The following is a 144179-nucleotide window of genomic DNA, read 5'->3' as shown; positions in this document are numbered from 1 at the left end:
TTTAGGAGATTTATAACTGGATGGTGGTAGCGCACGCCTTTAATCCCAGCACTCAGGAGGCAGAGACAGGTGGCTCTCTTGTGAGTTCGAGGCCAGAGCTATTTCTAATCTACACAACAAAGTTATGGAAAAAAAACAAAGAGGGAGAAAGAGAGAGAGAGAGAGAGAGAGAGAGAGAGAGAGAGAGAGAGAGAGAGAGAGAAATTTATACACAAACTAGAGAAATTTAATATCACATCCAAGATAAATGTTTCTTTGCAAAGTCTGGCATTGGCCACTGAGCCTGAGACACTCCCCACTCTGCCATTCTGCCTCTACCCAAGAGCTCACATCTTCAGCCAGGAAACAGCACTGATTAGGGGTCAGAGAGTATTTTATATGCAGCTTTATGAGACAAAGACCTCTAGCGAGACCACAATAGCCAGCTTCACCTCCGTTGTCAAAAAAAAAAAAAAACCCTCTGGATTTTACTTAGCACATATACCTAGCTAAAACACTGTATTTCCGAAAGCCTTATAGCATAGCAGAGCCACATGACAGAGCTGTGGTCAACAAAAGGCAAGCACGGGAGAAAAGAAACCTGGAGTTGGCAAGATGCTCCGCCAATCTGAGTACTTGTTGCTCTTGCAGAGAACTCAGGTTCAGTTCCCAGCACCTGTGGAGGGTAGCTCACAACCACCCATAGCTCCAGCTCCAGGGGATCCAGTGCCCTCTTCTGTCCTCATGAGAATATACACTCAGCATGTGCATACACACACACACACACACACACACACACACAATACAAAATAAAATAAATCTTTAAGAGGAAAAGAACAGAAAGAAACCGGAAACATGTTCATTTTGGCCCTTTTTCTTCCCGTCCTTTTTCCTCCTTCCTGGCACCCAACTGAGGACTGGAGCCTTGGCAGCCATGTTGGATCACAGAAACAGGAAAGAAAGTGGGCTCCAGATTGTTACATAGCAGCCTGCACATTATTTTATCTCCTCCCACCCAATCTCTCCCCCCCTCCCTCCAGCATCCAGGCCCTCCAGTTGCAGAGGTAGAACTGCTCCAACTTTGGCACCTTCCTTGATTCCTTTGTTCTGGCAACAAATAGCAAACCCTTCACCAAGTTTCTTTGATTCTCTCCTTATGACACACTTGTTTTCTTCCAATCTTATAAGGTGCCATTTGGTTCACTGTCTTGACTATATGCTGGACTGGAGATATGGCTCAGAGGTTAAGAGCATTGCCTGCTCTTCCAAAGGTTCTGAGTTTGAAAAACCTTCGTTTTCAAGGGGGGTGGGAGAAATCCCCAGACTCAATAATTCAGGCCAACAGATGCAATCAGCAAGAGGTGTCTTTATTGATTACACAGGTGCCTGTGGGTGTAACAGTAGCTTACGCCAACTGCACACCCCGGGCAAATTCAAACAGTCAAATTTATAGGGAAAAATTATTACATAAGAGGGTAGTATAGCACAAGCATTTCATTGGCTCTCAAATTGGTGGGCTTAGCTCATCCTGGGAATGGCCCCATGTCTATTCTAGAATTTCCCCGAAAAACCATAAAGACAGATAAAACACCCTGTAGCAGGTTGACAATTTAGATAGGATGTCTTGGAGGGGGTGGAGTAGCCCCGAAAAACCACAAAGCTAGATAGAGGACTCTGCAGCAAGTTTGACAGTTTAGATAGACTGCCTTGGGGGGTGGAGGATTCCCTCTTCTTAGCCTAGTCAGTGAGTCTGCAACCCATAGATATCCAGTTTTAGCATCGGCTGAGCTGCGGGGCCCAGCTGAATTTCAGCAAAGTTTAACATAGTAAAATGGGGGGGGCTTTCAAATATGGGGGTCTTTCAAGTTCAATTCCCAACAACCACATGGTGGCTCACACCATTTTTAATGAGATCTGGTGCCCTCTTGAGGAAGAGACCTGGTCAGTTGTCCTCATCAAGTAGCCCATGATACCTAATGTGGACAAGTTCAACAGAACCACTATATACGGGCTGCCCACGCATGCTTCAGCATTGCCAGGGCATAAATTTTATTTAATTTTATTCATTTATTCATTCATTCTTGGCTATATACGATCCATGTGGTCTGTGTGAACAGTGCACCCTACAAAACAGTAAAGAAGTAACAGCAACAGAGTCTTCCAGCTAATGTTCATGCTTAGCAAAGGGTTTATTCATTCATTCATTCATTCATTCATTCTCTCAGCCAGCTTGTGCCTGTGGTCTTCCAAGTATAGAAATGTGACTAAGGCATTGCCACGGGGGGGGGGGGGGGGGCAATGTCAGCAGAGAAGACAGACATAAATAACTAGATGGAAACTTATTTTCCAAAAGAAAGTCCCAAGCCAAGTTTCTGTTTGCCATTTCAGGAAGAACAACGCAAACCCATTCAGGATCCTTCAGGCCCTGCCCACACAATGCAAGCCCACCTAGGATCCCTCAGGCCCCGCCCACACAGTGCAAGCTTACCCAGGATCCCTCAGGCCCCACCCACACATTTCTAAGAGATCCCCACTGAGCCCGTGCAATAACCTACAGCTTGCCAGCTTACATTGTAATGTCTTCGTGGTTTCAAAATGCCCATCTATCGCTTGTGTTAATGGGATTTGGATGATTACCTTCCTTTCAGCTTTAAATCTCTGTGTTCTGTGAAATACATAACTAACGATAGTTATGATTACCCAGATACATATACACAAGTGCTTAGACATGTCTAGAGATGAGAGGATGAATCTACAGGAATTTAACAGGGGAACTACACGCACAAGCATTCCAGTAGGAATGAGACCATGTCCTGTTAGTCACATGGCCCAACTGAGAGGATACCAGCCACACCAGAGCCCATAAACTAACGCTTAACAAAAGGGTTTCCACTTGTATTATTTCATTGCCATTTAATAAAATATTATGCTTTCATTGTCTATGATTATTTTCTAGACCCTAGCCTATTTTTTAATTTTTATATTTATTTGTTTATGATATTCACTTTTAAAGATTTATTTGGTTTTTTTTTTTTACTTGCATGGGTGTTTTATGTGCATCTGTATATGTGTACCATACTTGCGCTGTTCCTGTAGGGGCCAGAAGAGTATGTTGGACCCCCTGGAACTGTAGCTACAGTCAATTGTGAGCCCCCATAGGGTACTGAGAACTGAACCCAGGCCCTCTGCACGAGCAGCAAGTGGTCTTACCTGCTGAGACATCTCTCCAGTCTCAAATTTTCTGTTTCTAAAAGTGATTTGTAAATACCTTCTGATAAAAGACATCAGTACAATAAAAGGGTGTTATTAAAGCATGAGAAATCAAGAGACTTATAACAAAAGCAGGCTACAATGATAGACTTGATCAGAACTTTGACGTTTGTATGTCTGGTATCCAAGGAAGCTTGCAGGCCACCTGGCTGTCTCACTCCCGTTGCCTTATAAAAAGAAGTGTGTTCATTTAGCAGGTTCACTTCTTAAGTTCTGAGGAGATGTCATTGTGATCTATGAGTGGACAGTAAACTACCTGAGAAGACAATATTCAGGAGCAGACAAATGTGTTCTATAGTATAAATCAATGCTCAGAAATACCAACGCATAGAGCCAAACAAGAGTCCACATGGAGCTACCTAATAGGATGACAGACACCTATTTCGAGAAGAAATAAATATCCTATCCTTGAGACTGCTGGAAACATGGTTATCCTGCCCTCTTTTTCCAGACCAGCCAAGCTGTCACTTTAAGACAATGTACAACCATGTGTCTACAACTTTGAAAGAGAACCTTCAAGGTGAAACCTCAGTCAGTACTTAGCGACCACTTGAGCAAGGTGAGACACGGAATCCATTAACAGGACCACAGAGGGGCATGGAGAAAGCTCTGGCAGAAGCCACCTTCTTTTTAATGCTGCTTCCTCCTGATCTCTGAGCACCCCAACCTCTGAGCGCCCCAACCTCTAAACAGATCTAAACAGATCTCGCCTCAAAGTTATTGGTGGCACTGAGTCGGCTTCCCCAACGTACCTGTCATATTACCGCAATGCTAAGGGACAGACCGGGGCTGATGTGTCTCCCACTCTTGGCCAGTACTTCTTCCACTTAGGTGAATCTGTGTCTCTCTTGTACATTCATCAGAAATCCAGATCAAGCAGCATTACCTCTGGAAACATATTCCCAATCCCTCTCTCCACCAAGATTGATCACCCCCAGATCTCACTGTTTCCGGGATCCTGTTCCGCACTTGGATATTGTGCACAGCTCTAAAGTCCCTGAAGCAGGTGTCTGGCTGCTCCTTATGATCCTCAACCCTAGCCCAGGCTTAGAGTTTGTTCAACACTCTGAATAAAGAGTTTACGTATGGTTCACAATTGCAAACCTGGTGTAAGGCAAGTAAGTGTCTGGCATCCAGATGACCGTGGAAAGTCTATCTACATTCGGTGCTGACTAACATCCTTAAAGAGATGCTGGGACTGGAGGATTGATTCAGATCCTGCACAACTCTTGCAGAGGACCCAAATTCAGTTCCCAGGACCCATACCTGGTAGGTAACAACCACCTGGCACTTCACCAGGGAGATCAGATGTCCTCTTCTGGCTTCTACTGGCATTGCACTCACATGCACAAACCCACACACAGAGACATAATTTAAAATAAATATAAAATCTTTTTTAAAACAAGTTACTAATCTTCCTCATTTCAAATCCTGCACTGCTGATGGGTCAGTGTAGGGACAGTCTAGATTTAAAGTGAGGTTGCAATCTTGTTGACATATGTCTCTGTTGTCCCTCTTACCAAGATCCAATGAATTGTTCTATTTATTCTCCAATACCTATTTCCTCTTAGCTTACAGAAAAACCTAGAACTCTCTCACTAGGAGCCAGAAAATAAGAGAGTATTTGTATACTTATTTAACTATTAGAGGACTGGCTCAACTTGCTTAAATCTAGGGAGAAAAATGGGCAAACGTGTGCTTTGTTTTCCTAGAAATAAGAAAACCATTCCTTCTTGACTGGCAAAGAGGGAAGAAAGAGAAGGAAGCCTGCTGGGCAGAACTGAGACAAAAGTATCCAGAACCTATGATCTGAGCCCACCATGTCACTCTGAGTGAGGACCCCAAGCTGACCACAGACTGGCCGTGTTCTAGGTTGGAGGGGGCTCACATTGGGAACCCTCCTCTTTGTACCCACCTTCTCATAAAGACCTTATTCTGTGATCATCCAGACACTAGTGAGCTCCCCTCAAATGCAGAGCAAACAATACCACCACCGGAGGACGGCAGGAATGGAAAACCCTCCGCAGCATCGGCTTCAATGGGCCATCCATCAGGCCAGCGGAGGGACACTTCACACCCATTGTAACAGTCTGTAATTGGGTGATTATTCTGAAATATGGAACCTTCCATGTCACACACCAGGCAGCTCACGTGCCAAGACTCCACTGGTCCCCACAGGACGGTAGTTAAATGATATATGGCTTGAGGGGGAGACGCCTCCTGTCTCCAGATGCCACAGCTGTCCCTGTGGAGAGGACTCTCTCGGATCACACCATTCAGCAAAGACCCTTGGTGTCAGCATTTTTAATGCTGGGAGTTCTTCAAAATTGTGCTTAAAGTTAAAATCTAACCTGAAATATACATTTTCTTACTTGGCGACTGAGGTGTGAAATGGAGTCACGTGGGACAAGGAAGTGGCTGGGTAGAACAAAGAAACAACACCAACAACACAGAAATTAGTGTTTCCAGTGCTCTGGGAAACACATGTTTGAGAAAGTTAATTCCCTGGGAAGTGCTTGTTTCTGTGTTAGAGTTTTTTCTGTTCTACTCTACCACTTCCGTATCCCATGCGATTCTGTTCCAATGCTCAGTCTCTGAAAAGAAAATGTATATTTTAATTTTGAAGTGTGAACGCCAAAATGCCTTTGAAGTGTGCGCCCGTGCGACAAAGCTGAATCCCTAGGCCTGCCGGCTCCTTCACAGAGGTGAGGGGACTGAAAAGAAAGTTGAGAGCCAGAAAAGTTGATTCAGCAAGAACATTCTGGATGTCATTCCGTGTGGAGAGGTAAATAAGGGGCAAACTAGATGTCTGTTAGTCAAAAACAGATGACAGGCATGGTCACCAAAAACATCGCAACAACCTCTAGAAGGCAGGTGACCGCAGCTAACAAGAAACAAAGGCATTTTCCACCCTGAATTTTCTGGAAAGCAGTACTGAAATGTTTGGGCTCAATTAAAATAATTCCAACATTACCCACTGTGCTTGTGAAGAATAATATCTCCAAAGGAAGGCATATCAATACATCACTGCTGTTGGTTTTTTTAACCAGAAGTAGAATAGTACAAGTGACCAGGCATGCTCCATAATGGACAAAGGGCAACATTTTTTTAAAACATTGGTTATTTAACCCTATGTATGCTGTTTGCCACTATAGAGAAAAACTTTTAGGGAGAAGGAATCAGCGGTGGTAGAGGCACAAGAGCGAGCACAAAAAGGATGCTGCCCAGCAGACAGATCTGTGAAACTGAGGTCGACTGGGGCAGGGATGTGGCTGAGTGTGTTTGGGGGGGGGGGTGATAGAAGAAGGGAGGGAGGAAAGGAAGGAAGGAGGAAAGGGGAGGGGAGAGTTGATGAACTTGGCAGTTGAACACAATGCACCTCCTAGAATTCTCTCTACTATTAAAAACATTATTGGGGAAATTAGTCAAATTTGGATATTGTGGAGCAGATAATAGTGGTACATGGAAGTTAGTGTTCTGATTTTGATGGTTGTGCTGTGGCTATGTAATAGAATGCCCTTGCAGAACTTTCACATTGAAGCATTCTATAAAATAACCAATTCATACTCTTCAAAAGTTTATCAGGGTTGTGACAAAGGCAGACTGGGAGAAGTGGAAGGGTTAAGAATACTTGCCAAGCATGTTTGAGGGCCTGTGTTTGATCCCCAATATCACAAAGAAAAAGATAATATGAGACTTCAGTGATGTGCGATTCCCCTCTGTATGCTGCGAATACCACTGGTTTCTAAAGAAACTGTTTTAGCCCATGATTGGTTGAGTAGAGCTAGGCGGGGAATGCTGGAAGAAAGGAGGCAGAGTCAAGGAGAAGACATGGAGCTGCCATGGGAGACAGACGCCCTGAAACTTTGCTGGTAGGCCACAACCTCATGGTGATGCACAGATTAATGGAGATGGGTTAAATTAAGATGTAAGAGTTAGCAAATAAGAAGCTAGAGCTAATGAGTTAAGCAGTGATTCAAATAATATGGTTTCTGTGTGATTATTACAGGAGTCTGGGCAGCCGGGAAATGAACAAGCAACCTCCCTACTACACTTCAGTGTTTCAGAAAAGGGGTGAAATACTGCCAAAGGAAAGAATTATCCCCCAAAGTATCAGCCCCTCTAAAGGGCAGACTTTCCACCTCCCTATTAGGCTGAACAGTAAACCAGCATGCAGGGAAAGGAACTGCTGACCATCAGAACAGAAAGACCCACTACACCACTGACTGATGGACAATACAGCACAAAACTATCCATAATAAATTGGACTTGGGTTCACCAGATCATTTGTTTTAGCAAATGTTGTTAATCACATTTTCAAATAAGTATAAGAATGCCTTAGTTTCTTTAGTATTTTATTTTTATTAATTCTTTGAGAATTTCATACATGTACAAAATGTATTTTAATCATGTTCACCACCATCCACTCCTCCCACTAACTCCTCCCAATCCATCCCTAACCCCTCCCAATTTCATCTTATCATCGTCTCCATTTTCTTCCTCTTCTTCTCACATTGAGTCCAATTTGTGCTACCCACATACACATGGGTATGGGACCATCCACTGGAGCATGGTAATAGCAGGGACCATTTGTGGGTTACCTGACATAGTGGTAAGATGATGTGGGAGTGTCATATATCAATCTGTTGATTTCATTGGTTAAGCAATAAAGAAACTGCTTGGCCCTGATAGGTTAAAACATAGGTGGGAGGAGTAAACAGAACAGAATGCTGGGAGGAAGAGGAAGTGAGCTCAGAGACACCATGCTCCCCTCTCCCGGGTAGACGCGATAGCTCTGCTCTCTGAGGCACACATGATGAAGATGGATGTAGGTTAAGATCTTCCCTCGTAAGCCTCATGGGCTACACAGATTATTAGAAATGGGTTAGTCCAGGTGCGAGAGTTAGCCGAGAAGAGGCTAGATATAATGGTCCAAGCAGTATTTAAATGAATACAATTTGTGTGTTGTTATTTCGGGGCATAAGCTAGCCAGGCGGCCGGGGTGCTGGGGACGCAGCCCTGCCGCTCCTATTACAACAGTAAGAACTCTGGATTCTCAATTCAATAATCTGAGTTCAACTCTCAATTGTCCTCTACACCATTACCAGACCCCTCCTTCCAAACAATAGTTTTTCTCTTCTGTGCTAACTCCAACCTACAAGAAAGAGAGAATGTTGCTACCAGGAATGAATTAAAAGCAAAGAAGGAGGCAATGGCCCCAGTCAACCTGCAGAGTCCCGCACAACCAAGAGAACAGAGTTCTCCTGTCTATTTGTTTCAGGGCTTTTCAGATTGCTAATCTACTCTGAATCCTTTGGTAACCAGAGTTTTTAATTACCCTAGTTCTAAAGTTAATAAAGAGGATGGGCTCGTTTCTTCCACCCTTAGCTGAAGGACTCTGGAGGAAAATAAGAACACACATTCTTAGGTGGGAGTGGTGGGATCACATTAACTTGTGTGGTTTGGTTTCAATGAACTTAAAAACACATTCCATAATTTTCTAGTCTAGGTATTTTACTAAAATATATTTAGAGTTGGGAAACCCCTTGGTGTCATGCAGAATTCAAAATCAATGTCAACAGTGCTTGAGTTTAGTCCAACCTAAGTCACTCAAGAAGACAAAGGGTCTTTATTTCTGGATGCTGAAATGCCTAATACACCCTCATTAATAAAAACAAAATAGCTATGTCTACTTATCTGAAAATAATTTCCCTTTCTCCATAGTTATTCTGTCTTTACACCTCCATCGTTTAGAAGCTTGCAGCCTTGGCACTTCAAGTTCCAGAAGCCGCAAGAGTCAAGCCACTTGTTTTTAAAGAAAAGAAAGTTTTGTTTTCCTCCCCTCACATGGCAAAAGTGACCCAACTACCATTTGATGTGGAAGGTTTAAGTCATTCATAGCCTAAGTGTGAGACCGTTCACTATCTCAGGCTTCTTAAATCCTTCAACCCCAAGTTGTAACAATATGAACATTTGTTAAACTCACACTCGAAGACTGAAGACTCTGACAAGGGGATGGGTGTGATCACGTCTTTACTCCTAATACTCATCACAGGAAGCAGAGGCAGGAGTAGCTCTGTAAGGTGGAGGCCAGCCTAGTGAACCCAGGACAATCAGGTACGCTTGCATGCACACACACTCACACACACACACACACACACACACACACACACAGTGTCAAAAAATATTAAATAAAAATGAAGAATTAGACATAATTAATATTTGATTTTGCAATTCTAAACTTTAAAAGGGATCTACCAATGGATTAGTAATTGGTTGTTTTCTGGTTTGGGTTTTTTGGGGTTTTTTTGTTTTTGTTTTGTTTTGTTTTGTTTTTGGCTTGGTTGGTTTTGGTTTTTAGAGACAGGGCTTTGCTGTGTAGCATTGTCTGTCCTAGAACTAACTTTTCAGACCAGGCTGACCTCAAACTCACAGAGATCTGCCTGCCTGGAATTAAAGGGGTGTACCACCACCCTGGCCTTAGTGGTTGATTTCTAAACAAAACTGTTAACTTGAATAAATAGATTAGCACTCTCTGTGTCACCCACTGTCCTTTAAATCATTCTGCCATCTCCTTAGAATCTCAGGTTTCAAAGGTGGTAAGAGCAGGAGGCAGAGGGCCTGTAGCCTTTGTCTTCCCCTGTTCCGCCCCCTCAGCACAGAAGCACTGTGTGTTTCTATGGATCCTGTGCTTATGCAGAAGGTGCTTTATAACCAAGCTGAGGAGAGGCTTTTAAGGAAGGAGAGGGTGAAGGAACATGCATGACCTGTAAGTGGAAAGAGGGAACGTGGGCTCAGACACAAGGAAGTGTATATGAAATGCCATAGTGAAACACATTGCTTTGTGTGTTCGTTTAAAAAAAAATACATATATATTCCTCACCAAAATGACTTCTCTGGGACATCATATAGAATCTATCACAAGCTTTTGTTCTTTCTATTCAAACTTTTTCTATCACTCAAAATCTTCCTTCCTATGTAAATGGCCTTAGATTGACTGATTCATTTAGCCCCTCAAACCTCCTAGATGAACTATGTAAACTTGAAGGTGCATAGGTCTCATCTCAGGCTCTTGAGTGGCAGTCATTGCACACGGGGTACCAGTCCCTGCAGTTCCTAACAGGCTCTGGGGCATTTGATGCTGGAGGCACATAGAGTAGCTAGCAAAACCAGCAAGCACTGTGCAGAGGCCTAGTAGAAAGAGAATATGAAACCCATGAGGTTTTGCCAGCACTTTATACCAGACCAGCTCTTGGAAACTGGGAATTCTCCAGGAAAGGCCTGATTATATATAGCCTTGAGTCACCCATGGATGAGGCAAGATAATCTAAGACAGGATTGCTTAGAGATTGCCAGGTGTTAGAAAACACACACACACACACACACGGGTTCAGCAAAGGGAATGGCTGAGTCTTCCTAATAAACCGTATATATGCCTAGCATGCTCCTAGGCATCCACAAGACCCTGGGCTTTGGCTGGTCTAATAAGAGGCCCTTGCCTGTCTCCCTCAGCTTCCAGCTAACACCTCATTGAGATGACGAAGCTGTAAGCACTCACAAGGGTCACACCTAGCTCCACAGTGACAGCAATATTACCCGATTGGAGATGATCATCACACCAACTGGGGACGGGAGCATTTGCTCAGTAGGCTTCACAAAGACATCCACTGAGCTCCTTAAGCTGTTTGCCTCCTAGAAGGCAATATCCAGCCTTCCTCCCTCGGTGGTGTTATATGGGGGCTAAGAGCTCCATTAGCCTCAGCTTAATTCTTACCAGATCCCTGCTGAGCATATGAGAAGCAATTTTTTTAATTAGCTATTTTTTTATATTTTGTACTTTTTTTCTGCTTTCCCCTTCTCTTTTTGAGTTTTTACAAATACTATTACACAAGAAGAATGAATCTCTGTGAAGTTTGCAGTTGATTTCATTATGATGTTTTCAAAGGATTATAGTTAAGAATAGTCCTCCTCCTCTTCACTGTGTGTGTGTGTGTGTGTGTGTGTGCATGCATGCATGCACGTGCACGCATGCTTGTATGTGTTTGGCTATAACTGCACATGTAAGCATGTGAAAGCCGGTTGTCAACCTTGGATGTCGTTCCCGGGTACCATCCACCTTGACTTTTGAGGCAGGGCCTCTCACTGACTTGGAACTTACCATGTAGGCAGAGCTGGCCAACAGTAATCCCTAGGGATGAGCTAGTCTCCATCTCCCCAGTTCTGGGAGCACAAGCATGTCCCGCCACCCCTGGCTTTCTCTCATGCGTCCTAGGGGTAAATGTATCTCTTTTAGCGATGAGAAATACCTTTCTCTAACAAAGAAAAAACAGCTCCCAAAGAGTTTTCACACACTTAGACATGAGAAATTAGTTCACTTTTTTCTTTTAAACAGGGTCTTACTACATCACCCTGGTTAGCCTGGGGGTTATGACACAGACCAGGCTAGCTTCAAATTTACAGTAATATGCCTGCTTCTGCTTCCCAAGTGCTGGTATTAAAGGCATTCTCTCCCACACCCAGCCTTATATCTTTTGGTTTGTCACATAATGGATAAAGTTAATTTCTTAAAATGATAGTACTTTAGGTTTTCCTTGAAAACATCTTTTATTGAAAATAGCCATTGTTTTGCCATTATCTGTCAGTCACCAAGTCGAGACAAATCAGGGCTAGCACAGCTTTGACCTCTGAGCTCGATATTACTCTGCCTTTGTCAGCCTTACTGGAAGCCCGGCCTCGTGAATCAAAGGGTGTCAATGGGTCAGTAGTTAGCCCTCCACTTCCCAGGACATCGGCACCAAGGTGTTCTGCAGGACTTCCTCTGATCTACACTTCCATGCTCAAAACTCTTCTTCCTTCTACCCGGTCGCTGAAACGTCAGTGTTATTTTAACACGTACCCTGCCACAGCCTCGCGTCTCTAGAGAGGCCTATTCCTTTCATAGAAGGGGCATTTGTGCAACTTAATATCTTACATTTGATTACCATTGGTGCATATTTAAGTGTTGTCTTGCTCGTCTTGTTTATTACATATATGTATTAAAAACTAATAAAAGCAAAATAATACAAAAATGAGCATTTCATTTTGGCGTCCTCCCTCCTGCAGAACCCCGCAGATGTTTGGCTGCCTGTGATGTATTTGGGAGGATGGAATTTGCAACTGCTATAATTAAGCAATACCACTAAGTCACCAGAGAGTAAATTAGAAGCTAAACTGGTGCTGTGTGCTCGGGAACCCAAGATTATGGGCTGAGATCTCTATTCAGAGCATGAAGTCAGCCCCCTTCAAATTGGTTCTGAAATAAAAGGTGTTATTTCTATTCCCTACCCCCCAAATACATAAGTGTATTAAACATGTCCCTAATATTGATTTGGCATGCCAGTAGTAATCTTAAATTGTAGGGGGAAATGTTTCTGTATGTAGAGCTATTTCTGCTTCGCTAGTACGGTTTCAGCTGTAATGGGCAAGAGAAATGCGCAGGTCTGGACGGCTTCCAGGGTTTTGGCTGGGTTCCATTGACTCAGTAGCAGCTTAAAAGAAGAGGGAAAAAAAGAGGAAGAATGGAGGGAACATCCCAGTACATCATGTTGCAGTTAGAATTGGATAAAGGTAATGTCATTCTTTGTAGTTTTCCTTGTATACTGACCAAATTAGAGCAACCTAGGACACCAGCTGTCAGTCACCTAAATAAAGCAGTGAGGTCATAGCTGTTTCCCTGAGGCAATGTAACACGGCACAGCCCATTATCTCAGAATACTAACAACTGTCAAGAAATTACCAAATAAATACGAAAGCCATAGTCCTAACCCTTCAACATAACACCATGCAGTCGGCTCTTCAAGGGCCATTTAAATTGTCCACATTAGAATATGAGGGCTGCCTGGCCACCACTAGATGAAATTTATTTCTTAACATTTTCTTCAGTGCCGTAGCCACTGATAATGCTCCCAAGCTTCTGAGAACAACTCTTACCCTTGCTTCCATAAGCAACACTAATTGAATTCATGAGATAACACACAACAAAAAGACAGAAAGTAGAACTCCCTGGGAATAAGGGGACGAGCAGATGAATCCGACAGAATATGTTATATACATTAATGGAAAGGTCACAGTGAAATCCACTATCGCATGCAATCAATACAGGCTCATTTCAGAGTGTTTTATTAATCAGCCGTTGAAGCAATCTCATGGGCATTGTCTGGGTCGTGTTAGAAACGCTGAATCTTAGCACCCACCCAAACTCAGAGATTCACAGTGCACATTTTCAGGAGGCCCTGAAAGGATTCATGTACTTACTTAAGTTTTGGTGGTAGTAGGAAAAAATGATTTCGCCAAGTAAAGGCCTTAGAATCACCCTTAGAAGAAAAGTTTCTTTTTGTTTGGTTGGTTGGTTGGTTTGGTTTTGGTTTTTGGAAACCTGTCCTGAAGAAAAGTCTCTGGCCTCTTCCTGCCTGCCTCTCAGTCCCGCTCTCCACTGAGGGAGGTCAAAGAATCTAGAAAGCCCCTTCCCCAGGGCACAGAACTGAAAGAGGAACGCCTGTCCCCAAAGCCTGTCACAAACCTTGACACACTGCTCTTCCCTTGCCCACACTCTTCTGTGGTAGTGGTCATAAAAAAGTAAGATCCTTATTCCAGAAATGCTTTGTCCCATTCCCAGGAAAGGGACTGAAAAGAACCTGAACAGACGGGTGCTGCTGGGTCCACGCTTGCCTTGTTATTAGATCAAACCCTTTTTGTCCAGACGTTTTTCCATATGCATGTTCATGCCTGGTAGAAACAAAACATAAAAATGGATATCGTTTTCCCTGGATCTCTGGATCTTAAATCCAAAGGCTCCCAAGTGGTGTACTTGTCCCTTGCTGCCCTGCCATTTGTCTGGTGTGTGGGGCACAGACCTTTATGGTAAGCTCAAAGGGATCATCTACTTTTGTCCTTCTACAGGTGAAGAGCTCAAATCCAGAGCCTTTTCTCCCTACCACACGGAGCATGTGCTCAGAAGCACCGACTCCTCACTTGGGCCCGCACAGTGACGGAAAGCGGGAGAAACACCTGCACCTCTGTCGTCATTCTGTGTCTGTCTCCTTGAAGTTATCTTAGCTGTTATTGCCTGTTCATTGCTTCCAAAGAGCAGACCAGAAGATGTCAAGTCATTTCCTCTAAATCTACAGTCATTTTGCATTCCAGAAAAACAGGATTGACTGAAAAATATCTTTACCACTTCAGTGTGGTGACCCATGCCTTTAATCTCAGCACTCAGGAGGCAGAAACAGCTATATCTCTGAGTTCGAGGCCAGCCTGGTCTACAGATCGAGTTCCAGGATCGTCAGTGCTACACAGAGAAAACTTGAAAAACCAAAAGAAGTAGGAAGAGAAGAAAAAGAAGAGGAGGAGGAAGGAAGGAAGAAGGGATGGAGGGAGGGGAGGAGAGAAAAAAGAAAGGGAAGCAGAAAGGAGGGGAAAGGAGAGAAGGGAAAACCATCCTTATGATAGGGAACTAAAACCACCCAGTCCATGTCATGGATACAGGACAGTCCACACCCCAGATGAGAGCAGTCATCCATGATGAACAAGTGCACTCTTGAGCAGGAGCCAGCATCCTTTTGGAACCAGGTTGCTCCCTCAAGCAATAGGGATTTCCTTGACCCACCTCACAGAACCAGAACCCAAATAATGATCCGTCAGACATCTAGACCGACATCTTCGTCATAGTGCTGTACTAAGCACTAATCCTTCCTTTGACATAAACTAAAGCACATGAGATGAGCCGAAGATGTTCTTGGAGCCACTGAGCCCCTCCAGGTGTGCTTCCCATTGTGGTCACTTTGACTAAATTTCCTTCCTCTCCTCTTCACCATTACTGGTCTCCTTGATTGACATATTGGGACAAGTGGTCCAGCTGAGTCTATGAGGAATCCCTGCACCTGGCTTTGCTCTAAACCTGTTACAGGTACATTAAGTTGGTATTATTTTGAAAAGCCCTGAGTCACTGAACTGCAATATCTGTACTGTGCCCCCCACATATGGCTCCCACATGTGGCTCACCTTCTAGTGTCTGACCCCCCCAAAAATCACACACCATTTTATCAGATTTCCAGAATTTTTTACAAACACCCTCTGAACCAGGACTGGATGTCTCCATGCTCTTCTCCAAGAGTGGCCTCATTGAGCCCCTCGGAGCAGTGTTGACAAGATATTGATGCTGTACATTTTCAGCTTACTGCTCAGCCTGGCCCTCTTGCTTGGTGGATAGATGTCTTTCCTCTACACACCTGACATTTGTCTCCCATCCTCTTGGTTTGCTGTCTTCTTACAGCCCACGTTTATGAAAGTTCCTATTTTTCATTCAGTGTTTCTTCTACACACACGATTCTATTTTTCTCCTTCATTGGTCTGAGCTTAATTCATTTTGAAGTAATGGTCTTTACACAAGGGAATCTCATTGCAAAGTAACATTTATAAAATGTTGTGAATTTATAAATGTGGCCCATCAGGAATGTGTCTTCCCTAGAAGAACTCACAGACTTTACTTCCTCTGTGGCTCCTGCTTTTCATTCTTCTCTATCAAGACGATGGAACTATGTTTCACATTCTTCGATTCTGTTGGAAGATTACAAAGGATTTTTATATATTAAGACATAGAGCTGGCAAGGTAACTCATCAGGAATGGTGTTTGCTGGCGAGTTTGATGGTCTGAGTCAGATTTCCAGGACCCACGTGGTAGAAGAAAAAAAAACAACTCTAGCAAGGTGTCCTCTGGCCTCCACAACATTTCATGTATAAACATGTGTGCATGCGCAAAGAGATAATAAATAAACAAGGAGATAGAGAGTTGGCTCTACAGCTGGGAGAATTTATTGATTTCCAGAACACACCTGGCAGCTCACAATCATCTGTAACTCCAGTCCCAGGGGACCTGAGACCCTCTTCTGACCTTCTTGGGCACTAAGCATGCACGTGGTACACATACTTACATGTTAGCAAACTACACATACACATAAAATAATAAAAATTTTAAAATAAATAAGAATGTAGTTAAAAGTTTAAAAAGTATACAAAAATATGTGAGGCATATGCTCTGGAATGATCTTTAAAAGAAAGGACAATAAAAACACAGACTTTGCTACACAAGGTCTTCAGTGTTGTATGAGGAGGGGAATGGCCCTTTGCTTGTCCCAGCCACCCAATTAGCTTACACCTGAAATAACCACACAGAAATTGTATTCATTTAAGCACTGCCTGGCCTATTAGTTCTAGTTTCTTATTGGCTAATTCTTATATCTTAATTTAACCCATTTCTAATAATCTGTATGTCACCACGAGGTCGTGGCTTACCAGGAAAGATTCAGCATGTCTGACCTGGTGTCTCCATGGTGGCTCTCTCTGGCTCTGCTTTCTTCCTCCCAGAATTCAGTTCTGTCTTCCCAACCTACCTAAGTTCTGCCCTATCAGGCCAAGAAGTTTTTTTATTGAATAACCAATGAAAGAAACACGTAAAGAGAAGGACCTCCTACACCACTTCAGCACATAAAGACCTACTGGTGACCAAGCACAATCAACAGCTATGCTGGCTACTACAGGAGCAGGATGGTCACGTGGGCTTTGAACACAGGCCAGCTGTTTAGATAGAAAGAAAACAGCCGCTGTTTCCCCCACTGAACAGACTTGGAAGTCAGTCACCATCTCGACTACACTCAGTACAAGATTTTGCTTTACACACACAGGCTTGGCTTTTATTTCCACCTGGTAGTTGCAGTATAACTGTGACTTCTACAATCTCAAGATCAGGAGTCTCTTGAGGAAATAAAGGCCCAGAAAGCTCCATCTCAGGGGGAAACCCACTCGCTCTGGCTTGTTACTCTACTTTCCCTCAGAGTCAGGAGTTTCTTGTCATGAGGTAATCATCTAGAAACATCTGGTCAGACTCACTGCTCTCAAGTTGCTTATCACTTCATGATGGTAGAACAAACATACCTAGACCAAAAAAAAAAAAAAAAGAATAAAAATATTGAGTGTCTACTGTAGGCCAACACCCAAGAATTTCCTATGACATTTTTCTTTTTCCAAGATTTTTTTCCTCAAAATCAATCACAAAAGCTCCTCACCCAGTTGGAAGTTCCCTCTGGCTCACTCTACAGTTCACAGCAGCCCAGGGAACACTATCAGTTCAGGAGAAGCCTTGGACACAGCTTTCCAGCTCCCTGCAGAGGCCTCTCTCCTACGCGTCCGAAAGAGTGGAACTCTTGTGGGCAAATCAAACATCATTTTAGTTTAATATGTTTCTCAGTCAACTCCATTTAATTTTTGTCCTTCCTCCATACAGACTGTTTTTCATACAACTTCCAAAGGCATGAACAGTTTCCTGGCCTCTTGAAACTCAGTATGCTCAGCACTGTGGGGTTTAATCAAGTTTTCTGAGCAGCTCCATGCTGAGCTGGCAGCATTGGGGGGCAGTGGAAGATGGTTCACAAATGAACTGGGGAAAAATGTGTTTTTCTCTTCCTAGTCCCAAGTCTGTATTTGGCTCTCAACAAGTTTGCTTCTGCTTTAGTGCGCAGTCCTAAAACTTGATCATCCTACTGAGAATCACAGCCCGCAGGATGCCACCAGAGACACCAAGAAACGTCTAGGGCCAGACGGGGTCTACAAGGACGAGGAAGCAAGTCTCTGTGCTGAGTGCTGGGTTGGGATGGCATTGGCTGAGCACTGAAAATTGCCCGCTGGGGCTGAGTGACAGCTCAGTTGGCAAGGCACTCGCCTTGCAAGCATGAAGTCCTAAGGCTGGGTCTTCAGAACTCACAGCAGAATCCAGCCCAGCATGTAGGGTCCAGGAGCAACAGGAAGATCCCTGGATAATACAGGCCAGCCAGTCTGGCCAACTGGTGAGTTCTAGATTCAGTGAGAGACCTTGTCTCAAAATAAGATGAGGAACACCTGAGACAGACACATGACATTAACCTCTGGCCTCCAAACACGTGTACATGCACATACATGTACACCTGTCTGTTCATAAGCAAATACATGATGAACACATGTACAGACACACACACACACACACACACACACACACACACAAACACAACTTATAAGGTTGAAAGCCCTGGTGTTTGGGCTGCCTCGGCTTAGACTCAGTCCAAGTGTCAGGAGGCCTTTAACTAGGATTTCTCTTCAGTCTATTCTTATAAATGTTCCCTGGTAAATTTTCTTTTGCATGTGGCAAAGATCTTTTGTTGGTTTTTGTTCCCAGCACCTGTCCTTGTGAGCTTGCCTCCAGCTCCCCACAGCCCCCTTTAGACAGGAAATACCGTGAGAGACTAAGCAAACAGAATTATAAAGTGAAGACAAAGGCTGCCTGAGTCTAAAACTCAAAGCAAGTCAGATTTGACCATCATCCTCTAGGAAAACGAAGCTTATCAATAATAATATGTGCTTCTGCTATGGCCTCCACTTTATACTTTGTAAATTAGTCTGCCAGTCTCACCAGCCACCCCTCAGGGTTGGCGAGAAGAACTGGCGCCCCAGGTAATATATTTTTGGCAGCCCCTCCCCAAAACAACAAAGCCAGTCCCCCACTGCTCTCTCCTCTCGTTCCTCAGGTTGCGCCATCTCTCTAATTGGTATTCATCCAACGCTGAACAGTAGCTAGCAGTACTTGTGATTAACAGCCTTGTGAGACCTTGTGCAAGCAGCAAGAGTTGGCTCCTGTACCCACCATTTAAAAGGAGTGCCGGAATGTGAGATTCTTGTTTCAAAGGGGTGCAGATGGATGGCCCAGTGTCCCCACCGTCTGAATGGGTCACAACAGCAAGGGATATGTGGCTCAGGCAAGTGGAGGGGACATCCCAGTCCCTCTGCAGGGTAACTCCCAGCATCTCTCTGTGCTGCAAAACTTTGAAAGCTACAGCTGGGTCTCCATCACTCTTGCATGAATAAAACACTTGCTTGTTTAGTGTTGAGATTCCCCTTTGCTTGTCATTTATTTTTCATTTATTATTTTAAGTTGTGTGTGTGTGTGGTCAGTGTGTCTGTGTTAGTGAATGGCACCTGTGTATAAACCCCCTCAGAAGCTAGAAGAGGGCGTTGGATCTCTTAGAGATAGAGTTACAGGTGGTTGTAAGTGCTGGGGACCAAATTCAGGAGCTCAGGAAAATCAGAGCAGCAAGCACCCCACACCCTTTGGTCTTTCACGCCATCTGCTTCTCTTTCCATATTCTGGTCTGTGAAACCTCACCCCCTTCACTCCCCACTCACCCCTACCTTACGGCAGCTTCTGTGGGTTGTAGGAAATCAGATGCCCTCCTGTCTTCAATCTTGCTAGAGACTAGCCCGGTTTCGTGCACTCTGTCCTGTGGCCCAGAAGGTCTGTCAGAGGCTGATCCCACCATATGGGGCTCTTTGCTCTGCACTGGAGCTGGGCACGGGATTTCAGAAACATGTTTGGAGTCTCATGGAACCACCAAGTATGTTTGGACTGCACCAGATTTTACAAGCCGTGGAGCAAATTGTAAATACTTTTTGGATACTGCTGCACATTTTATAAATAATTCTGGCAGAGTTTTAATTCTCTAGGACTTCGGGGGTTTGTTATATTCAATTTTTCATTATTTGTTCATTTCCATGTGGCCTTATTTCTGCAAACATGATTTCTTGAAAAATGGAATTAGGTCCAGATTTAGCAAATACAAAAGGATGGTTTGTAGCATCTCTCTCATCAACGGGTTCTGAGCAGAGGCGAAATGAACTCCTCTCTACTTAGTGGAGCATAATTGCAAATTTATACATAGGCATTGATGGGAAATTGAGATTCTAAATCGCACCCAGATTTGCAGCTGCTGCCTTACCATCTTCGGGGTAACTAAGTCTTTCTCCCTCTCCCTCGCCTCTCCCTCCTCTTCCTTTCCCCTCCCCCTTCCCCTTTTCCTCACCCTCTCTTGTCTTATTCAAAGGCTATCATGCCCACCCTGCCCAAGCCAAGCACACCTGAGAGAGAGCATCAACCAGGGGCCGCAGTGAAACTCCCTTCAGAAAAACCACTGCTTCTCATTTTGCGCTTAGCTGCTTTGGTTCTGGAGGTGATCCAAGGAAAAAGAAACAGCTCTGTTGCTCGTAGTCGTCCTTTTTCTCATTGCTATGACCAAATAGCTGACAAGAAACAGCTTAGGAGCCTGGGAAGATGGTTCAGTCAGGAAAAACGTCCTTGGCAACGAAAGCATAAAGACGGAGTCTGAGCCTCAGTGTCCAGGGTGGTGTGTACTCCGTAAAGCTAACACTGAGACAAACAGGGCCTTCCTGGCCAGCCAGTCTACTTAAGTTAACAAGCTTACACACACACACACACACACACACACACACACACACACACATAGAGACAGACAGACAGACAGACAGACAGACAGACAGACAGACAGACAGAGAGTCTGGACACAGAATTGCTCTTAGCCCTGCCCTCCCTGGGATAATTGCACAGCCCTTTAGATCTGCTTTACTTCATACTTCCAAGCTCTGGGTACATTCAATTGGTCCAAACTCTCAGGGGCGTTGCCATGTGGTTCAATGGCTGTGGAAGTCCTGGCTCAATGGAATTTTCAGTTCAAGTGTCTCAGGAAGACTGAAAATCTCAAGTCTCGTCAGCACATGTGTACACGTGACTCTTAGGAGAATCAATGCCCTGACAGGCCCAGGTCTGTGATCGTCCCTTCCTCTCGAAGCTGAGAGTGAAGTCAGCACCATGAGGCTTGCCATGGATGAGAGCTGGGTGTTTTTCCAAAAGCAAAAATCACCCACAAAAATAAACAGCCCATAGCATACAAACTGCAAATCATTCCCCTAACCCTTTATTTTTACAGGTCTGATAACCAACACTCATGGAGACAAAACCCTTTGCTAGGCAGGTTAGCTGACTTTGGAACAGGTGCCATCTTAACACTTCTCTGGGTCCTTTATGGCCTTGTCTCCTCAGCTGTCGAACTCCAAACTGTTGGGAACCTCAGCTGAAGCATTCCTTACCTTTGGAGGTCTTCATGTTTGCGTGTCCCCTTCTAAGACACTGATGAAGAATGTCGCATAGAGGAGCCCGAGCTTCCTGTGCCCTAGCTTTTTGTGCCCTAACTTCCTGTGCCCTAACTTCCTGCGCCCTACTTTCCTGTGCCCTAGCTTCCTGTGCCCTAACTTCCTGTGCACTTTTTTATAAGGCTCCACCCCCTGTCTTACCAGGAAACTATAATCTGTCCATGCACCTCAGTACTGTGTAGCCCTCCATAAATTTGATGAATAAAGTTAAATCAACAGCCTGGAGGCATTAGCACAGGTCTTTAATCCAGCACTCAAAGCCAACCTGGCCTACAGAGTGAGTTCCAGGACAGCCAGGGCTGTCTGTCTCTAAACAAACAAACAACAAAACACCTGAACCTACAATACATACAAATGAGGAAACCTGCCTCTGGTACATTGTGTACAGCTCCCGTCCTCACAAGAATTAGGCCAGACCATCATGGACAGACATCACCAGAGGTTGGTGCCAAGGCCAGAAGGCTTAGCTTTAAAAAGGTAAAATAAAAGCAAAAAATAACTCTGATTAGCATGGATATGGTTCCAAACATAAGCTCTGACCAATGCAGGGACTGAACTAGAAACAAGGCAGAAAAATAGGATGCTCAGGAGTCCAGAAGTGTAAACAAGGCCATTTCTAGATCCTGGTCATGTGCCAAAGAATATATTTAAGTAAAAATATAGGGCCAACAAGATGACTCAGACTTAAATTCAGTCCCTGGAGTCCATAGTGAAGACAACAACTCCAGAAAGTTAGCACCAGCATTCACACCACACATATATAAAATAATAATAATTAGTCAGGATCATAATCGTGTAATGGCTGTAGACTAGGATGACCTGGAAATGCTGGTGCTAGGCTGTAGTTGAGATTCCCCCATCTCCAAAGTCAAATAGTCTTTACATTGGGGTTGTTGTTTGTTTTTAGTTTTTTAATTTTTTATTTAAATTTTTTCATACAATATATTTTGATCACTTCCCTCCTCCAGTTCCTCCCATTCTCCCTATCTCCCTACCCACCCAACTTCATGTTTTCTCTCTCTCTTTCTCACACTCTCTCACTTCTCTTTGCTTCCTCTCTTGCTCTCTCTCTCTCTCTAGGACTTGCATACATATCCATTCTCAGGCACATGACTGTCACTTAGGACCTGTATAGGTTCAAGCCAGACAGGGTCCCAGTCCTGAGAATGAACACCAGCCTCCATAAATAACCAAGACGTTGTTTGCTACTGAGACCTGCTGGCAAAGAGAACTTCGGTTTTCTATCATGAAGTACCACTGAATTGACATTTGTTAAAGGTATAAGCCTTATAATTTCTTTAATCAACTTTAATAAATTGTAGATGTTATTCTCATGTCAAAGTTTAGCTAGTAACTTTCATGTGTAGCACAATATTGGAAAAGGATTTGAAATCAATATGGAAATACACTACCCACTACAGTAAGCTATCTGCAGTGTTGTGTTAGTGGCAAAGGATGGGGAAGCAGCAGAGAACTGGGGTATGTATTGCCTCTAACACCAGGCTGGTGGGGTGCGCCTCGGGTTTATTCTCCGCAATCCAACAGGGCCACCCCTGCTGCCAGGTCCTGCTGGGGATGGAGGAAGACAGGACTGAAGATCTACTGGAGACCTAGCAGTTAGGGTCAGCCTGATTTCTACCAACCTTCCAGGAAGGCAAGAGTTTGCCTTTCAAAAGGTGGAGTTGTGCAGGAGAAATGATATTGGGAGAAGTAGAACCATTCCCATGGTCCCTGTGACCGGCCCACGTCACCCAGTCACAATGTGTGGGCCTCCTGAACATGTGATTTGGAGGCTTTTGTATGCTTCCCACTGGGGAAACTATTATCAAATCTTTTCTTCTCAAATATAGATTTAGTATCATTCGCTAGACTGATTCGTTTTACATCTGTTCTAACACAAATAGCCAGCAGGAATATTACTTCCGGATTCCTAGATGTTGATGAACAGCAATGCAATTAATCTTTGGGTACCAGGAGAATGCGCTCTCTCCCCATTTCTATCTCACTGCAGTTTTACCCCTGTACGTGACCCAAAAGCAGAGAGGAAGCCCATTCACGGGCCCCTGGTTTCTTAGTGAAACAGATAAACCAAAACTTAAGGATTTGGAGTCTATTATGTAGTGTTACAAACATCATCAGATTTACTGAAACTTGACTGTGGTTTAGACTTGGGAAGGGTCCTCCTAGAAATAGCACCATTACAATTCTGTTGAAATTTGGTTTTCCTCAGAGAATTTTGCCTGACTAACATCCTCATGCAGGTCTAACCCGATTGTGGGAAAAGGGTACACATACGTACGTACATACATACATACGTACAGACATACATATGTACATACATACATACGTGCGAACGTACACACATACGTACATACACTCATGCGTAATTTAGGTATTGTGTTTCATTAGTGTCTTTATTAACATTCAGCTAAACACTATTCAAATAGAAAGTATAGAAGAAGGCTCCTAGGATCTTAGATGTGGTGCTATTTCGCTTGTGTTTTAACAAATAAAGCTTCCCTGAAGATCAGAGTGCAGAGCTAAGCCCCTAGAGGCCTGGCAGTAGTGGCACACATCTTTAATTCCAGAACTCAGGAGACAGAGGCAGACAGATCTCTGTTAGTTCAAGGCCATCCTGGGCTACACAAAATCAATCCAGTATAAAAGAGAAACAGCTCACACAAAGGTGATCCCAGCACTTGGGATCCCATGCCTTTAATCAAACACTAGGGTGGTGGGACAAGAACGATATGGTTGGGCAGAGAGAGGACTATAAGGTGGGAGGAGACAGGAGCTCAGTGCAGTCTGAGGTTTGGCGGAGACAGCTGTGGTGTGATGATCATCCCTGCAGTCTGAGGACAGGACCGCCCCTTCCGTCTGAGCACTGGTGGAGGTAAAAGGTCTTCTAGTGCTGGCTGCTCTGCTGCTCTGATCTCTCAGCTTCCACCCCTTTATCTGACTCTGGGTTTTATTTATTTAGACCAATAAGAATTCGTGCTACATGTAGAGACTGTAAATATGAATTAAGTACAGTCCTTGCCCCTAAGAAGTTTATCCAACACAAGGAAAAGATGATAGTCTGATAACTTACATGAAAGAGCTTCAAACAAAACAGAATGTGGATTCAAAAGAAAAGATAGGTAAAGAGCTAGAAGCTGCTGCCACTGCAAAGGGACGTGCGGGGTTTTAACAGTAGTCTATTAAGTAGGCTGTAGGAAGGGAAGGCCACAGCGACACCGCAAGGGCAGGAACGCCCGAGACCCACCCTGCTGCGCCTCCAGCTTGTCCTCTGTGCAATTACACTGTCTAGTAAACTGCTCTACGGCTTTCTAAAACGGGGCTTGGTCTCCATCATTGCTGCTGCTCGTCACCCAACAGCAAGGAAATCCTTAAATCACTGAGCGTAGCACAAAAGGAAGCAGAAAAATCCACTCTACTTTAATAGCACACGTGGAGGTGCAAGGTCATCCATTGCAGTCTATTGGCCAGCGACCCCAAAGTTAGGGTCCAGGGATAACCAACGTGAAAGGAGTACTCAAAGACGGGACCTCCCCTCAGTCCTGGCAGCTGTGTCCTAATGTTACAGATACGTGGCCGACAGGGTAAGCATCCAGCACCACCTACCCTCAGAGACAGGTGCGCAGTGACGGTGGAATCTCCTAGCTGGCGATGTCTCCCGCATTTCTCATTGAGATCTTTCCTTTGAGAAGAAAGCATAATATCGTGCCCATTATAATAACGCAGTAGGGACCAGAGGCATAGCTCAGCAGGTAAAAGGATTTCTGTGCAAGCCTGAGGACCCGAGTTCAGTCCCTGGAACCCACTCGTGGTAAGAGGAGAGGACTGACTGCTGAAATCCACAGATGCGTCGGGGTATGCTCGCGCGCGCGCACGCGCGCGCGCGCACACACACATACACCACCACCTACAACAACAATAATAAATAATATTTTATAAAAACATTCAGCAGAACTAACTATATCCAATGTCGAAGCTGCCTATCCTCGAGCATAGCTCTGTAGGTTACCCTGCTTGTAAAATAAGGCCAACTCAAGTCACCTAGGTAACTTAAACACTATGGGAGGATCAATCATTCAGGGCTCACTGAGTGCTTTCGATATGAAAAGCACAATGTGTCATGAGCAGGGCTGTGACTTCGGGGGACACAATAAACAACAGGAAGAGATGAACTTCTGAAACAAAAGCCCTATTCTCATGTAAATGCTCAATGACAAAGGCTATGGGAAAGAGCTGCAGGAAATGTTAAAACATAAACAAGCATTTTCCATGAGGAGTCAGCAGATTTTATCAAGTTAATAAATTATTACAATAGTGTGTATAAAATCAGACTCATGCAGAACCAGCCCTGAGAATATGAAGTGTGGCTCCTGGCATTATCTGGCAGGAAGGAAAATCTTATTGTTTTTTGGAGAACATTGGATCTGGGAGATTTTTAAATTAGGCAAGGCTGATGACCCAGTTTGAGTATGAAGGCTTAAAAACAGTCCCAAAGAAGAATAAAGCCCAAGGAGATGGCTCTAAACATAGCTATTTTTAACCATTCAGGCCTATGTGACAAAAACAGAATTCCAAAGACTGAATGCAAAAGGAAATGTGGGATGGGGGATGTGGGTGCACACATACCCATATGGACCCCCAAAGAGGTCAGAGGACACTAGGCGTCTTTCTCCCCTTGGGACAGGACATGAGCAACCTAAACCGTTTTGGCCAGGCTGACTGGCACCCAGCTGACCAGGCCTGACTGCCTGGGTCACTTACCTTTTGTCCTCTTTCTTCCTCATGTAGGCTAGAGAGCCACACTCCGGTCACCATGCTTGCACAGGAAGCGTTCTTATTCACTGAGCCTCTCCCAACCCCACAAAGAAAACTTTTTAAGAACTCTACTATATCCCACTTATTTCATAACCTTAGCAGAAAATGTGAATAGACAAAGTTGATTTATTTAAACATAAACTTGATGAAAATAGATGCTTTCTGATTTCTATGAATGTATAGAGAACAAAGTTGTTATATTTTTTCTAGGATTATGATTCAACCAAAATAAAATCCCTATATGAAATAAAGACCACAGCATTGAGTTAGAATATATTAGAAGCAGATGTGCTGAACTTAAAAAATGGTGTAAAATTTGTGAAGTCACTAAGAATCCCACGGGGGAAAGTGTGTATGGATTAACTTGGTCAAACGATGCTATATATAATTACCCCAAAATAGCGCCACACAGTGAGAAGCCCTTGTCTCCCCATCCCGGAACCCCATATGACACTTCACCTGATCCCTGTGTCTCTTTCCTCCTTAGCCCACTGGCCTAGCCAGACTTCCTTTAATTACGGCAACCAGAGCAGGAGATTGCGATCGAGAAAGACACTTCACTACTGCCGGCACCATCCAGCAAAAGGCGTAGGAAAAGAGGGGGAGCTGAAGCAAGAACCAAACACATTTTTATTTCAGTGCTACAGATCATAAGGCTAAGCAGGAGTGGGCTACAGAGTGAAAGCGAGACATCTTTGAGATGCAAACCCAAACTTCTAGCAGAACGTGTGTTGTAGAGTGGAGACAGAGCCACGCTTCCTAAGGCTGCTGAGCACGAGGTCAAGCATTCCCTTAGACACTGTGTAGACTGCTGATGGGAAGTCTGACTGGAAGCGCGCCTCTATGCCTATTCTCCTTCCAAACACAGTAAGCTGCGAGGAGCCAAGTTGAGATGACTTGTTATTTTATCTTTAATTTTATTACAATTGTGAATATGTGTGTGTTTGTTGGTGTGTCCATGTTGGAAGTCAGAGGACAACTTGGAGGAGCCAGGTTTTTCCTTCTGCTATGTTAGTCCTGAGGGTAGAACCAGGTCACCAGACCCAGCGCAAAGTGCCTTTGTCTGCAGAGGCATCTCATCAGCCCTAATTTAACTTTTTAAGAAAAGATTTTAGTTTCAAGTAAGTATGGGGAGGGATTGGTTGGCGAATTGTGGACTTGGATGCAGGTACCCACAGAGGTCAGAAGAGGGCGCCAGATGCCCCAGAGCTGAGGCTGCGCATGGGTGCGAGCCACCTGTGTGGGTGATGGCCGTCTAACTCCACAAGAGTCGTGTATATTCCCATTGTACCAGTCACAAGCCCCACATCAGAAGCTTTCTGTGAGAAACTGGGTAGTAATCTGGGTCCGCAGGAGACCAAGGCTTCTAAGGGCTGGAGCCGGAGCGATCTGTCTGAAGCAGTCATGGCTGGAGCTGAGCGGTCTGGAGTGGGGGCTGATCCCTGCCGCCGCAGAGGAACGCCATCAAGTCACACAAGAACTGCTCAGTACAACCGTACTGCTGTCGTGACAGGGTGACTAGTCACCGCCATAGAGCATCTGAAAGCCTTCAGTTAAGAAGTCAAACTTGTTCAGTTTCTTTTCTCTTCCTCCACAGTCTCAGATCTCATCCAGAGAATAGACCACCTAGAAGGGGGATCGTCCAACATCCCTCAATGAACTCAAAATAACACCCTCTCCCGGGGTCTTCTCAACGGCCCGTCTCCCAGAGGAGTCTAGAGTCAGTCACGTTGATGATTAGCATTATATAGTATTCACATAAACTCTTAGGAGGTATTCTATAAGCATATCAGCTAGTTACCTCGGTTTAAAAATACTATACGTTCTGACCTAGAAACTCCATTTCTGAAGACATGAAATAATGTGCATATATTACATGTTTTAATGATCATAAAGAGTGTGGTTCCTTATTCTCTCTTCACACATGCAGTATGTACTTTGTAAATATAACTTTAATGTTGTTTTCTCCAACTAAAATTTACCCTTTCCGTTGTTTTTGCTTTCTCTGTCACATCGTTTAAAATACTTTATTCCTTACCCTTTCTTACATGTATAAAGACCAAACATTCAATCAAGTAAAATGTATTATTGAAAACCAAAGAAAGTTTGAGGGAGTCTGCAGAGCTTGCCAAAAATAGTTCTGGGGCAGATGCCAGGTCCAGACATGGCGTGGTTGTGACTTGTTTGTATATCAGTGGTGTTCAAATATCACCAGTGACAACTCTGGGCTCCTTGGGTGGCTGAGACTTCAAAGGCAGTGCCAACAAACCCAGCTACTTCCTGGTGAATTGCTATGGATTTCACAGGCAGTCTACAGGTTGGCAGGAATGCATTTGCCTTGCTGCTTCCCAAGATGGACATATCTGCCCTTCTCAGACCAGAAGGACATTGCAATCCACAGCCACCCTTCTAAGCCAATAGAAGTTCAGGTTCCCATCTCTTAGGAACAGATTCTTCATTAATTTGGATTCTTCTTTGGGAGAGAAAGACCATTCATCTAGAGCTGTATCCATTCCTTCTCCTGATTATACAAGAGATCAGCACTGTCAGTTTGATGGGATTTGAAATCACCTGGGAGACACACCATGTCTGTGATCATGTTCCAGAATGGTTTGACTGAAGAGGGAAGACTCACCCTGAATATAAACAGTCCCCTCCTGGACTGAATAAAATAGGAAAGGCAGCAAGTCAGCTGAGCCCCAGGCTTCACCTGTCACTGCTTTCTGATTGGCTGGTGAATTATGACTAACCACCTCAAGCTCCTGCCACCATGATCCTCGCACCGTGATAGTCTATACCCTTGAACAGTAGCCAAAATAAACACTTCTTTGCCTAAGTTGTTTTTCATCGGGTATTTTAGCACAGACACAAAAAGGGCAGCTATTATTGCGCTAGGACATAACTATGCAGCATACACACTACCGTCCACTCTGATCCTATTGAGAGGTGAGCACACGGTCTCTGGTACTCTTAGGGTCTGGCTGTTTAAAGTTCATAGCTCTTCCCTATACTGAAGCGAGTCCTCAATCAAACAGTCCTAGCCCACCTAGCTAGAAGTTTGTACACACTTGGAAGGCCAACTTCAGCAAATGAGTGACTAGCCCAGGAGGAAATGCCTTGTCTTAGTGCGGAGGTAAAATGTGTGTCGTGGTTTGTGATTCAGCATTGCCATCCAGGAAGTTCCAATCAGGATCATGAACAGCTTTCGTCTCTTCCTAGCCCACTTCTTCATTCCCAGTAGCATGCTCTCCACAATTAACTTAATAAAAATCTCAGAGCCAGAAATGGTGGCACACATCCATAACCCTAGCTACTTGGGGAGTTGAGAAAGGAAGACCATAAAGTAGCCTGGGCAGCATGGCAGGTCCAAGTTCAGCCTGGTCTTCATAATCATCTCCTCTCAGGAAACTCATCCTGTGGTTACAGGTGTAGGTCTGAGTCCAGAGGGAGCCTCTTCCAGGTCCTTACGTTTCTGAACAACAATCTGGATAGAGACACACTGACAGCATCAGGAATGGAGACAGTAACTTAAAGGAAGAGACAGATAAACCAGGAAATGGGTCAGAGATGTAGCCCTGCCGAGGCTCCAGAGTAGCTCTAGGACGCTGTGACCTTCCATGGGTCATGATGCCCTCTGCACTCGGTCTTTTACGTGCGGGTAGTCCTGCTCTGTCTTTGGCGCCTTTCCTGTTGATCTGGATGTCTGTCAGGGTGCAGGTGACTCCTCTCCATCCAAAGCCAAGGCCCTCTGGACCCTATGTCGCAGCTTATCTGCGATCTAGTCTGTGGCCTGTGACTACCTCTTCCCTGGAGTGCCTCATTATGTTCATTGATCTCTGTCACAAATGAGACTGAGCAAGGCACCTTTTTCTGAGAGCTAAACCAACGAAGAGCCCCACTCATCCAGTGTCCTCCGCCTACCTCTTTGTGGCTCCCATAGATAAGTCCTATTCCAAAGCAATCTGCAACTGCAGTTTCCACTCTCTCCTCCACAGGGAAGTGTAATTCTTCAAGATTAAGAGAGTAAGAAATGTAGGAGGAAATACATTTCATTTTTGACAAGTCTGAGATACTTATCATTTTATTTTTTAAGATTTATTTATTAATTATGTATAGAGTGTTTTACCTACATGTATGCTGCAGGCCAGAAGAGGGAACCATATCTCATTACAGATAGTTGTGAGCCACCATGTGGTTGCTGGGAATTGAACTCAGGACCTCCGGAAGAACGGTCAGTGCTCTTAACCTCTGAGCCATCTCTCCAGCCAGATACTTAACATTTTAAACGCAAATTTTCTGTTAAGGAGTTGGTACTGAGGGTCTCAAGTCACGATGTGGTGGTAAAATATTTACCTGGCTCTCTGCTAGAAGGTAGATGTTTTCATGTATACGTACATCCAGCTTTGTACTTATATGAAGGATTATAATTTATAATAACCAATCATACAACAATTTATGGCAAATCCATTCTTCCAATAGATTCTCAAAGTGTGTTTTCATTGACCTTTGCTAAGTTTATGTCCACAAAAAAAACAGTGTTTGCAGTTGATGGATGAGTCTGATAAAGGGATTTTGAGGACAGTGGGCTGACTTTTCTTGGGCTAATTGTGTTTGCCACAGGGCCCAAGGTGTTGGACTCTCGCCGCTGCTAAAGATCAACCAGGGGCTGTGGTATCAAGTACGCTGTCTTACACCAGTAAAGGGGGAAAAGACACACACTCCCATGGGTGCATGCAAAGCAGAGACAAACGTTATTAAGGAAAATTACAGAAAAAAAGTGAGAAAGTAAAAGTTGAAAAAGTAAAGAAAGTGAGAGGTTCTCCTGAGAGTGGGAGGGGTTTCCGAGAGAGGAAAGGGTATGGACAATCCTTGTCCAGAGTTTTATAGGGCCATGAAACAGGACACAGGCTAAGATAATTGCCATGAGATTGATTAAGTCTCTGGACTATTCAGACATAGATGCTATGCACTATACCCACCTAGTCCAGCCGGGGAGGCATTCATGCTTTGTCCACGTGCGGTCCACCTAGCTAGGACTAATCACTGTCTCCTGTGGTTACCTCCAACCTTGCATGTCTCACGGGTAGTGCTAATTATACTACTAAACTCTTTGATCCCACGGCTTCCAAGAAGCATCTGCAGTGTTCCTGGTTATCCCCTCACCTGTACCATGGTCTGAGATGGCTTTCCTGAAATGGGTGGAAGTTTTTAGAAGCCACCCTTTCATTTATTCTATTAGCTGCATGAGAAGCAAGTACGTGGAGAGGCAGCAGTACCGCGCATGCGCTCACTCAGGGGCCTCGTGGATGCGTCCAGCTGACTCCCAGCACTGGCTAAGCTCTCGCTTCTTAGGGTTTGCGTCTGTCTCTCATCAGGGCCGTTTGGCTCGCTCACACCCTGTAGCTCTGTTTCTCATCCCTGGTGGTCCTAGTCCTACTGACGGCTTGCAGTTTTTCACCACGGGCCTATCTTCCTTGCTGCCTCCTCTGAGAGAGCTCCTGCCTCAGCTCAGATAAGACATAAATGTTGGCTGATGTTTATGTTCATGAATGAAGGAAAGTAAAACAATGAAGATGTAACCAGAATGCCCCTTGTTTACTGAAGATACAAGCTTTTTGCTGCTGTTGCTTGAACCATGCAGGTAGATTTTTAAAATATAGAATATTTCCTTAATTTTTCATATTAACCACAGCATGATACACTATTCAGCGTAATCTACATTGTCAACACTTGATTCTTCACTTTCTAAAATCGAGGCAATCAATGTCTAAATTGAACCCTGGTTTGTAGCCTTTCCCAGCCGCCCTGATGTGGATATCCCCATGGGGACAGTCAGTTTCTAAAGTAAAGCATCGCTCACCACTTGGTTGAGATGGGAGCAGAAAGGTCTTACGCTGAATTTCTACTCTTCAGATATGACAGACACACATCTCAACAGTATAGGCAGAAGGAATGTAGCAAAAGGAAGTGATGAATTTTAAGTGTTTATTACCTTTTAAAGATCCTAAGCTCATACCACTTTAGCGATGTCTAGATTTAGGTCACAAAATTCTTGAAAATGCTAGCTGGTTTTCATAAGCTGGCTCGTTGTCCTGTTGGCTTAGTGAAATGGGGTGCTCTGGGGTGGGACAGCGAATGGGTCAACAGTAGCCAGAGCAGGGGTATATGGAATAAGTTCCTGCAGGGAGAATGTAATTAGACCAGTGGTAATAGAAGGTAGCTAAGGATGAGACCTTTAAGGGCACCAAGATATAAAGGAAGACAGTTTGAAGAGAGCACAACAACGTGGGAACTAGCAGGTGGAGACGCAGGAACAGTATCAGGAGAGAGGGTGCTCAGAGAGGCTGGTAAGAAGGGGACTTGGGGGAGGGGAGGTAAACAGTATCAATAATAACAAGAGGTGATGACATCAAGGACACCAAGAAATGACCCGTTCCTTTAGGAGGTCATTCGCTCTTTCACACACCACATTGGATGAGTATTCTTATGTTATGGTTTGAATATGAACTGTACCCTGCATGATCGACACTTGGGTCCCTAGCTGGTGGTGCTTTTTAGAGGAACCAGATCACTGGGGACAAAGCTTTTTATACCTGGTTCCCATCCCTTCGTCACCCTGTGCGGGGACAAAGCCTTTGAGGGTTACACCTGGTTCCCATCCCTTCGTCACCCTTTCTCCGTGTCCACCATGATTAACTTTTCCTGGGGAGAGGTAAAGGAACATCTCTTCCACACAGATGTGTCACAAATAGAACAAAGTAACAATTCTATCAAACTCCAACTTGGCGAACCAACGAGTATATAGGGATTACTTAGAGATCATGAACAAGAAGTTTCTTATAGGAGCATAGTGACCCCCAAACAGCTGCAAAGTCCTTCTCCGGCCTAGAGGACAACCCACTAGAAGCTGAGACCCCTTCAATTTAACGGTCTATTTCTTACATACTCCGGCATCTCCCAAGGTCACTTGCAGCTGGGGGAGAGGGGATGGGAGAAATAGCTACAATCTCAGTTCGGGGCAATGTGTCCCTCCTTCCTCTCCTTCTGTTGAGGATCAACAGCTGCATCACCATTGACATAGAACTAGCTACCTCTGCACTGCTCTACTCAGTCGGTGGCTACTGGGCCAAGAGAATCTCTATTCCGAAGCGCAGATGGGACAATCATGTTATGCCTGGTGGAACAAAGCTACATCACACACTACGTGAGGAGAGGAACCTCATTTGCCAGCTGCTACTGTGCTGCTCTGCCCACATAGAGCTGAGCACTCATGGACCAAGCCCTTTGAAACTGTGAGCAGATTAAACCTATCCTCCAAGTTCTTCTCATGGGTGTTTTGGTCAGAGCTATGCAAAACTGACTAACACACTGGACTGCTTGGAAATCAACTGTCTTAAATTTTGTGTGTTTTGTCTGCATGTATGTCTGTGTACCATAAGTGTGCCTGATGTCCATGGGGACCAGAAGAGGGCACTAGATTCCCTGGGACTACAGTTACAGACAGTTGTGAGTCACCACATGGGTCCTGGGAACTGAATCTGGATCCTCAGGAAGAGCGTCCAGGCCTCACTACTGAGCCATTTCTCCAGCCCCAGGGAAATCAAGTACTGTGTATAAGGCGTCCATGAATACAAAGCGGGCTGAGAGTCTTACACTAGCACCTATCTCAAGAGCATAAAGAGACCAAAGGCCAACGTGATGTGGTGATGAAAATTTCTTTGAAAATTCAGGATAATCTCATGTTGCTCCACTTTATGCAAGCCCAAAATGTCACCCAAAACTCCTAGGAATATATCACTTGAGCTATCTGGCTCATTCAGAAAACAAGAAACATCCCACATGATATGACAGACAGCCTGACTAGATGTCCGAGAAGGCACTGGGCCACTCTAGCAGGAGGCACAGCCTGTGGGATTTTGTGATGCACACGGATGGAAAGAGCTCTGCTGAAGGTCCGGGTCACCTCTGCAGTAAGGCTGGAGGCACAGGCTAGGACACTCACATTGAGGGAGAGGAGAGCCAAAGATGGAGTCCCTAGGACTCAGCTCACATACATCCGCTCACTTGCTGCATCAGATCATCTTTCAAAGAGCCAGGGGTGGTGGACACTCTAGTAATCCCGAGTAGGGGAGCAAAGACAGGTGGGTCCCTGGACTTAGTCTGTTGGTAAGCTCCAAGCTACTGAGAGACACTCACAAGGCAGTTTGTTACAGCTACTAAAGGCCTGGCTAACACAATAAATAACAGAGCGTGCCTTTTACAAACACGTTTTCAATTGAAGTTTGTTTTTTATTTAGGTTACTCTGCAGAAAGTGTTCTAAGACAAAAATGAAAACAGTTCTTCCTTCCTTCCTTCCTTCCTTCCTTCCTTCCTTCCTTCCTTCCTTCCTTCCCTTATTTTTGAGAGTCTCTCTATGTAGACCTGGCTGGCTTTGAAATCAAAGAGATCCACCTGCCTCAACTCTCCAGAGTGCTGGAAACAAAGGCATGTGATACCATGCCTGGTCAATAGGGTATTTTTTTTTTTATGACATTGACCATAATTCATCTAGTCTAAAGCACTACTTAGTACAGGAGTAAGACACATCAGTATTTTATGTTACAAAGGAAAAACCCCTCTTAATTTCAGAAATATTTAAGTATGAGCAAAATCAGTCTTAGATCAGATGAATAGTAGCATATGTAGTTCCAATGACTAAATCTTATTCTGTCTCCCTGAAGATAGCAAGTGGGGTGTGTGTGTGAGTGTGTATGTGTGTAGAGGCCAGAGGTTGATATCCAGTGTCTTTTTCTACCATTCTGCACTTTATTTTTAAAAAATATGTTTTACTATTTTTTTAGAATTTCATACATGCATATAATGTATTTTTAAAATTTTATTTTATTATTTATTTATTCATTCATTCGGGTTTTTTTTGTGTTTTTGGTGTTTTTTTGTTTTTGTTTTTGTTTTTTTTTTGAGACAGGGTTTCTCTGTGTAGCCCTGTTTGTCTTGCAACTCTCTCTCTGTAGACCAGGCTGGCTTCAAACCCAGAAATCCACCTGCATCTGCGTCCCCAGTGCTGGGATTAAAAGTGTGCATCCCCACTGTGTGTGTCCCCAGTGCTGGGACTAAAGGCGTGCGTCCCCACTGTGTGCATCCCACTGTTTGGCTATTTTTATTTTGTGTGTGAGCTGCATGCACATATGTGCCCCATGTGCATGCCTTGTAAGAAAAAGGTGTCAGATCCCCTGGAATGGATGTTACAGATGGTTGTGAGCTGCCATGTGGGTGCTAGAAACTGAACCCAGGTCTTCTGGGACAACAAGCTCTCCTAAACATAGACATCTCTCCAGTGCCCAGACGATGTATTTTGATCATATCGACCCCAACTCTCCCAATTCCTCCAAGATCCAACTCCTCCCGACTTTGTATCCTTTATAATCTTTTTTTTTTTTTAATCCACTAAGCCCAATTCCTGCTTCCCACATACTCACGAGGGCGGGGCTACCCAGGGAGCATGGTTGACCTTGTAGGTTGACCAAAAAACAAAAACAAAAACAAAAACAAAACTGCCTCTCCCCAAGCAGCCAACAACAGCCAAGGGCTCCTCAGCAAGGAGTGGGGAGGGAGGGGGTCAGCTCTCCCTCTCTCCAGGCTGAAATGCTGCCCGCCAAGTCTGGAGAAATGCTTTGGCGGTCCAGCCCGACTCTGCCTCTTGCAGTCTCTTTGACCCTACTTCCACTGTGTTCCCTGAGCGCTGGGAACAGGGGCCGCCTTATTTTTGAGTCAAGATCTCTCAGTGAACCTGGAGCTCACTGAATTGGAGAGGCGAGTTTGCCAGCTGGCTCCGGGATTGCAGGTGTGTGCCATTGTACCTGGCTTTCATGTGGGTGCTGGGGATCTGAACTCAGATCTCTGTGCTTGCACAGCATAAAGATGCGCCACCTCCCCATGCCCTGAAGATAATTTTTAATCTTTAGTTCCAACTGTGAATTGATGTATCATGGCTAATCTTTCTCAGTCTGAATTTTCGTTCATTTTCCTACACCGTGGCAATTTCATTGAGACATTAACATAGCAGACAATAAAATTCCTCACACACTAAACAATGAACTCCTGCTGTTTATTCTGCATAGAAGGGGAAAAATTATTGCTAACAATCACACATGCCAGACCAGAAGCCTATCACCCTGAATGTCTACTACAGGAACTTGGACATTCTGAAAGCCATAAAACATTTAAAAAGGGAACTGATTTAACAGGTAGCTTGATCGAACTTGGTTGGGTGAGTTGTAGGCAGTAAAGGAAGCCATTTGGAGTCTAACAATGCGTGAGGAGGATTCTATGAAGGGCTGGGAACAGTCACACAGCCACACTGTGAAAGTGCGTGACAAGGAAAGGCAGGAAAACGTGGCTGTGGCAAGACCGTTGTGTGACCACACGCTTGATCAATATATATAGGTAAAAGCATATTAGCCACGCTTTTCAGCAAGTAGGAGTCTAATGGTTAACTCTGGGCATAGAGTGGCACACACAGACTGGTGAGGCATCTTGGCACTTCAGTTTCAGAGCTAGAGAGACAGTACCAAACTACAACCAGTTATAGCAAGAGATGGGGCTGCATCTAGGAAAGCCAGCAGCACAGGCTGGCCACCCTGAAGCCCGGGACCCCAGTCACTGCTCCAGAGCATCCAAAGATTATGTGGGGATGTAGAACTTCATGTGGTTTTACCCTGTTGGATTTTAGAGCTGCTTGGGGCTGCTGTCTTCCTTTTATCCCCTCTATTTTTGCCTTTGGGATGGGAGTGTCTGTTCTTGCCTGTCCCATCACTATTTTGGAGGAGCTGACTTGTTTGCTGTGCACAGCTGCGGAGCGACTGATATCCTAAGGAACTATACCTGGAGTTCCACTCACATCCCACAGATGATAATCAGCTGACACTCCAGGTTTGAATTCACACTGGAATGATTTTATCGGCTTTTGAGATGTCTTCCGGGTTAGGAGGCGGGTGCTTGGGTGGCACTGAGCAGGATTGTCTGTGCCCCTGCCCCAATTCACATGTTGAATCCTGGGTGAACCATTAGAAGGCAGGGCCTGCAACAGTGGCGAGGTCGTGAAGGTGCCTGGGATCCTCCGAGAGCTCGCTTACCCCTTCTGCCACATGATGACAAATGAAAAGACACCTTCTATGAAGCAGACACCTACCCTACCTAAGCATTACCTGGGACCCTGCGGCTTCTGGAACAACAGGAATACATTTCTGTGTTTCTAAGTCACCGGTCTCTGGTACTTTTTTTTAGGACTCTAAGCACACTAAGCCTTTGTGTTGCAGCACTTTTGTCTGGTTTTAACTTTAAAACACAAAAACAGCTTTTGATTCTTTTTTTGATTCTCTTTCTATAGACCAGGCTAGCCTTCACATCTCAGTCTTCCTGCCTTTACCTCCTGAGTAGGGACTAGAGGTACACACCATCACACCCTACACAATCCTCCTTTTTCTAATAAAAATATTACAATTATAAATAATTTATTTATTTTAAACATGTATGTGAGCATGTTTATGTTATGTGGTGTGTACATGCCACAGCACACATGTGCACATGTGCAGAGGTCAGAGAACAAATTTGTAAACTATTCTATTCATCCACAATGTGGGTCCTGGGGACAAACTGAGATCCTCAGACTTGACCACAAACACCCATCTCCCTGGTCCTTGTTTGTTTTTTAACATTTGTTCATTTCTGTGTGTGTTACATGGGTACACACATGCCATGGCAAGATTGTGGAGGTCAGAGGACTAGCAGGAATGTTTTACCTTCTACCATGTGGGTTCCAGCAATCGAACTCTAGTTGCCAGGAAGGGCAGTAATCACCTTTATCTTCTGAGACATCTGACCAGCTCATAATCCTCTATTTTTTAACCAGTTATAGCAAGAGATTATTATTCTTGACTTTATTATCACCTCAAAAACACCTCCGAATATTCATAACTATCTGAATTTATCTTTGACTTTCTCATGTACACTCACAAATTGAATTTCAGTCCCTTTTGGTTTTAATGTGTTTTGCCTGCATGTATGTGTGTACAACACGTGAGCACCTTGGAACCCCTGGAACTGGAGTTATGGACAGTTGTGAGCACCATAGGGGTGCTGGGAACCAAATCCAGTTCCACTTCAAGAGCAAGAGCTCCTAACCACAGCCAATCTCTCCAGCCCTTTTCCTCTTTAAAAGAAAGGAATTTAAAGCTAGCAATTCATTTGTGAGAACTTTGCTATCATCTCCCCCGCCCACGTATGCATGCTGTTACTGTGTGCACACATGTGTGGGTGTGTGTGTATGAAAGCCTGTAGAGGCCAGGGTTTGCCACTGGGTGTCGTCCTCTCCACTCACTGAAGCAAGGTTTCTTATCGAACCCAGAGCCTCTGTATCTGGCTAGTCTCATTAACCAACTTGTCCTGCCCACCTGGCCTTTTAGACCAATTCTCACACTGGCACAGCAAACATTTATCAACAGAGCCATCTCCCCAACCAACCCTTCCCTCTTAAAAATGTAAGTGCACAGGACACCACTGCCTACAAGTATAGGCTTTGACCAAGAACCTTCAGTGTAGCTCATTTCCAAATTTTCTAAATTCTTGATTTTTCTTGAAGGCCAAGCTGCTGAATAATACATTTTTAAAATTCCTGGCACAGGTATTATTATCAGAGAAAGTGGCTTATATCCTACTGAGCCTTTGAATTGTGATCAGGCAGCTTTTAAGTCAGCAAGAGGTCAGTTTAAAAAACTATCTTACATATACTGGAGAAGGCTGTGCACCGTCAAGTGCAGGCTTTTCAGCATCCCCCTCCCCCATATGCCACATCCACTGGCCAGGTGTGGCTACTGAGCACTTGAGATTTGGCTAAGACAATACTAATGGGATGTTAGACTTAACCATACAAAGGTTAAAAATGTCTCATAAATTTACACATTCAACAAGCACTATAGTTATACTATATATATATATATATATATATATCAAAATAAAACATTTTCTACATTTTAAATGTAGTTCCTAAAAGTTTCAAAATTCCATCAGCATGGGGTTTGCTCTTTTTCTTTCCTCAGTTCCAGGGTCTGAACCTGGGCTGATATTGCTGAACATATGATCTGCAAGTGGTCTACTATAGTGGTATATTTCTTGTATTTTAATAAACAAACCTTGCCTGAAGATCAGAGGCAGAGCTGAAGCCACTAGAGGTCAGGTAATGGTGACATACACCTTTAATCCCAGGATTAGGGAGACAGAGGCAGGTGGATCTCTGTGAGTTCAAGGCCACCCTGGGCTACACAAGATCAATGCAGAAACAAATTCAGGTGGTGGTGGCTCACCCCTTTAATCCCAGCACTAGAGGCAATATAAAATGGAAGGAGAGAGGCTTAGGCTGCTTAGCTTGCAGTCGCCCAGTCTTGATAGAGGTAAGACTTCTCTAGTGGCTTGAGTGCTTTGCTTTTCTGGTTTTCACGTTGAAACCCCCCCCCCCCATTTCTGTCTCTTGAGTTTTTAATGATTCATGCTACAGTCTACAACAGGTACATCTGATCACGTGTGCACACTCACACACGCCCCGGCTTTCTAAAATTTTGAAAGAGTCTCATTCAGTTGACCAGACCTTGAACTTGTGACCCCGCTGCTCCCAGAGCAGCTCCAATTCCAGCACACCAGCAGGTCCAGCAGATTCGTTCTATTAGAAAAGACCTGTCCTGTCACTGACGTTTCGTCTGAGCCGAGTTCCTACTGTAAGTGGGTTCATCTTCCCACTGTGGCTCCAGTTTGGGCTATGCTTGTTTTTTGCTTTGTGACCCAGTTATATCTCAAATGTGTCATGTTGTGTTCCCTCTTAACTCCTCAATGGTTTTACTCTAGACTGTACTGGAGCACTGGTAGCCCTGTTCCTGTTTTCTGCTGTATTTTAGGAATCTCTCATAACAAGCAGACTGGGTCTTCCCTTCTCTAAACCCTTTCAGAGAATGAGTTCAGCCTGGCTGCAGTTGTGCCTACTGACATATACAGATAGAATAATATTATCTTTGTTTGTGTTTTTATTTAATTTTGAGACAGGGTCGCATTACTCTAGACTGGCTTTGAACTTCTAATCCTGACTCTACCTGCCAAGTGCTGGGATGGCAGGGTGTGTACTACCATGCCAGTTTTCCAGTGCTGGGAATCAAATGCAGGGCTGTGTGCACCAGATCCGTCCTCCACCCATGCAGCTTCAATCGGCCCTACTGTTTCCCCTCATGCAGGGCTTCCACTAGAGAGTAAATTTCCTTTATTTCTTCTCTCCTGACTCTGCCTTTTAATGAAGATTCTTTTACATTTACATTTCAACTTTTCACATTACTCACGATCTTACCTGGAAAACTGCAAGAAAATCTAAAGATTTTCAGTGATTGTTCTGCTCACAAAACCTCCTCAGCAGACAGGCCACCGATGACACTCTGCTCTTCCCTGTACCATTTGAATACCGCTGCACAATGAAGATACACTCACAATCAGTGGTTTGTAATCACACGATGCATAGGAGCCTGCAGACTCCAGCAGGGCTGGGAAGGCTGGTTGAGTGATGGCAGCTTTCGGTAGGGAATTGGCTGCTTCCCTCCCACACTAGCCTGAGCAGATTACCATGGCAAAGGCAGAGCAACACGTGGAAACAACTTCCATTAAGCTCCAACTGGCATCTGCCAACGCCCCATTGGCCAGAGCAAGTCACACCCAAACGTGGCTGTGAAGGGCAGAAAAACTCACCTCTATTCCCATCCACCGTCCATCAAGGGGTGTGGCCTTACAGGGAGGTAAACTTGAAGAAATTAGGGTGATCAGCCAATCACAATGTTACTATTTCTTCAAACCTAAAATAATATTCTATCAAAAAATTTTATTTTACCAATTTCATAGAATCTCCAGTTCTAAAATTTTACACCTTCCCTCTGGATAATTTTCAAGTTAACTTAAGTTCGTCTTTCACGTATGGATGAGATATCCTCTTGGTCACTGTGAAGCCCAAGATGCCTTTGTCCTCACTGCGGAATCCCAACAGTTGAGCTGATGAGCTTTCCTCTATTGGTTGCTGACTGTTCTCATCCATGTTTTATTTAACGGGTGATATACTGTTTCAGGTAAAGATTCTCCTCTCAAACCCCAGCATAATGTCTACATGTAAACTGAATTATTTGATCTGACTGAACTATAGCGAGCTTACAAGGTGTGTACTTGGACTCATTTGTAGAAACCGTCAGTTTTTCTTCGTGTCTTGCTCTTTTTTACCAATCCCCCTCTGGAGGTTTTGTATCAACACTCAGCTTTGCTATGTCCAAACTGTTCGTTCATATATTTTCTAAGAATGTTTCCTGGTGCTCTGGGATAGGACAATTTCTCAGACTATCACCTAACACCCAAATTTTCTCTCCACGTCTCATCTATAATTTACACCAATTGGGCATTTTTGCAATGACAGTATTTTTTACTTACAAGATTTCCAAATGGAGTTCCTATGTAACGTGTTTGTTCTGACTTGTAACTGCCCATCTCTCTGAAGACTTGTGCGGACTGCTTGAGTATCTTACTGTGCCCTGCTTTCACAGTGTGGACATGTGTTCTGAGTCCGACATGATTAGAAGATGATCCATTTGTGTGTAAGGTTTTACTTCTTTTTCCCACTTCTCCATGTTTCCTTCTATTCTTTCATTTGTTCCGTTCACTCTGGAACCAAGTGCAGAGTCAAATCTTTGAGAACTTGTTTCCCTAATGACTTTTAGGAGCTCCCCCTCTCCCCAGCACCAGTAATAAAATGTTGCCGCTTTCTGGATGGAGAGCCAGCAGGACATGGGAGCTGCGGCTCCAACTCTGCATGGCTATCGCTCAGCTCCTGCCCACACCTCACAACAACACCCAGGCTCCAGGACAGCCTGGTCCCACCCTAGAGCTACATCTTCTACTATCACCACACCCCACTTCCCCAAAACAAGGCCCCAGGTATTACCAATTAGCTTCCTTTTTTACAGGGCTACAAAGCTGGGCAGCCTCAGGGCAGCCCCAGCACAGCAGACAGAGCCCCAGCACAGCAGACAGAGCCCCAGCACAGGGTCCCAGGGGCCCCTGCTGCTGCTGACATTTCATTTCCTCTTCTGGCCCACGGATGCTAAGCTTAATTGAGCCTGGATGTCCCTGGATCTCTTAGTTTCCCATCAACAGCAGGAGACAGCAGTATTTGCACCATTGTGTTAGATGGTACATACCAATACAAGAAAGTACCCTCAAATCAACACCCCCCACAAAAGACTCACATAATCATATACATATCCCTAAACAGGCCAAAACACAACTACAGACTTCTTGTTCTATGTCTAGAAATTAAGCCCAAAAATGAAAAACACATTTTTGGTGACACTGGGAACTGCACATAAATTACAGATCAAAACCATATAATCACTAGCACATTTAGATAGAGCTTACTTCATCGAACCAAAGAGTTAAGTGTTTCCGATTTGCTGCCTGAATGTGACTATTTTCTCTGAAAACCTGGTTGTGTCTTATTAAAACTCCAGAAGCTTTTTAAGGGGTGGTGTTTGTGAAGAGGATGACTGATTCGGAGAAGAAACTGAGCGTCGTGAAGACAGAAAAACATCGAGTGCTTAGAGAGTATCGCCCCTCGGAGCCAGCCTTGGCACTAATGCATTCTACATTAGCGTGCCGTGCCGCATCAGGAAATCCTGACTTTTTGGTGCCAAGGGGGTAATTAATATCAGTTCATGTTTTCAAAATCGTTGTGTTTATGTGGGGTGAGGGCTGAGGATGATGTGGGGAGCCTCAAGTACGAAAAGCTTGCTGTGAGCGAGATCTTGGGAGGGGAAGGAGACTGAATTAGTGAACAGGAAACAGTACGTGTTTGAGTGGAAGGAAGGGACTGCAAGGAACGCTACCAGCTCAGTCCGCGCTCTCAAGTCAGGAACACAGTTCCCTAGCACAGCCGCCAATGCGGGAAAGACGGGAAAATGCGATCGCTCTAGACATTATTTGGGGTCACTGTAAGTCTTAAAAATTTGTAAAACTTAATTACGTCTATAAAATAGTACATGAAAAATGACACTATTTCAAAGCATTTTCCACTATTAAGCTCATTCCCCACTTAGCCTATGTAGACAAGGCTTGTTTCAAACCTGGAATCCTTCTGTCTCAACTTTACAACATTCCAGACCTTAAATACCCCACCCAGCTATAGGATTAAATGTTAGTAATCTTTTAAATCTTTTAAAAAGAAAAAGAAAAATTGGCATGTGCTCTACAATCACTCACATCAATAAGGGAAGCAAAAAAGTGGGGGGGGAAAAAGACCTGAAAGAGATTAAGAGTGTAAGAGAAGCCAAAATAAAATAAAAAAAAAAAACTCCATAGGCTTGAAGATCTCACACAAATCCTTAACAAACAAAAACAGACTGTTCACAAAGTTTATACAGAGTCACCAGGTATATTATTAAGTATGTCATCACTATGTAGGGGGTGTATGCGCATACACATATTTTGTGTGTGTGTGTGTGTGTGTGTGTGTGTGTGTGTGTGTATAGAGGCTTGGTTTTTCGAGACAAGGTTTCTCTATGTAGCCCTGGCTGTCCTGTAGACCAGGCTAGGCTTGAACTCACAGAGATTCAGCCTGCTGAGTGCTGGGATTAAAGGTGTGCATCACCACTACCCGGCTTTTATCAGTATTTTTAAATTGAGAGAATCTATGAAGTGAGGTACCCTACTCACCCAAATGCCAGCGCACAGGACAGTCTCAGAAGGCACTAAAGGGCTCTGCCCGTTTTGTTAGTCCAGAATATGAACTTAATGACTATGAAGTGCACACTATACATTTTAATTTGTCTTTTAAAAAATTATAAAGAGCATGTCATAGGGAAGTACAGCCGGTCACCGTGGTACACAACCCTCCTGTCACAGTACGAGCAGTGAGCTGAAGGGCAGACACCAGAGCCCATCCTGGGGACCTCTGTCTCTCAATGCTGCCACTCTTCTGGAATATTCTTCTAACCTGTAAGGGTACCCCACACACACCATGCATCGTGTTCTAGCCAAAGAAAAGCAGAAATGAGAAAACAGGAGCGCACCTTCACCAATGTGCTTAGGGAGCTGGAGCATGGCTTCAGCTTCCATCCAAAGGCCTGAAAGTCACACGAGCAGGCAGTTGGCCGCACGCTCACACAACGTGGGGTGGTTTTTGTTAAAGATGAGAAAAGAATAGTGGGGAGCAGTTAATATTATCAAGCAGGAACAGGGATGACGATAACTTAGGACATTCTGGATTTCTTATCCACCTGTTCAAATAACAATTTTATTTTGAAATATACTGCCACTAAATACCTCATAGTTTGACAAACCAGCTAATGATGCCATCTTACACAGAGTGCATTTCTGTCTCAGGTTCTGCACCAAAACACCATAAGCAACATGAGGAAAGGCTTTATTTCCCCTTATAACTAGCTGGAAGTCCATCTCCAGGGAAGTCAGACAAGAACTTTAGGCAGGAACCTGGATGCAGGAGCTGAAGCAGAGGTCATGGAGGATGCTTACCGGCTTGTGCCCTCCTGGCTCGCTCAGCTTGCTTTCTCAGAGCATCCATCACTACCAGCCGAGGGCAGCACCACCTACGGCCACTTAAGAAAATACACTCAGGCCAATCTTCTAGGCCCTTCTCTGAGAGTCCATTTTCCCAAACAACTCCAGCTCTGTAGTCACCACTATTACCCACATCCTCAAAACTCTTAAATTACAGGGTTTATCAGGAAAAGACAATAGTTTTTCCAAGACTGATTTCATTAAGATTAGTTCTTTTATGTATATGTGTGCATGTCTATATGAGTGGATGCTGTGCACACTGGTACACACTGAAGCCAGAAGACATCAGATCCCCTGGAGGAGTAGTTACAGACAGGTGGATGTGAACCACATGACATGGAGGCGGGAACCAGACTTGGGAGCTCTGGAAGAGAAGCAAGTGTTTTTCTTAAGCTATCTTTCTAGCCCCAAAACAATAAAATTTAAAAACATATTTATCCATAGATATAAAACATGTGCATAAGGCAAACATGTGTTTATGTAAATATCTGTATTTATATATAAAATATGCCCCCTCTTTACCCTGCTTACTGGACTCTGCTGACCTAAAGAAAATTAGATTCCATCATCTGCTTCTGAGACTTGAACCAATAAAACAAGATTTTCTATCTGAGACTTCTACTAATAAATGATAAAAAGGGATTTTCTATTGATTTTTTAATTTTTTCTTTGTAATTCAACAGATGTACTTTGAGGCAGCTCAAGAGATAATTATCAGGTACAAAAATATCAAATTTCAATAAGTAATAAATTTTAACATATTCTAGATTATCCATATTAAATATCTGAATGGTTACCATTCAGGTGCCAGTCACTGTTTGTGAGTTTGCAAAAACTTGTATTAAATATATATTTATTATATATCTATATTATACATATATATATTATATATATATATATTAAATATACACACACACACACACAGAGGAAAAGAACTCATCTCTGTGACAATTAAATAGTTCTACCTAAATAAATTTATTTGATCTTTGAAATGGAATATTTAACACACCTTACATTTAACAAAAGCAATAAAATGGCATCTCAAGTCACTACAAGGAAATACTCATTTAATAAATGGTTAAACAGTTGCCTACTTATATGGGGGAAAGTTAATGCCCTAAATCATAGCAAGTAAAGTAAAATTTTAAAATGTAAGCAAATAGGAATACTTAACAAATTTGCAAGTTAGGGAGGATGCAAGACACCATGGTGGGGGGAGCTACAGAAAACCTTTAACACAATGAAAGACATCATAATCACACGCTTTCAAAGTGATAGATGAAAAGATATGTAAGACACCAAAGAGTCAAAAGATCAACATATGTATACACCTAGCACATGAGAAATGGAGGGAACATAAACAGCCCGAAAGCACACATAAAGAACTCTGCTGGGTATTTTATAAAAAATGTTTCTATAATAGGGAAAAAAAAGGCAACTCAGAAAGGAGCATCCTAAGTTAAAAGAAAAGAAAAAAGACATTGCAAAACAGGAAAGTACAATTCTTCTCTTGCTGGACAGGAAAAAAATGAAAATATATACTGAGGTATCTGTTGGCTGTACATCAAAAATAAAGCAGAAAAAACCTACCAGATTAAAAAAAAATTAGGGGATAAAGTTATATAAAACATCCACTGTTTTGTAATGTGCTTGTTAATTTTTTATTTTTTGTGGAAGGCAGCAGTCTGAACGTATAGGTTCTGAGATGGTGTCTAACTGAATGCTGCTAGTGAAAAGAAAGAATTCCTCCAAGTCTAAGACTTTTGTAAAAACGAGAAGCCACTCAGGTCCTTACTGACATGGCTGTGAGCAACAGAACGGCGTTTGCTTCTGCTAGTGAGAAGGTGTGTAGACAACACAGGCTCTGCCCTGAGTGTGCGAGATGAGCTCGGCCACCACACACAGGAGCACGTGACCTGACTTCACTCTGCCCTGAAAAGTCACTAAAGCCCAGTGCACCAAATGGAGCTCGAGAATAAGGACCAACAGCTGCACACGACAGAACCAGCACACTGATGTCTGAGAAGCCTTATCAATAACCACACTACTCTTGTTTGCATTTTAAGGGATGCTATAATATTTATTCACTAGATAATATGAAACTTTGACTGTTTTTCTGTATGAAAATGTCAACTTTGGTAGAAAAGCTACTGGTGAAGCTATTGTTCTTACCGGGAACCAGAGGAGTTAGGTAATCTTTGTCACCACCAATTAACAACTTGTACGAAATAGGACGGGTATAAAACAATTAAGCCTTGCAAATGCACCGGTCTCCAGGAGGAAAGTCCTGGAGGAAATTCTGCTTATTAAAATTGCAATTTTAGTTTCCATTAAAGGAGAATAAGACAACAGAAGATGGGATGGCAAGACAAATTATTTCTTAATGTCAGTTGAGCTCATTTCAAATGAGATAACGTATCTCCACCAGGTTGGGATCAGCACAATTTTGTCTCCTCAACTCATTTATCTAATTCAGTCATCTTGATTATAGCCTCATGGACTTCATTTTCAGAGAAAGAATTCTGCAACAAACAGCCTACACAACACGCTGATTACCGAACAGTTAATTCTAATTAACTTGGGCATGGCAAGAGAATTTTGATCCAGTCCTAGAATACAAATACAGTATTTGTATTTGTACTGGACTAACTTACATAAAACCCAGAGTATGGTCTCCAGACAAAATGGTAGAGTCAAAGAGATCTAATTTAAAGAAACAAATGAGAAAATTAAAATCACAAATAATTTATTCTTTCGTTAGAGTTGATACAGTTTTAAATAGAACAAAGTACACAGTGGTGGAGAGCCTGGCACAGAACCTACAAGCATTTCAATCACAACAAGGCTTCCCGTGCCTTATCTGTGCAGACTTGATGCCTATTTTCTACTGACTCACTCACACAGACACAGAGAAACCCCTCCTTTGATTACAGTATGTTGAGAACAGTGTACTTGGCATCTTCGAATTTACAGCACCCTTCTGTTCTGTTTCCAGCCAGAAGTGGCAAAATCTAACTCAATTAGAAAGAGTATGTTCTATTCCCCGGATACAGACAACTGTGAGGACACAGCAACTTACCTTTGGGCTAGATGCTTTCAAAGTCTGCTCCAACAGATGTGTTTAGAAATCTCTCAGTGCACGCTTTCCCGTCAGTGCAATGTCCCGAATCAGCTAACACAATCAGTCTCAAATAATGATTATGTATGTCATGCTTAAAAACAAGGAACCGTAAAAAGCAACCTCAAGGCTTTCCATACAGATGAGAAATGCCCCATCAAATGCATTTTCCTGTTACAGTAACTAAGAGGAAGAGAGAGGAACGTGAAGATGCCCTTTACTTATACCCAATTAAGAAAGTTAAAATACAAGTGTGTAAAGTCTCCTGGACTCTTATTCTGTGTCATGAACCAATTATACTAATGTTAAAAAAAACAATATGATGGGATCACCACCGAGTCCTCTTTGGTGTGGTTAGAAAGTGTCGACGGCCCTCACTAAGCTCCCTGATTCTCAAACAAGGTAAAGACCAATGCTTCTTCCTTTTCAATTATTGCTGTTTGAGAGGCTTCATACTTCACGGACACGAACCTGCCAACACTCACAGGTGCAACATAATTATTGCCTTGCATTTTCAAACAGTATTATAAGTCATCTTTACAAAAAGGTTTTTAATGCACAAAACTGGAAGGCTTTTAAAAAATTGTCTTTGTACTTAAAAACTGTATCCCAGTGCCCTTGCAAATCTGGTATATAAGAGAGATGCGTACTTCCTCTAAGACCTAACAGTAATGTGGTATGCTTCTGTCTTCTCCCTCACCTGTGTCTTACAGGACACCACAGCCACCAAGCATCTACCGCACTCCACATTAACAGGGTTTCTGATTCTGCCCAGTGCGTAGTGTACCGCCTTGCATATTCATCACACAAAATAAACATAATATACAAAATATTGCTGCTGTAAAAAGTGTACATTTCCCCCCCCCCTTACAAAATAATCTGTGGAAAAGTATGAAACCCCCTTGACCTTCGTAAACATACAAAGCTGTTGACACCTTTAGCCTGCGACAGTCCGTTTGGAACAGTTCCGAAGTCGCTGCAAATGACTTTATGTTGATGCATTTTCTGTCCAATGTTGCCATCTAGAGTAGAAATGTGAAATCAGGTGTATCTGGTAGCTACCAAAGCCTTTACAAACTAACCCATAAAGGCTGCTTGGGGATAAGGCAGCCACTTAGCCAAAGATTTTCCCAAAAGCTAGGCAGCGGAATGGAAGGAGCCTTCACAAGTGTCCACAGTGCAGAAGGACGACAGTATGCTGCTAACAGAGACTGACTGGAATGTAAGGACATCTTCACTGTTGGTAATTTCCATACTGTCCCTAAAAGATAAATTTAAAAATAAAATTAGATAAGACTTTGACTTAAGTTAGCTCAAGACAAAATATTACAAATGTAATTTCAAAGTCATCATACCAGGAAAGCAACTATACATCCAAAAAATCCAAACATTTATGTATTAGATATTATCGCTCTAATTCTCCTGATATATTCAACTGCAAATGGACTTTACAGCCTAAATTACAAAAAGTAGTAGTACTTCAAAACCAGACCTGGTAGCACACGCTTGTAACGCTAGGATGGGGGCGGGGGAAGAGCAGGTGGATCTAATGGCCAGTGGAGTCAACCCCCCCCACAGACATGCATGAATATACATAACTAAAGATTAAAACAATTAAAGGGTAATTGTCGTTGTGCTGCAGTTAAGTGCCCTATGTTACAGAACCTGAGCCCAACACTGACTTCAAGTTCTAACTGCTGCTACCTTTATCCTTGTCTAAAAAGACTCCAAGACTCAGTTTCTTTTACCCACGAACTGAGAAAGTATAAGCGACATCTCCAGCTCACAACCAGGTCTCTAGTTCCATCAGGACTATACTAATCCTACCTCTCTGCTATGACCCTAACAAGGACACAAGAAAGGCCTTTCACAGTGAGCAGAGTGCCATGGTTTATGCCTGCAGTCCAAGCCACTATGGAGGCCAAAGAGGAGCCTAGAAGTTCTTTTTTTTTTTTTTGATTTTCGAGACAGGGTTTCTCCGTAACTTTTGGTTCCTGTCCTGGAACTAGCTCTTGTAGACCAGGCTGGCCTCGAACTCACAGAGATCCGCCTGCCTCTGCCTCCCAAGTGCTGGGATTAAAGGTGTGCGCCACTACCACCCGGCTCAGCCTAGAAGTTCTTCAGACCACGAATATAGTGACACCTTTTTTCAAAGTAAGTAAGTTAACTTATTAATTGATTAACTGTAACACACCCAATATCAACACTGGTGGGAAAAGTCCCCTGTGCGTGTGTGCAGGGAGATTCTAATGATGGAAGTACAATGGGCACAAGTCGCTGGAAAGGAGCCTGAAGACTGAGTTCAGGATCCGGAGTTGGAAGGAGAGAATAACCCACAATGACCTGATTACCACAGGTGTGCCACACTGCCAGTGTGCACATGTGAGCATGTACACATCAGTAAATGTATAACAAGGTTTTCATTTACACTAATTTTTAGGGAGTTCCTTTTCTATCTAGGAAGAGACCTCTCTCGTTTATTTCTGCTACGTTCACTAACAGTTTCCAGAGGGCTCATCTAATTTGTTCTTCATTCTGAGACCGCTGTCCTCTGTTGTCGGTGAAGTGGTACTGAATACAATTGCTTCTTGTGTTCTGTGTAACTGGTGGGTACAGGCCAGGAGGCAAACCTATCTCGATTGGAAAAGTGCTAGGCTTTTTCAACAGTGTTTCCAATGCTCTCTCCTGCTCAATGTAAATTCTGGGAAGGCACCATGTGATCTGTTTTATCACACTGAGCTGCGTCACCTAGGAGGCAATGACACCTGGTAACTATCTAGACTTCCAGGCTGCAAGTACAGAAGGAGGGCCATTGTCCAGCACACATCCACCATGTGCCTTCCACACTTAGGATTTAGATGAAAAATACCTGGCTGTTCAGGTACTTTAGCTGAAACTGGATAGAAAGCCTTATCACAGAATACTAGCTAGCTATAAAGAATTGCTTATAATCACAATATGAGCAACTATCAAAACAATTATGGCAAATCAACCCAGCCTGCAAAGTGGCTTAGCAGGTGGTACCTGCTGCCAAGTGTGATGACGGCGTTCAGTCTCCAGGACCCCCAGAAGGAAGAACCGACTACCACTGGCTGTCCTCTGACCTCCACACACTGTTGCAGGAGCATGTGTGAGCACACACACACACACACACACACGCACAATAAATAAACTTAAAATACATAAAAAGTAAACAAGTGAGGTAACGTTTAAACTTTTCTTTTCTATAGTGAGGAGAAGCCTATCAGTGACGTCCAGGGAGGGATGAATGCAGCAGGCATTTCAAAGGTGGCACAGGAACTTTGGGGCATGTTGAGTACTTCATTATTTTGGTTTTGATGATGACTTCATAGGCATATACAGTTAAAATATATTAAACTATACAACGTAAATGTGTGGTTTGTTAAATGTAAATTACGTAAATTAAACCTCAAGAAAGCTACTTTGTTTGTGTTTTCTGAGACAGTCTAATGTAGAACAGGCTCCAACTCACTATGTCCCCAAGGATGGTCACTGTGTCTCAATCTCCCCAGTGCTCAGATTACAGATTACAGGCATCAGTCAATACCCTCACTATTTCAAAACAGAGAAAGGGAGACCAAGTAATTCAGTGACCAACATTCACTACTGCAGCCATATGTCAAAGCAAGTTGGGAAGGACTGCAGACAGAGGGGACAGCTTCAGGCAGAGGGAGCTGCAAACAAAAGGGCTCTGAGGTGGCCTGATGCATGTTAGAGAAGCAAGAAGCCGATGCAGGGAGGGAACAACTCATGATGTAATTCACAGTGCTGAACTATATGGCAGGAGACAGAAAAGAAGTCATCTTTCCTGGGGCCTCCATGAGACTGAAGCCACCCCTGAGGGAAGGTGTCAGAACTTGGCTGCTGTTATTAAAAGATCACTCCAGGTCCTATGTGGGGAAGAGCAGGATGGAGTCTAAGCCAGGAAGGAAGGCCCAGGGGCCAAATGGGTGGCAGTGGAGTGCTGACTTGAAAAGGAGAAGGTTTTAAAAAATAGTTAGCTACTAGATACATTCTTACAAAAAGGCTGTGAGATTTGTTGCTCAGCTCAGCATTCAGTTTACCAGAGAGCGGTGCATATGCTGAGGATGAGCCAAGGCTGCCAACCCAAGCCCTGGTTACAGAGACGAAAACGTGAATGCTCTGTGGAGTATTCACTCTCAATGCCCCACTGTAAATTTATCTGTCCGAACCATACAAACTGCCATGACGATTATATCACTACTGGGCTGAAGAACTTGCTTTGGTTTTCATTCTTTCACCCATTCTCAAAAACAAACAGAGCAGACGCCGGACAGGCAAGGCCGCACACCTGGAGCCCCAGAACCCAAGGAACAAAGGGTCCGACAGCAAGCTGGCTACCTAGACAGAGGAACCGGAGTGCGCTGGGCTCAAGTGAAAGACCTTGCCCCAGTAAATGGACACACAAATGCATACCACATGGAAATTTAAAAAACCCAGCAGATCAATAGATATAGGATTGCTCAGTGACTTACATAGATCCCTAAGCACTCTAATCTAGCAAGTCACAGATCAACAGGAGTTCTGTGCAGGACTGCTCAATGATTTATGAAATACCTAAGCTCTCTCATCTAGCAATTCAGATGGACTAAGAAGGAAGAGCTGCAATAACAGAAGTAGGAGAGTGACCTAAAGACCTAACAAGGGCAATTCTAGAGAACCAAGTGCCCTCTTCTGACCTTTACAGGCACTGCGTACAAACAGTGCACAGACATACATGTGGGCAAAACACCCAGACACAATATAAGCCAAAATAAATATATAAACGAAATAAAACTTAACTTCTGCCCTCTCCTCTAACCCTCCTCTACATGGCTTATGCACCCTTACCCTGTGTGTCAGTCTCTTGTACTCTTGTCTTTACTTGAAAGACAAGAGGGGCTGCAGGCATGACGGAGGGCAGGAAGCACCCACCACTTGTGGTTCTAATGCTAGTTAGATGCATTAGATGCAGCATCTGGGCTGTCCTTCGGATGAGAACATCTACACTGGCCTCAGAGCCCTCCTTTATAACTATATACAATTCCATGTTCTACACTCCCTATTTAGTACCTTACCTTACAAGTTGTGAATCTATCAAAACATCCTCACTGAAAACCCATGCACAAATCTGAAGCAGTCAAGAGCCAATAAATCATTCCCGCAACAAAAGAGAGTGAGAACAGGAGCATTCCTAAGTGCCTATGGGACACATTACAGGTTTTAGAAGTTTGATTGAAAAGAGGAAAACTTAGATAAATAAGATACATTTCAACATTTGAAATCTAAGGGTAGAGAAAAAGACGTGATGATAGACACATGCGGAAGGACTACGCAGAGACATTCAAATGCAAGAGCTCTGACAGCAAAGGTGTGCCAGGTGAGCTGCACAGAGCTGAGAAAGGCCTGGGCCAAATGCGCTCTCAACAACATGGGGGGCAGCAGGGAGACGCCCAAGGACAGTGCGCTGGTAGCTTGTTTCAAGCTGTTTTACAAGTAAGAGGAGCTGCTACTGAACAGTGCTGGCATTCCAAAATATTTTAACGTAGTTATACTATTTGGAGTGGGACAGTGACTAGCAAACAAGAAAAGGGGGCTTGACAACTCTTGCCTGAAAGTCCACTTCCTGGAGGCTGGGACTGGTGGATCATGAGTTCAAAAGCAGTTTGGGCAACATAGTGAAATCTTGACTCAAAAATCAGTAAAACAAACAACAAAAGTCCATGGCGATGAAGAGCAATATGGTGGCTCCACGGGGGCGAGGGGACACCTAACTTACCTGGTCGTACCCATAAGGCCTCTGCTGGGGTGGCTGGGGTGGTCCCGGCTGTGCTGCTCTGTAGCCCCCATACTGCTGACCTTGACCCTGAGGATAATTAGGATACTGAGGCCCTGGAGCACCCTGGGAAGGACCTGCAAGACAGTAACACCGACAAACCTGAGCAGAGCAGGGTTAGAGGGGATGGCAGAAGTTAAGTTCCATTTCATTTATTTCTTTATTTTGACTTATATTGGGTCTGTGGGTGTCTTGGCCACATGTATGTAATCCTCCAAAATTTCAGGGAAGATTTCAAATAAGATGTTACTACATTCTTGTGTCTAAACTAAAAAGGACAGTTTGGCACCTTGACCAAGGTTAATGGTTGTAGTAGAAGTGAAACACTGGAAAGACACGTCAATGACTGATGGGAGGTCAAACACTGGAATCCCAGCCAATGACGGGAGGTGAAACACTGAAATCCCAGCCAATGACGAGAGGTGAAACACTGGAATCCCAGTCAATGGCAGGAGGGCAAACACTGGAATCCCAGCCAATGACGGGAGGTCAAACACTGGAATCCCCATCAATTCTAAATGTGCACTGGGAGCTGGTAGGACAGACTCAAGCTGCAATAAGGCCAGGGCGACTCATGATAACAGCAAAGCTCACCTCTGCTTCTATCCGTGAGTCAGCCAATATAACCAAGAAACAGGTCCAAATAACGACATAATTTATGAATAAAGTTGGGGAAATAATGACATTTCTAACTGTGTGACTAAATTTACATTTGAAGTCATCAAAATGACAGGATTATACCACCATTAGTAAACTTATCTCCATAGGGCACTGCTGCTCTTGCAGAAGACATGGTTTTTTTTTTCCCCCCAGCATCCACATGGAAGCTCACAACTGCCTCTAACTCCAGTGCCAAGGGATCCCATGGCCCCTTCTAACCTCCTGAAACACCACACACACACAATGCACATTCATACATGCAGGCAAAACACTCATCCCCATGCAATACAACTAAATAAATCTTAATTACACTCTGAGAAGCAATCACTGTTAACACCTTAACTTTACCCATTAACCAATAATAAGACCCAGAAACAGCAAGGGGCTGACTCCGCTGGCTAGGCAGGCACTCCTACTTTACAACAACTGGAGGATGTTTTCTCAAGCAGAAGCTGACAGCTTGGGCACTTCAATGTCTTCTCCCACAGCCACTTTACACCTACCATAAACACAATGACTGGAGACAATCTCACAAGAGGATAATCAATTTTCAGCCTCAAATAAATTCTACCAGGTTACTCAATTATTGCATATTCAATTTTTTTTTTTTTTTTGAGACAGGATGTCTCTGTAACTTTTGAGTCTGCCCTGGAACTAGCTGTTGTAGACCAGGCTGGCCTTGAACTCACAGAGATCCACCTGCTTCTGTCTCCCCAGTGCTGGGATTAAAGGCGTGCGCCACCACCGCCCGGCTCACATATTCAATTATTAACTCTAAATTAGAAGAGCGTTCGACAAGAGAGGCCTATGAAGGAGCATGATGGGAAGATCTCCTTTAGGGTTCTTGGTATACAACAAATAGTATTTAATGATAATTCTTCTGTCTTCTTCCAGTAAAAACTATTTTTCACAAACCTGTATGTTTAGCTCATTTAATGACATCAAAGTTGTTTTCATGCAATTTCAATAAAATTGATTTGACGTACAAAAGTCATGAAAAGGAAATGCCATTTAGGAGAGGCAAGAAATGTCTTTGGGAACAGAAGAAAACCATGAACAACTACTTCTCAACATATCTATTTAGACTTCTCTTCCTTGGGAAAGACATGATGCCACAGAGTGTTGACGCACACCCTGGGAGGACAAAAGAATCTCGGCCTCAGGTAGGGTTCTTCCTTCTCACCATAAGCAAAGATGGTTCCAGACAATAGAAAACACCAATAGTCCAAAGTAACTCATTACTCCTGGGACAAGCAGAGCACGTTAGCACTGGCAAGCAGCTGTCGTGCACCACGCACTCATCTCATGCTCTACATGCAAAATGGTCCAAGACACAGACAGATCATCCAATAAAATTATTTCAAGGCGGATGTTCTAATAGACTTTTCGGTACTAAAAGTATTAGGAATTAAATCTAGAGCCTTGTGCATCCCAAGCAAAGAAAGTGGGCAGAGCTCTTCACAGGAAACACAGCTGTACGTTCCCTATCCTCTGTGTGATGCTCACATTTAGGAAATACTCCCTCAGATGTGTGAAGTGCTTTGAACTAAAACGACACATTGCCTTTATGGATTCTGAGTAATCCTTCCCTTTGCACTAAAAAAGAAATTTTTATAGTAACAGCTACTTGTGTACCTAATTATCATTAATCTAAACTCATACAAAGCTGCTTCCTGTTCATACATGTCAAACAGACCCACAAATTCATTCTTGCTTTTAAAGTAACTGTTACCTTACTGTTAAACAATGTCTTGAGTCTGTAGCCATTTCTGAATGGATTATTAGTTTACCTAAGAGGAACACCTGTATGACTGTGTCTATGGTATGTGCTCACATGTATGTACATGCTCATGTTAAATCTGTTTCCTTTTTTGAGACAGACTCATTGGCTGATTTACTGGGTAAAATTTAGTGCTGCCCAAGGGACCCTCCTGCCCCTGCCTCTTCAGTACCGTGACTAAGGATGAGTACCCTTAGGTGGGTGCTGAGGTTCTGACTCAGGTCCTCGTCCTTATGTGGTAAATACTTTTACCAACTCAATCATTTTCCCCATGCCTTTAAAAGGAACAGTCTAAAACAATGGGGCTAAAATAATGCGTATAGAATTAAATGGGCTGGAGAGAGACGACGCAGTAGATGGGACACTTGTCACCAGACCTGATAACCTGAGTTCAATTTCCAGGACACATATGGTGGAAAGAAGCGACTCCTACAGGTTGTCCTGTGACTTCTACAAGTGCACTGTTTCACATGTATTCACACATGCACAACAAATAAATGCTTAAAAATTAAAATAAAATGGAGGTTAAATGCCACTTGTATATTACAAGAACAACCATGACATCTTTTTGGTAGGGAAGAAAAATAAAGTAGTTCTCACCATAGCCCTGCTGCTGCCCCGGGTAGCCCTGCTGCCCTGGGTACTGCTGCTGCTGCGGTGGGTACCCTTGCTGTGGAGGTGCTCCTTGATAAGCATCTTGCTGTTGGCCGTACTGTGAGTTTCCTACAGAAGAAACGGAGAGGAGGAGAACAAAGCACTGAGAAGTCTGCCTAGTTAAAGTTTTTGCTTTTCCCTCTAAGATGCACAGCCAACAATACAAGAACAAAATGAAATGCCATATTGATTTTTAAAAAGTTAACAAAACAAAGAAAAAACTCAAACCAAACAGAAGGATTTCGGCCAAACAAACTGCAGTTAAAGCCAATGTGCAAGGTTGAACTGCAGCTCTTTCAGCGCCTCTGCCATACGAGCATTACAGTTACTGGAGCACCACAGTCCTAAGATCATGACTATGCTAAATAAAATAAAAAAGACAAAATTAAAGACAGCTACAGGAGCACACACTAGCTACACGACATCAGCAAGCTGTTCCCTAGAGGCACTATGCTGAGATGTAAATAATACATATGTACAAACACACACGAGGGGTAAGGGGAGTGGGGATTGATGGATTTATGTTCAAAGAGGAAATTTCCACGGAGCAAAAAAGCATTTCTCAGTGTTTTAGTCTTTTTACTGCTGTTAGATATAGCACGTCACGGTTACGTTCTAAGTATCTGTAAGGTTGTTCTGGGACCCTGTAACTTTCCAGACAGCCAGCAACTTAGTGCTCTTCAAGAGCTCTGCGTGGGAAACACTGTCCTGCGCAAGAACTGCGTTCCTGGAAAGGGGTGTGCGTGTGTCCGTGTGTGAAGGTATATAGATACCTCCTTCGTAGTAATGTGGTGAGGAATCCTCGTAAGGCCTATCGTAGCCTTGTTCAGGATACGACGGTTGCTGATAACCGTAATCACTATGACCTACATCAATTCGACAAGAGACAGGAAGAAACGTTAATGGCCACTGAGTGAAAACCCTACAATTAAACTTTAAGATAAAACTGAAGAAAAGAAAGAAAAAGAAATGGAAATACATAAAAAATAATTTTAATTGCATTAGAAGTATTTACCAACGTGAATGCTTTCACAGTGAGCTAATGTGCACTTTCTCAAAGCAAAGAGCAGCAGTTCTAGAAATGTTACACTCTTCTCTTAACTCTGATAATCCTCACTGAGGGAAAAACCTTACATTCTATGTTTAAAAAGAAAATTAGAACATTTAGGCCTCTCACATGTGAGTACATCAAGTTAAATCAGAATGAACAAAAGATGTAATTATCATACTTTTCAAACCCCTGTTCTGCTGGTCATCACTTCCACAGCTTACGTTAAAAACAACACAAATTATATAAGAGGTCCTTAAGCTTTCCCCCTGAAAGAAGCTGAAGTGAGTTCTTAACACTCTAGATTTTATTGCATCAAGTACAAGTGTTTTTCACAGTATTTTCAGATACAAGAAAAAACATTAAGATAGCGTCTCTCACCCTGGCTTCTTTGAACTCTCTGTAGACCAGACTGGCCTCAAACTCACAGGGATCCACCTGCCTGTGCAGCCCAAGTAAAAATGTATTTCTTAATGCTGTCATTTTAGGCATCTTAAGAAATATTTCTAGAGTATCTTGAATATAAAAGTTCGTAAGATTTGTTTACTAAATTAGAGAACACCTTAAGTTTATGACACAGCAACTTTAACTGGTAGATTATTTTCTTATTCTTTTAAGTTTCACTTTTTAAAAAAATATAGGAACTAATGTTTTTAGTTGCTAACATTCTGCGAATGCCTAATCAGGAGGAAGGGCTACCTCACAGATAAATGTTACACTCCTTGTGTTAGTACTGGAGACCAGAGTTCTGCTGGGGCCATCAGGCCCATGCGCCCCTAAGCACTGTCTACTGCTGCTCTCCTGCTTTTACTGAGGGTTTGCAGTTACAATCTGAGAGCAAGACCACAATGTTCACTGCTAGCCCTCTGCTGAAAACCTCAGCCAGTTATTCATCCGGGTATTTATGGACATGATTATTTCTGAACATGAAAACAGATACTCAATTTTGCCTAAGAAAATACAACTGTTGACATAAACGGAATACTCTATATATGTCAAGATGTACTTATACACACCTGTAAAAACATAACCGTTTAAATTTAAAACATACCAGCATAAGTAATTATAACTTTTAAACGTTAATATTTACAAAAGTAGTGTGTCTACTTTGAATAGAAAGGTTTAAAATAAGATAAATTTTACATTTGAGGAAATATTCAAGACCAAAAACCACCAAGTTCAACATAACTGCTTAAGATGTACATTAAAGTTGATTTAAAAATTAATTTATTCTCAGATTAATTATGTTTACCAGGTAATTATCACCTTTTAAATTTTTCTGTAAACATACTATTAGCTTATTAAAGTTTCTAAATTAAAAAACTTAATATATCTACATAGAAATAAGGGAAGAAAGAACAACATTCTTACTATTTCATGGCAAGAAAATTTGAGATAAAGATACTGTTTTAACCAGAATCACCTAGATATACCATCATTACTAATAAATGTTTATTGTGTATAAAGTTCAACAGAGGCCTGCCTTTTCTCTCTGCTTTATCAGGAACTCTGTGGTGAGAGTCGGTGTCTAAAGCAGATATCCCTGCATCCTTTAAATGCTGATGAAAAGAGGCAGAGGAAATGCCTTTGCAATAAGCCAAACTCCATCTTCTTGCTAGCTTGCACTAGGTTCTAGCCAAGGGGTCCTAACATTTTACCCTAACATTTCTTTGCCACATAATGTAAATTTAAAATAACAATGGAATTTACTCTATAGATCAATATTTTGGCTAAGCAGTTCATTAGACAAATCACTGTAATACAGTCACTGTCACTTTACCAGTTCTGTATGTTTAGGTAAGTTTTTTAACATTAAAATACAAAACTTTCTAACAAAAAGATTTTTGAAATGCACAGTAGAAATCTACTTGTGTACTTTCTTAGCATGTAGTTCTTCCTCAGTACAGTCAACATCTCACAAGTCACCTTCCCTTTAAAGAGGGCTGGGGGAAGCCACAAACTAAAAATCCCAAGGTTCTGTTTGCTCAGTACTAGTCAGTGTGCCTGTCTCTTGTAGACACATCTTTTCTCAAAGGCAAACACATAAGCTACAGTTCTTTCACAAGAATGTAACATTAAATAAAATGAAAAATATTCAGGAATTATATCCTCTATAGTTCTACAGAGCCATAGTCCTTAAACTAATGGGTGAAACCTTATACCATGTGAATTAAATCTCTATAAAGATATTACAGAAGAAGGAGAAGGAGGGGGAGGGAGAGGGAGAGGGGAGGGGGAGGGGAGGGGAGGGAAGGGAAGAGATCAGTAACATTTGCGTCAGGTTCAAATGAACCATCCTAAATATAAAAGGATGCTCATTTTATGCGAGAAAACATTCTAGTGACAGAATGCACCTCCTGATGGCACTAACAATAACTACAAATATGCCCTGAATTAGTTACAAACAAATGCGTTTACTGTTGGTACTGTAGAAAACCCAATGTTTCTAAATGAAGAAACGAGACGTAGTTTCTTCATCCTTCATTAAACTATGAAATGCTGTCTATATCAAGACTGGGCAGGGATAGAGAATGGGAAGGTTAGCATTAGGAGAGGTTACCATCAGGGTAATACTGCTGGTTCATGCCTTCTGGAGGACCTTGTCCACCATGACTGTATTGGTCCCCATAATAGTCTTCCTGGCCTGAGAACTGCTGTGGTGGGCCTGAAAAACCACAACCAGTCAAGACGTAAATCATTTGTTCTCTATGGCATCACAGGCGTTCTTCCTAATCTCATGCTACGAGAGACTACTCCTCAGCTGTAGACCCCTCCAGTGCTCTGGCCCTTCTGACACTCCTAATGACTTCCACACACACTTACATGTACACACAGCAGGTCCACAAGTCACATTTACAAAGTCAATATAAGACCATACAAATAATATCCAACAATACCAACTCGGACAAACAGCCTCTCAGAAGGGACTGAAGCTGGTAGGAAGCTCGTTTCTTTTGGCTTCAGTTAGAGAACTTTGTAAAATTGGTTTTGTTCTTGGTCATATATTTAGTAGCTTCTTAAAAAGGCATTTTCTGTTGTAAATTTTGATAGAAAGCTTTATGATGTAATAGTTTCCTAAAAAATACCAGATAAAAGGAAGCTGTGTGCTGGGAAGCTCCTCTATGCCTCAAGACTCCTCCATCCTAAACCCTGCTACCTTAGGGGTGTAAGGGGAATCCAAAAAAGCCCTCGATTTACCTAGATAAAAAGTTCATTAAAACATAAAGCCTTTCAATTGCTGTTATTTACATTGAGCAAGGAACAGTCCAAATGGCCTCTCACCCTGCTGCGGTGGTCTATATGGAGGCATCTGTCTCTGGCCCATCATGTGGTTGCCTTGGTTAACTTGACCCATCATGCCCATGGGGGGCTGCTGTCCTTGGTAGTGCTGCCCACCTCCAGGTGGCATGTTGTACTGCTGCGAAGGAGGCTGCTGATGCATCATGGGACCTGAGGATATATAAAACATTAACACACAGTATTCTGGTATAACACTTCAACATCTTAAGAAAGATGCAACAATGTCTTACAACATAACTCACAAAATGTGCAATCTAACAAAGGAAACAGAGTTCAAGGACGAGTGAGTCTTTGCACAAAGCTCATACGCCCAGATTCATGTGCAAGCAAGGAAAACAAGCAAATCTCAGGGCCACTGACGTCATTTTCCAAAAGTCAAAATGTAGACAGTAAACAACCTCTTCCTTGAACATGGGCATTTTCTACACCGTGTTACCTATACCATCTTTCCAGACAAAGTATCTTACTATAGTATTAGAAAACCTAAGAAAAATAAGCTCCACAAATGTTAAGCTAACAAAAGAAACAAACTTCTGGATTTCCATTTCATTCTTTTTCTTGCAGAGGGGAGATAAAGACTTATTTACTTGCACGTATGCAAGCTTGCAGGAGGGCATGGGATCCCGCAGAGCAGGGAGCATGAATGCTGGGAAGGGAAATCAGGTCCTCTGTAAGAGCAGCAAGCACTCTCAAATACCGACCATCCCTCTGACCCTACCCTTTTATTCTTCTTAATTAGTCAACTCTGGTAGGTAGAAACCTGTAAAAGCACTTCACAAACAGATAAGTTGAACAATTTGAGGACAAAATTTCAAAAAAGAATCTTTCCCTTTCCAAAATCTTAAAAGTTTTATAAACTTGAAATCAAAGGACTAAAATGTTTCTTTTTTAAGTTAAAATGTATTCTGTGTGTATGGGTGTGTGCCTCTATGTACCAAGTGCCTGCATACCCAGAGGTGGAAGAGGACACAGATCCCCTAGAACTAGAGTTACAAACACTTGTTGGCTGCCATGTGGGTTCTGGGAACTGAACCAGAGTCCTTTCTTTCTGAGGGCAGCTAAGCCTTCTCTTCAGCCTCCAGGACTGCAGTGAAATTGAATGAAACTTATGCCCTGGCAATGCTGAAGCAGGCATGGGCGGTCCGAATATGGTGGTTCTGTTGAACTTGTCCATATTGGGTTTCATGGTCTAAGTTGGTGAGGACGACTGGCCAGGTCTCTTCCTCAAGAGAGCACCAGATCTCATTACTGAGGGCTGTGTAAGCCACCATGTGGTTGCTGGGAATTGAACTCAGGACCTTTGGAAGAGCAGTCAGTGCTTTTAAGCACTGAGCCATCTCTTAAACCCTCTCACCCTGTCCCTTGCCTCCCCACCCTAAAAACTACCAGGAAAAGGAATGTAATACAGCATGGCACAGAAAACAGACCTATACAGTCTCCAGAGAGAGAGGCCAGGACACAGAAGGGCCACTGCTGCAGCACACAGTGAGGATCTGCCAGAACCAGCAGTGGCCACCCCGTCCCACGCTGTCACCTAACAGTGCAAACTGTCCCCTTAGAGGGCTTCAGAGCTCCTCACTCTACTCTCTCACACTGTAGTCTCGGGAGTGTCGTCTGTGGACCCCACTTATCCTCACTCGGGGGTGACAAAGTACAAAAGAAAAAGACCAGAGAGCATAGGGAAGTTCTCCAGGCAAAAGCGACACAGATGAGTCAGAGGCTCGTTAATAATTTAAACAAACATTTTAACAGCCAAGAGAGCCCGCTCCTGTAAGTTTCCAGGAACAACGTGAGCCTGAAACTTTACCTCCCTGACAATGTGACCAACTGTTTGCTCTCAAGAAATGTGTTTGCAGAGGTATTTTTTTCCGATCCACTTTGTCTGTTTGGCTTTGCTTCAGATTCTTTTCTCTCTAGTTTTTAATTTCATAACTATACACTTTCCGAGCTTACTCTGAAGTCTTCAATGTGGAGATGAGCTCCTCAGAGCTGGGAAAAGGTGGCTCAGTAAGAGGCGAGGAAGCAAGCACGAGATCCGGCACAGAAACCCTCAAGACTTCACTCGTACTTCCCATGACCCTCTGGCAACCAAGGAATCCAAACACCAAGACCAGACAGCTAACAGTACTCAGCAAAGGGACAGACAAACCTCAAGTCCAAGGTCAAAGTGCATGCCTGCTTTTTTCTATCTTTTTTTTTTCACTTGCGCTTCTCAAAAATAAGGTTTAACAGAGTTCACAGACCCAGAGCAAACTTGGCCACAGGAAAAGTCTAAAACAGCCGTTCATTTCACTGAATTTACTGCCAAAAAATAAAAATTTGAGAATTTAAATGTGCAGCATGCACATGCCTAGAGTCTGAAGAGGCACTGAACTCCCTGGAACTAGACTTACGGCTGCTCTGTGGGTGCTGGGAACCGAGCCCAGGTCTTCTGCAAATAACAGCAACATGTTCTTTTTCCCTTCACATACATTCCTTGTTTTTACATAAATTATTTTGATATTGGGTATACTACAAAGTATGATAATACATAAAGATGTATAATACTTTATTAACCTAGAATATATTTTCAAGTTATCTGCAAAGGACATAAAACAAATACTCACCATCCACTTTGAATTTTACAACTTATCACACCATTTATAATTGCAATTCTATATTAAATACATGAAAAACAGCCCCAAATGCTACATCTTATATTAATGGAATCCTTAACCCCAGTGAGAATTTTGTCAAGAAAAACATTTGAACACTTCTTATTCTGTAGCAGGCCAAGGCCAGGCGCCTGGGTGACTGACAGGTGACTGGTACTGTCACCATCACACTCAGACAAAAAGAACTTACAGATGTTAGAGTTCATTAACTTGTGACATTCGTCACCCACGCGCACATCTGTCTGCCCACTTCCATCTTCAGACACTGTCTTTCCAGGCACTTACTTACATTAGCCATTCTCGACAGCTGGGACTCTCAGTCCTAACGACCCTGTCTTCTAGGGGACATTCAGCAAGGCAGAGACACTCTTGGGGGTCCAAGAGGAAGAGGCACTACTGTCGCCTACGTGTAGAGGACAGATACACAGACAAACAACTCCTTGACGTGTTGCACAGTCCCCTTAACAAGGAATTAGCTACACCCTCAAAACTGTCAAGAGCAGCGAGGAAAGGAACTCTGGGTTCGCACGGGCATCACAGGCACCTACACAAAGTACTCCAAGAACTAGATTATGAAGGATTACTAGGGACTGAAACATAAAAAGGAGTGTAGCATGGATCAATAAACCTAACAACAGACAAAGCTAGAGTTTATTTTGGTTAGCCACCCCTCAAAACTAGACTACACAATGACTCACAAAGACAGTCAGTGGAAAGCATCTCTTGTTGCCTGAACTGACTTCCAAAATTCTCCATGTGTGTGGCAACACACTGTGCTGCGAAAGAACCCTGTCTACCTAAGTGCTAGATGGACTACATCTGAATACCTAGGCTTGATTTAGAAAGAGAGCTCAGTTGGCACACTGCTTGCCTAGCACACATAGAGCCCCAGACTGGATCCCCAGCACTACGTAAGCCAGGCATGAAGACGCGTGCCTGTAGGCATGCAGGCAGAAGGATCAAGCATCAAAAGTCATCTCTAGACAGCCACAGGCTGGAGCTAACAGCCTGGGCTACGAAGCAAGGAGGTCCATGGGAGGACTTGGAGGGAAGTGCAGGAACGGGAAAATGCTGTAATTATTTTACTATTAAAAAAATCATAACTGTACAATAGTACAGAAGGACGTTGGTTTTCTAATTTGTTATGGCAGAAGGACATATCGCTAACTAACAGTCAATCAACACACATAATACAGTGTGACCAAAGCAAAACAACATCTGACTGTCTTAAACAAAGAGTATAAGGGAAAAACAATACACAATTATGTAATGAATGCTACTAAGATTTCTCTCGACAGCCTAGGTATGCGTATGGGATAAAACAAAGCATGCCAGGTTTGGAGGGGATTCCTGGCTGTGTCTATGCTTCATATATCTTCCAGTTTTCATATTAAACACAGGTTAACTTTGATGACAGGAAAGTGATATATTGTAACAAAATATCTCATCTACAACTGAAAGGTTGCAATACTCTTCAAACTCTTTATCTCAGCAACTGTGGTATCAGCATATTGTTAGGACTTGATGGGGAGGAAGAACAAAGATGGCATGACTCGCTTATTCAGAACGTTACCAGACAAGACACTTCAGATAACTCTTTTGTTTGCTAATTTTCTATTCTCAAAATTTAGTTAGTAAATCATGACTTGGGATCTGCCCCACAGCAGTGAAGCAAGTACTGGAAACAGTCCCCTTTAAACCCATATACTACAATCATTTCAATTTCTAAACTAGAGGTCCTATAGTTCCTAAACCTAGTTTGAGTTGGAGTCATGAGGCAGAAGTCATAACTAGAGATACAGATTAATCATGAAGGCAATCTATTAATCAAATCTACCTAACGGAGCCCACAACACTACGTATGCATCTTCTCACATCCATGCCAGCTGAGCGATGCCTCCTGGTGCTCAGAGACAACAGAGGCAGCACCCCTGGAGCCCCTCTGGATGCTGCCTGTGCACTCGTCCGCTTCTTGATGGGACTCTGTCGAATGCAGAATGGCATTCAATTGAATTACTCAAGTTCTTCCAAAACTCACAAGACCTAAAGAGGTTAGAAAACCCTCAACTCTCCATTCAGAAGTGAAGCGAGTCTTAGTGACCAGAAATAAATTAAGAGGATTGATGGAGGAGGGTCATCTATCTATGGGTTACTTTCATTGGTTAATAAAGTAACTGTCTTAGCCCTTTGATAGGACAGAAAATTAGGTAGGCGGAGTAAACAGAACAGAATGCTGGGAAGAAGGGAAGTGAAACAGATGCGATGAAGCTCTGACCCAAGATGGACGTAGGCTAGAATCTTCCCGGTAATCCACAACCTCGTGGTGCTACACACATTAATAGAAATGGGTTAATCAAGATGTGAGAGTTAGCCAGTAAGAGGCTAGAGCTAATGGGCCAAGCAGTGTTTAAAAGAACACAATTTGTGTGTTGTTATTTCGGGTGTAAAGCTAGCCGTGTGGAAGCTGGGCGGGACTCGCCTCATACTACAGAGGACATAGCTGCAATAAGACAATTGAAAAAAAGCAATGTGAATGTTTTACGTTCATCTATCACCTAAAAAGAAAAAGTCTGAAAAACTCTGACCAAATGGCCTCATACAAATTCTGCAAACACTACTGACTAGAACTTCTCCAGGAGTCACACCACTTCATCTTTATCACCATCATTAGTAGTGGGAGACATTGTTTATTTTATCTGTGTCTTGCCTGCACATATGTATAAGTGACAGGAAAGGAGGAGCCAGCGGAGGGCAGTCGGGCAGGGGACAAGTTAGAACAAGTATAATGAAACACAGATGACAGTACCACACTGGAGCCCAGTACTTTATATGCTTATTTATAGAATCCATTTCAATATTCAAAATCCAAAGGAATTCCACAATTTTACTATTCTGTCTTACAATCCTGCGAGGCCTCAGGACATCAGCAGCAGTGGTATAAGCTAGCAGATTATTTCTCCACTTCTTAAGCAAATAAAAGATAAAGATATATTATATATATATATAAAGATATCCACAGATTTATTTTATATGAGCTAGTAAAAATTAAAATTTTAAAAATTTGGGAGTTAATTTTTCCCCATTAGTTTCACATTCAAAGTAGAGATGTGGGAGGGGCAACAGAATCCTCATAACAATTTACAAAGGAAGCTGGGGGAAGCTACTAGAATGAATGCAAAGTCCTGCAGAACTCATTTAGAAAACTACTGCAACTGGGAGGTGGCAGGGGGTAGGCTGAGAAGCAACTGGGTGATAGAATACTTGTGCAGTAGTATGCACCTATGGGTACAACCCCAGCAAGAAAATCTAAAGAGAAAACTACAGCATAATCACTCAGTTCATAAAAATATCATTAAGCATTAATCACAAATATATTTTATATATTATAATCTATAAATACAATATATAATATAATGAATATATAAATTTTATTATATAAATTGTGTATAATATAATTAATATATAAATATATTATAATAAATGGCTGAATGGTGGTGGCCCGCACCTTTAATCCCAGAACTTGGGAGGCAGAGGCAGGCAGAGCTCTGTAAATTCAGGCCAGCCTGGTCTACAGAGTGAGTTCCAGGACAGGCTCCAAAGCTACACAGAGAAACCCTATCTTGAAAAACAGTGTGTGTGTTATATGTTAGTAAATGATACAATGCATTAGCTAATTGTCATGTGATTATGTCTTTTTTTTTTGCAATACAACTCTTTTGAGTTTTTTTTTCTATTGTGTTCCATCACTTAGCAAAATCTTCATCCTTCCTTTTTTTTTTTTTAAATATTTATTTAGTTAGTATACAATATTCTGTCTGTGTGTATGCCTTCAGGCCAGAAGAGGGCACCTGACCTCATTATAGATGGTTGTGAGCCACCATGTGGTTGCTGGGAATTGAACTCAGGACCTTTGGAATAGCAGGCAATGCTCTTAACCACTGAGCCATCTCTCCAGCCCTTCATCCTTCCTTTTTGCAAACTCAGGTTTGCACTCATTCTACAATACGCTACATTTCTGACCCTAAACATAAGCCAGACCTTAGAATTTTACCAATATTTGTTTCCATAACTCAAAAAAAAAAAAACATTAAAAATGGTAGCACATGACTGTAACCCCCTGAGGAAGGAGGAGTCTAAGCTAAAGGCCAGACTGGCGTATACAGCGAAACTTTATTTCAAAACAAACAGAGGCTGGAGAGGTGGCTCAGTGGTTAAGATCACTTGTTCTTGCGGAAGATCCGGGTTTGGTCCTCAGCATCCACATGTTGACTCACAGCCATGCATTAACTCCAGCTCCAGAGGGCGCCCTCTTCTCCAGAAGCATCAGCGCACACAGTACACACTGCACCCATGCAGACAAACGCACATACAAAATAAATCTTAACAAAGCAACCAACGCACACAGTGGGAAAAAAAAAACAGCGAGTACTTTTAAATATTATTCTAGTGTTTCTTGATACAAAGATAAACAGGTCTAAGGATTTTTGTTATTTTTAATAAAAAACAAAACAAAAACAAAACACAAAAGTAATACTTATTAAATTTGAGGCTTGGGAACAGAACAGTACCAAGGGCTGGACCCAGGACTTTGGGGCCTGTGAGAAATTTTTAAGAGGAAAAAAAGTTCCTTTTCATTTTTAGAATTGTTCCAGCCTTCTAAACAAGGACTATCCATCCGCACAGCACTGTGTTCCTACCTCTGCATGCTTTTATGTCTAAACAGAAAATGTAAAATATGTAGCTTATTTTTATAAAAACTACCTAAAAGAAATGTTTTATGATGAAACAACAACAAAAACTTAATGAAACCTTCATTCGCCAGACCAGCTTTTCACCTAATAGATCCCAGATCACAATTATAACAAGTCCAGACTGTCGAGCAGTGATGGCGCACGCCTTTACCCCAGTACTCAGGAGGCAGAGGCAGGCAGAGCTCGGCAAGTTCGGGCTCTGGTCTATAGAGTGAGTGCCATAACAGGTTCCAAAGCTACAGAGAAACCCTTGTCTCAAAAAACCAAAAAAGAAAAGAAAAATGAAGAAGAAGAAAAAAGGCCAGACTATATTAGTATTTTGAAATTATGTAAATAATTTTAATACAACCAAATCTTCCTTTATCTGAGTACCTTTGAGTGATCTGATCTTTTTCTATAATCAAGATCGAGGCTCACCATTATAGCGTTAGCGGGAAACCTGGTACCAGGGAAAGTTCTAAGAATCCACAAGGATGACCCCAGCTAAGACTCTAAGTAATAGTGGAGAGGGTGCCCAACCTGGCCTTCCCCTGCGATCAGAGTGATCGCTACCTTAATTGCCATCATGGAACCTTCATCCAGTAACTGATGGACGCAGATGCAGAGATCCACAGCTAGCACTGGGCCCAGCTCCCAGAGTCCAGTTGAAGAAAGGGAGGAGCAATAATATGAGCAAAGGGGTCAAGACCATGGTAAGAAAACCCACAGAGACAGCTGACCCAAGCTAGTGGAAACTCACTGACTCTGGACTGACAGCTGGGGAACCTGCACAGGACCAAACAAACTAGGCCCTCTGAATGCGGGTGACAGTTGTGTGGCTTGGGCAGTTTGTGGGGCCACTGTCAGTGGGATCAGGATTTATCCCTAGTGCTTGAACTGTCTTTTTGGAGCCCATTCCCTATGGAAGGATTTCTTGCTCAGCCTAGATATAGGGGAGGGCCTCGGTGCTAGACTTTGGTGGCTTCCCTCTGAAGAGCAGATGGGGGCTGGGGTGGGGGAAGGGTGAGCGGAGTCAAAGAGGAGGAAAGGGAGAGAGAACTGGGATTGGTATGTAAAATTAAAGACTGGTTTATAAAAAAAGTATATGTAAATTTAAAAAAACAAGGCTCACTATATTCTGCACATGAAATAGCTTTAAGGAGGCAATGTGCCAACCGCGTTAATACAGCAATCAGCAGAACAGAGTTACTGGTTTCTAATTATTTACAGGACACTTAAAAGAGAAACGTGAAATCAGCTTCACGGAGACTGGTAGTAAACTGCAGTGCGCTCCAGAATGCTAAGCAGCTAGCCACGGGCGCAGAGCGCGCCCACCTTTAGAAGGAGCTGCCCTGCTCAAACACAGGGCAGTCAGAAGTGGCGCAGCAGGGGCAAAGGACCAGGCTGGTGACTTTTAAGACAGTGTGCCTGGATGGCAGACCACACACAAAACAAAATGCTGCCTTTTCCGGTGACCAGCATTATGAAGCAGTCCAACAATACAGCAATCCAAATAAAATGTGCAAAAGGCAAACATGCTTGAAAAGGCAAATTAAGCAATTTAATTTCTAAACACAAATGTAAAGACTCAAGGCTTCAACTCAATGCATGCTGTTTTCTCATGAGCACCACTGTGCGTTACTTCACACTCCAGACAGAGCCTATCTTAAACCAAAAAGCAAACCAACAAGGCTACAGCATCTACTTCAGGCGGACCTCAGTGCTGGGCTTCAGCAATGGAGAGGCTGAGGCAGAACTGCCGCAAGTTCAGGCTAGCCTCGACTACACACTGCGAATCTGTCTTCAGTTCTCAACGGAACACCTAGACGAGCCAGCCAGGACAGGAAAATGTACCCATGAAATCTCCATGATACAAGACTGGCATGACCACCAACTGACATGCCAATATGAAGAAATGCTACAAGGTCCGACATCTAGACAAGAGCAACAAGTGGTCAGCGGCTGACAAGAGAGGGAGATCAGGCTACTCCCAAATGTGTTAGGTATCTGACCCCCATTAGTCAGCCATAAACATAAATAATGCTAAATGAACTCAAGTTGTATGTGCATGTGTGTATATATGCAAGTGCACACGCACACACATACAATAACAATTACGGAAGAGATCATGAAGTGGAAGGAGGGGCACGAGGGGGCCAGAGCTGGGAAGAGGGAGAAGCGAGAGCACAGGTACCTTGATTTGGCTGCATGTTCATGTTTGGTCTGGGACCATAGTTTCCCATTGGCTGCCCTTGGCTCATTGTCATCTGGTTCTGCACAGGCATGCTCTGGGATGATGGCACCGAATGGTTGTAGCCTCCCATGGAGCCGTGGCTACTTGAAGGCATATTCATGGAACTGTTTGTCATGTTGAGCTGATTGGGTCCAGGTCCCTGCATTGGTATATGGTTAGGCCCTTTGAAAAGAAATGGTCAGAATGGAAAATGAGTTAAAGGGGATACATGGTACAAGTTTTTATTACTGTAGTACAGCCTAAGCAACAACTTGAATATTTAGTTGACAGGATCGACAGGAACAGTCAACAGTTTAAACAGGTAACTCTGACAAGGTCCGTGCTGCTATTTTCCCAGCTTAAGAGAGGAGGAAATTAACCTCAGAAAACCAGGAATTGTATGAGAGGAGTAAGGAAGGAACACTAGCTTGCTAGGCAATGAGACTCATGGAGTATTAAGTGTGCGGTTCTAGCAGACATAAGCAAACAGAGGACAGGCCAAGGGAACACACTGCCCAATACATAATGCAGCAAATGATAAACAATGGTGACATTTATAGCCATGGGCAACAGAGACAGAGTCCAGCCGAGAGGGCAGTGACAACTGGATAGCCATTTGGAAAACCACCCAGCTGGAGCACTACCTCATTTCTTCCTCTAAAACTAACTTCATTATTTATAAAACATGTAAATATTAAAGGAAAAACAAATCATGAAAGATAATTTCAAACATGAGAACTTTGAAAATAATCTTGGAAGGGGAAGTAGGTATGCTTGGAATCTCCGAGCCATAATAAATATATAAATTTAGTTACATAAAAATGAATTTGAACATATCAAAACAACTAAAATAGAATCTGGGGACATGGCTCAGTGTAGGTAAAGTGCTTGTCATGCAGGCATGAGAACCTGTGTTGGATACCCAGAACATGTGTGAAACACAGAGCAAGACGGCAGACCTGTAATCCGGACGGCAGACCTGTAATCCCTGAGGCCTGCTGGCCAACTAGCCTAAACTAGACTAGTCTAAATTCAACATGACCTGTCTAGAAGAACCCTGATCCAGCTTACCACGAAGGAACACTCTCATACACTGCTGAAGGGATTAAAGCTAAATTAAGTACTGCTTTATTTTTATACGGAGTAATCTGCAATGACTAACAAACTTTAAAATGTACTGGTTTATGGCACAGAATATTCTGTCGCAGACTGGCCTCAAATTCACTGTGCAGCAAGGATCATCTTGAACTCCTGAACCTCCTGTCTCCTACCTCTGAAGTGTTGGGATTACAGGTATTTACCACTACACCCAGGTTGAAATGTACTTTACACCCATCATAAAATGTACTTGTAATCCAATAATTTAAGTTCTAGGATTCTATATATGTTTTGAAGTACACGTATGCATGGAAGCAAAAATATGTGCACATGCATATGCACAGACATACCAAAACACTAGAAACTTCATTTCCGTCACCAGGCAATGGTGTACCATAAAGAAGGGTGAGGACGGAGAGCACCCAGGTTTGATTCCCAGCACCCACCACAGCCCCACAACTTCTTTAAGTATAGTCCCACGGGGTCCTAGACCCTCTACTGGCTTCCTTGGGTACCGGAATACATGTGGTACAGACATACAAAGCAGGCAAACATCTAGACATTAAAAAAGGGTGTGAATGGGCACCGAGTGAGACAGCTGTCTGTACCCTGATGGAAAGTTTATGTACAGGGTGTTTCTTAGGAAGGGGAGACAGGGGCGGGGATGAGGGAAGGGAAGGGAGGGGAGGGGAAGAGGGGAGGGGAGGGGAGGTAACTAGAAATTACAGGAGCCTCTTTTCCTTTCTCCCCAGACCCAGAACTAAGCATCTGAAGAAGCAAGCATGCAGAAACACCTGTGCCTTTTGATTTTGGTTCCACAGGAGTGTGAACTTACTTTTACTTTCAAGGCTTAACAAAAGCAAATCAAAGAAAATCTTGTCATTAACATGGTCTACAGATGAGTTCCAGGCCAGCCAGGATTACACAAAGGAACCCTGTCTCAACACAAACAAAAAACTACTAGGAAATTCAAAACAGATGGAAGAAATATAAGCTATTGGTCTTCCAATTTCTCTTACACCAAACAGTAAATGTTCTTTTAAGATAGTACTGGGTATTTAGAAATTACTGTTTTAGAAGCTCTGTAGTATTCTAGACAATCGCACCATTAGTTGACAATCTTTGTTCATAGAAAGTTATTTATGGATTTGCCTTAGCAGGTGAGAGTATTCACTGCTGTGCAAGCCTGCTGATCTGAGTTCCACATTGGGAATCTACATAAAGAGTCAGATCCAGTGGCACACACCTGAAATCTCAACACTCCTGCAATGACATGGAGAGAGGCAGAGTCCACAGGTGAGCTAGCCTGAGCCCAGAATGCAGAGAGTCAGTCCACGGGTGAGCTAGCCTGAGCCCAGAGTGCAGAGAGTCCACGGGTGAGCTAGCCTGAGCCCAGAGAGCAGAGAGTCAGTCCACAGGAGAGCTAGCCTGAGCCCAGAGTGCAGAGAGTCCACGGGTGAGCTAGCCTGAGCCCAGAGAGCAGAGAGTCAGTCCACAGGAGAGCTAGCCTGAGCCCAGAGTGCACCAGATCCTGCCTCAGAAAGGCGGACAGCTAGTTCCTCGATTTTCCTGACTATACACATGACACATCCACGTACATAATAAGCATTTCAAAATTGTTAATAAAAAAGGACATACCTTTATTTGGCTTTATAAATAAACCAAGATGTTAAATTAACAATAATTGCATGTTTCTCAGCTGTTTACTTGATCTTAGGCCTCACTGTCATCTGGAGAGTTAGGTACAAGTTCTAATCAAAGGTTCTACCACAAAGCTCCCAACGGGCTAACCTGGACTAGCATTGTGTCTCAGTTCTAAAGTGGCGTGCGTGTCCTAGAGAGCCACACACTGACTTGGCAAGAAGCTTTCTCTCAACTACAGTCTAACTGCCTATACTCCTACCTCCATGCTGTGAGGGAGGAGAAGCGGAGAAAGACCATTTGCCTCCTGCATTAACAGCAGCACACCGATCTTCTAAACCATGTTACCTTGTCTCTTCTACTCAGCGTTATCCTTTGGTTCTTTTACTAAATCCGCCATCCTTGGGTACACAACCAGAGACTGTTCTGAGCACATCAACTATTCAGGTTAATAATAAAAATGGTTCCGCTGTTCCAATTTACTCTATTGCTAATTGAATGGTGCTCTTTTCAACTCTGCTAATGAAAATATCTTAGTCTTTGGAAAGTAAAAATATTCTCACATTAAAGGTAGAGTATGCTTTATCAAAACTTATGCTATAGACTATTATAAAAACAAAAATAGTTTAAGGATACTTTTTGGCAGAAGGTTCAGTAGATAAATACCCAAGTAGCCTAAAAAGATCACTATTATACTGATTCTAGGGTTAAAATGGATAAATGGAACGGCTCACTATTAAGAGAGCTTATATTACTTTTCAGTTTTTAATACTGTCTCTAAATCAATTTCCATTTTAATGATACTCTATAAACATATGTACTAACAAGAATCTAGATTTGGCTTCAGAACTATCTGCAAGGAAATATTAAATACACCAGCCCCTCGGGGACAGTTCTGCTCCCGTACCCAGGCCTTTTGCAGTGTTCCTATTTCTGAGAGATCAATACGTTTTTAGGTAAATAAATGTCATGGTTCTTTTTCATGAACAGGCCTTAATTCTTAAGCCATGGCAAAATCCCTTTCGCCCCCAAAAGCTCCTAAAGGCAACTGTATTGCAGAGTTTCAGACAGACTAAATTTAGCCAGTTCTGTTCATCCGAGGAATGCTGTGTGTCAGCTACACCGAAGCCCAAGGGCGGCCTGATAAGCACTGAATACAGGTCACGTCGCTCTGCAGCTAACAAACTCGAAGAGAGCCTGGACTCGGGGGCATTCAAAGCAGTTTTGTCATCAACAATCTAGTGTCCCCTGAGCCCCCATGTCGTTTCAGTTGCTAAGCAACTCTGGTGTTAATGTCTTAGAGGAGAAAACTTACCAGGCATCTGGCCGTTCATCTGGTTCTGCATGTGTGGGGCAGGAGGGCCCCCACCCACCATTCCATCTGAAGGCATGTTGTGAGACCGGGGAGGAGGCGGAGGGCCGCTCTGACTCATCCCTCCAGGACCCATAGGCATATTCTGTGTGGGCGGCTGAAAGAAGACAGCTTTAGTAAACCAAGAGAAACAGAAAAAATTCATATGGAATGGCTGCTGTCTATATTAGTAAACTGAATACAAACAAAACAATAAATGCATATCAATGTCTTGTAATGTATCTTAATGATGGACTTATTAAAATCATATGTAATATCCCTCACAACCTCAAGTGCTTGGAAAGTAGACTACAGTTAAAGTGTGCTGTAACGTATACAATCTCAGTGAAATGGAATTTTCTAATAGGCTATATAGACTTTTCATTTATTGACCTCTAATGTGTCTATTATTTAAATTACATACAAAACCTAAGTGTCTTTTCATTATGAACATAGTTGAAGTTTATTAATGGTAGACTTTTACCTGCAAATGAGATAACAACAGCACAGTACATAACAAGAGCGAGAAAGAACAATGTCTTCTACTCAGAGGGTGAGCACTGGCAGTGGAAGAATGGTCAACAGCTCAGCTTATTTCTGTGCCCGGCAAGGGCTAGGATCGGTACTGATGGCCTGAAAGGGGCCTCTAAAGGACGCCTCTGACAAACTTTTGAAATTTTTGAAGAAAACTACTCACTAAATATGAGAGCTCACAAAAGGGTTAAAGGAAACACATACACACAAAGATCTTCAACACTCTGTCCCACTTCTTATGTGAAAAAGGCAAATGGTTGGTTAGTTTCTTTCCAAGCCCTCATTTTCAGTCTGCAGGTTACAAGGGTGTAGAGATACACACTATTAAGGTCTACACATCTCTTCTGCTTTCTTTCCTTCCTCCTTCCAGACCTTTTGCTGATGTCCTCTTCAGCAACCCAACCATATCTGTCACCTCTAATGCAGCTTTCAGATCTGAACACAGCAGCACTTGGCAGACATCAGAAGACTCATTGTTAATGAATCGCTAACAGTTGCAGAAATATTGGTTCTTTCTATTTTTGTAGACCAGCCTGGCCTCAATCCCACACTATTCACCTGCCTCTGCCTCCTGAGTGCTGGGACTAAAGGTATGCACCACCACCTCCAGGTACCCTTCTAAGACAGGGTTTCGCTGTAGCTTTGGAGCCTATCCTGGAACTAGCTCTTGTAGACCAGGCTGTCCTTGAACTCACAGAGATTCGCCTGCCTCTGCCTCCTGAGTGCTGGGATTAGCATGCAACACCACCACCCAGCTTTAATTTATCAGTAAATACAGATCACTAATCTTTAGTAAAAAATTTAAAATCTCATATTCAGGTCTTTGTTTAACTTGTATCATTACACACTTAATAATTTGGTTCTGATTTAAAAAGAAAAAAGAAACAAATCACACTTCTTAGTTTTAATTATTATCCATCACTTACAAATCTGATTAACTCTTTGCCATTCAATCTATAACACATCCTGGATCACTATTATCATTACAAGGCATAACAAACAGACACACTTGATCATAAGTCATAAAGTGCTGGGAAACAAAAGCAAGCTGAAGAGAAACTGAAGGCTAGCCCACCAGAAAGAGTCAAATGTAAGAGCACACAAGGCCTTTGGCCTTTTCCTCTGCTGTGCTGTGCTGTGCACAGGAAGAGACCCAGTAGAAAGAAATAGATGTTTGGAATCTTTGACAAGCAGAACAAAGAAAAGAGCAGAACCATGTGAAAGGGAAACTGGTAGCCTGGAAGAGACAGGGGGAAGCAGATGCTGGGAGCTGGCTAACTGCTGGAGTGTGGGGCCACCAAGTCAGAGGACTGGAGGAGACTCAAGGCTCCTCTTAGACTAAGGTCAAACCCCAAGACTGGTCTTAACAAGTCTAACATGAGCCTCACTAAATTTAAGATTATCCCTAGTATTTCAACACTGAAGGCAAATGACTCCCTTTGGAAGAAATAACACGGAAGTGTACTGCTGGAATCTTCAGCCACAAGCCTGACATTCTGTTTAAAAAAAGAAAAAAAGAAAACTCACAGGGCATTATGAAAAGCAGGAGTAAACACACAACACCAGCAGGACAGCTGTAACAATAGCAAAGTAAAAACTAGACAAAGCAGCAAGTATTAGAGGGACAGAAACATTCACAGAGACTAGGTAGGGGTGTAAAAAAAGTGCAGGCTCCAGGGCAAATGTCACCTCTCAACAAAGCTTAACACCAACTCAGCACTGAATCTAGCAATTTCAACTCCTGTACATACACTGCAAAACTTGCAGATAAAACACCCACTAAGGCATCCCTCAAAAGAACCCCCAGGTGAAGTAAATGTAATACCTGCCAGCAACGAACGGATAAACAAACATGGAAAGTCATCACACAGAAACACTACAGTAGTGATGCATGCTTACCAGGGTGAGCCCAAAAGACACCAAGTGAAGGAGGCTACACAAGAGGCTGTCACGTGACTCCATCTTTACAAATGCCAGGTCAGCAAATAAAGGCAGACAGCAGAATAGTTGTTGCCAATGAGTCGTAGAAAGGAGAACTGATTTAGTGGCATCAGACACAGGTTTTTCTTTTTTAAGAATTCTCCTTTTTTAATGTATAGGTGTTTAGCCTATATGTATAAAATACATATGTGCACCACATGCCTGCCTGGTGTCCAAGGAGACCAGAATAGAGCACTGGATACATGGGAACTGGAGCTACAGATGCTGTGGCTGCCTCTCGAGTGTGGAAACTAAACCCAGGTCTTTCACAAAACCAGCTCATGCTTTTAGCCACTGGGCCAGCTGTCCAGCGCAGATGGGAACTGTTGTGTTTTGTGTTTGAAATGACACAGTGTAATGGTAAAGGCTGTGTGCTTTACAATGGCCAACAGAGAGACTGTTTTATAGAAATTTTACTTCAATCCAAAAGGATAAACAAATCAGAGGATAACAGTAAAGTTTTAAATTTTTATTTTTTTTTTTATTATATGTGCATCGGGGATAGGAGGGAATTGTCAGAATGCAATCGGAGAAAGCTGGTTCTCTCCTTTCATAATGTGGGTCCCAGGAACCAAATTCAGATTGTTAGGCTTGACACCTTTACAGGTTAAACAACCTCCCTAATTCTATAAATAATAAAGACATGTAAAGCATTCAAATTTTTGAGTTGTCAAAAACTTAAAAGTAACCATGTTTGATATTAGCAAAAACGGGAGAAAAAAAAAAAACAAAAAAATCAGGAAAATGGAGAATTTCTGTAAAGTCCTATAAGAAAGTCAGGTATAAATCCCTGAATTAGAAATAAAACCACAGAAATTAAGACAGCAATAGTTAGAAATAACAGAACAGGTCTGGGATGTGATTTATAGACAGAGACGTACAAGAGGGACAAGACAAACAAACCAAAGGAGTGCCCATGAGCTGGGGACAGAACTGCTGTAAAGAGCGTGTCTAGCGCACAAAAGGCCCTGGAGGTTGAGGCCAGCACAAAGTGCAAAAGCCCATACAACATCTACCTGGAGTTAGAGAACAGAGTAAAACAGAGCAGGAGATCCTGGCTGAGCTTCCCAAAGCTAAGCAACGACTCCTGTGAAGCGCAAAACAACACAAAGAGCGATAACAAACCAGCCACAACTCCACATGAAGACAAAACACTCTTCTTTCCATCCTGAGGATGAAATAAAAATTCTTTAAAATGAGCCGGGCGATGGTGGCGCACGCCTTTAATCCTAGCACTTGGGAGGCAGAGGCAGGCGGATCTCTGTGAGTTCGAGACCAGCCTGGTCTACAGAGCTAGTTCCAGGACAGGCTCCAAAAGCCACAGAGAAACCCTGTCTCGAAAAACCAAAAAAAAAAAGAAAAAAGAAAAAAAAATTCTTTAAAATGAGCAAAAGCTAGAATTTGTTACAAGAAAGAGGTTCAATGAAAAATAACCAGGGTCTGGAAACACAACTAACCAGTGCAGACATGAGTTCTGTTCCCAACCTGTAAGCTCCAGCTCCAGGGGACCAGACAACTTTTCTGCCTCTGAGGACAACAGAAACAAAGAAAGTGCAGGCATGTAGGCAAACTCTCATACACAGAAAAAAATTCTGTAAACCTTTTAAACAGTAAATAACTATATAGGAGCACATGTTTGAAAGTATATGGAGGAATGAATGAATTAATAAATATATCAACTAACAGAAATGACTATTAACATTCACAATAACAATGACATAAGAGGGGCTGAGCCATGGGTACCAGAAGGAAAAGAGGACGCTCTCCGGAATGAACCCAGACACCCAACAGCAGGACTGACCGCAGAGCTGTGCACTTCTTATCACAACTTTAAGGATCTGAGAAGCAAAACTGAGAGACTGACAAGAAAGGAAACCATAGAGAGAGAGCCAGAAATTTTTCAACATACTTCTCTCAGTAATTCACAAAACGCCAAAAACAAAAGACAAATGAAAACGGCTGAAACCAGAAGGCCGGCACAATTCACTACAAACCACTAACAAAATCACATTATACAAAGAAGCAACCACAGGAAATCAGAAGTAATTTTTAACTGAACGATAATTAAAATGCAACATGGAAATTTGTGGTAGGCCAGCATGGGGTGCACACACAGAATCCTGACCCCCGGGCAAAGCTGGAGGAACATCAAGTCTGAGGGACCTGAGCTACACAGTAAGATCCTGATTCAAAAAGGACCAGAACCATGAGATACAGCAAGATTATACAGATGGTAGTTTGTGGTTTAAAGAAAATCAAACTCTGATTCTTTAGACTACCAATAACCAACAACCCTTAGCCGGAATTATCAAGAAAAAAAGAGAACATACAAATTTTACAGAAACTAAGGGTCAGGCAGCAACCAACACTCAACAGACTAAGAGACAGCTAGAGACCTTCAGAACAACTTTAACAGGTGTCTGATAATGCAGATGAAGTAGACAAAGCATCTGAAATATGTAGCTTAAGGAAACGAACACAAAATACAGCAAGTCTGAGGGTTGTGTGTGGCTCAGCAGTAGAGCACTATTATACACCGTGCGACCCTGCACTCAGCTACCAGCACCAAGAAAGGAAGGAAGTGGGGAGGTAAATTTGAAAAATCTTCTATTAAAAAACTTGATCCATATTTTTAAATCTTTCCTGAAGAAATCTCTTGTGAGCTTTTATTATTGGCTCATACATAAATTACTTAGGAATAAAAAAAATACCAAATGGAAATCCATATATATGTAACCGTTGAGAAATAAAAATAAGAGAGCAGATGCCAATTCCTTATGAGGCCACCACACCCTGATGGAGGTATTTCAGAAGACAATTTACAGACATTACAAACCTGAACACACCGTGAGCAAATCAAGTCTAGAATGGTGGACAATGGGCTTCACTGTAGGAATGCAGGTCAACACGACTGTGAACGAGGACAAAAAGCTCCAAATTAGCAAAGTGAAGTCTACAGAGAGCTAGGAAGGGAAACTAGGTGGCTCAGAAGTCAGGGTGCCTGAGCCCACAGTGAAAGGCTGATGACCACAGTAAGACCCCGAATCCACTCAAGGTAGAAGGAAACGCTCGAGTTCGACCCGGTTCCCACAGTACACCATGGTGATCACAGCCCCGTCCCACTCACATAGAAAATAACCATTCTTTTTAAAAGAACAAAAGAGGCATTCACACCCAAATAAAACTAATATACAAAAAGTTTATAACCAACATCATCTTATTAATGAAATATTGCACTCATCTCCCTGTGGTTCAAGAATAAAACAAAAATATTTACTAATACTGATAAACAAAAAGCAAATCAAAGTCAGAAGTAACTAGAAAAAAAGCAACAATGACAGAAGACTGGGGAAGGAAACGACATCATAGTTTCCTCAGATGCAGGACTGAGCACACACATGTGCACATATGCAGAATGAGAAGACACATACATCAACTATGTTACTGTTTATTCCCAACAAATTGGAAATGAAAATATCAACTGATAGCATTTAACCTAAGAAGAGATGTACAACATCTTTATAGAGAAACATTGTTAAGAGCAACTGAAAACTCCAACAGAAGGACATGCCATCTTCATTCAATGCATAAGAATAGATTTCCCTAATGTTAACCTACAGATGACATGTAACACATGTCAAAACCACAGCTGGCTTTACTCCTGAATTCACAAACTCATTCCAACATTTACTAGTACATGAAAAAGGTTTAGAATCACCATAGCAATCTTAACAACAATTAGTAGCAAATATGAAGACTTAACTAAAAGGTACAATAATAAGACCATGTGGTTGGTGCAAGGACAGATTAAAAAGACTGAGAAAAGAGAATAGAGAATTGATCATTCAGTGGTCAAGGAACAGTTTCCAGTAAGTGGTACCGAAGCAACAGTATGATATGTGATAGATCAAGGGTGAACTTCTCTTGTCCTACCAGAAACTGAACCTAGGACCCTCACGCATGCTGGTCAGCTGCTACTAATTCACACCCACCAACTACTGGATAAACTTTTAAGAAAATATAGGCATATCTTCATAACCTTGCTAAAGGAAAATGAGAACCAAACAATCAATGCCGTTACAAGCAGAGGGCATGTGAGAGACAGACAGAGATCACAGACTTACTACTCTTCCATGGCAGAGCTCAGCTTTCAGGCTCAGGTTTTATTTTAAAAATTCCTACAATCAATTACAAAAAGTTCAAGAAATTAAAAACTAGCCAAGAAAGGGACACTAGAAACTCTGGGGATTATAGCATGGTTCTCACAATTAACGAACACATGGAATTATGGAAACTCATCTGAACACTTCAAAGGATGGGTTTACTGTGAGTGAATTATATGTCAAAGGTTACTCCCAACATCGTAAATATTTCTTCATTTCTGAGTCCAAGTCTAATTTTCCACGCTTGTCACTGTCTGTAACTCTACTATGCAGCAGGTTACATAAGGGTAAGGGCCACGATTACATTATTTGCTAATTGTTGACGCCTCCAATGATCAAATCAACTTGATAAATATTTGAGAGATGATATGAAATATAAATTAGTGTTCTTTCACTGGATTTGTTTGTTTTCCCCAGTGCTGGGAATCTAATTGATCTAAGCCAGGGCCTTGTGCACGCGCACAAGTGCTCTTCTGCTAACCCTCCTCCTATCCCTCACTGCTTCTTCACCTCTTCTGGAAATCTCCCAGATGGGAATCTCCCAAGTCTGGGTGAAGGCAATTCTACCCTGAAAACAGTGGAGCCATCCCAACAGCTCTTTCTCGTCCCCACTGGCATTATACTCTCAGCACACCCTCTGGCCTCTACTCTACACCTGGGATGTAACCATGTCTACTGCTTCCTGGACCATCGCCCTGGTGCAGCTACTGCCATCTCTGAGGTATAACAGTTGCCTCCTGATTCCCTTCAACCCACCCCCTTCTGTACCATCCTTTCCAGTCTGCACAGGATCTTACTAAAATGGAACAACTTCTCAAAAGCCTCTATAAGCTTTAATTTTCAGAGTACACACCCAAGTCCTTAGAATCAAAAAAGCAATCTTCTGCTGACATGCCACTTCAGTTACTGTATATACTGGCCCTTGCCTTCATCCTGTTCCCTCAATAAGACACAGTTTCCTATCAGCCACGTCTCAGTGAGATGCAGCCTCCTCCCCACATCCCATCCTGCAGGCGCTGTCACTGTCCCCAATACATGATTCCTGCTCGTTCCTTCCCTCCCCATAGCTTACCATCTTTCAACACCCTACCCGATCTTTTACTAAACCTGCCTTGCCTGATGGAAGACAGAACAAGACAGTGGTGGTTTCTGGCTGTTTTGCTCACTGACACTTCAAAAGTACTAATTACTACAGCCTGACATATTGTAAACTATATACAGTCAATAAATTAACGAGCTCAAAATTTCAGTTTACCATAAAACTATCAGTGTATCAAATTACCTTCAATATCGCTATCGAATATAAATATACAACAAAGCAAAAGCTTTAGCTTCCTTATTCTTAGTATAATTGGCATTAATAAAGCTCCCCACAAGGAGGCACTAAAACAACACAGAAACCTAAGAATCAAAACTAGCAACAAGAAGAGACACGTGTACACGTAAAGCTGTCTAAAGCTGCTAAGAGCCAGACCCGCAAACAAGAGCCTCGTCATGCACTGAGACAGGCTGCACAGCCACCGCTGGCACACTTCCTTTACTTTCTGGCCCTCACTCAGTCTTTCAAAAGTGAACACACACACACATAGGTATATACATATATGCATATATATATATATATATTCATCGTATTTAATACATACACATACATTCATCTTAAACAGCTTAGGAATGTCTCTCATATTCACTCATTCGCACAAGAAATTTCAGGATGCCATCATAAGCAGTATTGAATTTCTGCAGGTGTTAGGTATCATCAATTAATTTCCATAACTAGATTATCCTTACTCCCAAACTAGAAAGCAGAAAGAAAGAAAGAAAGAAAGAAAGAAAGAAAGAAAGAAAGAAAGAAAGAAAGAAAGAAGCAAGCTCAATTCTATCCCCAAGAACTGAGTTGACTGGGCAACCTTCCATAGTTAATGCTCCCATCTATATGTGCAGGATGACCATTCTCCAAACTTCCTAGGCGCTAGGCGCTTATTCTATTGGACTCTCCCTGGTTTTAGTACCAGGTTCCCAATCAACTCAATCTTTCTCATTCATGAGAGCAAGGACTTCAAACCAAATATTATACTTCATCTCAGTTATGACAACCCAAGTTTATCCAACTTCAACATTCTAATTAATGAACAGTCATTGAGATGATGTCTACTTTTGTAGGCCAGGTTGTCCTAGACCCTGTGACTCTCCTAAGTAAGGCTCCCAAGTGTTGGATTATAGACATCATGTGTCCTAATTTTACATAAGGAAAGCAATTGGGGGGGGGGGTCCTCTTCCCAGGAGAATTTTCTAGAATATACTTCAAAATAAACAAAACAACAGGCTGAGGATACACTTATGGGAAACACAAAGCACATTTAAATCTCTGGGACTCATCTCTAAGAACACAGAAAATTAAATGAAGGATTTATTACTGTACCTGGTGTAAGCAATTATAACTTGGATGGAAAGGTATCCTGGCATTCGGGAGTCACACCACACAACAAGATTCACAGAAAAGATTTTTCTGAGGGAAGAATCAGGAGGGTGGCTGCCTCTGTCCAGGCAAGGAGCAGCAGGGGCGTTAACAGAAGAAGGCAGGTTATATGGAGTTTCGGGGGGGGGGAGGAGTAGTGGGATTTCAAGCCCAGAGCTTGTGGATTTTCTTCTGTAGGGTGGGGCAGGGTCCAGCTTTAGGAGAGTAGTGTTCTATGAGTGGAATCTGGCAGTTTGAGGACCTCAGGGGAAAGCCGTGGCTTACACTTGGAGTTAGGCTAGCTGTACCCATCTGCATCTCCTCCCTACGGCACCTGGGTTACATGTGGGTGCTGGGATCCAAAATCAAATCTTCATGTGTGGTGGTCTGAATGAAAGTAAGAAAGACACCTAGAAATAGATGGCTTCCAAATGAAGATTTTGTTGCCTGACTGTGAAATAAGAGTCTATTGTGTACTCCACAGACCTTTCAACACAGTTTGAAAAAGAACCAAACAGTTTCGTCTGTGACTGTTATGGGACAGACTTCATAGGGAGATGCAAGACATTTGCTTGTTCACCCCAGAGAGGGAGCCCATGATAGACCAAACAAAGTACAGATACCACCAAAGTCCAACTTGGTGAACCAGCATGTTTTATTGGGGATATTTATGGAATATGGGTGAGGGGTTACTTACAGGAGCAGAAATGACTCAAGACAGCTGTTTCATTAAAGTTCACCCCAAGTGGGTGGCAGCTTACAAAAGCTGGGTTATAGAAGAAACAGGAGCAGACATATAAATGAAGTCTCTTTAAAGGGTGTTTTAGATTCAGTACAAACTAAAGCATCAGTATTTGCCTGATCTTCTGGTAAAGGGTTTTTGTTTTATTTTGTTTTTTAGCATAAGAAAACAATGTAGAAAGAGTGATTTGATTCCTTCAAAAAGTGTATAACAAAGAATTTTACATACCTTCAATGCTTATAACTGAAGATGGCTTCCATGCATATTTTATACAGAACATTTTGTATTGCTGTAGAAATGCTGTGTATGTTTAATATATTTTACACAGCAGATGAGATTACTAGTTCTGAGAGATTAGGGACCACTCGGCAAGGAAGTCATCCTGTGCTGGAGGAGACAGACCTATGTGCATGTATTTTTATGTGTTAATATCATAGGCAACATTTTACCAACAAAAACATGGTGTCTGTTGGATTTTATCTATAAAAATTCAGAAGCCTATGTAATTGAATCTAATATGTAAAGAGATTGGCTATATCTTTTTGTGAATAGAAGAGTATGTGTGCCTTTTTCAGAAACAGAAATTTCTAAAGGATTGTTAGTCTAGAGGGCCAATACCCAAGGTGATCCTGACCACCACATATGCACCCTGGCATATACCCACATGCAATGCATAAATGCATGCAAGACACAGCAGCAGAGGGCTGGCCCTGGATTCACAACACAATGGCAGAGGGAAAAAGAGCAGATCAACAGATGTGACACAGTGACACACACACACACACACACACACGGCTGTCTTCGAATGCTCGACAGCAACATCATCTATTCTTCTGCTTTACTTACTGTACGGATAAAAGCTCTATTAAATTTAGTCATAAAGGGCCTTTATGATGCTCTCTTAGAACACTTATTGAACTTAAAAACTAAAATCAATTTGCTAAAGCTTTTGGAAAAAAGAAAAGCCATTAATTATCACCCATGGGTTTTTCAGTTAAATGTAACATCACCCAAAAATTGTAGGCTAGAAACTGAAGGTATTACATAATTGTAGGCTAGAAACTGAAGGTATTACATAAGACTATCAATTTTAATTCATAGACCAATCTTCCATTCTATACACACAAGTCATTTACAACTACCTTTAATAAAGTTAAAATTTCATACATATAATTAAATAATTAAAAAACACACTATTGTACTTTCTGTTGTATTATCTGAAACTCAGTACCCAAAGTGAATTAAATGAAAAGCAAATAAATAGCGGCCAGCAGCTTTGGTGATGGAAATGCCTTTGTCTTTCTGCTCCTATTTATAACCACAACCAAGCTTGACTCTGGTGGCATCCATACCTTGGTCTGACATGGGGTTCCTATCTGGGGTGAGTAGAGGTGTATGCTGCGCCTCCCTGAGAAAACAGTGTCATCCAACAATGCACTGTATGCATGCCTCGAACCCAAGGTCAGACGAGTGTCCAATTCCCTGGAACCAGACTTAAAGCCATTTGAACTGCACAGTAAGTTTGAGGCCAGCCTAGACTACTGTCTGTATTAATAACACAATGAGGATAATAATGCAATGGGATTCTAAGTCCAAAAAACTTGAAAAATACTTCAACACAGAAAAATCAAAGTCAAAAATTGATTCTTTAGAAAAATTTTAAAAATCGGTAACTTAAGGGTGTCAAGAATGACAGAAAAGTCACGAGAATATAAAATTATACAAAAATTCAAGATCTCCATATAACCTGGTGTTATTAGAAAGATTATTTCATCAACTTTATAGAAATAAACTTAAAATGCTACTAAAATATCAAAAGGCACATCTTACCAAAATAGACAATGTACAAAATATAAAACAATAAACTCCCTACCTTCTTGAAAGAAATATAAACACTTTCATGCAAAGGAAACTAGATTCAGATACTTTTCTACAGAAGCATGCCAACCATTTAAAAAGTCAAATTTAAAACACCATTTCAGATTAAGAAAAAGCAAGAAAATTTCATTTTATAAAGCCTGCAACAATCAATAAACAGACAGAAGCACTATAAGAAAGAAAAATCACAAGCGCGCGCGCGCGCGCACACACACACACACACACACACACACACACACACACACACACACACACACCTGTAATCCCAGCACCTTGGAAGTAAAATCAGGATTCCTAGTGCCAAGGCTACCCTGGGCTAAAAAGCAAGTTCCAGGTCAACCTCAGCTACAATGAGCTGTCCTATCTCAAGAAGAGAAGCAAAGAAGAAAGGATGACCAGGTGAGTAGACACAAGAAAGTCAACAGGACTCACTGGTGAGTTTTCCAGTGTAAGTTACCACACTGAGAGATTAAAGAAGGAAAGTACAAGCTCACCTCACTACGTGCAATACAGTCAAGATACACACTCTTAATTAGCACACCAGAAATCAAAGCAGTCTTGCTTATTTTGATAAAAGTTATCTATAAAATACTAGAGCAAATCTTAATGGTCAAAAAGTTTAACTCTCCCTTTAAGATCAGGAACCAGATAAGGCTATCCTACATTATCACTAAGAACAGAAGGTGTCATAATTGGCAGGGAACAAACAGAATTCCTGTTCACAAATGACAAACTGTGACTACAGAAAGCAAATGCCAGCAATTAAAGACAATGCCCAAGAGGCTAAGACTGAAATCCACTGCATTTCCATGCAGATGGCAGATGAGATTGGAACAAAGCTTAAAAACAAAGACAGGCAGCAGAACAAGCCTGGGACCTCCATTCCATCCCTGGAACTCACGGAGAGGTAGAAAGAGCAGGGCAGTCCTGAGTGCTGTGGCACATGGGCACACACCCCTGAATGGCGTGCATTGTACTATGCCAATGAGAGCAGAAAAATCCTGCAGGAGAGAAAGCCAGAAACTAAACTCAGACACTAAAGGAATGAAAAAGGAATGCATAAAACGCTCTGGATTTGAAAGACTCTTTTGTAAGGTGTCAATTCTTCCCCAAATGACTTAAGTCCAGGTAATAATGAAAATCCCATCAGGATTAGACAGGATAACAACCTGACATGCTGGTATTTGAGTTATATGGACATCTGAAGGCTAATTGTAGCCAGGGTACTCTTGAGGAGGAAAGAAGGAAGAAGTGGTGTATTATCAGGTGTGACAAGATCATGGAATTAATTTAGAAAGACCAACACAACAGAGGTCCAACACAGATCCATCCACACATATACCAACACTTGATAAATGATACAGGTGGTCAAATAAACCAGAATAAAAAAAAATCATTTTCAAAGATGATAAGACAGAGAATTAGTTGTTTGGAAGTGAGCAGAACAAGCCAATGCCTCCCACTGTCCTCAGAAATCAACTCAAGGGTAATGAAGTTTAAGGCAATAACCATACAAACAATTTCACGTTCAAAACTAAACGTGTTAAATATCCCTAGGAGGATGCAGCTTAAGGTGAAGGATTTTACTATCAGGGTACTCTTATGTTCTTATTCAGAGCACTATAAAGCAATCAACTAGAAACTTGTAGATGAAGAGAGGGGATATTGACAAAATCAAAATCCAGTAAAAGTAAGTCGGGCGGTGGTGGTGCTCACCTTTAATCCCAGCACTCGGGAGGCAGAGGCAGGCGGATCTCGAGTTCGAGACCAGCCTGGTCTACAAGAGCTAGTTCCAGGACAGGCTCCAAAACCACAGAGAAACCCTGTCTCCAAAAAGCAAAAAAAAAAAAAAAAAAAAAAAAAATCCAGTAAAAGTAGTTTCTGAGGTGAGCATGGTGGTGCATGCCTTTAGGAAGCAGAGGCAGATGGGTCTCTGGGAGCTTAGGCCATCCTTGTCTATATAGCAAAGTTTGAGCCAGTCAGGGCTACACAGTGAGATCTTGTCTCAATAAAATAAAATAATTTATGGAAGTAGAACCACCACTCAGATCTCAAATTCTTAAAAACATTTTTTTCTGGTTGTGTCTACTAAAAATGCTCAATAACCATGAAAATCTATAATAATGAATGTTCCACGCATTCAAACTGGTCTTCGAGCACTAATCCCCAAGTGAATGAGGAAGAAATGAAAGAAAACTCCTGGAAAACAACCGATTCTAGTTCTTGGGCATAAAAGTCTGACATCTTGGATCCTGAAAGTACTGCATCACCCTGACATGATCCAACAGAAGATCCATAGTACCCAGATGTAACGTCAAACCCAGCTTGGAGGCTCTCCCCTATTATCAGTCTGTGCCACAAGTTTGAGACGCAGGGCCATGTTATAAAACTGGGAGACAATTCAGAGTATGGTAAAATCTGCACAAACACGTGGCTCAGTTTCCCCAACAAGTAAATGGAGATATAAATGGATAAACTGTCAGATACACCCACCAATGACAACGCCAGGATTTTGTCTGAACATGAGCAATCAATCAAAGGTTTGTTGAGTAAAGTGACATTCTAAGATGCTGAGAAAATAGTTTGTTTTGCTGTGAAGGATGGCAGTCCTGAGAGTTGAAGATTCATATGCAAATGTTTAATACTGAAATGATACGGCATACCCCAGACACATTAGCTACTTACTTAGTAATTAAAAGTAAACTAAATAGCACTCAGGAGGCAGAGGAAGGCGGATCTCTGTGAGTTCGAGGCCAGCCTGGTCTACAAGAGCTAGTTCCAGGAAAGGCTCTAAAACTACAGAGAAACCCTGTCTCAAAAACCAAAGAAAACTAAATAGATAGGGTAGACAGGTGAATGAACACAGCTTCCCTGGGGAAGGGAGTGCTTTAGGTGAATTAACTCAAACACCCAAATCAGATGAGTGAAGACAGGAAGGCCCTTAGAGAATACAGAACAGGCGTGTGTGCTCAGGGTAATCCAGGGCTTAGGACACAAAACTCAGCATCACCAAAACCAACTGTGTTAATCACACAGCTACAGACATGGACTTCACACACTTTCAAGGGACTTACTGCTGGCAGGAGAGACTGCATATTTTGATTAGAGTCTGCTATTGTAGCAAGGTATACCAGGTTCGTATGCAACATCTGCTGATACCTATTAAAACAAAACAAATACCAATATTAAAAAATCTTCCTATCTACTTAAAAACAAGCAGCATTATAATTATTTTTAGAGCTTAATGAAAAATGTGTTACCTGAACATCAATAGAACTTCAACTTTTCCTCTGCAAAATAATTCCAAATGATACATGCTACATTTAAGGTAATGGGAACACAGAGTGATTTCACCATATGCTAGAGACTTTTTAGTTAGTATTATGTGTACATACCTCACTTATATGTAAACTAGTGCTATGAGCTAGCAGTTCTTACTCTTCTCTCCTTACCGGTAGCCTGAAAAATTATGCTTTAGAGAATGCTGAGTTACACACGATTTCATAGCTGGTCAAGAGAGTAACTGACGCCCAGCATCAGACACACAGTATGTTAGGTTTTACAAGAACTGAAATAAAGAAGTTCAGTGACCTATGCTTACCACACCATCCCACCCTCATGCTTCCTTCTGCTTTTGTTGGAGCTCGTTGTTTACAGACAGGGTCTCATTATGGAGGCCTGACTGACCTGAAACTCACGATGTAGCCCAGACGGGATGCAACTCACAGAGATCCACCTGCCTCTGCCTCCCAAGTGCAGACATAAACAAAATGATAGGACACTAAAATCATTAACAATTCACTTTAAAACAATAAAGTGAATTCTTAATACTTGGGCTATATGGATAAATATAAGTCGAAAAAATAGCTTTAGGTAACACTGTCTAATAATTAAAGTTGCCTTATAATTTTTAAAGTTAACTCATATAAAACCAAAAACTGGCAGTGATCTAAATCACTGTCTGATCTCAGTACATGAGCAGAACAAGCCCCACACATACAAATTTAAAACCTACACCAAAATGTACCAGTTTCAAGAGCTCCTTTCCAGAGGATAGGCATGGGGCACAGGCCTATGGCCGCCGTACTTGACAAAGCTGATACAGAAACACAGGCTAGCCTGGGAATGCAGCAAGACAGAACTCAAACTCCAAAAATCCGTTATTATAGAAACTAGCTATAAATTTTAAATGAATGTCAAAAGAATTTTATTCAAATAAATGAAGTATTTCATTACCCATCCAGATTGAAATACCTCTCACCGATTTCACGTTTCTAACAAAGGAAAAGCTTCCACACTACGAAGCCTACACTTTCAGTTCCACTCCTCACGTACAGCTAATCTGAAAGGAGACATTTGTAAGGGTCCTTGGATAAACACAGACCAGTAAGTGATTACTATGGTTAATTATGTTTTTGGAATTCTTCAAACAAGACTGACAGCAAACAGCAGTTGGGACTGTTTTATAATTTTATAGAAGTCTTGCATGGAACTTAATACCACCTAACCCTATTCAAAACCAATCAAACAGTCTTTTTTTTTTTTTTTTTTTTTTTTTTTTTTTTTTTTTTTTTTTTGAGACAGGGTTTCTCTGTGTAGCCCTGACTGCCCTGGAACTCCCTCTGTAGTCTGTAGGTTAGCCTCAAATTTAGAGAACTGCCTCAATTCTGGCCTCTGCCCTCTAAGTTCTGGGATTAAAGGAGTGTCCTGTCATGCTCAGCCCTCAAAAAATTGTTTAGTTTTTATTCATGGTGGTAGGAGCAGTACGAGGGCCCTGGGTTCGACCAGAGTTGTCTCTCTCCTTCCACCATGTGGGTTCTGGGTATCGGACACACTTTTTCTTCTGTGTTTTAGAATGTGGGTATGATCCTCAAGTGTGAGCTTTCTAGGACTACCAACTATACCATGGCAAATAAAAATGCCAACCTGAAGCCTTTGCCCACACATTACCATAACAAAGCTTGGGTGTTATGCTGAGTAGCCTCGCCAGCCTCAGAAAGTCACTAAGTGTCCCAACAGGAGCTCCAGCAGGCCTTTAAAGTCCCTTGAAGCTCTAAATGTCTACACACAAACACGACTCATTTAAATTTTCAAGATATTTACCTAACTGTTCAATATCAGATCTAACTTTTAACTAATTTGAAGTGATTTCAAATTTACAGAAAAGTTTCAGAATGGGGGAGAGGGAACGTTTTACAGCTCTCTTCCAGATTTCCAACTAGCACCTTAAAGCACGCGCTATCACTCTGCCTCACGTCGACGCACATACACTTTTGTCAAAACCATTTAACAGGCAGTTGCAAACATGAACCTTCAGTATCAACCCCCAAACAAGACACCCCTCCATGCCACCACAAGGATACTAATAACATCAATCACAGTACCAGAAACCCCATTCCGATGCACAGAACTGCCTGAAAGTCCTTTCCCTAACATAGGAAGGTGGGCGCAAGCAAGTTTGTTGTAGTTGTTGTGTTTTGTTTTATGAGACAAGGTCTCAATTTTATAGTCCCGGCTGGCCCCAGACTGAATGCATAGATCAGACTGGCCTTTAACTCAACAGTCTCATTTTGGGACAGATCTCTGTCTGGATTAGTAATTCTGCTTGCTTTAATCTCCAACTTGCTGAGACGACAGGCAGATTCCAATCAACAGGATAAAGGGAACACTGGAGCAAAAGCACAGTAAGAAAAGTAATATTTATCAAAGCATTTATTCTAAGACAAAGCAAGTCTCAAAAAATTATTAACAAAAACTTGCTCATTTCTATTTTTTCTGCATTCTCTTCTGACTTTGTATGTTAAGTCGTCCAAAATAGTATTTAAAAATCAACAAAAACACAGAATCTGAACTCAGCATATAAACAAAAATGAAAACATTTTCCTGAGAATTTTAGTCTGCAAATACCACTTCACTTGTCCCTGCGGTTCTCGTGAGCTTGTGCTGTTCTATACTGAGTCAAGGATAGAGTGGGTGCACCCGGCACCCACAACACTCTGCTCTGCAGCACCACGCCATTGTAGGGCACCCTTAACGTTTACATCAGTGACAAAACTGGCCGACAGTGCCGTTTATGGGGTCCCTGTCTTTAAATGTAACTGTACCTTGTGAACACAAGCTAACGGGAGAGTATCAAACATAGTCAACATCTTACGTTTGACGATGGCTACTGCTGACAGGCAGCCGAAGTTACGAGAGCCATCAAAATCTTACGTTTGATGACTGTATGGTCCTAACTAGTCTGACAGATACTTACAGATGCGAATGGTCACGATTAAAGGAGAGCTTAGCTTCCAAAGACCCCACCGAAAGCCACAACTCATTACCTTGCGTAAGACAAAATTACCAGTTCTAAGTTTGATTAATTAAAAACTAATCTGAAAAGCTTAGACTTAATGTAAAAATAAGTTTAATGCAGCACATTTGTGGGACGGTGCTATAGTTTACAGAATAAAAATTACCTTGGTAAGCGGTAATTTAAACTAAAATTTCATTAAATGTTGACAAATACTAATTTCTGAAATAAGCTGCACCCATCCTAAAATACCACACATACACAAGCACGCACGCACATAAAGACATGAAAGTAGAGGGACTTGCTGGGAAGAAGGGTTTGGTAGACAGATAAGAGAGCATAGCAGGGGAGAATATCTCAGAGTACATTATATACAGGTATGAAATTGAGAAAGAATACATGAATTTAAAAACATAAAACTCCAAACCCTAGGATTCAAGGAAACCCTAAGTGACATAGCAAATCCCCCTTGATCAAAGGTAGGAGTTATAAAATCATTAGAGAAGGCAAAATTGAAGTTTCTACCTTAAATCAATCTAAGCCTCGGTTGCATCAAATAGAGACAAGAAATTTCTATAATAGCCTATCCCCATGTGTAGAGAAGAGGGGATTTGTATATTTTGTCTCTTCAATAAATTCTGTCTGTATGTATTTGAAATTTTATTTTTAAAAAGCAGTGGATCTATCTATCTACATACACACATAGATGACAAAGCTTCTAATATAAACAAAACAGTATCGACCACAATTGACTCAGGTTGGAAAAGCTGGTTCTCGCTGGGAACATCTCGCTATCCGTATCATTCATTGGTCATCCATGAAAACAAAACCTGTCCTACTCCCTAAAATCCTTCTGTTCTACCAGATTCCTAAATGTCTTAGGTGAAAAAAGTCACCCCAGTAAGTGTCTCCTTGCCTGGCTTCAGGGTGATCTCAAAACTGAAGATCATCCACAACAGAACCACAGAAATAGGCCCACTGCTTTTTAAAAATAAAATTTCAAATATATACCAACAAAATTTATTGAAGAAACAAAATATATAAATGAAAATGGTCATACAAAATACAAAATATGAAAGTCATTAGAAAACAATACAATCTGATAAAAACAATTTGGTTTCTACATTTCAGCCTATATATTTAAACAAACTAAACAACCACCAATCTGGTCTTAAGAGAAATGGACGCTTCCAGATTTGTACAAAAAGAAATACACGGTAAGACTAAGACATTTCATAGTACAGGAAAATAAATGTTTAAAGAATTATAGAGCGAGGCACGGTGGTGGTGGCACATGTCTTTAATCCCAGTATAAGGAGGCAGAAGCAGGCAGGTCTCTGTGAGTTTGAGGCCAACATGGTCTACAGAGTGAAACCCTATCTCAATAAATGAGGAAAAGAAGGAGGGGAGTGAGGAAGGAACAGAGAGGGGAGGAGGGAGGAAGGGAATAAGAGAGAGATGTCAAGAAGCTAGACAGAAAAGCTCCCAGTAGTCAGATCTAGAACAAACCAAGAGAAAAAGCAAAGTACCAAGTAGCAAATACAGTAGGAATGTACAAATCCATTTACATATAAAAACCCGAAAATAACAAATGGAGGGAAGGGGGTGAAAGATGACTTCCTCACAGCAGAATTCCAAGTAAGTCTAGGAGGAGTGATGAATGTGGTCATCACTTGACAACCACAACAGTAACAACCGTTGCAGGCAAAACTCGCAGTGGATACTAAAACTAGCATGTTGAGTATAATGAGCAAAGGCCTTTTGTTTCAATGTGTTTCCAGGCCTTGTGTTAATCAGACGAACTACAAAGAAAAAAATATTAACTCTGGTGGAGAAAACAGCAGGTGCCAGCTTAGGGAAGCAGATCCAAGCTACCACATGCTGACCAAGCTGCTGCTCTTCAACTAGGGAGGATGCTGTCAGAAGGACATCACCTCACAATTGTGACACCAGAGCCATAGGGCACAGTGTGAACTTCATTGTGCAGAGACAAACTGGGTCTTAGAGGAGGAGCAGTCCACAGAACAACTGCATTCTGCAACATCAACACCATGAAGCATACAGTCTGAGGAGCGGCAGCAGATTAAAGTACACCACAAGCATACGCTCCCCACTAAAGGCAAACATGACCCACACGGGGACCGCTGAGATGACGGCACTGCACCAGTCACTGCATACTCTTATCCTCGGGCGACCTAAGAATACGTGCCGACTTTAGGAAAAGCCTGCAGTGATTCCCAAATGTCTATTAATAAAGAACAACTGGGCAAATCTGTTACCCTCTGAAGAATTTCAGTAAAGGACATACCATAATTGCTAGTACTATCACTGAGTCTTTTCCATTAAGCAGGAAGTGCTTTCAAAGGAGCATTTGTTTAAAAACTGATATCTTTTACCAATCAGATGTACAGAATTGTGTAAAAGATGGCCAATATCCACTGCTGACAGTGGCGGGTGAACACAGGACGGGGGAAATAAAGCAAGGACATTTCTGGCAGGGTAGTTTGGCAAGTCAGCATGCTCTGACCTAGTAATCCACTTAGGAACTGCAGTCTAGGACTGGACACGTCAGTGGGGTAGCACTTGCCAAACAGAAACAAGAGTCTAAACTTGATCCTGCTGTAACAAGAAAGAGGAAAAATGACTGCTTCTATAAACACTAGGATATCGTAATCTATCTTTGTATTCACATAAAAACAGAGAGAAGCAAATAAGATGAAAATTAAGAGGTAATTGCCAAATTTTTATAATAGTGAACAAGAGATTTTTATTTTAAAAATAATTTAAATAAAGGGAAAGAGAGACCTAGAGTTCAGAGGTCAAGTGAATCACTGGAGGGCAAGAGCCCAATAAAGATGGAAAAGCAAATCAATTGGTTGCTGGGACTATCTCCCAAGAGCAGGTCAGTGAGACCTCTAGGAAAGGATGGGCCCTAAAATATGGCAGAGTAAATCCTCTAAAACCCTGTTCTCAGTGCAGCAGTCACTGGACATGGTGACCATTTGTTCTAACCCCAAACACCACACAACTCGGGATGGAAAGGGAGTGCTAACACTCAGTGCCATACAGAAGCCATATATCAAGGTGACCGCATTTTACATTTTATAAATAATGAACCAAGGAAAGCACAGGCAAGCCACCTCTTCGTCTGCGGCATCACTAGAAGATACGGCTTGTATCTCCATGCATCTGGGCACTGCTACTCTGGACGCTTAACAATATCGGCAACTCTACATCACTTCTTCTTTGGATCTGCTTTGTTGTTGTCCTGAGGTGTGGCTCAGGACTCTACAATTCGCCTGCCTCAACCTTGAAGGGGCTGGGATTCTTGGCCATGCCCAGCTTCCCATCTGAGTCTGTCAGGGTCTACCACTTACCTCAGACAGACCACTTAAAAATAAAAGTTTGGTCCTTGAAAATGACAATTAGTCTCTAGGATCTCAGTATCCACAGAAGTAACTAAATACAGTACATACATGAAAATTTTACTTTTTCTTTTCTTTCTTGTTTTTTGAGACAGGGTTTCTCTGTGTAATTCTGGCTATCCTAAAACTTGCTGTTGACTAGGCTGATCTTGAACTCAGAGATCTACCAGGCTGCCTCCTGGGTGCTGGGATTAAAGGCCTGTGCCACCACTACCAGGCTAATATTTTAAGTTTCTATAGATGAGGCTCTGTACAAGTTTAAAGTCATTTTTTTTAAATATAGAGTAAGAAATAGGAAAAAAAATGACACCTAACTCCCATCATAAAGTGCTTTTCTTTTGTAAAAGAATCAAGAAGAAACAAAGTCATACAAATTCAGAGCAGTGTCATGAACAGAGAACTGGAAACAACCCAAACGACAGAGCACCAAATGGAAGATCATTTGGCATTGTGAGGAAGTCTAGTGCACGTGCCAGCATGGGTCACTCTTGGAGACATTATGCTATCAGAGCTGGGTGCTACACTGCCATGGCTACATGGCAGTACATAGGAACAGAAATGGGTTAATTTAAATGTAACAGCTAACTAGTAAAAAGCCTGAGCTGCGCCATCTGGCAAACATTCATAATTAATATTAAATCTGAGTGGTTATTCGGGAACTAGTGGGCAGGAAAAACCTACAGTTACAGCTGGGTCTTTGGCACACCCCATAACGTGCACTTGAGAGGCAGAGGCAGGGATCAGGGATTTCACCACAGCCTGGGCTTCATGAGACCCTATCTCAGAGAAGTCAGTCAAAACAGACTACACATTGTTAGAATCCATTTACGCAAAAGGTCCCCAAAAATTCAAGTCCACACTAATAGATGTGGAGCACACCTTTAATCCCAGCACTCCAAAAGAAGAGGCAGGGGGATCTCTAGTTCAAAGCCAGCCTGGTCTACAGAGTGAGTCTCCAGGGCAGCCAAGGCTACACAGAGAAACCCTGTCTCAAAAAAAAAAAAAAAAAAAAAAAAAAAAGGCAATAAAACAACCAGCAAAGATTCCCAATGATGGCCAATAAACACATTTCCCTCTGCGGAGATGAACATTTTCTCAAGCCACAACCACAAATACAGTTTAATAATGTCGTTCTACAGAAAAGTAAGAACAACAGTGCTCGGACACAAAAAGCTTCTCATGGGTCTTACTGAGAGCATTCTGACGCCTTCCCCTTATTCTGATAGTCCATTATACATTGAATAAGATGATTATTTTCATCCAGCATCTGAAACACAAACAAGAAAAAGTTTATTGTTAATCTAGCGCTCATCACGTAAAATGAAAAACTAAGACGTCTGAAGAGGAAAGACAGTTTACTACAGAAGCACTTCAGTCAGAAATGTTCCTCAAAGCCATCCTTACAGATACAAAATCATCCAGTGGACAGGAAAACAACACTGGGAGAGTCACTGCTACTGTGTCTACCTGCTGCTACAATTTAAGTCCACAGAAATGAAAATTGTGAAATTGGCTGGGAAGTGGTGATGCAAGCCTTTAATCCCAGCACTCAGCAGGCAAAGGCAGAAGGAGCTCTGTGAGTTTGAGTACAAGACTCTGTGAGTCTTGTGGACCAGCCTGGTCTACAAGAATAAGTTCCAGGACAGCCAAGCTACAGAGAAACCCTGTCTCAAAAAAACCATGGATGGATGGATGGATGGATGGATGGATGGATGGATGGATAGATAGATAGATAGAAAACATATAAACAAACAAAAATAAATAAAAAGTAAAAATCATGAGATTGAATTGAATTAACTTAGTTAAAATTTTTCATTACTGTTAAAATGTATAAATCACTTATAAAATATGCTATACTTGATTCATATAATTCTGCAACAACTGATTTTTATAATCTATTTTTCTAGAAATGTCATATCTACATGGAAACTGAACCTCCTGGGGTCTTCTGTTAATATAGATTATAACTTATAACACACAAAAAACTTTACTTTGTATATTTGGAATGATATCACATTTAATCAATTATGTTTAATATCTATTCCAATATCTCTCCTTCTTGAGACTCAGAAGGGAAAAGCAATGTTTCTTTTATTTTATTTAGTATTAGTGAGTATGAGCTCGCACTCTCTCACTGCACACACACACACACACACACACACACACACACACCTCCAAACGCCAAGGTGCCCGTGAGATTAGAGGACAACTCCTTGAACCCCACTGAACCATCCTTCAAGTTCCACTGTTTTGTTTTTGCTTTTTAATACATTTAATTACCACCTATGCTATCTGTAACTATAGTTTCAACTAGCTGAAAGTTGGTTTTGGAGTATTCAAACAGTTTGTAGTACGAAGGGAAAAGATCTGTCCTTACCCAGACTGAAATAAACACAAGGACTTGAAGTAATAGGCTACCTTCTTTTCTAACTGTATAGATTTGTGATTCTCTAAAACAACACATAGCCTAACAATCGCTATACATTTACAGTATGTAATAGAATTTGAGATTACAATATAAAATGAGGTATCTCAAAAGCTTAAGAAACATAAGATACATAAATTATCATTTTATCATCTGATAACTATCTAAGCAGCCTTGACTTTGAGGGTTAAATAGTTCATCTATACCAACGGCACTAAACAAAGTGCCAGGACGCTGTCCCCAGTCCAACACCTAAGTCTGTAAGAGCTTCAGTATCAGGGTAATGCTGATCCTGAACCCACCTCTCATGATCCAGTAAATATCCAGGCAACAACACCAAAACCACCATCTCACTTAATGTCACTTTTAATTAAAAACAAAAATCCCATTACCATTAACTCATAGTTCTGCACATTTATCATAATCATTGATTACTGAGGGCAAACACTTCTCTAAGGTGTGCTTCTTAAATATGATCACTAGGTACCAAGAGTTTTTTGTTGTTTTTGTTTGTTTGGTTGGTTTGGTTTTTCGAGACAGGGTTTCTCTGTGTAGTCCTGGCTGTCCTAGAACTCACTGGGTAGACCAGGCTGGTCTCAAACTCGGAGATCTGTCTGCTTCTGCCTCCTGAGTGCCATCAATTCAATACTCAAACCAAGGAACGCATAACACGTTAAACAATCCCAACCATATGCCTGTCTCTTGTCTAATAGCAATGTCGGACACTGCAAACAAAACTTATACTGGAATACACTACTGAGGGCTGGAGAGATGGTCCCAGAAGACAAGAGCCCTTAACGCTCTCGGTGAGGACCTGGGTTTGGATCCCAGTACCCACAATGTAACTCACAACAGGCTGTATCTTGTGTTTCTTCTGACATCCCCAGGCATGGCATACACATGACACATACACATACACACACACAATAAAAAGTCTTAAGTCATTTTTCACTTCTTATCGAGAATTTCTGAAAAATGACCAGTTAGCACCTTCTAGATCACTCACTCATGATAAACAACTAATAAAACATATAAGAAAGAACTCTGCTGAGAAAAAGGAAAAAGCCAGACTTTTTCTACAGTTCAAAAGGAAAGCACGAATTCCGCCAAAAACATGCTTTCTGCACGTGTGTAAGGGAAGCTGTTCACCAGACTACCACTAGAGAAAGAAACTGCGTTTCCAGGCACTGCCAGGCGGGTTTCTTCAAAGAAAATAAAGCAACAGTTGGGCAAATGATAAACTCCACACTACAAAGACCCTGACGGTAAACAGAAAGCGACAGCCGTTAACCCACGGGCCTGCAAGGGTGCCCCGATTGGTGCTACAAGTTGACTTTCTCTCAACCTTGCTCCAGGGCGGGGGAACAAGATGGAGATACTCTGGGCAAACTGCTAAACTCGACAAGCGACTTTTCGAAGTCTACCACGCTGAGATCTAGAATAGTGCCTTGCTAGACACAGGCTCAGAGGATAATAAAGAACCTTTGTGTCCCCAGTTGGCAGTCCCCGAGCGGCGACTGGGGTGGCACTGTCCTCTGAGGGCGCAGCTCCCAGCCCTTCTGCGCTGACTTAATGCAAACCGCCCGCCCGTCGGTGCAGACAGCCGCAGTTGGCCGGCGAGGAGAAGGCTCGCCCTCCCGAAACCCAGCGCCCGGCCTGCGCTCAGGCGCATCTATCGGGAGCAGAGGGGATCGGATCCCGGTTGCTCCTCTGGGGAACCCCCGTGCCCACAGGCTCCTTCCTCGCCTGCCCCGAGCCTCTGCGGAAGGTTCCCAAGTTCTCCCGGGAGGGCCTCAACTCCGAGGAGTTTGCGGCGCAACACTCCAGGCTCCGGCTTCCGCGAGTGGGGTCCCGGCGGGGCGGGGCGACAGCGGACTCTCGCGGGCCGCCCCACTCCCGGCCCCGCGCCGCCCAGCCGAGTACACGCGCCCCGCGGGGAAATCGGGCGGCAGTTGCCGGCGCTTTTGTGCGGGCAGAGCAGGCGCCAAAGGGTTCTGCCGGCTTCCCGGCGCCCGCCCTCACCACCGCCGGGCCGCTCCCCCCGTCCCCCGCCACTCCGTCTCGGCCCGCGCTCCGGCGCCTCCCCGAGCTCACCTTCTGGATGGCGGCGGGCGTGATCTCCCCCTTGCCCCGCTGCCTCGGGGCTGCGAACGCCACAGACATGTTGCCACCGAGCCCACGATCGGCGAGTCCGGAGCGCTCCGGGGGCCGCGGAGCTGGGGGCCCGACGCCCGCCTCCCGGGCAGGCCCACCTGAGCGCGCGCCGAGGGGGGAACGAGGCTCCGGAGCCGCGCGCATCGCCGGCCGAGCCCGGCTCGGCGCGGAGCCGCAGCTCCCAGCAAGGCGTCTAGGAAGCTCGTCGAGGCCAGGGCGGCTCAGGCCCCGCGCCCCGCCGCCCGCCCGTCTGTCCTTGCCCGCTGTCGGGCGTCACCCCCGCGCCCGCGCGCTGATGGTAGCGCCGCGCCGGCCGCCTCCGCCCGGACGCTCAGGAAATGGTCCCGCCGCCGCGGGAGGGAGCTGCCCGGCCGCGCTGTCACAGGAAACGCGGGGCCCGCCCGCCAAACTGTCCCCAACTGCGCCCGCGACCCTCCGGGGAAGAGGCGACTGCCCAGAGTCGCCTGGGCCGCCGGCGCCGAGAGGGAAAAAGACAGCCTGGACTCGGGAGCGACTGCCGGGTCGGCAGCGAGAACGCGGATTCGCTGGTTTGAATGGCTCCCTGCGCTCCACGTGCGCACCTTGGAGTCGCTCGCCAGCTCGCAAAGTCTAAGCCCGACAGTTGAAAGGACGCCGCCCGGCAGCTTACTTCGGGACAGACCCCTCCCACACTTGTGGATCACTTGATCTGACTTAGGGCCTTTGAAAGGAAGCTATGAAAAGGCACACTCTTTTCCAGTTAAATACTTAGTGCTTGTTAATTAGGCCCAAGCTGCCAGGCTTCAAGTCGGTATGAGGGGGAGAAAACCAACAGCTGCAAATTAATAAAGGAACACGCTGCTGCGGATTAATTCTGCAAACTTAGACTTCCCAATCGCACAAAAGGAGGGTTAATATGCTGTGTTACTCATCAGTGATGCTCCAAAATTCGTGCCTAAATTATTAATAAAGTGAAGAACAAACGTACTTTTTAATGTTATTTCCAAAAATTTCACAGGTCATTTTAATTCATTCAGCCATTCGGTGTGTCTGCCCTGTTGTTTGGAAGTACGGATGGTAGAAATGAACAGCTGGACAGGACTCTCTCAAGGATATTATGCGACTATAAAAAGGACAACAAAAACAATAACTATAGCAAACAAGGACAGAACTACAGGGCATTCGTATGACTTAATGTGGAAATGCCCCGCTATATTTAAAAAGCTCTAAAGCCTGAAGATTAGGCTTTCAGATGGCTCAGCTGGTAAAGGTGCTTGTGGTCAGGCCCGTCATCCTGAATACAAACTGGGACCAACGTCGCAGAAGGAGAGAACAAGTTTATTCTGCGCCCCCCACCCAGGTGTGTTCCCCTACCCCACCCACTCCGTGCATTTGAAACATTACACAAACACACACGAGGAGTAAGATAGGCCATTCTAAGAATAAAGGATGAGCCTTCTCCCTCCGGTCCAATGGTTAACTTTCTTGGGAATTAACTCGTTGCCTTTCACTTTCCTAAGAAAAGCACTATGGTACAAGGGGAGTCATGTAATCCCACGGAACTAAAAATACTCTTCAGAGCTGAATGGTAACCAGTTATTGTCCACTGGTAACTGTGTGTCCGATGCTTGGCATGGATCGGCACATTTGATTTACCAACAATACCTTAGTAATTACTAAGTATTTCAGAGGGGAAGAGTGAATCTGAAAACACCCCGTTGCTCCCCTTGCGTCCCCTTGACAGCTAGCATGGAGACCCTACAGGCATACCAACCAACACTTGTCTGAATTTCTACATTACCGTTTAAAAAACAAACACAAGTACATTTGAAAAGTCTTCACATCCCAGGGAGGACTCAGACAGATATTCTAAAGCATGGTTTACCAGTAGAAGCAGGGACTCTGTAGACCATAGGTTACAAGCCTTCCAGTGTTTGGAGCAGTGGGATAAGGCCCTATGCGGAAAAGAGCCCTAGTGTTTGCTGTGGTTGTCTGACTGACACTAACGTGTTTTCTGTGTGTTCCTTTGCGCTGCATCTGTTGGAAAACGTTGGTGAAAAGGGTCATCTAAAAACGCAAACGTGCACTCTACAGGACACTACTTCATCTCCAGATTTCCTTGGTAAAAACCTAGTCAGTTAGCTTTCCCTGGAAAAGTAGAGAATTCAGAGAGAAGGGAGGTTGAGGCCTGGAGGGGCCTGACCTAGACATACTGGTGTTGCACACACTCTTATCTTTACCATTACTTCTGCAAGAAACCCTGGGGCAGCGAATGCCAGAGGAGAGGGAGTGAAGAAGAGACTAAACTTTAGCTAAGGCAGAAACCACCCACGAATCTGGGAAGTCTGCCTGAGCAATAGAAGGGCTTGGAGGGCTGGAAAAGGGTGCATTGAAGTAGCTATCTTCCCAAAGAGAGACAGCAGGCCCTTTGAATCTGCGCATGCACTAAAGAGTTCAGGCCGTGGAGCTGAGAGAAGAAGGTTTGCACACGGAGAATGTGTCAGAGAGAGGGAGCTGTCGGCGTGAATAATTAATTCCTGATTGTGCACACAAACAGATGCAGACAGAAGTGAAGCTCAAAAAGTAGAGCCAGGACTGACACCGTATAATATGAAACTTCGTGTTGGCTTCCAAATGTTTCGCTTTCTAATTTCCATGGAGATTTGTTTGTATCCTTTAAGTATGTTTCATCAGACTGACTAAATGAAGTTTTCCTAGAATATGTTCAATATTTAGTGAAACTAAAATCATGGGATTAAAATTGTTTTAGTCTCCCTAAAATAGATCCTGTACATGCAGATGTCAGAGATAACTGTTTGCATAGGAGAATTTCTTTAAGACTTAATGTTCTGTAATTAATAGAGCATCTGCTCTACAAAATGTGCTGATCCCCTAAGCCTCTGTGCTCCGATCAGTTCTTAGGACGTAGCGCAAAGGCAGAAAGAACCCAAGTCAGTCCTTAGAAACTGTGCTCAGAGCAAGACCCCTCAAGGGCTAGTCTCCCAAGTGTTTCTGCTCACAGTCTCTGCGGCATTTGATGAGTCAACCCGAGGGGTGGCTTCCAGAGATTTCAAATAAAAAGAACAGCATACATCTTTGTGCACAATCATTATTCTAGTCAGAACCCAATCAAACCACTTTTCTCAATTCTCAGTCAAAAAAAAAATATTTTCTAAGCCGGGCAGTGGTGGCGCACGCCTTTTATCCCAGCACTCAGGAGGCAGAGGCAGGCGGATCTCTGTGAGTTTGAGGCCAGCCTGGTCAACAAGAGCTAGTGCCAGGACAGGCTCCAAAGCTACAGAGAAACCCTGTCTCAAAAAAAAAAAAAATCCAGAAATTTTCATTCAAAGTAGATTCTAACAAAGTCTCCTTGGGACATCTTAACCTTTAACCTTTTCTTATGTTATCAAACAGTGAATTCATTAAGAATGAACTGAATCAGGTCTATAGTAAGGGTTAGTGTTTTGGAAAGTATTTTTTAAGCTAGGTAATGGTGGTACTGAGAGCGATGCTGATGACCACCTGGCTCGAGGTTTCAGAAGAGAAGAATATTAGTGAGTAAGCTAGAGACATTTCACATGATATTTTGGTAAAGAATGTGGCTGCTTTCTGCCCTTCTCTTAAAAATCATCTGCCTCAGGCTAAATGAAGAACTTTTGATTATTTCATTTATAGAGGAAATTCCAAGACAGTTTAGTATTGACTTTGCCATGTGGTTATTAGTGTTCGTTCTTTTGTAGATCTTAAAGAAAAGGAGCAAGCCAAGCAAGGGAAAATATAAAACGTACAATTGAAGAGAAAAGGAGCACCAGGAGGTATAATGGGGCCAAATCCAGTGCTCAAGGAAAATCAAGAAAAGCCTGAGACTAAATGGACTAAAGGGAGTTGTGAGCCCAGGGCAAGATTCCCTACAGGTGCCATTCCAACTTGTGGAAAGGAATTCAGGAAAAACTTAAAACAGAAAGCTGGTGAAAATGTATTTGAACCAGGGGACCATGTTCCAAGCCCAGCAAGCAGAAGAGCAGCAACCTCAGCCATGTGGTTCCTCTGCCCTCCAAATGTACACCATGGCATGGAAATATATCACCCTCCGCTCTCATGCACACACACACAATAATTAAATGAAATAAAAATAAAAAGTCCATGGTAAAACCAGTGTAATGGATGGAAAAAATTACTGTAACATTCTTATATTATAAATAAAGTGGAGTATATTTATAAATATACATACTGCGATTAGTAATTCTTAAACTTTTTGGTCACTTTTGAAAAGTTTCTGTCCTTTCCACTCCTTGATTGTTTGAAAGCAAAAAAACAAAAAATAAAACCATAGTACCATAGTATCATTACAAAATTATTTTAAGATTTATTTCATTATTTTTCAGTTGTGTGTGCATGTGTTTCTTTGTGTGGGATTGTATATGTCAATGCAGTTGCTTTCAGAGGCCAGAAGAGGATGATTCCCCCAGAGTTAGAGTTGTAGGCATTAGTGAATCACCTGATGTGAATGCTAGGACCCTAACTTGGTTTCTCTGGAAGAAGAGTAAGCACTCATAATCATAGAGCCTTCTCAATAAGTCCTACAAAAATATTTTTTACTTCCTATGATATAAAATGTCCAAAATCATACTTGTTAGCACCAACAAGAAAGATTTTTAAAGCTAATTGTAGCTATTATGTCAAAAAGGAAGATAATATAGAATATTTAAAATATTCAAATAACTCCATTGAAAACTGGACTGGATTTGAAGGTTAGTTAGCACACATAAGATCATAGGTTCAATGTCTAATGAGAGACAGAGAAATGGGAAGGGTATAGAAAATGGGAGGAGAAGAGATTTTAGTAGAATGAGAAAAAAGCGAGAAATTACACTAAGTATAAATAGTCTAAACCCTTCAATTATAAGATAAAAATTAGGGGAAAAATATTCTAAGTCAGGAGTCCATCTCCAAAATTCTGATCCTCCACAAAAGGAACAAAAAAAACTGGGGGAAGTCAGTTAGTTTTTAGAAATTCAAAATTTAGAAATTCAGAATTAGGAATTCAAATTGCAAAAGCTTGTGGTCAAGACAATAGATGAATGTAATTAAGAATAGACGGTGCGACCTTTCAATTTGTCATATTCCATCACATTTCTAAGGCTCCATGGTATTTCTGAAAATCACAGACTAATGGCCATGATGACCCTATAAATCTACACTGTACCAATTACTAGAAAGACTAGAAGCAGCTTGAAATTCACATAATGAACCCAAATCTCCAACCTCCAAAATCTCTATTTGGCCTGAGAGGTAATGACCAGGAAAAACTACATCCATTGGACATCTTTATTTGGCCTAAGAGTGTACTCAATGGAAAACTCTTACTAAAATCATTTTGTGAAACACAGTAAGTGTCAATTTTATATTACATCTTGCTGAGATGAAGTCACCATTCAGGCTGATCAAAAAGAGTGACAGTGAGGAATGGGTTTATGTAAGGGCCTTGCTTCACAACGTTCTGATGGGATAACGGGATGTATATGACACTGAAACAGAAGGAAGGACTCTGGGAGGAGGGAGGAAGTCAACAAGAGAGAAGATGCGAGAGGAGGTGTAAACAGGAACAAAGGCTGATGATGCATAGGTATGAGAGTGTCACAATGAAATCCATCGCTTTATATGGTAACTAAAAATATTAAAAAAAAAAAAAAGTCAGGCGAGCAAATGTCCCCTCAGGTAAAGGTACTTGCCACCAAGCCTGGCAATCTGAGTGGAATCTCCGGGACCCATGCTATGGCAGGAGAGAACTAACTCACACAAGTTGTCCTCTGACTGCCATATAGTCTGTATAAATAATGTTTACATTTTCCACAGTGAACACTCAGGTTTCCTGTAGTAATCTTTGAAGTTTCCAGTAAGAAGATAGGGCCCTACAACAACAACTCCACCAGGTTGATATGATGTTATGATGCTAATAGCACTACTACAAGACTTGTTTTGGGTACCAGCTGCTCAAGATGGTTCCAAGTTGGTTAGCTGAAATGGCGCACTTTTTTACAATTGTTGAAGGAGGGTATTTGTTTGTCCCGACTACCCAGAACCGAAATAATCACACAGAAACTGTATTAGTTAAATCACTGCTTGGCCCATTAGCTCTATCTTCTTATTGGCTAACTCTTACATCTTAATTTTACCCATTTTTATTAATCTGTGTATCACCACAAGGTCATGGCCTACCAGCAAAGACTCGGCATGAGTGTCTCTGGATGCTCCATGTTGTCTCTGTGCCTCTTCTTCCCCACATTCTGTCTAGTTTTTCCCACCTAGCTCTGTTCCCCTATAGCTTGGCTATAGGCCCCAAGCTGTTCCTTTATTCATTAACCAATGAAAGCAGCACATAGACAGAAGGACCTCCCACATCAATTAGCGTGAGCCTGCATAATTCACTCCAACCCCAACCCTATACCTTTCATCACGTAGATCCAGGGGGATCAAATTCAGTTTTGTCAGGCTTGAGAGCAAGCACCTTTACCCCCCGAAGTCACTCGGCTGCCTGAATCTACAATATTCTAGTTAATTAATATTGGTATCTCTCAAAATAAGAAATGAAGGTTGGAGAAGTATGTCAGAGAAGAATTCTTTATCCAACAAAACTATCTTTCAAGGAGAAATTCGAAGCTGGGAGATGGTTCAGTTGCTAAGGTGCTTACCACACAAGCCTGAGACCTGGGTTCGGATCCCTATCATCCACAAAAAAAGCCAGGGGCATGGCAGTGTACATCTTTAGTCCCAGGACGAGAGGCAGAAATAGGCAGATCCCTGGAATTCACTGACCAGTCAGCCTGACCAAATTTGTGCAATGGAGGTTCAGTGGAAGATCACATCTCAAGAAATAAGTTGGGAAGCGATTGAGAACACAACCAATGTCAAGCTCTGGCCTCCACTGTCATCTCCCCTCGCACATATGCAAACATACTTGCATGTACAGGCACACACATACACAAGAGAGATAATGAAGGAGAAATTGAGACACTCCCTACAAACAATAGTTGAGAAACTGTCACTAGAATACCTGGCCTATACGAAATACCAAAGAGAAACCCTTTCAGACAAGGTCACGTGCCTCCCAGTTCCCCCATCACGCACTTGTATTGAAGTTATACACCAGCACACCCTGCTCTGAAGGGAAGCCTTGATGCTAAACTGGTAGTATGCTAGAAAGTGACTTAAATCCCCCTCCCCTAAAAAGAAAGTATTTTAGTGGTAAAGGTAAGCACATAATAAATAAGACAGAAGCAGCATATATACATTTTTGTTATAAATCTATCACATAAAAAGAAAACTACAAAAGTCAAGTTATGATTTGAAAGCTAGTAATACATAATGGCAGAATTTGAGTGTCAAAATAGCAGCAGAAGGGAGAGAGGGCTGAATGTGATGATAACTGGATCTCTGGAAGTTCCAAGCCAACCTTTTCTACACATCGAGTTCCAAGACAGCCAGAACTACAAGGAAAGACCTGTCTGATAAACAAACAAACAAACAAAGGGAAAGGAGAGAAGGAGAAATACAGAAGTACACAGAAGTAGATAAGGTATTAAACCAAAACAGATTGCTTCAAGTTATTAATTATAATATAATAATTCTCTTAAATAAAATGATAGTCTTGGAGACATAGTCTCACTATTGCTTGGCTGATCTAGAACTTGATATGTGGCCCATGCCAAGCTTGAATTTGTAGAGATTCACCTGCCTCTGGCTCCTGAGTGATGGGATTGAAGGCACACACTACGAAAGCTATCTAAGAAAATGAGTTTTCAATGTAGTAAAGAAATACCAAAAAAAATGTCGCTGCCAGCTTAGGCTATTGTAACACAATACCAGAAATTATGTTGCTTTAAAAATATAAATTTACTTCTCCATTATGGAGGTTAAGAAGTTAAAATACCCGCCAGGCAGTGGTGGAGCACGCCTTTAATCCCAGCACTCAAGGAGACAGAGGAGGTGGATCTCTGTGAGTTCAAGGCCAGCATGATCTATGGAGTGAGCTCCAGAACTGCCAGAGATACACAGAGGAATTCTGTCTCAACAAAACAAAACAAAATAAAAGTTAGAATGCTTATCCTTTACCCCAGATGTACTTTGTACATCGAAAATTTAAAAGCAATAATACAAAATCGGAAATAATCCAAATTCAGGTTAGTGGGCAGCTGTAGTCCATCCCTGTAACAATACTAGTTGGCAGTGAACAGGCGGCAGCACATTACTGTAAGTAATAAAATGCACAAATTTCATGAATAATTCAGAACAGACAAGAATAATTTCTGTTGATTCCATCTGTGTAGAAATTGACATGGGCAAAAATAAGTAAAGCCAGACACATAACAGCCCACTGACTGACTAGAAATGAGATGGATTAGGATGGCAGAGAAGCACAGATGATCTATTGGGGACGATGAAAACACCCCATTTCTTCTATCATCATCATGGTTCCATGGGTAGATACATATGTGAAGTTCATCACAGTATATTTAAATATTAACTGAAGTACTTCCTGGAAAAATATAAGTATTGCAATTCTCGTTGGTTTTGCTTTGGGCATCTAGAGGTCAATGTGAAGAATTCATCCAGGAATCTGGTTTTACCCCTGCTTAGGTGTTCCTTAGGTTTTTGCAGTAATGCTTTATGGTGTTCTCTTGGGCCAGCTAGTTCTGCACCAAATAACAAACTGTATGGGATAATCAGATACTGTTTGATACAACTTCTTAGAGATGGAGCTATAGCTCAGTGGCATATCGCTTGCTGACCATATATAGGGCTATTAAATTTATCTCCAACACCACAAAATAAATGCACTAAATAAATAAATGTCTCGACATTAGTGTTTGAGTGATTTTTTTTAAATCTTGTCTTCTATTTTAAAATTTTACTTATTTGTTTATTTATGCATTTATTTTAATGTGTCCGTATGTTTATGCATCCAGGAGCCAAGAAGAGCCAGAAGATAGTGTGAGATAGGACGCCCTCGAAATGGAGCTCCAGGCAGTCATGAAACACCAGATAGGTGCTGGCTACTGGACTCGGTCCTCTGAGAGAGCAGCCCACGCTCTCCCTGCTGGACCATGCTCCACTCCACTTCCTCCTTTCCTGGTGTGAGCATTTAGGGCTATTGTTTCCTGTTTGCTCATTATTTTGGTTATTACACAATAGTTTCACTCCATTACATTATTAAGATGATTATCAAAATATTTTGTCAGTTCCTACTGTTAATTCTTTCATGGCATATAGTTTTTTTCCATAAAAGTTCAAATAAATGGTATCCTGCAATTAGTCTGTTATTTTTTGTTGATTTCATTTCTGTCAGAAAATGTATTATGTCTGCTTATGATGTTTTGAGATTTATAAAATTTGTCTCAATTTCTATCATACAGCCAATTCTTGTCAATTTTCACATCTGTTTAAATTATCATCTTCATTTATTCTTTGATCACTTCTTTCTGCTTGAAGAACATTTATGAGTGTTACCTTTAGTGAGTGCCTGCTGGTGGCTAGCATCTTCTGCCTCCATGGAGCACTTACCTTCACATTTGATGTCTGTGTTTTACACTAGAATGTCATGGAGACAGTGAGAATTTCTGTCATATAGAAATTAGCTGATAGCCTTTTATATTTTTATATTCAGATGGTTTTAAGAGTTTCTCATTGTATTTAATTTCATAAAGGCTTACTGTTTAAGTGTAAATTTTATTATGCAAATATTACATTATTATCAAATCTTAAGTTTGATTCTACTGTCAATTTTGAAATATTCCAAATGAAGTACATTTGTATATCATTCTTACTCAATTATGTAAATCTTCTGCCTGGCATCCCAGTATATATGTAAGTATATGTTTTAACACATCTCGTCAAATCCTTCACCATCTCTTTATGTCTCTATCTGTACTTTCATAATTTTTTTATTTTTACTATCATTTACCCACATCTGCCTTCAGCTCAGTGTTGGCCACTTTTGTATCATTTTCTTTATCTTTGTGAGCCACTTTAAAAGCCATCCATGGAGCTTGTACTCCAGTTAATGTCCTTTTCATTTCTACACCTTTCATTGCCTGGGCGTCTTAATCTTGTCTTTGATTACTTGATTATGATTATCTTACGTTTTAAAGATGTGCCTCTGATAGCTCCATAACTCAGATCTACTAAATTATTATCTATGAATATCAGATCAATTAAATTAAAGTGTCCTAAGTTTCATGGTCTGTTTCTGTGCCAAATGTTCTTACTCTTTGGGTGCACCATTTCTTTGGTTATTTTTGATCAAGCATAGACATTGTGTATGAAAAAAAAAAAAACTACAAGTATCCAAGCTGCTCTTTGCTTCTGACAGGTACCTAGTCACTCTCAAGCTTTCAAAGCTGCAGTCCTTGCTTTTCCATCTTAAAACATTTTTAACACCTTAAGGTGCACTAAGATTAGAAAGTTAGAGGTACTTTAGGTACTAGCTCATGACAAATGCTTTTTACATACTCACAAACTTAACATATTTCTACAAACATTTTTTTATTTTAAAAAACAATTTTACCATTTTAAATTGTGCTCCTCTCTCTCTCTCTCTCTCTCTCTCTCTCTCTCTCTCTCTCTCTCTCTCTCTCTCTCTGTGTGTGTGTGTGTGTGTGTGTGTGTGTGTGTGTGTGTGTGTGCGCGCGCACACCCGCGCGCAGATGTGAATATGGGGGCCTGTGGAGGGCAGAGGTGTTGAAACCCCTGGAGCTGGAGTTGCAGTCCGCTATGAGGGGCTGATGTGGTGCTGGGTCCTTTGCAAGAGTAAGGATGTATCTCAGCCACTGAGCCAGCTCTCCGCCCCACACCATCATTTAAGGGAGAAGAGTGCCACTGCTGCTCCTTTCTTCCCTTCTCTTCCAGTGCTTGGGACTGGAACTCAAGGCAATACACATGTTAGGCAAATATTTTACCACTGAGTCACTTTGAGACTTGACTTAATTACAGACAGATTCTCATATCTGCTTCTATATTTAAATTATCACAATATGGTATTCTGGTTGAATATATAGCTAAAATATTTTTTTGTTTTGTTTTGCTTTGTTTTTGTTTTTCAAGACAGAGTTTCTCTATGTAGCTTTGGTGCCTGTCCTGGAACTCATTCTCTAGAACAGGCTGGCCTCGAACTCACAGAGATCCACCTGTCTCTCTCTCTCTCTCTCTCTCTCTCTCTCTCTCTCTCTCTCTCTCTCTCCCAAGGGCTGGGATTAAAGGCATGCGTCACCACTGCCTGGCCGCTAAAGTATTCTTACAGGAATACTAGCAAGCAGAGGAGTACTTGAAGTGTTTCTTGAACAATTCATACCAATTATTCAGTGATTTCATATTATTAGATATTCTTTGGCAGCAAACCAAAACTCAGGAAATTGTTTCCTACAAATTAGTTGACATTCATGATCTAAAATAATATCAATAAACCTTTAGTACTTTGTTATGTTAAAATCCATTTGAATGTTTTTTTACTTGTATATACTTTCATATCAAACTTTATTATAGAATACTAGCACACAACTGTGCATATCTTGAAAATATACTACATCAACAATCACACTTATGGCAAGGTATATAGTGCACACTTGTAATCCAGCATGAGAAAGGCAGCGGCAGTAGGATCACCAGAAATTTGAGGCCAGCCTGGTCTGTGCAGCATGTTTCAGAGAAGCCAGAACTATACAGCAAGGCCTTGCCTCAAAAAAACAATTGAACAAAAAATGCTAGCTTAAATAACTATCATTCTTATTATGAGTCTTTGATTATTGAGAACTGACAAATTCATAATGACGAATAAAAGTCTTCAAAATCCCAGTTTGCCTGAAAGACTGAATTTTGTCTTTGGCATAAAAATCTGTTACTGTTTTTTGAGAAGCAACAGGCTCATTTTGTTCATGTTCAAATGCCTGCCTACCTAAGGGAATAGCCACAGTCTGTCAGTCATTCTTCCAAGTACAAAGGCAGCCAGGAGAAAAGAAGCTCATTCATTCAACTCAGGGGTCTACATACTGTCTTTCTTATTCCATACCAATAAGATTTATTTGAAGGTAGCAAGATTGCTTTCTGTGTGCTTCCCACTTCACCATTTTTAACACAAAGACAGTTACTCAACAGTCAAAAATAAAACAAGTAATCTAGAGATAATTGAAGGGCATCCTAAACTTAAGCTGGTATATTTTTCTCATGAACGCTATGTGATGAGAAATACCATATGTACTAGTCCAAGGTTGCTGCTGCTAGTGCCTCAGTTTACACCACGGACCCAGTAGCATCACCTACTTTTTATTTTGCACTATAAATATAAATATTTATGCAACAAAAAGACAAATATTAAGTTAGTGGGGCTGGAGTGATGACTCAGCAGTCCAGAGTACTTTGAGCTCTTCATGTAGAGGACCCAGGTTTGGTTTCTTGAATATATATATGGTACTCACAATAACTTCAGTTTCAGGGAATCAATGCCCTCCTTTGACCTCTACAGGCACCCAGTGTGCATGCAGTATAAAGGCATAAACCAGGCAAAAACTCATGCATATAAAATAAAAATTTATATATATATATATATTTATCAATATATATCATTAGTGATCTACTCTATTTTTGACTATGTAAAGTCCTTGGAAATTTTCTAGGTACCTTCAAAGATCAGGGAATTTCAATTTTATAACTATGATTTTCTTCCAGTTTTAATCTGAAATGAATTAAGTCTTGGTGTTATTCTCTGCAAGAAAATTTCTCTCTTTCTCCTCTCTCTGTCTCTGTCTCTCTCTCTCTCTCTCTCTTTCTCTCTGGTAGGTCTGAAAACTTTATTTGGATATATTACAAAACTGTTAATTACAATTTAATTCTTTGAGTTAAGAAAAACAAGAATTCCAATGACAATACATTTTACCAACTTTAGCTTATCTTGGACCATTTTGGTTTTTATCCCAGCAGATTTCTAAGATTTATTTAGTATGTGTTAATTGTGTGTGTGTGTGTGTGTGTGTGTGTGTGTGTGTGTGTGTGTGTGTATACAGAGGAAGAAGAGAGTCTTGGCTCACCGGACAATGGAAATGGAATTACAGGGAGTTGGGAGGTGCCTGATACTACTGCAAGAGTAGCAAGAGCTCTTAACAGTAGCACCTTCTCTCTAGCTTCTAATTTTTATTCTAGATTTTAGTGACCTCTCCTCTTCTTCCTATACCAACAGAAGAGTTCTTTTTCTTCCATATCAGCTGGCCTCACAGATGCAGGAGGCAAGCCAGTCTTTCAGTTGATTCTGATGTATAATGGGGCAGCAAAGCCTTCTAGACTTGAGCCAATCTCCTTGAATATTTCAAAGTTAAACAACTATAATAAACAAAAAAGGAAAGAAAGAAAGAAAGAAAGAAAGAAAGAAAGAAAGAAAGAAAGAAAGAAAAGGTTAATGCTCATGGAATGGATGGTGTATATTGGTGGCTCAGGCTTCATTATAATTTACCTGCATGTTTCTCCTGTTCAATTTATTTGGGGGCCCGGGACGTGGTTCTGTGGTAAAGCATTAGGACCCGAGTTTGGATCCCCAATGCCCATGTAAAAACTAAATGTGGTGACCCAATCTGTAATTCCAGCGCTTCTATACTGAAATGAGACAGATGCAGGAGAGTACCCACAAGTCTGTGGGCCAGCTACCCTGATGAACGCAGCAGTGAGCACTGAATGAAGATCTTATCTCAAACAAGGTAGAAGGTTTGAGAACTGTCACTCTAGATTGCCCTTTGGCCACCACATACATGCATGCCATGATGTATGCACACACACACATACACACTCACACAACACACACATGCACATGTATCAACTTGAATTTTTTACTTTTGAGGTAATGGATTATTGGAAGGCATGTGGAAACAGCCCCTGTGCCACAGAAGACACAGAACAGGGCATTTTTCTTTTGCCCTGATTCTGTACCATAACCTTTGGAACTCAACAAAAGCCTAAATGTGTACCATAACACCTTGCCAGACTTTGAATTTCAATTTTGTCTATCCACGGCCCACTTTAGCTTCTTAACTGTGCTTTGAGAAGAGGCAATGCCTCCAGGGTGAAAGCTGAGCCTGTCTTTCCTGTCTATGTCAGAATCACTCCACCACAAAGCTCTTTGTTAGCTCTCTTGAGCAGACACAGATCTAATTTAAAATTTCTCTTTTACTTTTAGTTATGAACATTCACATGATTCTGCGCATGTGTGTGCAGAGGCCTGGAGACACTGGATTCCCTGGACCTGCAGTTACAGGAGGCTAAGAGCCCCTGACAAAGAAGCTGAAGATTAAACTTGGGTCCTATGCAAGCTCTCTTAAGCACTGAACCATCTGTCAACCCAGCCCATGGATTTTTAAAAAGTATTTTGTTCAGTATTTTTAGTGGTTCTTTTTGTTTGGTTGGTTTGGTTTTTGTTTGTTTGAGATAGGGTTTCTCTGTGTTGCTTTAGTGTCTGTCCTGGAACTAGCTCTTGTAAACCAGGTTGGCTTTGAACTCACAGAGGTTTGCCTGCCACCACCTCCCGCCTCCCGAGTGCTGGGTTTAAAGGTGTGCTGTGAGCCACCACCTCCTGGCTGTGGTTCTTAATAGGAGAGTTAGCCCAAGTCATCAAGATTGACAATGTCAGAAACCTCTAGGAATTATACTGTTTCATGATGTTACTTTTGCTAAGTGTAAACTAAGCAAAGCTGAACAAAAATGTAAATAACACACACACACACACAGGGGTTTAAAATGGCAATCTCTTCCTCCTTGCCACATCTTTCTGATCTCTAGCCTTCATCATACAAACACCCTTTTGTCAAGCTGACTTACATCTTTCCGCTCTTTTCTCTATCCAATTCCAAAGATGTATTTCTGAACTGTGTCCTCTAAGAAGTTCTACTGCTTACAAAATGCTTTTAAGTCAAAACTAGAGACGGGGCCAGAGAGATGGCTCCGTATTTAAGAACACTTGCTGCTCTTATAGAAGACCTGAATTCAGTTCCCAGAACCCACATCAGGTACCACACACTGCCTTGTAAGTCCATATCCAATGGTCTGACGTCCTATTTTTGCCTCTAGAAGCCTATATTCCTGTATACACACACGCTCACACAATGCACACAATTAAAATAATTTCTTCTTCAAATGTACAGATATACAGTAATGCTAACCCCTGGCTCTTTTATTATTCTGTAACTCTGAAAGGTATAACCACCTGGTTGATACAAGGAACCTGCATTGTTCTCTTAACCTCTTGGGAGGCTATACTCGTTATTTTAAATAAACTTTTTGGCAGAGAAAATTATAGAGGTGGAGCACAGATTAGTGTATGTCAAAGGTTGCCGAAGGGGGACCAGTTAGGTGTGTTTGCACAGGGGACCTTGACTATGTTGGTTGTATAATAACCGACACCTGGCAAATCCCACAGAGAGGCATACAGAGAGGTGCAGGGAGTTGTTGGAATCTAGAAAAGCTCTCTGAGGCCTGGGTTTGATAATGTAGGCATGCAAGTATATCCATCAGACTGAACTAAGGAAAGGAGGCCCTCACTTTCCCTGCAATTTTGAGCCTTCCCATGAATCTATAATTATAGCAAATTAATAAAAGGAAAGTGAATGTTTAACAAGAATATCAAACATGTCTCACACATGTCTTCTGGCAAATGCTGTTTTGTCAGGATACTGTAAAATCAGTGCATAGAGAAAGTGATCAAGAATGCCACCCCACCCCGAGCAGATCTAACTTTTTAAGAGTGGTCAGCGCGGACGAGAACCTTGGAGGGGGAGGGACGACTACTAACTACTTTTAGAAGCCTACTGGAATCTAGGATTTTGACCTGAGAGAAACGAGTTTCCCGTCTTTGTGACATTTCTTTTTCCTTTTTAGTTAAAGCTGATTTCACAATTTTAAGATTCTTCCCTATGGAAAATGGTATCTAATAAAAAATACATGTGATGTAATAATAGCTAAATGTACCTGCCTGCTAGTGCCCACCTGGCACCATTTTCAGTTATTACACCTATAAACAAGTTTTAATCTCACAACACATTGCTGCAGATTTTTAAGATCCCCATCTTACTGATAAGGACAAGGACTTGTTTCACAGGCAGTAATGTTGCACCAGGTTACATATAAATTTTCTACAGCTCAGTTTCAAACATATTTAAGCCATATTTTGGACTCTTAAATTTTTTCTTTAATTAAACAGTATTATCTTAGTTCTTGCCTGTAGTATTATTTGGTGGAGTATTTTCTCGAGTTGATGTCTTATTTGCTCATAAACTCCATTTTGTTTACAGAGTTGGCAGGGGAGGAAGAAGTAACAACATTTGGAAAATCACTATTTCTTTGCCACCCTGGACAACTTAGTAAGATTTTCTCAAAATTTGAAAAAGCTAGAGATGTGTCTTGGGGGCACATCCTGTGTGTGGCTTGTACAATATGCTAGATTCAAAGTCTACCACCAAACCAAACATCCACCTTTTTGTTGTTGTTTTGTCTTGTTTTGTTTTATTTGGGACAAGGTTTTTCCGTTTAGCTCTGACTGTCCTGGAACTCACTCTGTAGATCAGGTTGGCCTCGAACGCACAGATCCTTTGAAGAGCACACAGGTTAAGTCCATCTTCCCTAGCCTTCAGGCCAGGTCTCCTCTACAAGTAGGACTTGGGAGGCAGCCAGGGCGCCCAATCCTGTGGGCGGGCCAAAGGCTGGAAATCCGGGACTTCCTGGAGGCCGTTGGGAGCTCGAGCACGTTCCTGTGCATCCACTTCCGGGAGTTGGCAGAGTTAGCACGTGGTGGCGCGTGGGCTCCAGCCTCGTCCTAGGCAGCTTTTGAGGTGTGGTAGAATCTTCGAAGACCATCGTGATGGCTTCTCGGTACGACAGGGCAATCACCGTCTTCTCTCCGGACGGACACCTTTTCCAAGTGGAGTATGCTCAGGAAGCTGTGAAGAAAGGCTCCACCGCGGTAAGCTGCTCCCCCGGCCGCCGCTGCTCCCCAGCCTCCCGCTGCACCCCAGCCTCCCGCTGCACCAGCCAGGGGGCCCCCAGAGCCCCGGCCAGCCGGGTGTGAGGACCACTTCCTTTCCTGGAGCAGACACAGCTTCAGACCAGCGGTCCGGGTTACACAGACACTGGGGACAGGTCAGCCCTTTGTCTAACGACAGCTCCAGGCACTACTGCGCATGTGTGTAGGAGCTGGTAAAGACACCTAGAACATTCTGCCTCAGTGCTCATGGCCCACTTCCTCAGGGACCCACTGACCCATGGTAGAGGTAATAGTTCTTTTATGTTGGAAGCCATTGTTTGATAATGATAAAAATTAAAGCCTGGCTGTCCAGGTCTGCCACCCGCGCCCATCCCAAGACAAATGGACTACTAACTCTCCATTAGGGAGAGGAACAGTTAGAAACTCTAATCAAGATGGCGCCATTAAATTGTCTCAGTGTGTGTGTATGTGTTCAATACCAGAAATCTCATGAGTGTGTACCCCGTTTTACACTCATGGATCCACATTACCTCAAACATTTTAAATACTCAAGGCAACTGTAATACTGCTGCCAAATTTTAACAGAGTTCAGTGATCATCATAATTTATGAAAATGTGAAAGGACAGAGGCGCCTCGGCGACCACAGATCTGTCAACCCAGACCCTGAGTCCTAGTCTATGAATGCAGGATATGAGCTTAAAAAAAGAAAGAAAGAGAACTTCTGAAATTTCAGGAGTATTTTCGCTGTGTGTTTTGGAAATTGACACAGTGAACACACAGAACATTTCTCGGTCTACAAGTGTCTGCTTTCTTTCATATCTAAACCAACTTGATGATGGAAAGAAGTTAATTCACTTTTATTGGTAATCTAGCAAATGTAAAGTGACAAAAATAATTACGAAGAAGATAATTTTTAAAAGTATTTTTCTGCTTAAATGGGCCTGCTGGTTAAGCTCTGTTAGAGTTTAAGTTTAAGGAAAGCCTGATACAGTTGAAACCCAAAGGGTACCATTTTGATAAAAACAAAAAGTTATATAGTCCCCAGCATGGTGAGTAGCATATGGTTAGAAAATAATGCCTGAGTTTAGAGCCTAAAGTAAAGGGAGTAATGGGAGAAGATGGGGGTATGATAAGAAACCACTCTGGCCCATTTAAAATGTTTTAAGGATGCTATAGAACTGATTGATAGTTCCTTTGTAATGAGCTGTAAAGGGTAAGGATATAAAAATACCTAGAGTGGGCATTTTTAAAGATACAGTGGAAGATGAGACTCTTACCTCAGGATTCTGAAATTATATTTGCATCTTTTATGGAATTGTTATGTTTCATTGCAGGTGTTATGACCTTTTGCACAGGATAAAGCTGCGTTTGTTTATTAAACTAGGCTGTTAAATATCGTGTCTATAAACAGCAGATACGAGGGGCTACAAGTCAGCTAGACTGATCAGTCTTGACCACTATGTAGACATGATATTTCTTAGTAATATAAAATTATATGGGCCGTAATTAAAGAGCACAGGCTCTGCTTCCTGCTTGATAATCACCTAACAGGTGGCTCCTTTCTTTTTAGTTAGGTTTCCTTTTCTATAAAGGCAAAATACGTTTGGATGGCATTTTGAAAAAGTACCACAATCTTAAGAGAACGTATGAATCACAGCGTTGTCATGAAAAAGTTAAGATTTATTCCCATTCCTTGTCTTATCCTTTCCTTGACCCTGAATTCTTACTGGGCTACATTTTCCCTTATCAGGATCACATCACGGCAGTCTTAGCCTTCAAAGTTTTCCTTGCTTGTCATCTACTTCTTTAATTAAGGGGTAAATTCTTGGTTTCACTGATAAACATTTCTAACACTGTACAGGGAAGAAGGAAGCACATTCACACACACACATTTGGTTTTTCTAGACAAGATTTCTCTGTGTAGCCTGGCGTCCTGAAACTTGCTTTGTAGACCAGGCTGGCCTTGAACTCAGAAAATCGCCTGCCTCTGCCTTCCGAGTGCTGGATATAAAAGTGTGTGCACACTGCTGCCTATATTTACTTTTCTTTAATGTTGATTTGTGTCTTTTATTTTTTGTGTTGGAAGTCAAACCTAGGGCCATGCACACTACATATGTGCTTTAGTATTGAGCAACATTCTCAACCCTTATTGTCTTTAATAATCTTCATACTGGGGCTGGAGAGATGGCTCAGTGGCCAAGAGCACTGTCTGAGTTCAATTCCCAGCAACCACATGGTGGTTCACAACCATCTGTAATGAGATCTAGCGCCCTTCTCTGGTGTGTGGGCATACATGGAGGCAGAATGTTGTACACATGATAAATAAATAAATCTTTAAAAAAAACTTCATACTTAGGCTGAGAAATAGCTCAGTGGTAAAATGTGTGCTGTGTAAGTGTAAGGACCAGAGTCCAGTCTCTTAGAACCCATGTCTAGATGAAACACATGCTTGCAATCAGAGTGGATGCAGGATGGTCCCTTGGGTTCACTGGCCTGCCAGCCTAGACTAATCTGATGGGACACCACCCTGAGGGTGCTGGGACTGAAGGAGTCCTCTGTGAGAGCAACAATCAGTGCTTTTAACTATCGAGCCATCTCTTTAGCCTTCAGTTTATTTTTCCTTTTTTAAAATTATTATTTAAAATTTGTTTTATTTCTGTATATGAGTATGTGTGCCTTCAGTACTCTGTGCACCATGTGTGTGTTGGTGCCCTCAGAGACCTGAAGAGGGCATAAGATCCTCTGGGACTGGAGTCACAACAGCTGTGAGTTGCCTGATGTGGTTGCTGGGATCAAGCCTGAGTCCTCTATGAGAGTAATAAGTGCTCTTGACAACTTAGCCTTCTTTCCAGCTGCTCCCTAGAAGGAGATTTTTGTTGTTGATGTAGTGGGGGTTTTTTTAGTAGTAGCAAAACAAACATCAAAGTAACTCCTACTTCATAGGATTGATGTGTTTTGAAAGAAGTAATACATGTTAAGAAGTAATTTACATAAACTAATAAATTGTATCCCTTATTATCTATGATTCTTTTTTTTTGATTTAGTTTTGTCTATGGTTCTTCCAGCATATCAATTTTAGACCTTTTAAAAACTTATATATGCTAACCTGGTTCGCAGAATCTCAGTCAGTCCCTGTTCTCAAAGAATTTACCCTCTTGCAAGAAATTTAGAGAATTGAGAAAATAGTCCTTTAATCCCAGCACTCGGGAGGCAGAGGCAGGCAGATCTCTGTGAATTCGAGGCCAGCCTGGTCTAGAAGAGCTAGCACCAGGACAGGCTCCAAAGCTACAGAGAAACCTTGTCTCGAAAAAAGAAAAAAGAAAAAAGAAAAACAACAACAAAAAAAGAAAGAAAATAGTCCTTGATGGGAATGGTGCCACATGCCTGTAAATCCTGCACTCAGGAAGCAGAAACTGGAAGACTGTAGTTTCCAGGCTGGCCTGGGCTATATATAGAGAGACCCTGTATTGAAAAATAGGAAGTCCTTACAAAGCCTAATTGAGGTAATAGAGAAGGTATGATATGGTATAGAAATTGCAGTTGTAAGAGAAACCCTCCTGAGAAAGCATACTGAAGAAACCATTGGAAGATGGAGGAAGGAGGTGGGAAGGGAAAGAAAGAAAGAAGAGTACTTTAGACAAAGGGAGTACTGTATGGGAAGACAAGGCACACACCACATTCAGAATGGCTGGGGAAAATAATAGGGAGAGATAAGCTATTATAGTGCGAATATGTTTGACCTGAAGGACCCTGAAAGGATTTTGGTATGACTATTTTTCCTTTTTAGGTTATTGTCATTTCCTTCTTAGTACAGACTATATGTATACACTCTATTCTTGGTCAAGGGGCTCGGTCCTGGAAGTCCACCACTAGAAATACTGATACTCTTTTCTCGGGGAGCTGATGGGATATGAGTTCCAAGACAGAAACCCTGTCTTGATAAACAACAACAAAAAGGAACGGTGACTAAGCTACACTGTTGAATTAGGAGCGGCAGGGCTGTGTCCCCGGCACCCGGCCGCCCACATGGCTAGCTTATGCCCGAAATAATTACACGGAAACTGTATTCTTTCAAACACTGCCTGGCCCGGCTAGTTCCAGCTTCTTATTGGCTAGCTCTTACATATTGTTCTAACCCATTTCTAATATTCTGTGTAGCCCACGAGCTGGCTTACCAGGGAGGATCTTAACCTGCGTCTGTCTGGAGCAGGAGAATCATGGCGACTCCTTGACCAAGCCTCCCTCTCCCAGCATCCCATTCTGTCCACTCCGCCCACCCAAGGGTTGGCCCATCAAATGGGCCTAGGCAGTTTCTCCATCAACAAGAAATCACTCCCACATCAATACACCCCTCCCTTCCTTTCTTTCTCCCTTCCCCTCTCTTTCCCACACCCTTTGGATGAAATCATAACTAGAATCAGAGAGAACAGTTACACGTCTGTGGTAATAGTATAGATAAAAGGGATTAATTACTAATGTTTGCTAGGGTAGGAACAAAAAGCAGACTTCGGAGAAACACGTCATGATTATGTCTTTGGTGCTGGCCAAGGAAGGAGGAAGATCTAAGGTGGTACCTCTATTCCTGAGTTCAGCTGCAGTTTTCTTTAAAGGGTATGAAATACAAAATTTTAGAGGGACTAAAGCAAGACTTGGCGAGATTGAGGTGTTTCTGAAATAGCCTCTAATCCTCACTTTCTAGTGTCCATGCTCTCTATGATGGCCCCTTGGATGGAAGATGCTTAATGAATTGACTAGACAGAGTGATGGAATGCCATTCCAGGCAGGCGGATCTCAATGAGTTCAAGGCCAGCCTGATCTACAAAGTGAGTTCCGCCAAGGTTACATAGAGAACTCCTGTCTCAAAAAAACCAAAGAAAAGAAAAAAAAAAAAAAAGAAAAATCCAATCCACAACTAATATACTACTCTAAAGCTCCTAAGATTGATCTTCACTGGAGATCATAGCAATTGTGAGGTATAATCTTCCTATTCTATTCCTAAAACCTCTGTGGAAAGTTGGCTAAACAAGTACTTCTGTTTGAAAGGAGCCTTAGTCTATGGCCTAGGCTGATCTGAAACCTACAGCATCCTCCTGCTTCTGCCTCGTGATATTGGTTCTGCAGGTAGAGGTCAAAGAGAATACCCACAGCTGAGCCTTGAACTTGGTGGACCTGCCTGCTCAGACTCCAGTGGAAGGGGAGCAGAAACAGTAACTAGGTTTCTGGAGACAACATTTGGCTTTTATAAGTTTTAAAAGCAAAAATGTGGGATTAAGTACAACCATCTTTCAAGATTTTATTTAAGACAAGAGAAACTTTAATATATTGGTGAGTAAAAGCCTGGAGATATAATATTGAGGTATTTTGAGTGTATTTTCAAAATTTTCTTTTGTAGTGTTTTAAATGTACAACATGTAAAGGAAATCATACAATGTCCTATATGCTTATTGCCCATCTTCAGCAATTATAAACATTTTATCATTTTTTTTCTTTTTTCTCTTGTTTTGGGAAATTGAACACAGGGCATCCTCTACCACAGAAGTACATCCCTAGCCCTGTTTCATCTTTACATCCACTTTCCCCCTCTTTACAATGGGTTTTTGTTATTATTGTTGTGTGTCTATAGTGGGGTAGCTTTACTGTGGGTCCTGCGCTGTGCTCTCTGGTGCTGCAGTAGTAGCAGTCTTTATTGTCACCACTGTGGTCGCCCTACTCCCCACTTCTCCAGGCTCAGACTAGGCATTTGGACTTTGTGTTTAGCTGAAGATGACTTTGAAATTTTGATCATCCTGCCTCTGCCTTCCTAGTACTAGGATTATAGGTAGGTACCACTATGTATATAAATTTATATGAAATTTTATTGCTCTTATATATTCATACCTTCACAGATATGGAACTGAACACTTCCAATCCCACAAAGATCCCTCATGTAACCACTTTCTTATTCCCTGCCTGTACCCTAACATATAGCCTAGTCCTGTCTTCTCTACCCGACACACTCAGCTGTCCTCCATATATAAAATTTTGTCAATTCAGAAATGTGTTTCCAGGCACATACTGTGGTCTTTTTGGGTTAGGGGCTCGATCAGCAGGACTTGGGTCCCCCACAAGTTTAGTCTTAATGCTTACTTAAGATTTGCTTTATGCCTTGAGAGTCATCCTTGTATCCTGTGTTAGTTTTACTACTAACATTCCCTGGTTGGAAACCTTTTAACTATTGTTCTGTTGAAGAACATTTGGGCTATATCTAGTTTCCTGTCTATGCAAATAGGTGTTATGAGTATTCTTAGTAATTTTTGTGTGAATATAGATTTTTATTTTTCTGGTATAAGTTCCTAAGTATGTAATTGCGGGATTATAAGGCATTCCTTGTAATGGATAGGTTATTAGAAGACCACATGGTAGCTGTATCATGTTACATTCCCACTAGCACTGTATGGCTGATCATACAGTTTCTCTGATTCCTAGCAAGCATTCGGTGGTTTTAAAATTTTGCTGGTAAGTGTATAGAGATAACACAGTGGTCTTAATTGATGAAGTACATTCAGCATTAATGACTGATAACATCAGAGCACACTTCCATTTGCTTTTATTTGACATCTGTATAATGTCTTTGGTGAAATGTATCATATCAGTGGCCTGTCTTCTAATGATGAATGTTTTTTAACTGTTAAAATTTTTAAGTTCTTTATATGTTTGAGGAACTAGTCCATTCCGAGACATGGTTTGCAAATACTTTCTCCTACTCTACAGCTTGTATCTTCATCATCTTTAATATAGATTATATCATCCCATGTTTATTGTGAAGATGTGTTTTCTGTGTTTCTTTGTGTCAACATAAATAATTAAATTTTTTTTAAATTATACTTTTAGGGGCTGGAGAGATGGCTCAGTGGTTAAGAGCATTGCCTACTCTTCCAAAGGTCCTGAGTTCAATTCCCAGCAACCACATGGTGGCTCACAACCATCTGTAATGAGGCCTGGTGCCCTCTTCTGGCCTGCAGAAAGAATATTGTATACATAGACCTGCAGAAAGAATATTGTATACATAGTAAACAAATAAAAAAATACATACTTTTAGCTGGGTGGTAGTAGCACACATCTTTAATCCCAGCACTCCAGGGAGGCAGAGGCAGATGAATCTCTGTGCGTTCAAGGCCAGCTTGGTCTACAGAGTGAGTTCCAGAAACCCTGTCTCAAAACCTCCCCTCCAAAAATTGTACTCTTAGTTTTAAAAATTATTATTTATGGTTAAATTTTTAAAATTGCTTTTTAACATATCTGTAAATGTTTTTCACTTCTTAGATTAACCATGAGATTGCTCTTTTTTTAAAAAAAAATGCTTGCTATTGATAGTAATTTAATTGTTTTCTTCCTATTCATTAGTATCTTCTTGCTTATTTTCTTTTCAGCTAACTTAAATGTTTGTATCTCTTTTTCTGTACTTCTAACCCCTAACTCTGTCTTTGAAAGCTGCCCAGGATATAGTAAGATGTAAAAATGATGAAAGACAATGTCTGTATGGAACACAGACTCGGGTTCCAAGCAGTACTCTGGATATTGGAAGGACTGCCCAAGTGTGGGGACTAACATCTGCATCCTGATCCTCAAAGTGGGGACCAGCATTAGCCACCCAGCCTCACAAAGCTCTACTTAGGAGAAACAGTACATTAGAAGTCAGCCTCCTGAAGGAAGCCAAGAGGTTAGAATAGTATCTTTCATGAGACCCCAGACTCACAAAGGACTACCCAGAGGCAAGGACAACCTTCATTACTTGACCCTGAAGGACCACCAGATTTATGACGAGCACATATGACCATGACCCTCACTGATGGGACAATCTGTGACTTGACCATCCAGGAATGTTGACAAGTACTTGGGATCCTAGAAATAAATGCTGAAAGAGTTGAGGTTTCAATTTCCAATCAGGCAGTATTTCTTTATTTTGATTTTATGTGTCCAGGTATTTTGCCTGCATGTGTATCTATGACCGCAGAGGCCAGAATAAGGCAGCCCCAAGAGTCTAATTTTAAGAGAGTACCATAGACTGAGCTTGGTGTTCTGAACAGAGGGCTAGTAGGAAAAGGCAGCACTTCAACTGTACTGCAATCTAGTCCCTCTTGAACACTGCAGACATTTCCACTGAAAGAATAGATTGAAAAGAATAGATTGAAACAACAATCTGGGCACAAGAGATGGCTAAGAGGAGACCCTTGCTTGAGTCCTAGAACTCACAAAGGGGATTACAACTGTTTATAACTCCTGTTCCAGGGTATTTGATCCCCTTTTTCTGGCCTCCATGGGCACCTGATATGCATATGGTGCTTAGACATACATTCGGGCAAAGACCCAGACACAAAAAATAAAAATATCCAAATAGTGAACTAGCATCTAACTCAAAATTATGAAACACCAAGGTATCATATCTCCTTCAAAAATGATTAATCTCAGTAAAATCCTCAAATAAGAGTGAATGAGATGAAATTTCCAACAAAGAATTCAAAAGAATAATTATATTTGAAGAAATCAGAGAGGATACAAACTCCTGAATAAATTTAAGAAAACACAAACAACTGGAAAAGGAAGTCAAAATAGGATATGAAGGTAGAATTCAATAAAGAAAAAGCATATAGCTCAATAAAAACAATAACAAAGAAAAATCTTAAAAAAAGAGAAATAGTGAAAAGAATTACAAATTAACATGGTGCAAGTAAAATAATCAAAAGTTTATTAGATCCATGGAGACCTCACCAGTAGAATGAATCAAGCTAGGACAAAATACCAAGAAAGCATGTGTAGAACATTGTAGATCTGTGTGACTTAGGGTTTCTGTTGCTGTAAAGAGACACTGTGAACATCCCAGCTCTTATAGAGGAAACATATAATGGGAGCTAACTTACAGGCTCAGAGGTTTTGTACATGATCATCATGGTGGGAAGCATGGCAGCACTCAGGCAGACATGGTGCCCAAGAAGGAGCTCAGAGTTCTACATCTGGATCAGCAGACAACAGGAAGAGAGAGTGATCTGCTGGGCCTGGCTTGAGCTTCTGAAACTTCAGAGCCCACCCTTAGTGACACATTTCCTCCAACAAGACCACATGTCCTAATCTGTTCAAATAATGCTACTCACCTGAGACTATGGGGGCCATTTTAATTCAAACCGCCTCTATCCATTCCTTGGCTCCCATAGGATCGTAGCCATATCAACTCAAAATTGTATTCAGTCCTTTAGCTTTGAAAGTCCCCACAGTCTATAACAGTTTCAAACTTATTTAAGTCTAAAGCTCAAAGTCACTGATGCTTATGAAAATCTCAACTATTATCTGTTGAATTAGGAGCGGCGGGGCTGCGTCCCCAACACCCCGGCCGCTTGGCTAGCTCATGCCCGAAATAACAACACACAAACTGTATTCATTTAATTTCTTTTTTTTTTTTTATCTTTTTTCTTTTTTGTTTATTTTTTTTACCTGGACTAGCCCATTTCTAATGGTGTGTGTAAGCACCCCAAGGTGCGCTTACCGGGAAGATTCTAGCCTAAGTCCATCGTGGGTTGCAGCTGCCTGGGAGAGCTGAGCATGGCGTCTCTGCTCCAGCAGAGCTGTCGGGTCTCTCTGGGAGCAGAGCAGAGTCTGACCTCACTTCCTCTTCTGCCCAGAATTCTATTCTGTTTACTCCTCCCATCTATGTTCCAGCCATGAGGCCAAGCAGCTGGTTTATTATAACTTAACCAATGAAATCAACAGATTGATATATGACACTCCCACATCACTTCCCCTTTTTCTGTTTAAACAAAAAAAGAAGGCTTTAACTTAACATAGCAAAATTACATATAACAAAACAGTTATCAAGTAAAAATTACAATAATCTATATCATAACTAAGGAAAACTATAACTATAGCTAACTATTCTTAACTCCATCAAAGAGTCCAGAAAGATACAATATTACCTAAACAAATAAGAAATAAGCAAACTCTCAAACTCTAGAAATGACAGAGACATCTCACTGCCTGGACAGTCACCCGAAGTTCCTCTGTACCGTTGGGGCATCCATCTTCAGCCTAGAGGCCCATAGTTTCCAGCAGACATTTCCACAAAGCAGGAACTTTCAAAGGCAGTCACTATCTGCTTGTCCTGAAGAATGTCTTGCAGACTCTTTCATGAATCAGGAACCCCGAAAGATCATCTCACCTTTAGGCAAGTTCAGCAGTCCTCTCTCTGCGGGTTCTCTGTGTCCAGTTTATGCAATAGTCCAGGCAATAGCAGTTTCTTGCCCAAATGGCTATCAATCTCCATAAGGATCCTCTTCGATGCCCATCTTCCTCTTGAAGTAGATTGGTGCTGCCAGGAGCAGAGTGTCCCATTGTCATAAAAAGTCCTAAGTTATTAAAATATTTTAAATGCCATATTCTGCAGTCTTTGAGAGATATGAAGAATGTCTATCTAACTGAAATATATCTCTATATATTTAGAAAATCTAATTAACATGACTACAAGCTTAACTATTAGCGATGATTATCCATTAACAACCTATATTTCCTAATTATACATTTTTAAATGAACTACACAATCACAATACCTTAATCAAGTTCAAAAATACATATACATATAACAAAATTGACCTTAAAATCCATACCAATGCAAATTATTCATATCTATATCATATCCCCCTTTAAATGTAAAAGAACATTTGTAAACAATATTTGGGAACATGGGCGTAGTTTTTTCTCTCCAAACTGCTTCCTGCTGAATAGGGGCGTCGTTAATTAGGTTGTTCATGATATAACCTGTATGCTAGTTTCATCTCAGCCGGAAGTTGAGCGAAGCAATTTTCTGAAGGTATTCACAGCAACCATTCAGGAGGGCGTGGTCCATCATACCACATTGGAATAGAAGAAATGAACAGGGTCTCATCGTCTGTGAAAACAAAAAAAGAAACTCCTTTCCAAAGTATCATGTCCTTAGATCCAAATTTCAAAGTCAAGGCATCAAAATCTCTACGATGGATTAGTTCAGCAGCATTTATAAACAAATATCTTTTGGCAGCTGTTGCTCCTTCCTCAGCATTCAAACAATTCAAAGAGAGCATAATAGTATACAGTATCAAGATTCTCTGTGTATTTTCCATCTTTGTACGCTTTATTTTAACCTCTATTTCGTTTATTTTTACTTTTATATTCTCTGTATCTCTTTGACCTGGAATAACTCTGTAGACCAGGCTCTCCTTGAACTCTCAGAGATCTGCCAGTCTCTGCCTCCCAGGCATTGGGATTAAAGGTGTTTGCCACCACACCTTGAACTCACAGAGATCTGTTTGTCTCTGCCTTCTAGGCACTGGGATTAAAGGCGTGTGCTACCACACCTTGAAGTCACAGAGGTCAATTTCCCTCTGCCTCCCAAGTGTTGGGATTAAAGGCGTGTACTACCACACACAACTTCTCTTTTTCTTACTTTTTTTTTTTAGAACTTTTAACTTTTAGCTCGCATATATTTTTAACACACTGTAAATCATTTAAACATTTTCTTTATCTTTGAATCTCTTTACTGTATCTCTCTCTGTTTTTCTGACCACAGGAGCCTTTAAATTACTGAGCAATATGAGTAGGATTAAAGCCGTGGCTTTGCTAGGTAATCCAGTCCATTCCTTAGCTTTCCAGCCTCATGGCGGAGATACAGGCTGTAGCCTTGTTTATAGACACAATTCTATGGCGTTTCAAGGTCCCTGCCAGCCAGCGAGCTTCAGCAGCCTGTGCTTGCAAACCACACGAACCGCCTGCGTAAAAGAGTCAGAGTTTGCCGCGGCAGGACAGACCAGAAAGCCAACATTTTTAAACGGCACAGCTTTTTTCATGCTACAGCTGAAAATCGAAAAGCATGCGTTCAGCTTTTCGTCAACACCATTTAAGTGTTTTGTGGCAGGACCTCTTAATGAGCTGCAGGGTTTTGCAGCTGAAGCTGAGTCAGGAAGCGTCTCTTAGATGAGAGTGCTTGCTTGCTTCTAACAAGCAGAGCAGACCCAAGAAATTTCTGCTACCAAGAAAACATGCTTCACTCCATTCTTTCCCAAGCTTTCTCAGGCTTTTTGTGGATTCAGTTGTCCACACGTCTGGGCGCCATCTGTTGAATTAGGAGCGGCGGGGCTGCGTCCCCAACACCCCGGCCGCTTGGCTAGCTCATGCCCGAAATAACAACACACAAACTGTATTCATTTAAAGAACTGCTTGGCCCATGAACTCTAGCCCTTACAGGCCAATTCTCGCACCTGGACTAGCCCATTTCTAATGGTGTGTGTAAGCACCCCAAGGTGCGCTTACCGGGAAGATTCTAGCCTAAGTCCATCGTGGGTTGCAGCTGCCTGGGAGAGCTGAGCATGGCGTCTCTGCTCCAGCAGAGCTGTCGGGTCTCTCTGGGAGCAGAGCAGAGTCTGACCTCACTTCCTCTTCTGCCCAGAATTCTATTCTGTTTACTCCTCCCATCTATGTTCCAGCCATGAGGCCAAGCAGCTGGTTTATTATAACTTAACCAATGAAATCAACAGATTGATATATGACACTCCCACATCAATTATCTCCTATAAAATCAAAATGAGAAAATAGATCACAAACTCCAACAAACAATAGCACAGGATATAAATTACTGGTCCAAAAGGGAGGAAATGGAACATAGTAAGGAAATATTAGACCAAAGCAAGACCAAAAACCACCTGAGTAAACTCCAAACACTGCATTTCCATGTCTGATGCCAAAATGCTCTTCAGGTCTCCAGCTCCTTTCAACTTTGTTGACTGCAATACATGTAACAGGAGGAGCAGGCTGCTTGTCATCCCGGCCACCTGGCTAGCTTACACCCAAAATAATCACATAGAAACTGTCTTCATTTAAACACCGCCTGGCCCATTAGCTCTAACTTCTCATTGGCTAATTTTTACATTTAATTTAACCCATTTCTATTCATCTGTGTATTGCCACGTGACTGTGGCTTACCAGCAAGATTCTAACCAGCGTCCATCTCAGGCAGGAGATCCATAGCATCTCTCTCTCTCTGCTCTTCTTCCCAGCATTCAGTTCTATCTTCTCCACCTGCCTAAGTTCTGCCCTATCAGGCCCAAAGCAGTTTCTTTATTCATTAGCCAATGAAAGCAACACATAAAAAGAAAAACCTCCTACACCAAATACATTTCTCTTGGGATGGTTCCATTCCCTGTTAATAGCTCTCCTTAGCAGATATCCCATGACTGGCATCTCAAACATCTTGTGGTCTCCATGGCAATCTAGGCATCACTTTATAGCTTCATACAATGACCTCCCTAGACCTCAATGCATCGATACCCCTGCAACATGACTGGATTCAGCTGCGTTCCTTAGTTACATAAAGAGATTCAATAACCCCTGCCCCTTCTTTTATTCTTGACTCCAAAGCCATAATCAAGTAGCTAAAGCTGCCAAACTCTTCTGCTTGCTGGGGCTGGAACATAACCCTTATTCAATTACATCTACATCAGCTTTCTGGTTTTGATGGTTTTCTTCACAGCCTAAGTTTGGCTGTTCTAGAACTCACTCTGTAAATCAGGCTGACTATAGACTCTGCCTCCTGAGTGCTGTGATCTAAACTCTTCTCTAATTCCTTTTCACAAGGTGGAAACTTAGCTGGGTGGGGTCTGGCCCTGAGGTCACCACTCCCTTTATTCTTGGTGTTCCTTTACTCCTTAAACTGTGCGTTTTGTGTTTTTCCTTGCTCAGCTTGCTTGTTTGCATTATAGCTGTGCATAAATGTGGCCACTAATAACCAAACAACACAGTCAATACTTGACTGTCTGGAAATCTCCTTTGCACACATTGTTAATGTAGAATTCTTCAATTAAGCCTCAGGCAGAATTTATGGATAAGGGCAGAAAGCAGCCATATTCTTTAAAAAAAAAATCACAAGAGTGATCTCTAGGCCACATATTAATAACCTCCTATGAAAACTCTTGAACCAGGCCCCACAGTTCAAATCAACATCAGAACCACTGTCTTCCATGCTCTTATTAGTATGGCCCATTAAACCCACTTAAAGTGTTCAGTTTTTCTAGTACAAAATCCAAAAGTGTTCTATATTCCTTCACACAAAAACATGGCCAGGCTTATAACAGTAATACCGCAGTCCCCACTACCAACTTCTGTCTTAGAATTTCCATTGTTGTGAAGGAAAGTCATGAACATGGCAGCTAAAGAGGAAGACATTTCATTAGGACTGGCTTACAGGTTCAGAGGTTTAGTCCATCATCATCATACTGGGAAGCATGGTAGCACTCAGGCAGAGATGGTGCTGGAGGCAGAGCTAAAGGTTCTACATCTGATCATTAGGGAGAGAGAGAGAGAGAGAGAGAGCTTCTGGGTGTGGCTTGAATTTCTGAAACCTCATAGCCTATCCCAAGTGATACACTTGCTTCAGTAGGGCCACACCTACTCCAACAAGGCCACATTCCTAATCCTTTCAAATAATGGCACTTCCTATGAGCCTATAGGGCCATTTTAATTCAAACCACCACACTATGGGACACTAATAGGAAAGATAACCTCCCTACATTATATTATAGTCAAATCGCTAAATGGTATAGAAGAAAAAAGGATATTTGGAATTTACGAGAAACAGAAAAGCAAACCTATCATAATAACATCAGATTTTTCAACAGAAACTTAAAAAGCCAAGGAGTTCTTAGTTTCAAGTTCTGAATGACAGTTACCAACACACACTACCATACCCAGTAAAACTGTTAGTTGAAGGAGAAAAAAACTTACCACAATAAAAATAGACTAAAAAAAATACATGACTACTTACTAGCTCTAAAGGGATTCTTGAAGGAATCCTTCCAACTAAAGAAAATAAGTACATTTGTGGTGCTAAAGGAAATAGCGAACCACATTAGAATAGAACATAAGCAAATAAAGAATAAGAAAACACACAAAAAACATTGTAAATATGACTCTGGAATTAGTAACATATTTCAGTAATGAGTCAATATTAGTTGTCTACATTTCTCAGCTGAAAGACAGACTAGAAGATTAAATTAAACAGGATCCAGCCAGATGTTGTTGTGCACACTTCATCCTAGCACTCAGAAATCAAAGGCAGGAAGGTCTCTGCAAGCTCAAGAAGCCTACTCCAGTCTACCTAGTTTCAGGGCAGGTAGCTAGGACTGCATAGTGAGGTCCTATTTCAAAAAAGAAAGTAATAGCAACAACAATAAAAAACAGAAACACCACATACATACACAACTAAAAATTAAAATCACAGAATCTAATTGTTGCCTCTAAGAAATGCACCTTATCATCAAAAACATATACAACCTCTCATTGAAAAAAAAAATGGAAACAAAAAGTATTCCAAGAAAATGGAATTTGGAAACAAGCTTGTGCCTAATATCTCATAAAATAGATTTAAAACAAAAACTTTAAAAAGTGGTTAAGGAAACAATTCACCACCCAGAGAGCATTGTAGTTAAACATATATGAACCAAACACAGATGTACTAGTTTCATAAAACAAATACTACCAATATATTATCCACAAAATAGTAGTGGATAATGTTACTAACCCATCCTCACCAATACATCATCCTGGTGAAAACTGAACAGCAGCGCTAGTTAAATGACACCATAGATGACAGAGACTTCACAGACATCCATAGACTATTCCATCTGAACACTGTAGACCACATAGTCTCATCAGCCTGTGGAAATTTCTCTAAAATAGATTGTGTAACAGAAGGCAAAGCAAGTTCTAAGAATGCTAGGAAATTATGATCAATTTTGAATGTTATCTGACCACATGGGAAAAAGAATAAATAATAGAAACTTCAGTATATTCAGACTTGTAGAGTTTGAACAACATACTAATCAATGACAACTGTGTTATAGAAGAAACCAAAAGAGAAAGTAAATTCTTAGAAGCAGCATACCATGCATGATGTAGGAGAAACAGTGAGTGATTTTGAGAGTTTATAGCTACGCTACAAGTGTCTATATTGAAATGTTAAATCTAAAATAAATAGGTCTGCAGGGGCCACGATCACCCAGGAGTCACTGGCTCCACCCGGGCCTGAATGGTAATGGACACAGATGGTGTTCTCCCCAGACTTTTGGGTCTGCAGGAGCCACAATCAACCAGGAATCTGGCTCTTCGTGGGCACCATGCAATCAGGTACCATTATACCAAGTACTACCAAGGTCTTCTAGGCCAGGCACACACTGTCCCTTGTGGTTGGGGCAGGCTGTACAGGTAGCTCCTGTGACCCAGCCAAGAGTCCTGGTGCTAGGTGGTTAGGCACCCCTGTGGTGAGAGGGCACATGGTGGGGAGATGGAAGAGAGAGAGGTGTGGGGAGATGAAGAACTGGATGACATGAATGCCCAGCTGGAGCTGGGTGGTGGTGGTGCATACCCTTAATCTCAGCACTGGGGAGGTAGAAGCAGGTGGATCTCTGTGAGTTCAAGGCCAGCCTGGTCTACAAGAGCTAGTTCCAGGACAAGCTCCAAAGCTATAGAGAAACCCTATCTCAAAGAAGGTTAAAAAAAAAAAAAAGAATGTGTATTCCTGGCTGCCCTGAAAGTCACTCAGTACACCAGGTTGGCCTTGAACTCACAGAGATTTGCCTGCCTCTGTCTTCCTGGTGATGGGATTAAAGGGTGTGCCACCATGCCCAATTTAATTATTTCACTCTATTGATTTTGAGTTTCTTCCAAGGTTCTAAGATTCATTTATATAAATGTATTTATTAATTTTCTATATCAATACTGCTTTTCTGTAGCATAATAAATGGTAAATATTACATTTCCCCTTTAATTGCTGAGAAAAATGTTTTATCATATGCTCAAATAAAATCATTCTTTTAAAAAAAATTGGGAAACAATGCCATTCACAGTTGCTTTAAAAAAAGGGATGGGAGTGTATCATATGTGCTTAGGAGGAAGAGGCGGACACAGGTGGGCTTTTAAAGGGGACAGGAGTGTATCATACCTACTTAGAAGGAAGAGGCAGAGCAGGTAGGCTTTACAAAGGGATGGAAGTGTACCATACGTAGTTAGGCAGAAGAGGCAGGTAGATTTTCTTGAGTTTGAGACTAGGCTGGTCTTCATACAGAGTTCAAGACCAACTAGTACTGTGTAGTGAAACCCTTTCTCAGATCAATAATAAATGAAATCCTTTAGAATAAACCATGGAAAAAGATGTCTACAATAAAATCTTTAAAACAGAAGAAACAAAAAAAAGACACTTAAAGCTGGAGAAAACTCTTAAGCTTGTGAATTGGAAGAATTAATATAGTGGAAATAGTGTTATCAAAATTCCAACATTCTTCACAGAAATTTAAAAAAAAAAAGCTTTATGGGAGCATATGCAGAGACCCACACCCAAACATAAGGTGGCACTTGGGGAACACTGAGGAAGAAGGGAAGAAAGGATTGTAGAAACCAAAGGGTTGAGGACACCAGATGAACATAGCCCACATAATCAACTAAGCAGGGCTTATAGGCCTTCACAGAGACTGAAGGGACAATAATGGAGCCTTCATGCATCCTCTGCATATTTATTTACAGCTGTTTATTTAGCTTGTGGTTTTTGTAGGACTCCTAATAGTGGAAGTGGGGGTGTCTGTGACTCTTGCCTGCTCTTGGGATCCTTTTTGTCCTATTGGGTTGCCTAGTCCCAGTAGGTTGATATGAGGGTTTGTGCCTAGTCTTATTAAGTCTTGTTATGCCTTATTTGGCTGATATCCCTGGGAGGCCTGCTCTTTTCTGAAGGGAAGTAGAGAAGCAATGGATCTCGGAGGAGAGGGGAAGTGGTTGATGGGAGGCAGAGGCAGGCAGATTTCAGTGAGTTCGAGGCCAGCCTGGTCTACAGAGTGAGTTCCAGGGCAGTCTGTTACACAGAGAAACCCTGTCTCAAGGAACAAACCAAAAAAAAAAAAAAAAAAAAAAGAGAGAGAGAGAGAGAAAAGAAAGAAAGAAAAAATCTTCAGCCTATCTTCTTCTATTTGTTTGGTCCAGGAACCCAGCCCATTAGAACAGTACCACCCACATTTATGTTGAGGGGGCCTTCCTACCTCACTTAATTTAATCTAGATAATCCCTCCCAAGAATGCCTATAGTTGTTATCTCCTATCTGATTTTAATGCCTGTCAAGATGATGATAGTAACTCTGCCTATTAATGTTCCACCTTTAGAATATTATCACCTCTCAAAGGCCCTGTGTTCTGATACATGGAATTTGCATTTCAATATATGTATTGGGGCACAGCAAGCCCCTAATTCTTGGGCCTCTTAATTTGAGCTGTATGGGAAAGATTTTGTGGTATTTTATCTGCTGAACTTAGTTCTAATGTTGAGGTTTGAATCCAGGGCCTTTAGTTGTTGGACAAGTGCTATACCACTGAACTGTTCCCTCAACCCCTTACCTTGATGTAATTATATTTTAAGCCTACAAATAAGAAAACTATTTTTAAAAGAATTCTTGCCCTCATTGTATCTGTGTTGTCTTGTGTGGTGTGTATACATGAGTGTGCAGGTATATGTACCTGTACGTGCATATATGGAGATCAAGGAGGATAGCAGGCACCTTAATTCTACCACTTTCCACCTTGACTTGAAAGAGGGCCTCTACTGAACCAGACACCTGCCATGTCAACTAGACTGGCTGGCAAGGTGGCTCGTTATTGGCATCCCCTTTCTCTGTCCCCAGGGACTACAAATACTTGCAAGTATGCCTGACCTTTGTGTGGATACTGTCTTCATTCTCATATAGCAAGTTTCTTACTCAAAGGGTCCTCTCCCAGACCCAACCTTCTATCAATATTGATAGACGCTTTCATCAATATTAGTTCTGCTAATACTGATTTGCATCTTCTTTCATTCTCCTAAAGTTGTATATTTAGGTGATGTGAGAAATTTTTCTGTATATGTGTTGCTTTTATTGGTTAATGAATAAAACTGTTTAAGCCAATGGCTTAGCAGAGTAAAGCCGGTCAGGAAATTAAAACAGAGATATAGAAAGTAGGCAGAGTCAAAAAGATGCCATGTAGCTGCCAAAGGAGAAGGACGACAGAACCTTACCTGGTAGATCACAATCTCGTAGTGATAAAGATGAATAGAAATGGATCATTTTATGATCTATAAGAGCTAGCCAATAAGAAACCCTAAGCTATTGGCCAAGCTGTGTTGTAATTAATATAGTTTCTATGTGATTATTTGGGTCTGAGCATTTGGGAAACGAGCAAGCAGTCTCCACCAACAAATTGCCTAAGGAGAAAGACACACGGAACTTTAGGAACCTTGCCAGTAAGCTACGGCCTCATGACAACACACAGATTGATAGAGGAAAGAGGTAGCTAGGGATATGCTAGAGTCATTGGCCAAACAATGTTGTAATTAATATACTTTCTGTGTGATTATTCAGGTCTGGGGAGCTGGGAAATTAACACACAGTCTCTGATTACAGATGGCCCCAGCATGGGGGCAACTACATCCACATAAAAACTGAGAGAGCTTGGGAAGGAATTCTAGACACAAAAGAACAGAGTTAAGCACAGGTTCTTAGTAGCTACATTTCTTCAGATAGACTCTGTTTGCTGGCAGCAAGCAGAGACATAGCTCCTTTAAGAGAAGTCTTCCTGACTCAATGTTAGCTGCAAAACATTTAATGGCTTCTTTAAGATCCAGCTTCCTGTTTCATGTTGGAAGAACAAACTCTGACTCTTTTCAGGAGGTCCTGTACTTAAATGGGGTCAGTGAGCAGCATGTTAGAAATTGCTTAATGGTGACAATAGACCTGTTGCATCCCTGGAGCTGGTAATGTGAGCATGTCTCGCAGAACTGGTGGTGAATGTCCCTTCCTCCACAATTGTTGTTGGAGTTTTTGTCCTGCCTGGTTTCTCTACTCCCACCAGGTCCCAAAGAATCACACAGAAGGTCTACATAAGTTATAAAACTGATTGGCCTATTAGCTCAGGCTTCTTGTTAACTCTTATAACTTATATTAACCCATCATTCTAGTATATGTTAGCCACATGGCTCAGTACCTTTTTCAGTGGGGTAGATCACATCCTGCTTCTTCAGTGTCTGGAAGGACTGTGGAAAGAGCTTCCTTCTTCCCAGAATACTCCTGTTCTCATTGCCCAACCTCTACTTCCTGTCTGGTTGTCCCACCTGTACTTCCTGCCTGGCTACTGGCCAATCAGAGTTTATTTAAAACATAATTGACAGAATATAGAATTGTCCTACACCACACAATGTTGGACTGAGCAGGGCCAAAAGGCAAAGCAGCCTTAGTCCTAACCATGCTGCTTAGCATTTAGAAAAAAAGACACTCCTGATCAGAAAATGATTATAGATACACAATAAGACAGATTCAAACACTAAATGTATGTAGGCTTGGGAGAGAGAAGAAAAAGAATATAGACAGTTATAAAAAGAAATAGGTTAAAAAATAAAAGTCTTTAAAGAGACAGTAATATAAAAGTACAGACAGTCATAGATTAAAGACATAAAAAATAAGCCATATAAAGAAGAAATATACACAGAGTCTGGATTATGTATCTTACTGTGTTTTTTTGAATTTTTTGACTACAGAGAAATATTTGATTCTGGCATTTGCTAAGCTAAGCCTATATATATAAAAAGTATGTTGTCTTCAAAATTTGGGTCTAAGTATATGTTGTTTTGGAAAAGAGGTTCTGCTTTTGTTTCCACTGAAGCTGAGAACCTGTGGATCCCTTCCAGGCTAATGTGGTTTGATGAAACAAGATTCCCCCAAAGTTCTCCATGAACCCTAAGAATACTTCGTACAATAATCAGCAGGAAGTAATCTCAAAAACTACACCCAAATTCCCCAAATTATTTTGTAATAATATAATTATTATATTATATTACAGTTTGTAAATGTTTGTTTTTCATTTAAAGGGGGATATGATATGGAGATGATATACTGTATAAACTGGACATCCAGGACCCACAGATAAGTGACTATTGAACTTTCCAAAAAACAGGATGGTCCTTCAGGATTTCTACTTCATAGAAGTCTGCCAGACATTTTGCAGGGCACAGAAGAAAGTGACTGACAAACTGCCAGTATAGGCATAACAGGGAGGTAGTGTGGGAACTCCTTCAGCCAATAGCCTTTAAGATACTTGCCCACTTTGGGCGTGGTTTTATGTACTATAAATGCAGATGTAAAAGTTTACATGTGCTCATTGACTGCTGGATTTGGTTCCAGCACTACTCTTTCTGTGAGCTTACCCTCTAATAAATAAACCTTGGTTATACTCCATTCTGGGCTAATGTGGAACTCTTCTGCACTGCAACATTTAGGTTTCATTTTTGTGTGTTTTGTGGAAGATTAAGACTCTTGCATAGATTTACCACTGATTTTATTTTCTTTGTATTTTCTTCTATTGGTCTTCTTTGTCTTGTGGCTGGGGACTAGGAATCCTCTCAGCCGGTACCTGTGCATCTCATCTCCTACACAGCTCCTTCTTTATTTTATTGTTTTAAAGACATGTTAGAATAATTGGTCATTTTTACTTTAAATTTACTTTTTAAAATTGGCTTTACAGGTTGGAATTCGAGGAACTAATATAGTTGTGCTTGGGGTAGAAAAAAAATCAGTGGCCAAACTTCAAGATGAAAGAACTGTGAGAAAAATATGTGCTCTCGATGACCATGTCTGCATGGCTTTTGCGGGTATGTACAGACTTTCAGTGGTATGTATGATATATAATGTTGTAGTGGGATAGCACGGTTGTCCTATTGCCACTGTTTTGTGTATCTACACAATATAACAATATATGTAGTCAGACCTATTTCTATTTAAAACAAAGTGTCACCTATATTTAAAAGGCCTCAGTTCTATAAACTGTGGTTTCTCATGGTCTTAGTTAGGGTTTCTATTGCTGTGAAGAGACACCATGACCGAACAACTCTTGTAAAGAAAATTGAGACTAGCTTACAGTTTCAAAGGTTTAGTTTATTTTCATCAGTGCAGGACATTGGTGGCACGCAGGAAGACATGGTGCTGGAGAAGGAGCTGAGAGTTCTACTGCAACTTGATCCACAGGAAGAGCAACCTGTGCCTCACTTGGTGTAGCTTGAGCAAAGGGGACTTCAAAGCCCACCCCCACAGTGATACACTTCCTCAAAGAACAAGGCCACATCTACTCCAATAAGGCCACCCCTCCTAATGATGCCACTCCCTATGGGGCGTGTTCTTTCAGACCCCCACACTTACAATGGTCTTTGATAGCTAGAGCGTAAATGCGAAGATGGCCTTCTCCTTACTTATAACTTAAGAACTTATAATTCATAGAATTTATAGAATTACTGAGGGTTTTTTTTTTCTTCTGGGGGGTCTGAAAATAATATTCCTCAACATAGAATTTTAAATGAGTCTACTTACTTGTTTTTATTTGTATTATATGTATATGTGTGTGGGTTTCTGCGTGTAAGTATAGATGCCTGCAGAGGCCAGAAGAGGCTTTCAGTTCCCTGCAGCTGGAGTTACGAGCTGCCCAACGTGTAGGTGTAGGTAACTAAACTTGATGTTGTGCAAGACCTCTTAACTAGTGAGCCCAGTTTAGGAAAGAGAGGGAGGGAGAGAGGGAGGGATTCATTTGCGTGTGCTGGGCTACAGATTGACCTCATGCATGCTAAGTCTCAACTTCTTAAACTGTGAGTTGTGACCCAACTAAATGTGAGGTTGAAAAAAATTGACAACAGTAAAAGGTTTCAGAATGCACAAAAACAGAAATTAACTGAGGATAAAACAGATATGAGTCAGAGCTCCTTTAGAAGTGCTTGCCTGTGTTGCATGAAGCAGCTCTATAAACTTGGCTGTGAACACACATGTGAACAAATGTGCATTTTAACTATGCATGTAGCCAGCCACACACCACAACCTTTACACTGAAGCACCTGAGCTCATATATATGTATGTGTGTATATATATATGTATATATTTACATGTATACACACACATATATATGCAATGTTTTTAACTATATGCAAAGCTTTTACTCTTGTAACATAATGACTTCATTATGGGAAACAAAGATAATATTTTCTACCACCATTTCTCAAAATATATCAAATTAGTGTCTTTGAATTGTATGAGTTAAAATATTTGATTTTAAAAGTTGTTTGAAATATTGACTTGAGTTTCATAAAAAAAAATCATTCAATGAATTTGGTTTAGTACATGTGGTCTGGATTAGAATGGCCATCATAGTCTGATGTATTTGAATGCCTGGTCATCAGGGAGTGGCACTACTTGAGGAGGATTAGGAGGTGTGGCTTTGCTGGAGGAAGTGTGTCACTGGGGGTGGGCTTTGAGCCAGACCCAGTTTCTCTCTGTCTCTCTACCTAAGGATCAGGCGTGGCTCTCAGCTGCTGCTTCAGCACCTGCCTGCCTGCTGCCGTGCTCCCGGATAATGGACTAAACCTCTGAAACTGGAAGCAATTCCCCAACTAAAAAGAGTTGCCTTGCTCATGGTGTCTCTTCACAGCAGCAGAACACTATCCTGTCTTCGTTATAGACAGCACAGAATTTCCAATTATTTCGGAAATTACTTTAATTTCTGTCATTTTATTAAATTAATTTAATATCTGTCATTTTGTTCTATTCATTTATGTGAAATTGCACTGTCAGTATTAATGGTTAGAAAATCAAAGTATTGATCAACCTTGAAAAAGGCTAATGCTGCTCTGTGACCTACTGTATCAATTTTTCATGTGGGTGCCTTGAGCTTAACTCAGATCCTTATGCTTGTGATGCAGGTACTTTGCAACTGAACCGCTTCCTGTCCCATAGTATTTTGTAAGTTTTATAGTTAAAAAAAGAGTCATGACAGGTGGGGTTGGGCAAGCCTTGAGTCCCAGTGAGAGGCAGAGGCAGGCGGATCTGTGTGAGTTCAAGGCCAGCCTGGTCTACTACAAGAGGTAGTTCCAGGACTGGCTCCAAAGCTACAGAAAAACCCTGTTTCGAAAAACCAAAAATAAATAAATAAATAAATAAAATAAAAAATGGAATGAAACAGCATGGTGGGGAGCCTTTTCAGATGATCTTGTTCGTGCCACATCATCCTTCTGCAGCTGTCTCACGCTGTTGGATGCCTCAGTAGTGGCTTTGGTTTGTGTTGTTGGTAGTGTTGCATGGTATGAATGAGCCACTACTGTTAACAGGTTGCCTATGTACCTTTAGGATAGGAGTTGTAAACCACATCATCAGAAGAGAGAAAGGAAGAGCACCGGGAATGATAAAGAGATGCTAGAGCAGAAAGAGCAGCAAAGTGCTCAGGGGAGGAGGAGACAGCCAGCCAACCGTCCAGCTGCTGAAGCTCATGCCGAAAGCACAGTCACACATTCCTGGTGAAATGGAATAAGCGCTCTGTTTGCACAGGGTTAAGCCTAGCAGAAGGACTTGGTATTACTTTGACACATGTAACCTGCCAGCACCAAAGTCAAAGCTGATTTTGCTGTCTGTGGCGCCCTCCCTAGCCCCACTCTAAGTATGTTTAATGTCAGCGTTTCTCTAGCTGTGGATCACGTTCACACTGTACAGAGGACATATTCTCAAGTAGCTTATCTGAACTATTTTAGTTGCATAAAACACTAACCTGGGGTAGATTAGGCCATTGCTAGCTAGTCCTTCCTCTTAGATGTACAGAGAATTACTTTCTCTTTCTTTAATCAAATCATACCTGACCTGTGTCAGGGTGATTTTTAAACTGGCGAATATTCAGACACTCCATTTTCTTTATGCCCTCCTGTTTCAAGGGGTGAAGATCCAAGTGGATGTAGCAACAAGGTTGACATGATGGGGAAGGTAAATCTCGTGATGAAAAAGAACAACGGCTATGTGCGAAGTGCCCGTTAACAAGATGAGTGAACCTGGGGTTCAGTCTAGTTAGTGGTAAAGGAGGAATGGAAGGGGTCTGGAGAGGTGCCGCAATCAGAGTGTGGAATACTTTTGCAGAGACCTGGTTGGTCCCCAGCAACCATGCCAGTCAGCTCACAGCTACTTTTAGGTCCAGCTCCAGAGAATCTACCGCCCTTTTCTTCCTGTTCTGGTATCTGCATTCATATTGCTGTGTGTGCGTGCACACACACACACGCACACACAGGTCAAAATAAATCTTTCTTTTTTTTTTAAAGGGCTAAAAAAAACCCAAATGGCTGTAGAACAGTCAAATACCAGTGTCGTCCTTAATTTATACAATCAAACTAATCTGTCAGTTACATGCTGCGGTCAGTCTCTGGCTTCAGCTAGAACACACTGTCTCCTTACAGACATGCTGAGAGTTGTTTGGATGAGTCTTTTGGCTATTTCAGAAGCTCAGTCAGAGTCTGCCTGTCTTAATTAACATCCTTGATTTTCAAAGTTTCCATTTTGACAAAAATTGAGAACTGCTATATCCCAGTTCATCAAGTATAATTTGAATACAATATTGGTATGCTTCAGGATAGAATACCTTCCTTGCTCGCATAAGAAAAACATACAATTTACTAACAAGTCATTTGCTGTTTCCTTTACCAGTGAGGAGTATGTGGAATGAAGTCTTTAAAGGAAATGAGTCGCAGCTAAGGCACATGGTGTTTCCTAGTTCCTCTATGAAGGCAGTGTTGTAGGGAAAAGATAACTTTTGATGGGGAAATATATATACATATATATATATACATATACATACATACAGAGAGAGAAAGAGAGAGAGAGAGAGAGAGAGAGAGAGAGAGAGAGAGAGAGAGAGAGAGAGATGTATAGATTTTTAAGTGTTGACAATTTCGCAGGTCTGACGGCTGATGCTCGGGTGGTTATAAACAGAGCACGGGTGGAGTGCCAGAGCCATAAGCTTACTGTGGAGGACCCAGTCACCGTGGAGTACATAACGCGCTTCATAGCGACGTTGAAGCAGGTGAGCAGGTACTCTTAGCAGTTTTTCAGCTTTCTCCTTTCCACTGTCATTGGTCCTGCCATAAACATGCTGCACTAGCTCCAAACATTTATTCTACTGAGTGTGTCAAATTTCTTATTCATTCTCACAATTACTTCATTCACTTACTTGGGTAAAGTGGGTTATGTTAATCACCAGAATCAAAATCAGTTTCAGTTCTTGGAATTATAAAAATTTTAAGAAAGTGTCAAATTTTGAAAGGTCATTTTTATTCTTGTAGAAACACAATAAAAATATTATTCCTTAAAGTTTTTCAAAGAAATA

At 42.0% G+C, this 144179-nt stretch overlaps 2 protein-coding genes across 5 annotated transcripts in view; one reads left to right on the top strand and one right to left on the bottom strand.

Moving 5' to 3' along the window:
* Window positions 1-47514: 47514 nt before the first annotated feature.
* Ss18 (SS18 subunit of BAF chromatin remodeling complex) lies at window positions 47515-101237 on the bottom strand. Of its 3 annotated transcripts, XM_050160686.1 has the most exons (11): window positions 100901-101237; window positions 97572-97648; window positions 89736-89820; window positions 74874-75027; window positions 70781-71002; window positions 61185-61352; window positions 60463-60567; window positions 57628-57720; window positions 56801-56923; window positions 53704-53837; window positions 47515-49164 (listed from the first exon to the last, which is right to left on the bottom strand). In XM_050160686.1, the coding sequence occupies exons 1-11, from the start codon at window positions 101102-101104 to the stop codon at window positions 49138-49140; spliced, it is 1392 nt and encodes a 463-aa protein (XP_050016643.1). In that variant the 5' UTR covers window positions 101105-101237; the 3' UTR covers window positions 47515-49137. The 3 variants fall into 3 exon arrangements, with proteins under 3 accessions (XP_050016643.1, XP_050016644.1, XP_050016645.1); XM_050160687.1 differs by lacking the exon at window positions 57628-57720; XM_050160688.1 differs by lacking the exons at window positions 57628-57720; window positions 60463-60567.
* Window positions 101238-117824: 16587 nt separating this feature from the next.
* Window positions 117825-144179, top strand: part of Psma8 (proteasome 20S subunit alpha 8) — a 58598-nt gene continuing 32243 nt past the window's right edge. The window contains exons 1-3 of one of the 2 annotated variants that reach the window (XM_050160695.1): window positions 117825-117926; window positions 139527-139653; window positions 143752-143876. In XM_050160695.1, coding sequence (XP_050016652.1) covers window positions 117825-117926; window positions 139527-139653; window positions 143752-143876 — 354 coding nt within the window. Of the gene's footprint in view, window positions 117927-139526; window positions 139658-143734; window positions 143877-144179 lie in introns of both variants that reach the window. The other variant, XM_050160694.1, reaches the window with a different exon arrangement.

This window comes from Alexandromys fortis, unplaced genomic scaffold (genome assembly GCF_014885135.2).
Source record: "Alexandromys fortis isolate MF-2015 unplaced genomic scaffold, M_Fortis_MF-2015_v1.1 scaffold_104, whole genome shotgun sequence".
NCBI lineage: Eukaryota > Metazoa > Chordata > Mammalia > Rodentia > Cricetidae > Alexandromys > Alexandromys fortis.
This window is presented reverse-complemented; position numbering and strand designations above follow the sequence as displayed.

What these genes read in the sequence shown, in the direction of transcription:
- Ss18 (XM_050160686.1), bottom strand. Translation starts at nt 101,104, where the DNA reads ATGCGCGCGGCTCCGGAGCCTCGTTCCCCCCTCGGCGCGCGCTCAGGT. An exon ending in GAACATGCAGCCAAATCAAG is followed by an intron (nt 61,353 to 70,780) that starts GTACCTGTGCTC and finishes ATATATCCTCAG; the next exon opens with GTCCCATGATGCATCAGCAG. An exon ending in CCAGCAGTATTACCCTGATG is followed by an intron (nt 57,721 to 60,462) that starts GTAACCTCTCCT and finishes GAATTGATGTAG; the next exon opens with GTCATAGTGATTACGGTTAT.